Source organism: Lampetra planeri, chromosome 31 (assembly GCF_965212315.1).
Source record: "Lampetra planeri chromosome 31, kcLamPlan1.2.h2, whole genome shotgun sequence".
NCBI lineage: Eukaryota > Metazoa > Chordata > Hyperoartia > Petromyzontiformes > Petromyzontidae > Lampetra > Lampetra planeri.
In genome coordinates, this window is record NC_136137.1 from 8,753,392 (window position 1) to 8,880,093 (window position 126,702).

General features: G+C 49.4%; 4 protein-coding genes across 5 annotated transcripts; 1 reads left to right on the plus strand and 3 right to left on the minus strand.

The window, feature by feature from the left end:
• The first annotated feature begins 503 nt into the window (after positions 1–503).
• Positions 504–28,878, plus strand: LOC144729180 (CD63 antigen-like). Of its 2 annotated transcripts, XM_078609216.1 has the most exons (8): positions 504–616; positions 5,008–5,120; positions 24,423–24,611; positions 24,843–24,917; positions 25,303–25,407; positions 26,696–26,869; positions 26,983–27,066; positions 27,452–28,878. In XM_078609216.1, exons 2-8 carry the CDS (start codon positions 5,055–5,057, stop codon positions 27,515–27,517), a joined length of 759 nt encoding a protein of 252 aa, XP_078465342.1. In that variant the 5' UTR covers positions 504–616; positions 5,008–5,054; the 3' UTR covers positions 27,518–28,878. The 2 variants fall into 2 exon arrangements, with proteins under 2 accessions (XP_078465342.1, XP_078465341.1); XM_078609215.1 differs by lacking the exons at positions 504–616; positions 26,983–27,066; positions 27,452–28,878 and adding an exon at positions 717–842 and having other exon boundaries at positions 26,696–26,908.
• A 1,559-nt stretch (positions 28,879–30,437) lies between these two features.
• On the minus strand, positions 30,438–35,745 carry LOC144729024 (uncharacterized). Its single transcript, XM_078608856.1, has 5 exons — positions 35,288–35,745; positions 34,728–34,795; positions 33,588–33,815; positions 32,173–32,305; positions 30,438–31,617 (listed from the first exon to the last, which is right to left on the minus strand). Exons 1-5 carry the CDS (start codon positions 35,743–35,745, stop codon positions 30,684–30,686), a joined length of 1,821 nt encoding a protein of 606 aa, XP_078464982.1. The 3' UTR covers positions 30,438–30,683.
• Positions 35,746–35,908: 163 nt separating this feature from the next.
• Positions 35,909–44,009, minus strand: LOC144729179 (uncharacterized). Its single transcript, XM_078609214.1, has 7 exons — positions 43,168–44,009; positions 42,605–42,660; positions 41,460–41,535; positions 40,565–40,637; positions 39,406–39,570; positions 37,041–37,186; positions 35,909–36,253 (listed from the first exon to the last, which is right to left on the minus strand). The coding sequence occupies exons 1-7, from the start codon at positions 43,204–43,206 to the stop codon at positions 35,924–35,926; spliced, it is 885 nt and encodes a 294-aa protein (XP_078465340.1). The 5' UTR covers positions 43,207–44,009; the 3' UTR covers positions 35,909–35,923.
• A 3,461-nt stretch (positions 44,010–47,470) lies between these two features.
• DNAH7 (dynein axonemal heavy chain 7) lies at positions 47,471–120,279 on the minus strand. The gene is made up of 64 exons (XM_078609217.1): positions 120,218–120,279; positions 118,999–119,055; positions 118,168–118,246; positions 116,721–116,901; positions 115,849–115,933; positions 115,057–115,246; positions 113,727–113,799; positions 109,219–109,344; positions 108,065–108,184; positions 106,237–106,420; positions 105,793–105,966; positions 104,275–104,547; positions 103,321–103,448; positions 102,511–102,589; positions 102,107–102,331; positions 101,091–101,237; positions 99,988–100,673; positions 98,956–99,142; positions 98,167–98,360; positions 96,425–96,623; positions 95,728–95,868; positions 94,395–94,607; positions 92,637–92,746; positions 91,335–91,503; positions 89,781–89,883; positions 88,423–88,550; positions 87,089–87,301; positions 85,712–85,810; positions 83,944–84,192; positions 82,305–82,454; positions 80,918–81,100; positions 79,344–79,520; positions 78,644–78,775; positions 78,072–78,293; positions 77,308–77,505; positions 77,049–77,204; positions 76,196–76,364; positions 75,806–75,932; positions 74,363–74,582; positions 72,765–73,637; positions 71,801–72,030; positions 71,184–71,514; positions 69,822–70,168; positions 68,572–68,752; positions 67,579–67,764; positions 66,517–66,680; positions 66,206–66,360; positions 64,589–64,779; positions 63,846–63,979; positions 62,867–63,202; positions 62,190–62,316; positions 61,266–61,460; positions 58,349–58,441; positions 57,329–57,505; positions 55,884–56,045; positions 54,662–54,862; positions 53,702–53,863; positions 53,039–53,224; positions 52,095–52,232; positions 50,215–50,445; positions 49,962–50,114; positions 49,622–49,799; positions 49,093–49,196; positions 47,471–48,556 (listed from the first exon to the last, which is right to left on the minus strand). Exons 1-64 carry the CDS (start codon positions 120,221–120,223, stop codon positions 48,350–48,352), a joined length of 11,994 nt encoding a protein of 3,997 aa, XP_078465343.1. The 5' UTR covers positions 120,224–120,279; the 3' UTR covers positions 47,471–48,349.
• Positions 120,280–126,702: the final 6,423 nt, after the last annotated feature.

Consider the following 126,702-nt stretch of genomic DNA (forward strand, 5'->3'; position numbering starts at 1 on the left):
CACCTTCCGTTAACCCCCCTTGACTCTCCATCCCCTTATCCCCCCTCCCCTTAACCCCCCCTCCCCTTAACGCCCCTCCCCTTAATCCCCCTCCCCTTACCCCCCCCAACTCCCGTTAACCCCCCTCCACTTAAGCACCCTCCCTTAACGCCCCTCCCCTTAACGCCCCTCCCCTTAACGCCCCCTCCCCTTAACGCCCCCTCCCCTTACCCCCCCTCCCCTTAACGCCCCTCCCCTTACCCCCCCCCCTCCCCTTAACGCCCCCTCCCCTTAACGCCCCCTCCCCTTACCCCCCTCCCCTTAACCCCCCCCTCCCCTTAACGCCCCCTCCCCTTAACCCCCCCTCCCCTTACCCCCCTCCCCTTACCCCCCTCCCCTTAACCCCCCCTCCCCTCAGCCCCCCTCCCCTTACCCCCCCTCCCCTTAACGCCCCTCCCCTTAACGCCCCTCCCCTTAACGCCCCTCCCCTTAACGCCCCTCCCCTTACCCCCCCCCACCCCCCGCGAGGGTGAGGCTGCTCACGTGACTGGCGCGAATCATTCGGAGCGAGGTTCCAGCGGCTGGGCAGCAAAGGCGACTTGAAGATCACCACCATCACCACCACCTCTACCTCGAGGTATTAAACTCTTACACCTTCTAAAGTACCACCAGCCACTCCACACACGCACCACTTACTGCTTCTGCCTCGCAGAGACTCCTTCTCCTCACGCGCACACCGATAGCTTATAAACTGATAACTTAACGTAGCGCGTTCATCTACTTCACCAACTACTGCGCGCGCGACGTCGCCGCCTCTGCTGAGTTCCTGACAGCAGCAGCAGCAGCAGCGGGGAACGCGATAGGTACGATGGCGGTGGTGGTGTGGTGATGGTGATTGTGGTGGTGGTGTGGTGGTGGTGTGGTGGTGGTGTGGTGGTGGCGTGGTGTGGTGGTGGTGTGGTGGTGGTGTGGTGGTGGTGTGGTGGTGGTGTGGTGTGATGGTGCTGTGGTGGTGATGGTGGTGGTGTGGTGTGGTGGTGGTGTGGTGGTGGTGGTGATTGTGGTGGTGGTTGTGGTGGTGTGGTGGGCTCGTTATGGTGGTGGGGTGGTGGTGGCGGTGGTGGGGTGGTGGTGGCGGGGTGGTGGTGGCGGGGTGGTGGTGGTGGCGGGGTGGTGGTGGTGGTGGTGGTGGCGGGGTGGTGGTGGTGGTGGTGGTGGCGGGGTGGTGGTGGTGGTGGTGGTGGCGGGGTGGTGGTGGTGGCGGGGTGGTGGTGGTGGTGGTGGTGGCGGGGTGGTGGTGGTGGTGGCGGGGTGGTGGTGGTGATGGTGGTGGTGATGGTGGTGGCGGGGTGGTGGTGGTGGTGGTGGCGGGGTGGTGGTGGTGGTGGCGGGGTGGTGGTGGTGGTGGTGGTGGCGGGGTGGCGGGGTGGTGGTGGTGGCGGGGTGGTGGTGGTGGTGGTGGTGGCGGGGTGGTGGTGGTGGTGGTGGCGGGGTGGTGGTGGTGGTGGTGGTGGCGGGGTGGTGGCGGCGGGGTGGTGGCGGGGTGGTGGCGGGGTGGTGTTGAGGGGGTGGCGGGGTGGTGTTGAGGGGGTGGCGGGGTGGTGAGGTGGTGGTGGTGGGGTGGTGAGGTGGTGGTGGTGGGGTGGTGAGGTGGTGGTGGGGTGGTGAGGTGGTGGTGGTGGGGTGGTGAGGTGGTGGTGGGGTGGTGGTGGTGATGGTGATTGCGATAGTAGTGACGGTTATGATTATCGTGGTGGTGATGGTGATTACTATGATGGTGGTGATTATGATGGTGGTGGTGATGATTATGATGATGGTGGTGATGATTATGATGATGGTGGTGATTACGATGGTGATGATGGTGATGATTATGATGATGGTGGTGATTGTAGGGTGAGCTGTAGTGTAGCGCGGTGCGCTACGAACCCGGAAGCCCAAGTTCGATTCCCTCTTCACGGGCCAATATCTGAACTGAACTGGTCCTAGTCCTCTCGTAGGTCGACTCAGCCTCAATTGAGTGACCGGTGCAGTGTGTAAATAGTGCCAATAGGGAGACAAAGGCAGCCGGAGATGGTGCTGGCCACCCACCCCCACGTGTACCACCCCCACGTGTACCGCCCTAGGCCTCCGTAGGTGCGCGCTACTTGTTGATTACTGAGAGAGATTCTCTATTGAGTCTCTAATTGAGTCTCTAATTGACGCTGAGTGGGAGTTGAGATGATGAGTGGGGTGAGGGGGGGACACGGGCAGTGAGAGAGACACGGATGGGTCATGGACAGGGGGGACACGGAAACAGAAGGGTTATATGCTTTGGGTCTTTAGTAGATGGGTTCAAAAAGCAATTAAAAAAAACTACGTTTCGATTGCAACACAAGCGGTCGTCGCCTGATTATCACCTGACAACGCCCGCTTGTGTTGCGATCGAAACGTCGTAGTTTTATTTTTATTTTAGTAACCTATCTACGTGACTTTACCGAAAGACCCAAAGAATATGAGAATTCCTGCAGTCACGAACGCTTTAAGTCAACAGAAGGGTTCTAGATAACCAAGGTGGCAGACACAGACACGGGGACTGAGCAGCAACACAGGAAGGGGAGCCGACAGGGTTGGGAGGGGAAGGGGAGAGACATGGAGACGGACAGATGCAATGAGGGACAGGCAGATAGGGATACGGAGGAAGACGCACACGGAGTGGTACGCAGTGGGAGACACGAGGGGCACACAGACTTCGAGATCTGACTGATGGGAGACAAGGAGTTGCATAGAGAGACACACACACACGGATAAGCGGAGACAGACAAGAGAGTGAGGCAGGGAAACGGACTGAAACGGAGAGCCACGTGGCGTTAGATATGGACGGACACGGAGATAAATATACAATAATGGGGGACAGACAAGACGGGGATAAACAGACGCACAGAAAGAGGGGGAGAGACGAGAGGGAGACAGCCAACCCGATATGAGGCGAGGGACAGAGAGACACACACGGGAAACAGGCCAGAGAGACGCAAAGGGAAGGAAAGCATGATATATGTAAGAGAACCACAGGGACGGACACCGAGAGAGACACAGGACACAGAGAGAGGCACAGACACACACAGAGAGACACAGGACACACACAGAGAGACACGGGGACACAGAGAGAGACACAGAGACACAGACACACAGAGAGAGACACAGACACACAGAGAGAGACACAGACACACAGAAAGACACGGGGACACATAGAGAGACACGGGGACACATAGAGAGACACGGACACAGAGAGACACAGACACAGAGAGAGACAGACACACAGAGAGAGACACAGACACAGAGAGATACGGGACACACAGAGACACAGACACACACAGACAGACACAGAAACAGAGACACAGACACACAGAGAGAGACACAGGGACACAGAGAGAGACACAGACACACAGAGAGAGAGACACAGACACACAGAGAGAGAGAGAGACACAAGACACACAGAGAGAGACACAGACACACGGAGAGAGACACGGGGCACACAGAGAGAGACACAGACACACAGAGACAGACACACAGAGAGACACAGACACACAGAGAGAGACACAGACACACAGAGAGAGACACCGACACAGAGAGAGAGACACAGACAAAGAGAGAGACACAGACACACAGAGAGACACAGACACACGGAGAGAGACACGGGGCACAGAGACAGACACAGAGAGAGACAGACACACACAGAGAGACACAGACACACGGAGAGAGACACAGGACACACAGAGAGACACAGACTCACAGAGAGAGACACAGGACACACAGACACGGGGACGTACACAGAGAGATGCGGCTAAAGTTGGGAGAAAAGTGGGGGGGGGTCCGTGTGTGTGCGTGGCACTGCCCAGGAAAGCGTCACACCGCATGACACGGTGGAGGTGGGGGGGTCACAACAGTCCCACTACTCCCTGCCACTGTTATGGCCGCTGAGCACGAACGCATGGTTCCTTCCCATCCACACCCCGAACTTCACACACTAATTTATCGCCACTGCCTTATTTGTTATTACGGGAGCAGTCGGCACCGAGGGTAGTGTGGCGGTGGGCAGGGAGCGCAGTGGTAGCGCACAGCTCTAAGAACACGGCCACCCGAGTTACATTCCCGGCCACGGCTAACGTCAGGTGAAGTCTAAAGATAAGGACACTGCGTGGGGAGGCCTTCACCCAGTAGTGGATTGAGAAGGGACTGTGAATTACGTTGTAGTCACTCGAATTGTATCGTAGCATTCGTTGACAGTAATTATTCTACACGCGTGCTGCGTGTGCCGGATTTGGTCAAATGTGGGGAGCGGTAATGTGGTTAGCACTGCACTAGGAATCCGGCGACCCAAGTTTGAGTCTTGCTCATGCCCAATAACATTGGCAAATATTGGAATCGGTCCAGGGACTCCCTGGGTCGACTCGGCCTTAAATGAGTACTTGGTGCGGTGTGTAAAACATCAGCACTGGGGAGACAAAGGCGGGCGGGTGTAGTGCTGGCCACCCACCCCTTGGTGCACCGTGCCGGCCTTCATAGGTGCTCGCTAACGGAAATTGCCCCAACAGTCTGTTATTGGTTACACGTGGGAGCTTTGTCTCGTTTGGTCCGGTATATTATAGTTCTAAGTGTTCCTTTACATTCTTTGCCAGGGGTTGTCACGTTAAATTATTTATAACTTTTAAAACAACCGATGAAAAGTCTTTAATCTTTGCAAGACATTGATATTTGCCCGGTCTAGCAGTCCTCATTAGAGCCGTGTTGCTGTTTTAACGTGTAAACCGCAGGCCCGCTACTCCGGCTCTGCGGAATTAAATGAATCGGTGAGGTCTGTTTCTGCTGCGTTAACAGTGGTAGTGCACGAACACAGCCAAACACACCAACAGCTCCACGCCCTCCTTGTCATTAACTCCTCTGCCCTCAGAGGCAACCACAATGTGTAATAGGCGATGTTTTGGGCCGTGGGCCTTCTTCATGCTCTCACAGTCCATGTGGGGGTCTACCCCGTTGTGACCCCCTGACCAGCTGAACCTGCTTCGACCTCTGACCGAGCCACCACCACAGACATCAAGATGGCCGTGGAAGGAGCCAGCAAATGCGTGAAATATCTCCTGTTCGTGTTCAACCTTCTCTTTTTCGTGAGTCCTCACCGGTGCTCACCCTCGCCTCACCACGATGGCGCTCATCACTCCGCATTGTACAACACTAACACCACTCCTCATCACTCCAGTGACACTCATCACTTCTCGCTGTCCTCACCACACCAACGACACTCACCACACACATGCTCACCACTTGGCACCATGCCTGCCTAATTTACTCCTCACTTTTCCTCGCCACGCCTACTTGCACTCTCCTTTCCACACCAACACTCACCACACTGACACCACACACGCTTACCTCTCGGTGTCATACCTGGCCAACTTACTCCTCACCACCACACCGACACGCACTCCTCACCACGCAGCCACGCACTGCTCTTCACTCACTGCCACCCGCCACTTCTCCACATCCAGCACTCGCGCCTCCAGGATTTTGGTAATGGTTATTGTTTGGGTTATCTTCCTGGCTGTGGTGAGTGCAAGATCATGCACCTCAGCTGTGAGGGGTTGGGTGTACCCGGGTGATCGAGTGCGGGTGAGTGTACCCTTGGTGACTGTAACCAGGTGAACAGGAGTGAAGGATTGAACATGGGTGAATGCGTACGCAGGCGAGTGTGAGGTGGTGAGTTTGTGTACGCGAGAATGGCTTCAGGCGAGCGTGAGTATGCGTATGGGTGAGTTTACACACCACGTGGTGTTGGGGGGGGTGATGGGGGGGGGCGCTACTCGAGGCCTCGGTGCTGGAATCTCTGGTGACTCACCGCCGCCCCCCCTTTCTCTCTCTCAATGCCCGGCATCACGCGGCGGTGAGCGCGTGACACGGCCTTCCGCCGTTTGTGTTGGTACAGCAGATGTCGTAAGAGTTACGACCCCGACTGATGCGCCCACTGCTCATTTCCCTCGAGATTAAAACAGTCAGGAGACCGCGCGGGGTTAGAGGTCAGAGACGCCGAGGTGGCGCTGCTGAGATTTCCTGGGTTTCAAACTGGGTTGCGGCCACCGCCTGTGATCACGCCGGGCTCTCAAGTGTGGCGAGCTGATGACCTGTCGACTCACTTAGAGCCATAGACACACATAGAGACCTGTGGATTCGCATACAAACACATAGACTAAAGATCTGAGACTCGCATAGGAACCTGTATACTCACATAGAGGCCCATAGACTTACATAGCCTGGGTTTCTGATTCATCAGTGCTCTAAAGTGTCACGAGTTTATGATCTCAGCTCAGTCACCAATAATTTACTTATTGCGCCATAGACATAAAGACCTGCAGGCTCATAAAGAGACCCACCTTTTTAATCTCTTTAGCAAGGTGAGTGGTGGGAAAGTGCTCCAATGTGTGGTTCAGAGCACATCGAAGAGAAATACCGGGAGCTGTTGCCCTGTCAACTCCTGACCTTCAAGGACCACTCTTCCAGTCTCAACCAAACCACCCTTGTTGCACAGTCCCCGTGCCCTTTAAAGGTTTCTCCTATGTCAGGCTTGAGGTTTTCTCCATAATCTCCGACCTCCGTCTTGGTAACCTTGCCCTCCTCCATCTTGCACACGTGTCCCACCCATCACCTCCTCCTGTTTTATTGTACCATACTGTAAACTACAAGCATTCCTCCGGCCAGTTGCTTTGTTCAGAACCTCCCGACTTTGTAAGAAGCCTGTCCACCGACCAAACGGTCAACGGTTCCAATGTTTGATGTTGTGACGACACGTCTCGTGTGACGACACCCTCCTGAAGTCGTGTTAACGTTCAACAGACACCAGTCCAGCCGGGGCGGTGAGGCTCAGCTACCAGAGTTGCAGGGTTGGAGGGGGGGTGGGCGCTGGGAGATCTGAGAGGAGGAACTTGGGAAGGGTTTATCAGCTTCAGCAGAAGCATCATCACAATCACCATCAGCATCAGCAGCAGCATCGACACAATCATCAACACCAACAGCAGTAGCAGCATCATCACAATCATTATCACTACTCATCGCCAAAACAGCACGGATTTCATCATTGCGAGCACTCAGTCATGAACAGGAGTGTGGGAGCAAGGTTTCCGGGGAGCAGAGCGCGCGCCTGTGTGTCGGAGTCGAGAGTTGCGCAAGTGAACCGCTAACCTTGATTAAACAGACCAAGACTACATTTGTGAGTAGATTGATGACCCTGATTCCTGGTGACATTTACGGAAACTGGGGTGAGGGGGGCGGGCTGGGGGGAATAGTAAGCAGTCGGGCTGTGAATCATCGCTTTCACGGTACCCGTGACGCATGTGTGGAAAGGCTGAGGAGGAGGCGCATGTGGCTGGGAGTCGCCTACAAGTGGTGGTGTAGTGGTTAGGGGAGCCGGTGCAGTGATTTCCGTTCACAGTCGGCAACATCGGCGATGAACATTTGAACTGGTCATGGTCTTCCCATCAGTCAACTCAATTTCAAATGAGTTTTGTACCTGCTTGCGATGTGTGGTCAACATCAGTTTCCGGCCACACGACCTCCTCGTGTGCCGTGCAGTGTGAGTCTATCCCCCATGCTCGCCAGTGCAAGGCCCCTGTTCGCCAGCGTTGAGCGTCGCCCTGCATTGTTGTGTCAGGTGATCGCCACTTGTTGGGTCAGTTGGCTGTCTTGTGTGGACACTGCACAGGGTCCAGGTAGCCTTGTTGCTGGTTCGTCTCCGTTAGGAATCGTGTAAACAAAACTGTGCAAGCACACGTAACGAACGCTGCGTGTAGAAGAAATACAAAAATAACTCGCAGCCCTTTGTACATAAACTGCTGGGTTGAAGGCCTCACCAGGGGGTAGGAGGTGGGGGGTGGGGGGTGTTTGGCCGGGAATTTCACTCGAGTTGCTGGGTCCGTATCGCGGTTTCGGTAGCCACGCTGCTCAAACCCCGCGGTCACGCTGCGCCTGTACCCCTCGGAGTAGGGGACGTTGAAGACAAGACGGCAGTCCAGTCCAGTAAGGGATCCTCTGTTGTGTTGACCGTAGCTACGAGATGCGTAATTTTGAAGGTTATAATAGTGCGGGATAAATATGGCTGGCATGCACAATAAGTCCACTGAAGTGCGCCGTGCCGGCTTTCATAGGTGCAGCACTTGCCGCCACAGTCTGTGAGGGGGGATCTTTGTAAGTCTGCCCCCCACGCTCGCCACCGCCAGCACAAGGCTTCTTTCTGCCTGTTCAGCGTTGCCACACGCGTGTGTTCTAACGCCCACGTGTTCTCTAACGCCCGCGTGTTCTAATGCCCGCAGCGGAGTGTTACATTTAAATAGAAGTCGCTTAAAACATATATCTTGTTACTGTCACCCCCCCAACAAACTTAAGACCACAGACCTTGGGTCCTTGGTGTTGTTGGTGCGGTGTGCGGCGAGTTCCATAGGCGTGAGCTGGGGGTGGATTTTGTCGACTTGTACCCCGCAGATCCACGTCTTGGCATTGGCTTGCGTTGGTGGGGCAACCAGACTTTGTGCGTCACATGCGCGGAGGTCACAGCCGTCACATGGCGTCGTGTGACATTGTAACGTCTGTGCAAGTGAATGCTCATATGTATCTCGTCTCCAGCTATCTCATCTCTGTGTCTTGTTGATCTGTCACCTCACCAATCATTTCTGGTTAATATCTTATCTCACACGGCCTGTTGTACCTCGTAATCTCTCCCGTGGGCCTTGTCTCTGAGCTGGCCACCCCGATGGGCCATTCTTCCCAGGCCACAGTTGGTCCCTGGGCCCCCAGTTGAAACATTGCCAGCAGTCTTGCGGTGACGACACGGACGTGCGAGGTGACGTCACAGCGCGGTTTGCGTCAACTCGGGTTCACGAAGGCACAACCGCGTTCCACAGCCTAAGCCGTTGCCAACCGATCGCCTCGCCTGGCAGTCTGTTCAGCGCAGATTAGCATCACTTTTTGTTCGTCAAAAATGTTTTCCTATTTGGCCTAACATGCCAATATAGAAAAAAAATAACAACAGGCTTGACTCTGTTCCAGCAATAACATTGCTGTTGATATGTTCACACACCAAATAGATACCTATTGCAAGGCATCAAGTACGCATTAACAACGCATGCTTTTGGTAAAAACATGCACACAAACATGATTTGATAATATTGTATGAATTGTCTTTGAAACCGATTGGTCTACACCAGAGACGGCATCGTTAGTGACCTTGTCTCACCAGTATTAGACCAAAAGGCGAACAGCACAAAGGCAATGCAAAACACCTTAACACCTGCCTTGAAAGGGTAAAACCTATTTTTTTTTTCATTTTGATACTGGCAAAAAAGGGTCATATAGCTATGCCAGTTTAGGATCACAGAGCTTGGGCAATTTGATGGTAGCGTCCGTCCTGGCTGCCTTCCCACGTGTCTGTGGTGTCCCCGCTGTGTGCGTTACAGATTTGACAGCGGCGTGTGTTGAATTGCGATTTGCGTGAACGACGACGCCACTATTTGTAAAAGAAAACGGAAACATTAACATTACACGTCAACAAAGGGCAAGATTGTGCCTGTCCTGTTGGGGCATCAGGGGGAAGGGAGTTTTAGGATCTATGTGCCTTAGTCTGGCTCTCTGTGAGCCTTGGAGTAATAGCATTGAAACGCCAAGCACTATAAATCAGCCATAAAACATGCTTTCATGATAATGTATGAATTGTCTTTGAAGCTGATTGGCCACGTCTCAACAGTGTTAGATAATAAAATGTCAAAAGGCGAACAGCTTTAAAGCAATGCAAATACAAAAGCAGGAGCAGATCAGCCTTAGTCTGGCTCCGTGAGCCCCGAAAGTTAATACTTAGCCCAGAACAACCATAAATGTGCCTTATTCTGGCTCTCTGTGGGTCTCTTTACTATCCGTGTAGTTATGCAAGAAGGTACAAGTCCAGTTTCAGATCACTTTTATTCCAGTGTCTCAATCCACTGTTGAATGAAGGCCTCCCCGCATGCCATGTCGCTCCACGGTTTTTGACCATACTTGAGCATGTTGATCAATTGTGAGTTGGTGAAGGGGGAAGGATGGCGGTGAGCGTGGGGGGGGGGTGCATAGGGAAGAACCGTGCCTGGAATAACTCCGACAATGAGCGACCGGGAATTGAACTCAATCACCAGGCTCACAAGGTAGCACGCTAACCATTGTCCACCTGCACTGTATATGATGTTTATGTACACTGGGCGGTGGCTTGTACCGTGCCTCGCACTTTACCCCGCCAGGCTAATTATTCTGACGCAAGGAGTTGGGGGGGGCAATGGCGAAGGAAATGGGGACACTACTGGCTAGCATCGCTCTGCTTGCACGCGGCGTGAGCCACGAGGATGGGAACCAAGGTCGGTGTGGCTCTAGGCAGTGGTGTCAGGGGCTGACACCAGGACTAGGGTCGCCACCGTTTCCACCGTAGACCAACCCCCCCGGACGTGTTCCTCAGTCGGCACTGGGTCTGTTATATTATCAGAGCTGTGCTGCAGTCCTCTGTAATAGTGTGCAACGTGACCACAGCACCGGTATAAACTGAGTCTCGCTACAAATAATTTCCTGCTGCCACCCTAACACAGACGATGCCGGTTCCCGGACTGTACCGGGTCACAGCGGGGCAGCGGACAGGTGGCGACCCGAGGGGTGGTCACTGGGGTCTCAATGTGAGGGACGGATAGAGGATCGTGCTCCAGTGTCAGAGCGGCCAAATACACAGTAAGAATGTGGAGGGTAGCGGTGGAGGTTGTGTATTTAGGAAGTAGTGCGTGTTACACGAAGGACGAGGGGGAGAGTTGTCGAGGGACGTCGCGTCTACAGAGAGCGGGTTGTGTTTATGGGCAAAACTGAGTAGATTTGAAACGTCACGATCATGGACGGGTCCATGCTGGGCCCTTGTAATTGCTTGCCATGTTATGGCGCTAAAGCAGTTCAAGTTTCTTACTCGTGCGGAACTCGGGAGACTTGGATGAGTTTCAACTGCTAGAGTGACCTGGATGGCGATGATTGCTGCTGTGCGTGTAATCCCAATTCGTGGTGTAATTTTTTTAATTTGTCAAATTTAAACCTTGACGCCGGCGCACAACGGATTACACTTGTGAATGACAAGACGCGTCGTCGTCGCCGTCGTTATTTTAAGCAGGGTCGAAATTTTGTTGTTGTCAGGAACTCGTTATGCGTGTGGAGCATCGTGGGACAGACTTGCATAGAGACCCACAGACTCGCGTAAAGATCCATAGACTCGCTGCGTTGTGATGAAACCAGGTTCTCAAGTGTAGAGGGCCGATGGTCTCAGCCCAGTCACCAACAACTGCATGTCAAAACTATCGTCGCATTGTATTAGTTTTTTACACTTAAACTCGCGGCCTGTGCGTCCTTCGGCAGTCAGCCAAGCTTTTCTTTAGAATATAGTATGATAGCATATCCCGTGCGCTTGCTTTGATACCAGAGGTCGCAACCGGGTACCCGATACCCATACCCTACCCGATACCCGGCTACCCGTACCCGGCCGGGTACGGGTATCCATTTGCGAGCCTGGTGCGGCCGGGTACGGGTACAGCTAGACCGTGAGTCACCGTTTGTCACTCATTTCCCAACGTCTTGTCTCTTCTCACAATTCAAGTTCCTAGAATCAACCCACCCACGCCTGCAACATGACTTAATCCCAGAGGTCGCAATCAGGTACCCGATACCCGTACCCTACCCGTACCCAGCCGGGTACGGGTAGGGTACGGGTACGGCCGGGTACGGGTCCGGGTACCCGTTTGCGACCCTGGTGCGGCCGGGTACGGGTACGGGTAAGGAATCAAAACCCGTTTGCGACCTCTGTTTGATACACGGGACGCGGGTGACGTCACCACGCAGATGTGCGCGGTGACGTTACCTGCCCGCGCATCAGGATGCCAGCCAGGCTGCCAGAAATCCAGCCAGCAAAACCTTCTTTTTCTAATACAAGAAATGTGTGGCGCAACGCCATCTCTCGGACTCGACGTGTGTGAGCTGCTGACGTGGAATGGATGTTCTTGGCAGGGCATTAGCGGGTGTGGCCCCCAGCGGATAAAGAGGGCCCACCTGAAGTGACCTCAGAAGAATTTCTGTGATGTCATCTTCTGCCCGGCATGCATTGACACGTGGGGGAAGGGGGGGGCGGTGGTGGGCACTGCCTTGCCGTATTGTTCCAAATTGGGAATTTTCTTAGTGTTCGTGACTCAGTGCGTGTAGCACACTTGGTGTTTAATTAGGGAACCACATACACACGTGTGGATATGTGTCATACAGTCCGTTTAAGTGATCTGCTGCTCAAATGAGCGTTGAGGCATTGGCACTAATCTCCTGTTGACAGCCCTGCAGAGCCAGTGGTGGAAATTCCACATTCATCTGGTGAGAGGCGAGTCTATCCACGACTACAACCACAGTGGAATTTCTCCACAAAGTGGTGTACCTTTTATCGACCCCAGAGGGATGATGGGCTGAGCCAAACTTCCCCACCAGGATATGAAATCGCAACCTTCCGAGTGCGAGCCACTCGCTCCGCCGCTGGGCTGCGTAGAAACGATTTGCACAAAAATACATAAAAAAATAACCTTTAGGTCACACCGCGGAAAGTTTCTTGCACCCCCCGCTCCTCCCCCATCCTTCTCCCTCGCCCCTCCCCCGGCCCGGAATGAAATGTCGACAGACCTGACATGCGGTCAACACCAACGGCGGTCATCGCACCGTCTCTGCTATGCACGGAGACTGCATGGAGATGGCATGGAGACGATGCGTCAGCGCTTGATGGCGGTGGTGACAGCGCTTGAGTGGAAACAGAGGGAAGGGCGAGAGGGGAGAGCGCTTGGGCATTCAGAGCGGAGAACAACAAAACCAAATCGCCCCCCTAGTGCTCTCAAATTCCCTTGTGCCTACAGATGAGAGGGGAGGAGGGCGGGGGGGATGGGTGGGTCGGTGGGAAGTTGAGTTTTAATGGAAACGGTGAAACGTGTGGACGGCCAGACGACGTCTCCACCGTGGCCCCGGTGAACGTCAAATGGCGCACCATCCCGGCACGCTTCCTGCAGCACCAAACTCCCCAGCGTAGCCGTCGGCGACCCTCGCAAACGTTGCCTGCACCGCGACTTTTCGGCAAGGGAGGGGAAGACTTCCGGGTGGGGGGGGAGTGGGAGCCGGCGTGGGAGTCGGCGGGGCTTGTAGGTGTGAGTTTCTGCTCAGCCCAGCGATGGAGCATTGGTGCTCATTTCCCGAGTGAGTGGGAGCCGTGGTCTTGTGACCACCGGTGTGGTGGGTGGGTGTTGTTGTTGTGGTGGTGACGACCTGCGGTGTGGTGCTGGTGGGGGTGTGTGTTGTTGTGGTTGTGACGACCTACGGTGTGGTGCTGGTTTGTGTTGTTGTTGTTGTGGTGGTGACGACCTGCGGTGTGGTGGGTGTGTGTGTGTTGTTGTTGTGGTGGTGACGACCTGCGGTGTGGTGCTGGTGTATGTGTGTATTGTTGTGGTGGTGGTGACGACCTGCGGTGTGGTGCTGGTGTGTGTGTGTTGTTGTTGTGGTGGTGACGACCTGCGGTGTGGTGCTGGTGGTTGCACAGTGTATGGTGGACGAGACGAAGCAGTCCCGTGTGGTTCGACCGAGCCCTCAACATGGAAGGGAGGAGGAGTTGACCAGCGATTGGTGGCGGGGGTGGCTGCCTCTACGGTGTGGGGGTGCTCCCATACTTAGGGGTCCCGTATCGCTGTGAGGGTCCCACCCGACCTGGGGGTCCCGCCCTGCTCGCCCGCCCTCGTGTTCTTTTGCGTCTCCCCGTGGTGTCACAATGAGGCTGGTGGAGACGTGATTGTCAAAGCAAGTTCTTGCTTTGTTGGTATTTGATGAGCAAAGCCTGTTCGGGGGTTATTGCACATGCCCATGTACGCACGCACACACACACACGTGGTACCTCGCGCACAAAGACAAAGATCCCCCCCCCCCCCATAGCCTGAAACAGACTTTGGGGCAAGTGCTCTTAGGGAGCACCTATGAAGGCTGGCACGGTAACACGAAGGGGTGGGTGTGCCAAGCACCACGCCCGACCGCCTTTGTCTCCCCAATGACTATGTTTACACACTCCCTGAAGTACTAATTTGACGCTGAGTCGACCTAGGGTCCAGCTCGGAGAGCTGTCACTGTCGTCGGCTGTGAGCGAGAATTGAATTTAGGTTTCCGGGTTTCGTCGCGTAGTGAATTAACCGCTACTCTACCGCTGCCCACGGACACACGTACTTATAAACGCAAACGTACAAAAAAATATACATAACCGCATACTGTACACGTGAACGCACATACACAACCCTCTGCCCCCCTGCCTCTCACGCACACACTCTCTTTGTAAGCCGTACGACTTTGTTGATTTTTCCCTTGCGGAAGCTGTGGCCGAGTTTGTTGGTTTAGGAAGTTGCACACAGCCCTGTTCCTGGGCACAGTGCCGCACAGGCCCCGCACAGGCCCCGCACAGGTGCGCGGGATTGGGAGGTGTTGATTTCGGCGTCTGGGAGCGCCGTACACGAGATGAGCGACTCGCATCTGGTTACGATGGCGGGTGCTGTGATGATTTTTTTTAATGTGATGATCGCCATGGTGACTGAGATGATGGTGATGACTGTCATCTGATATGGTATGTGTGTTGAACTTCTTTCACACCATACATGGTCAACCGTGCTAATCGGAGGTGCAGGGAAGGACAATAACTAAACGCAAAAAGCAGTTCTCAAGAAATTAGTTTTCAATCTCGGTTTAAAAGTGCAAAGCTCCAGTGGCTTCCTCATATCGGAAGGAAGAGCGTTCCAGGCAGCCGCAGAAGTGCATCTGAAATTGCACGATGCGGTAACCGTCTTTGATCCATGGCTAGCCAAAAGCCGCTGCGAGGATGATCTGAGTTCACGTGATGGTTTATGCTTCTTGACAAGATCAGCAAATTATTGTGGTTCACTTGTGGCAAGCACCTTTTGTGTAATGTATTCGTTCGGTAACCGGAAGCCAATACAGCTCGGATGAGCATTGGACGGTCATGATGATGTGTGACGATGATGATGGAGACTGATCTTGCGTCACGATGATGTATGGTGATTATGATGAGGATGACTGCGATGACCCCAGTGGTGTGTGATGACGACTGCAGCGATGATTGCGATACTGATTTTAGGGATGAGTCGGCACGGGTGTGGTGTCGACCGCGATGATCGCCGTGGCAACTGTGTGGCTACGACCCGATATCATCACAAGGTTGGATGTGACCCTCCTTCCCCGGTCACGATCCTGCCAGCTGAACCGTCAGTCAGCTGACTCAGATTCGGCCTTTAGTCAGGCGGGGGACACAATCTCAATCAGCTGACTTGGCCTTAATGGGGTGACCTGCCTTATGCGCCCGCGGGGAGCGGGGCTACGTGCCACCCCAGCCCAGAGATTTGGTGAATCGCTACGAATCCAGATTGGGATTTTGATTCGAGAATCGGTTGTTGCCGGTCGTCTCGTTTGCGTTGTTTCTAGTTTATTCTCATTTTGTGCAGTTTTGTTCGCTCCCATTAGCCCTCCCTCCCACTCGTACGTGCGCGTGCAAGCGATCATTTGCATGCAGTTTGGTTGCACTAAAGACAAAGACGAAGATGCCCCATGAAGCCTTAACAGACTTTTAGGGCAAGTACTGTTAGCGAGCACCTATGAAGGTCGGCACGGTGGGTGGCCAGCACCACGCCGAGCCGCCTTTGTCTCTCCCGTGGAAATGTATACACACCGCACCAGGTACTCATTTGAGGCTCAGTCGACCAAGGGGGAGTCCCAGGGCCGTTTCAAATAATCGTTACTCGTGTTTCTAGATTTGAAGCTTTCGTGACTGCAAGGATTCATATTCTTAGGTTTTTTTCGGTAAAGTCACGTAGGTAAAACATCAAAATGAATAAAAATAAAATAAAATAAAAATCACGACGTTTCGGAGGCAACACAAGTCTCCGTCATCAGGTGGGACCTTGATGCAGCTAATCTGGCTGTGACGGTCCCACCTGATGACGGAGACTTGTGTTGCCTCCGAAACGTCGTGATTTTTATTTTATTTTATTCTTATTAATTTTGATGTTTTACCTACGTGACTTTACCGAAAAAAACTAAGAATATGTTACTCGTGTTGGCCATGAGTGAGAATCGAACTCGGGTTGGCGGGTTCATAGCACAGTGCGCTAACCCGCTGCACAAACTCTCCCTGCTGGTATCCGGACACGCGCATGTGCACACACACGCATGTGCACACGCACGGGGGTGCGGGATGGTGCAGCGGGCGCAGTACGGCGGTGTATCTGGATGCGCAAAGTTCGCTACGGGGCAGAAGTGATGTGGTGTGTCGCGCGCGAGCGACTCCATTTCATGCATCGCAAGATGTTGAACATGAAAAATCAGGGGACAGTAGTCGACAAATCCCACTGCCTCCCTCGCACGGCTCCGCTCGGGAATTTCCTCCCCCCCCCACCCCGTCGTATCAACCCCTCCGCCAAGCGCATACAGTACAATAAATAACCTCGCTCAAATCAAGAACTGCGTTAAACTTTTACCCGTTACAACTTTGATAGTGCTGGTTGCTGCTGGCCACTTACTGCCTTTTGGCACTTTAGGGGCCCTGTGCTCGGCAACCGTGTTACGAAAAGCAGCACTTGCGGAGAAGGGGGGCAGCCTAGGTCATGTTTTTTTATGAACTAACTCTAATTTAAGTAACAAGTTTGGACTGAGCTGTGCTCCGTGTTTTTGTTACAACCCGAGCAGCAGCGTGTGACCGAGTGCAATGTGGGCTTCAGAATGAATGGCCAAAGTCCAGGGGGTGATTGTATGCCTTGCTCAAGCGAGCCGTGACCCAACGGATCATAATCACAGGGCCTCGTTACCTGTTTTGCTTTGCACAATGCCCAGTTTTTTTTCGGGGTTAGGTCGTGTAAATATAAATGTGTCGTTAAACCAGTCACCACCCCACACAGCCGCTTAGCAAGGTTTGTCACATTTGCAGAACATGCCAATTCGTTACGAGTTCAATGCTGTCGGTTTTCTCTCTCAATACACCGGTGTTCTGTGCTAGTAACGTTGTGTTTACTTGACAAACCTCACTAATTGGCTGTGTCAGATGGTGGCGGGTTTTACGACCGAACCCCAAAACAAACCTTATGGATTTATCTTTTATTTATATTTACTCGAGAAAGGGCAATGAGTAATTATTTGTAGTATCATTCATATAGGGCCCAATTGAACAAACATCTTGAAATTCTTCTCGAAGAAGGTAAGATGGCAGTAGATCCGCATGCCGACAAAAGGCTGCGGATTGAGAACGCCACCGCTGCCGGAGGGTCACGTACGGCAGGCGCCAGCTCTCGCTGCGAAGCTCGGAGGAGGAAGCCGCCAATCTGGTTGTGGCGGTGGCGCGGTGGTGGCCTGCACACGACCGCCGCAGTCTCACAAAGAGCCAGGGGCACACTTGCGTTCCCGTCCGGGGTGTGACGGCGCACCCGTCGACGCGTTCGTGCCCAGCTGCGCGCAGTGACCCCCCCCCCCCACATTGTTATTCGTTTTCAGGAGGGTCCTACCAACTTTTTTGCAGTATGGGGGCGATGCTGCTGCTGCTGCGTGTGATCCACATTGAAGAATTAGCGGTGTAATTTTTCAGCATTGGGATGTTTGGCCAATAGCAGTTACACTGTGTGTTTGCTTAGCTATGGCAGGAAACTGGAGAACTCGGAGAAGACCCAAGCGGAACAGAGGGAGAACATACACACTCCGCCACGGCGCTTCTGCCAGGCTAGGTGCATACTGACACACACTCGCACTGCAGAACAGGGGGATAACATACAAAGTCTACACAGAAAGATGTAAGAGTTGGCAATTGAACTCAGGTACTCTTTGCTGTGAGGCACCATTGCTATCGCTGCGCTGCTGCCACAATGCAGTCCTCGCATGGTGAGTGGGGTTGACGCATCACAAACCGACAAGGCGTGCGACGATTTCCCCTTGGGCAAAAAATATAGAAATTCATATTTCGCGATTCAATTAATTCCATCTCGTTTGTATTGTTTGCGTGTTCCGTCACGTTCCGTCTCGTTCCCTCCGCCTGAAGGCGACATCGGCGAAGCTAACAATTTGCACCCCTCGTCTGATAATTAATTGATTCTCAAGCGCGAGGCGTTGGCGCGGCCCTTGGCTGCGAGGGGGAGGGGCGCCGATGCCGGTGCCCAGCATGCGAGGGCCGCGCGGCCCGGCGATTGCCGCTGGTCATGGACCTTCGTGTCCGGGCAGCTTAAACCCGAGCGAGATGGCGAAGTGGGTAGCACACGTGGGGCATCTGCCAGTCACCTCAATTTCCCTTCGACATATTGTTACCTCAAAGTGCACTTAGCCTGGCACAAGCGCTGCGGTGACGTCACCTTCACTTAGTGGCGAATGGCGGGTATTGTCGGAGTGGTGGTGCAGTTGGTTTCACAGTTTGCTAACCTCCGTGACCCTATTTCGATTCCCAGCCACGGATAACATCAGTGTGTAATCTGTGCGTGTGTGCGTGGGTGACGGTAGTGTCACGGTTCGCACACTGCGCTCTGAATCCGGCGACCCGAGTTCGCTCTCAATTCCTGACCAACACCAGTGACGATTATTTGAATCAGTCCTGGCCCTTCCCTATATCCCCCTAATAGCCTCTACATACTTGTGGGGCAAGTTCTGTTAGCGAGCACCTGTGAAGGTCGGCACAACACAAGAGGGAGTTGGTGGCCAGCACCACACCCAGCCGTCTTTGTCTCCCTAGTGGTGATGGTGACGCACAGCACCAGGTTCTCATTTGAGGCTGAATTGACACACGTTAACACACACTATCATGTGTACAGACATGTACACATACAGGAACCCACTTCCCCACCAGTTCTGTGCTGATGAATGGGTTCTGCTTTTGACTGCACTGAACGATGTCACAATATCCCTCAATTGTGGAACCCAACTCGCTTGCGGTGGCTTGGCCAATTCAAATAGCCATTTTGAACACACGCCCGGACACAGTGGCGCATGTCCGCAATCATCTGGGCCTTTGGAAGCGAGGGTTGGTGGATCACGCGTAAGATTTGTGCGGTGCCACTGGTTTACCTGTGTGGCCAAGTGGTTTGGTTTTGTTGTTATAGCGTTCTAGTGTGCTGTGGCATGTGTTATGGGTTGCCACACATTTGTGTTATAGGCTTCACAGCGAAACCAGTGGTGGTGCCACACATTCACACGCACTTTCCTTCATGTTCCAGTTGGAATGGTGTGGGTAAAGTGGCTTCATTCCGAATGTCAAACAAAGATCAAACTTACAATCAACTTCGGCCAATAAGTTGCCTACGAGTAGGCTTTCCTGAATAAATGAATGTTATTTAAAATGTAATGTAGCCCTTGGCGATTTGGTGATGTGCTGGGACACATGTGCAGTATGGAGGTGGATGGAGGAGTGAGCAATTTGGCAGGGAAGCGTCGTTGACGTAGTCGGGGGGAGGAGGAAGGAGAAAGTTGCAATGGCTGGGACGTGGCGCAGGTTGGAGCAGGAGGCCAGGTCACCGACAGGGGCATTGGAGTGGCACCCAGAGGTCATGTGACCAATGGGAAGGAAGCTCTGAAGCCACATGTCGGTGGTGGCGGTGATGAAACTGTAAGAGCGGTCCTGGAAGGCCGTGTGGACAATGACAAGAGTAAGCCCTTGAGCCAGATGGTGGCGGCGGCGGCGATGATAATGTAACGAGTGAGGTCGGGAGATAACTTCCTTCACAACCGTTTTGGGAATCTGGCAGAAGGAAAGGAGTGATGGCCAGCTGTCGCTCCGTGAAGCGCTTTGATACGACAATGTTCCGTGCAACGACCGTTGGTTGGGTTTGAACTACGCGTGGAATTGTGGCAGTGCCGGTACATGACCAACGTCGAGAAATTTCCCCCGGTCTCCCCCGCTTCTCCTCCCCCTCCCGCACACTGTGATGGCGGAGAGGGTTTTGTGCTGAGGTATGAATGGGCATAAAAAGAGCGTGCAGGAGGCATTCAGGTCACCAGAAAAACTCCAACCAACTGCTCTTGTCAAGCGAAATGACATTTCCTTCCATTGTGATTCCGTTTGCACTGAATCGTTTGTGTGTGTGTTGGCGGGCGTGGTGCTGGCCACCCACCCCGTCGTCGGCCGTGCCGTCCTTCATAGGTGCTCTCTAACAGCACATGCCCCTCCAGTCTGTGAAGGCTACACGGGAGGATCTTTGTGTGTGTTGGGGAGCAGTCGTGTCGTGGTTAGCGCGCTGCGCTACAAACCTGCCGACCCGGGTTCAATTCCCGCTCGTGGGCAACACCAGTGACAATTATCTGAACCGGTCCTGGGCCTCCCCTAGTTGTATTCAGCCTCAAATGAGTACCTGGTACAATGCATAAATAACGCCACAAGGGAGACAAGGCGGCCAGGCGTGGTGCTGGCCACCCACACCATGTGCTGTGTTGGCCTTAATAGGTGCTCGCAAACAGCACTTGCCCCCAACAGTCTCAGGCTACAAGGGATCTTTATCTTTGTGCCGTGTATGTGAAATTTTGGGCCCAGGCTTTTGAAGCCCCCGATTACACCGGCGTTTCTCAACGTTTCTTTTTTGCACGTTCACATACACACGGCCCTCGTCGTCAAGCCGTGGCCGGATGAGTGCCGGTGGCCCGCTTCCGTGTGCCTCCGCCACTGCGCGGTGCGCGCACCCGGGAGTTCCACGCGTCACTGTCAGGCAACGCGTGCCAGCACGCGTTGACCGCAAATGCACGCTAGCTTGTCATCGCCCAAACAATGACGGCACCCACCCCATGGGCGCTCTGCCCCTCGTTTTAGCAAATGCAGTGCTGGATCGGCGAGGGGGGGCCCCCCGCCCTCGCAGCGTTGGGCGATTCGTGAGGACTGCGTCGAGCGTAGGAATCTGCGAGCACGCGGATTGACGGGGCGAGGTTTCTCGCTAACTGGGCCTTCGCCATTCTGCCGCCAACGCCGATTCTGCGCGTCCGGGTAGTAACCGCTGACTGCCACTGAGTTTGCGGTTCTTACTGAAGTCAGCGGTTCCCAAAGCCTTACAGACGGGCACAGGCTGCGGCATGGATACCGTGCAGGAACATCTGCCTTACTAACACAAATAAGACACAAAACATTGAGCTACGATACATTCGTATCAAATGTGGGTAAAAATGATCAATATGCCTGGCATCTTATCCGGATGAGAACATGCTCCTAAACCTATACCTGGTGTCAGGAAAATTAAACAGGTCTAATCTCAAACACAAGACAAAGCTCCCCCATATAGCACCTATGAATGCCACAACAGCACACGAGGGGGTGGGTGGCCAGCACAACGCCCGGTGGCCTTTGTCTTCCGAGTGCCAATGTTTACACGCTGTATCAGGTACTCATTTAAGGCTGAGTACACCTAGGGGAGGCTCAACCGGTTCAGATAATCATTACTGCTGTTGGCCATGAGCGGGAATTGAACTAGGGTCGCCGGGTTGGTGGCGCAGCGCACTAATAACTGCACTACCACTTTCCACACACAACCACCGCCATTCGCCACTATGTGGCGGTGACGTCACCACGACGCTTGTGCCAGGTTATGTGCACCTTGAGGCCACGTGAAGCGCACGCGCGCACGACGTTATAAACGTTTTTAGTGTTCGTCACATGACAATTGCAGATATATTTTAATGATCAGAGTTGGAATTTTTTGCCAAATTAAGTGCAGAACCAAATTTAATATAATTGTTTTTTTTGGAAGTCAATGGTTTAGACCATCAGCCCACTACACTTGCTTAATCATTAACCTGGTCTAAGTCTATGGGGTCTCAATGCGAGTCTACAGGTATCTGTGTAAGTCTGTGGCTCTCTGTGAGTCTACAGGTTCATACGTACGTCTGGTTCCATAAGTAAGTTATTGGTGACCGGGCTAAGACCATCAACTCCCTACACTTGAGACGAAAGTTTAATCAGAAACCCGGTCTACGTAAGTATGTGGCTCTCTCTCTTGGAGTCTACAGGTCTCTATATACGTCTCTGGGGGTCTCTTTGTGAGTCTACGAGTCTCTCTGTGAGTAAACTCAACAATTTTTATTGGTGACAGCTGAGACCACCATCAACTCACTCGACCTCGGACCCCGGTTGAATTGCAGGCGTTGGCTGAATCCCGGATAGGAGCCCAAGCTCTCAGCACCGTTGCCAGCTCAGCGTTTCTCCCGTGTAGGCCACACTTTGTACGTGACCACTGCTACGATTATTTTTACTCTTACGCGGCTGTAGCGTATAGTTGCTGACTCTTGTCCGAGGTCGGGTGTTTGTTGGTCATGCGGTTGTGGCTGTTTTATTTGGTCAGCGTTGCACTTTGCAGATAATCTGCCCGACACACGGAACACCTCTTGCCGTACGTCCTCCTGCAGTCAACCACACTCTCTTACATGGCAAGCCGAGGTGGACGCCTCGTGCGGGCTGCACATCCCAATCCCCACGTGATCCAGCAACCCTCTGGTCGCTGCGTTTGTACGAGTGAACTGCTAATACTCCAGAACCAATTCTTGTTCCTCCGTTTTTACGTGGACATTTTGTACTGGACCGTCTCTGCCTGAAGCCATGTTGCAGACGCGGGTGGGTTGATTCTAGGAACTTGAATTGTGAGAAGAGACAAGACGTTGGGAAATGAGTGACAAACAGTTACTCACCAGTGACTCACGGCCTACCCGTACCCGGCCGCACCAGGGTCGCAAACGGGTATCCGTACCCGGCCGAGTAGGGGTAGCCGGGTATCGGGTAGGGTACGGGTATCGGGTACCCGGTTGCGACCTCTGCTTTGTTGTGACCTGTAAACATATCTATACGCTTGCACACTCAGGAAACTCTCCCCAAGTCTCAAGACTTTTTTTGCAGGAGGGTCCTGCCAAGTTTTTGCGGTAGGGGGCGACAGTTGCCGCTGAACCGTTTTCCAGTCGAGTAACTTGCAGGGTCATGTTTCTAACATTTTAGTTTATAACATTTGTTAATAGCCTCTGCCAAATTTGGACCGTGATGCTGGCACGTGACGGCAATACTCTTTTTCGGAAGACGCCGCCGGATCTGTGCCGCCCGCTGTAAGGGAACCCAGACCGCGCGTAGGGCTCTGTACAGGTAACACGCGCTGCGTTTATTAATCGGGGCGGCCTGCCGGATTGCAACTGCAACGAGCGGTGAAGGCACTGCTGCAGGACCGTGCCACCCTCATAGAGGATGTGCGTGCAGCGTACTGGGTAGTGTAGCAAATCGCGTAGCATAGCGGGTTACGAATCAGGTTTTGAATTGGGTAGCGGTTTAATCTAGGTATGTTGAACTTCTTTCGCACCGTACGTAGCCAACCGTGGGAATGATGCGCGGAGGCGCCGGTCACTACCCATTGGGCTCTCACGACGTGCGTGTTGAGTTGTGAGCGTTTGTTTTACGTGATGTGCAAAGTTTATGCAAGTTCTATGCTAATGTTGCCTCCAGGCCAATCGAACAAACGAGCAGAAAACCTCCCAGACAGGTGAATCGAGACAGACGATGGAAAGGAAACGGACGAAAGGAGACGGATCGGACTTGAGAAACTATACAAACAAGAGGGCGCAAACAAGACTAAATGTCATTGATTCTGGAATCACAGAATATTTGTCCATTTTCTGTGGCGGGGTTGGGGGGGGGGGTTGTGCTGGGTGTGGTGGAGAGTTGCTGCCCGTGGTTGTCAAGTGATGAGTGGCCAATGTTTACCGTGCACAGCTGCCCGGGGGCTCACGGTGGCTCCTGCGTCAGCCACTCTACCCCCCCACTCACCCCCACCCCCTCCACACGAACACCCCCCTAGCGAAGCGCCAATCATGTCAACCTTCATAGGTCGGGCAGGGGGGGTTAGGGCAAAGGTCTCCCGTATAGCCTTAACAGACTGTTGGGGAAAGTGCTGTGAGCGAGCACCTATGAGATGGGTGGCCAACACTACGCCCGACCACCTTTGTCTCCCCAGTGGCGATGTTTATATACTGGCAACTCGGGTCACTGGGTTCAGAGAGTAACGCTCTAACCGCTGTGCCACGGCTCCCCACTGACCCAGCCAATGATGAAGTGCTCATGTTGTTGTTGGAGGGTGTGTTGATGGGTAGCTACTGTGTGTCGGTAGGTACGTGTGTATGTGTGTGTGTTGGTCTTTGTGGGTAGGTGCTTGCGAACAGTACTTCCCCCAAACAGTCTGTTAAAGGCCATATGGGAGATCTTTGTCTTCGTAAGTATTGCGTACCGCGTGTATTTTATCAGTTTGTTACGTTGTCCACTGCGGTGGCCTCTCGTACGTTCCCACCCGGCCAGCCACACGTACACATCCAGCTGACAGGTGACCGTGTGTGGCGCGCAGGTGTCCGGATTGGGCCTCGTGATCGTGGGGGCGCTGGCGCAGGCCAAGGTGGGGGCCTTCGGGAAGCTGTCGGACAACGCCACCACAGGGGCCCCCGTCCTCCTCATCGTCGTCGGCTCCATCATCCTCGTCGTCGCCTTCTTCGGCTGCTTCGGCTCCATCAAGGAGAACCGCTGCATGCTGGGAACGGTGCGTCGCAGGGCGTTCTGCCGTGCAGGGCAGGGTGCTCCCATGCAGGGTGCTCCACGCAGGGTGCTCCACGCAGGATGCTCCCTGCAGGATACTCCGTGCTTAGTGCTCTGTGCAGCGTAAGAATGGACTTGAATCGCCACTAAACCAGTAAGTCATCGCACTGCAAGTGAGGAACTGGTCTTGACATTCCCCCCCCCCCCCCCCCACTGCTCTCCCTGCGTGCCACAGTTCACGGCGCTGCTGGTGATCATCTTGCTCGTGGAGATCGCTGCCGGCATCGCCGCCTTTGTCTTCAAGGACAAGGTGAGCGGATGGGACGTTAGTTGAGTTCGCTTTGATTGTGTTCAACCCAGGTGAGAACCCAAGCGAGACCAGGGTAGAGTCTCATCTGCCATAGTGGCCTTGGGGGCGTGCGCGTGATCCCAACCCGAGTGATTTTGTGGCATCATTTTTCGAAGTTTGAAAATTTGGACGGCGAGATGCCGGCAGCACGCAACGGCCCGCTCTTGCGAATGATATCGCAAGCGAAGCGGGAGAGTGCATGGTGTTAACTCGGTTTTTCGCACGCACACGCGCCGCGGTAATGACCGTGGTCCGCCCGCCAGATTCTCGAACCGCGAACCTCCACAGTGAGCAGCAAACGCGCCGGTGCCGTGTCATCACCGCTCGCCCCGTCCTCTCTCCGCAGATCAAAGGCTACTTCTCCAAGGACCTCACGGACCTGTACAACAAATACTCCAGCAAGCCCAGCAGTGCCAGCGAGAACAAGGTCATCGACGACATGCAGCAGAAGGCAAGCGGGCCACGGCCACTCTCGCTACGACCGCCCCCCTCGGGGCCCACACGGCGCCGGGCTCTGTGGGTCCTTGGCAGCCTGGATTTGGACCCCTCCACCACCCCCCTCCCCTCCACCGATCACGGTCACCCCCACCCCATCCCACTTTCAGGGCCAATGTTTTACTTATTTACTTACCATGTTCTACTTATTCATCCACGAGAGCCACATGGAGTCACGAGGTTCTTTTTCATGACCCTGCCTGCTGCATTGGGTTTTTATTTGTAAGATGTGTTCAGCCGATTAACGATGATGAGTTGTGTTTTTTATTCAAGTGGAAAGAGGAAACCCGAGCACCTGGAGGAGAAAAGCCACGCCTTGTGCGAGAGGGCAGCAACGGCTTTATCCCCGTACAGATGGAAACAGATGGAGATTAGTCCACACTTTGCTTTACCGCCTTTTCCTGGGCGAGCCAGGGTACGGCTCTTCAACGCCCACCCACGGGAAAGGAGTTTCGCAACACCTTGTGCGGTGGTTCACCGACCCTCGCTGCTGCCTCCACAGTGCTGGGTTACAGGCAGCCACGCGCAGCGTAGCCAGCACGAGCGAGTCGAGAGACGCAGCCTCCACACAGGGAGGCCTTAATCCAGCTGTCGACTTACACAGCGCTACACGTTGTCGTCGTTGCTGTGATTCTCATCGCCTTGGCGATTATCCTGGATGGCACACGGTGAGGCGTGTTTGATGGAGATGTCCTCTATCACGCCGGGAGTGGCGTCCCAGGGACGCTCTGCATCTCTCAGTGGCTGCTGTCCCTGTGCGGTACAAGGTTACTCGGCACCTCATGTGCGAGCGGGCGTTAATTATGATAAGCACATTTATTTGACCAGCACCAGTTTTATGTCACGAAGCCAAAGCCTGTCGTGATGCCCGAGTGTAGAGCATTGTCAGTAGAGGCGATGATAGCTGCTGATGCTGCCGCTGCTGCCGCCGCTGCTGCTGCATAATCCCATTTGAGTGATTCGCGGTGTACTTAATTGAATTTGGCAAAGTTGGACCGTGAGGCCGGCACACAACGGCAGACTCGTTTTGAATGATGTCGCGGGATCTTTACCATCCGCTATCAAGCATACGGTCACATGGTGTTTTAAAGTTAATACCACCACCGTGGGTAATAACCAGGGAGACCTGTCAGGTTCGAACCGCGAATCCGTGCAAAGGGCGGCGGTGCCGCCGCTGCCGCCGCTGGGCCCAGGTTTGGCGCCAATTGAGAGGCGACGGTGTGTTCCTGTGTCCGCGCGTGCAGCTCAAATGCTGCGGCGCTTCAAACTACACGGAGTGGCTGAATTACAACGTCTGGAATCAAGATCCGGTTAACCATGGCAACACTCCGGACTCCTGCTGCGTAAACGTAACAACTGGCTGTGGCAAGGGCGAGGCAGCCAAACTGGTGCAGGACGTACATAAAATCTACACAGACGTAAGTAGACACGGGGTGGCGTGAGGAGACACGGGGTGGAGTGAGGAAACTGGGTGCTGTTGGGGAGACACGGGGTGCGGTGACGAGACATGGAGTGCGGTTGTCTTCCCCAGGCCTGTGTGCCGAAGCTCGAGACTGAGCTGAAGGATAGCCTCGTGTGGATCGGAGCCGTTGTTCTTGGCATCGGTCTGGCCCAGGTAAGAGGGCCACCCCACACACGCTGACCCCCACACGCTGTCCTCTATGCGGTAGTCAGTCAGGAGGCTCTAAGTGTGAAATGAACACTTTTTTTGTTTTACTTTTAGCTGGAGGCTAAAATTCAGACTGAAGGTTGTACAGAGATGCAGGAAAAACAGTGAGGCTCATGGGTAATGGGCGGGGGAAGTAAGGTGGCAGGGGCGGGGCCATAGCACCCACCCCAAAACTCCCTGCATCACATTTCATGACCGAAGGGTGAATTGCTAAACATTACAAGAGACGAGGGGCAGTCTTGAGTCACCGTGACGACCTGGCGACTCACCGTGGCCACCTCCACCCCCGCCTCACTGGCCGTGTGTGTGCACTGCCATTCTTGCGTTGCAGATAATCGGTGTCATCTTGGCCTGCTGCCTCATGAAGGGGATCAAGGACACGTACGAGACCTTCTAGGCCCACACGCCGCCACGGCCCCCGACGCCTGTCGCCCACCCCCCCCTACCCTCCCTCTGTCCTCATGTCCCCAACACCATACCAAATCCCACACTATCAACCTCCTTCACTATTAGTCCCTCTGGAGTTTGCCACCCTCCTACCCTGCTTCCCCTGAGCAGTGCAAGCGTTGCACTCCGCTCTGCGTTTGAGTCGTCTGTGAACACCCCCCCCCCCTGCAGGGCCAGCGTTACTTATCCCATTGGTCCCCGTGGTCACAGCTCAATTCGGTTCTGCCAGAGGTGGCACATCTTGCTTGTTGCGATCGCTGCGTTGTTGTTGTTTGCTTCTGCTGCTGTTGTGTACGGCTTTGTGAATAGCAACTTAATACCGCTCACTGTGAATGTCCAATAATAATAGCGACGGATTGTGCGTTAACTTGCTTGTCAAACAGCGTGAGTGCATACTGTGCTTTATTGACGGTGTAGAGATGTTGGCACAGCTCAAGGGTTGCTATCTCAAGGTGCGACCGTGGCCGCGGGTTGAGGGAGCAGGGGGGAGACATCACGGGGATATCAGACGGAGGCGGGGAGGATTGTGAGAGAGCGGGGCAGGGGTTTTGTGAGAGCGACCGGGCCATGGCCTCGCACTGTAAACACCAGCAGTGAGAAGCGAGCGAGATGTTCCATCGGTGTCATCGGGATTGGAGATTTGGATCAGGCTCGGCTATGCATTTTATGGCTTGGACCAATTTGGTTCGGGTTGGGCCCCCCCGATTCGCTGATGCCATCATAGAAACGGCTCTAGAGTTCGTCTCTCATTGGCTAGTATGCTTTCTCCCTGACCCCCCTAACCCCGCCCCCAACAGATTGCACTTACCCCTCCTGTTGCCAGGTGTGGCCGTACACAATTGCTTTTCGCTGCACGCATATTCACAGCCCCTCCATAGTGATGGCCAACCATGGCCCTCTCCTGGTCACGGCGGATCTAAACCCACAAACTCTACAGCTACCTCCCCATCTTCCTTCCAGCTGCTTCCCCACCTCTCTACCCCCTTATACGACTTAACAAAACATTCCAGCCTGTATAAGTAGACAAAATAACATAACCTCTTGTTTAGTAATATTTTCTCGTATAATTTGAATGTAATTGTACTTTCTATGCTTGCGTAGACTCTAGTGTCATTGCTTAAAACTATAGTAAGAGCTATATCTGTAAAGTCCCACGGGAAAATCCACATCTTGATGACGGTGGTGGCACGTGGCGATCTCTCCGAAGGTCGAACGTCTGCCAACGTGCGCATTGGATCTCGCATCTTCGTGTCGTGCGTGCCACTGTCCGAGACGGTGAGAGCGAGAGGAATAAATCTGCGGACCCATTGAGATCTGTTATTCAAGAACTTAACCCTCAGAGATTTATACTAGCAGAGCAGTACTGCACCGACTACCCAAAGATGGTCATGCACGTGGGCCACCCATTTTTCAGTAGCCATGTGGACTCGCAGTGGCGATTGTCACCGAGCATCGCCGCGGTTTGATAGACTCCCAACAAAGTCGTGAGTTCACATCCTGTTTGCGGGGGTCGACTCAGCCACACAGACCACCCCCCCCCCGTGTGCATAACCCCCATCACTCCCCTAAAATAAAACCGACTTTCAGAGTCGAGATTCGATTCCGGAATTCCCTTCTGCCACTGGTTGGGCCTGCATATCGACTAAATCGTAGCTGCAGTGTTCATGCGAATCCAACCTGCTGTGTCATGCAGTTGTTCGGTGCGTGACGCGAGCGGAAGAATGGGACTCCGTTGAGAGGCACTCGCTCTCACGACCTTAAGAGTGCCGCTGCTGTCGAGCTAACGCAGGCACCCGCCTCCACGCGGTGCCGAAGCCCGAGGTGTGCGGAGCACGGCAGTGCAAACTCAACCCTGGCCGGCCGTCTCCAGTGTGCATCCCTCCGTTTGATAAATCAATAATAAAGGCATGGTCTATTCGGGGTTGACAGCCGTCCGAGCCTCCTTGTGTGTACGAGTCTGTGGAGCCTTCCCCCAGGAACTTCGGTCTCCTCCCACACAACAAACTGAAGGAGCTTAAATGCCCTCAAGGATGCATCAAGCCTGGCATATGCGCTAGTGACATCACCGACGCTTCGTGGAAAATTCCGACTGAAGGAATCCATGTCACCTAAAGGTTTTTGGTGGGCTGGAGAAAAAATGCCAAACGAGGCCCACTCAGCCCTCTGCCCCACCTAAACTGCCCCCAACCCTTCTCAACCTCTGTACAGCAAAGTGTTGTGGGTTTAGTTGCACAAGCCACAGAGAGTAGTGTTTGTATGGTATGTGCCATGTGGTGATGTATAGCAGTATAATAGCAATGCTTTACATGGCGAGTGCCGTCAAATTTGTAAAGCGTGCAGATTTTCAAAGTCAACAGTTAACCAAGCTTTGATCCTATATTTGGATGTGTGGTCCAAGTAGTTTTGTAGGTGCAGCTATGTAAATAAAGCAGGAACTCAGAAGGTGCTTTGCCTTCAACTCTCCAGAAAGAGTATCGCGGAGATTGCAGAGCTTGGTCCAGCTCTTGCTGGGAGATCTCCATGACTCGGGTCACCTGCTATACCGGAGTACGTGGGTTAGATCCTGGACCCTGGTGATGCCTGTTGTATATCTGGAGCCCTACGTGTTTGCTCTCTCCCCATGGTGGTCATGTGGTTTTGTCCTCTGTTTAGAAACATCCATTTACATTGTTTGGCAGCAACTATAAATGATGCACACATGCGATGGATCAGATGATGTCGAGTTCTGGACTGGTGGCAATATTGCTTCTAAGGCAGTCCCGATGCACAATGGTGGTGCGTGCGAGTGATTTTTGTACCACAGCCCTCTAGATTTGTCTGTGGCGTGCACTGTGTGCCCCAATGTGATTCAAGTTACCGAGTCACAGATGCAGGTTAAGGAAATAGTTTTAGTATTTTTTTAGACAATAAAAACGCCAAGTCTGGTATCAAATCTAAATGATCATTTCACTTTTGATCAAGGTGCCAATATAAATTTTGATCAAACTTGGCGTTTATTTATAAACAAATCCAACATTCATTACCAATATACAAAATGTGTACATTAATTACATCTACACACTGCATTGAGCACTCGCGCACAAACCCCGTTCCCTTTCAGGGGGACCGGCATTCACTCACGGCCGGAGGCGCGACGTGAGCGCGTGCTGGAGCCGCGCTATGCTGGCATCAAGCGAGGCCAGGCCGTGGCGGAACGCATGGTCGTCGCGCGACGTGAATGTCGACGTCGACGCTAGCGACCCAGAGCCCACCGATGAGAAGCTCCAGTCAGGCAGCGGCCGCAGTGGCAGCAGCACGGGAGGGGGGCGGCACGCATCACTCCCCGCGTCGCTCCCCACGTCGACCTCCTCGCCCCCCACCTCAGCCCAGCGTTTCGCCAACCCTCCTGGGGGGCCCCAGCCGCCACCGGCACCGCCCGCCTTCGATAGGGGGGACGCGATCTCCGAGCCGGGGTAGCTTCCCGCGGCCGAGGGCCACTTGGCTGCTGGGGGAGCAGGGAGCAAGGGAGGAGGGTAGGGCGGGGGCTCGCTGCCCATGGGCCGGGCGGGCGCGGGGTCGAGGTAGTCTGTGTCGTCGTGGGTGGTGGACAGCGGCGTGCTCGAGCGGTCCAGGTGCGTGGCGACGACGCCCGAGGTCGCAGCGCTCGCGGCTGCGGCGGTCGTTGACGAGCTAGCGGCCGCTCTCAGAGCTTCTCCCGAGGGCTGATCGAGTGTAATCTGACCCCCGTGACCCTGGCTCCGGTCACCGTAACCCCTACTGGTCTCCACCGTGACACCTTGACCCGTGCCATCGTTACCCCCAGCACCGTGAGCTGCACCGCCCATGACGTCCCAGTGACCCTGACCCCCACCACCACCACCGCCGTGACTTGCGCCACCCATGCCTCTCTCCCAGTGCCGTGCAGAGCCGGGAGCCCCGTGCTGGAGCGGGCCCTGCGGTGTGGGTGTGGGGCGGGCGAGGGGCGGTGCCACGCTGGGGGGCGAGCAGGAGCCCGGCCGCACGTCACTGCTCAGCTCCGACAGCAGCCGCGTCATGCTGCCCTGCAGGGTCCTGCTCCGCAAACAAAGACAAAGATCCCCCATTGAGCTTTACCAGACTTGGGGCAAGTGCTGTAATGATGGCCAGCATGGCACACAAGGGGGTCGGTGTCGCCAGGACCACGCCTGACCACCTTTGTCTCCCCTGTGGCGATGTTTGTACACTGCACCAGGTACTCGTTTGACGCAGAGTTAACCTAGGGGACCGGTCAGATAATCGTCACTGATGTTAGCTGTGAGCATGAATCAATCTCAGGTCGCCTGGTTCAAAGCGCAGCATGCTAACCACTGCGCCACCACTCCCCACAGGCAGATGCACACATCGGAGTGTGTGTATCTGTATGTGGATGCGTGCCTGTCCATGTATCCACGTGCGGTCCATGTGTGTGCTGCGTCCCTGCATGTTTGTGAATATCCCGTGTGTGGCCGTATGTCCATACAAGTGTGTTCTTGTGTCCTTGCGCATGTGTTTATGCACATATCTATTTCCCTGCGAGAACGTCACCGTGTGTGTCACTGTGCGCATGCGAGTAGTGGACGTGTGTCCCGTGGGTCTGCATGTGCGTACGCTGAGAGTTGGCGCAACGAATGCAGCTCCTGCTCCCTCTGCACCAGCGCCGCGCGGAGCCCCTCGGCCTCATCACGCGACGCCTGCAGCTGCTCCCGCACGGAGCGCAGGCAGCACAGCGCCTCGTCCACCTCTACCGGGAGGCAGTGGGGGGGAAGGGAGAGGGCACACGGGGAGACGTGGGGGGGGGACACACGGAGAGACACGGGAAGATGTGGGAAGACACGGACAGGGATACAGGGGTGATGCAAGGGAGACATGGAGAGACACGACCCAGGGCACGGGGGGCCTGCGTGTGCAGCTGCCACACAGGGTGGCACCTTAAGCTACGCTGTCGACAAACACCCGAACGACGGGGCCTGAGATTCACCACTCGCGGCAGTGGCCCTAACGATGACAATCACCGCTTTTGATTGAGCGCCTTTTTCTGCTGGGGTGTCTTAAGAGCAGGTGTCCCAGTACGCCACAAGGTGACTCCGCACCTGGCCTGCAAACAGGTATCAGTCTGCCGATAGGGGGCAATGGTCGCTGCTGTGTGTGTGATCTCAATGGCGTCATTTACGGTCTCATTTTAGAATTTGGCAAGAAGAATTTAGCCCATGACGCCGGCAACAAAATGGCCTATTCTTGCGAATGACGTCAGGATATCTTTAAATTATGATCAACACACCCAGAGTGATAAGCTGGGTGGGCCAGCCAGATTCCAACCGCGAACCTCTGCAACAAGCGTGGGACATGCCATCACTGGGCTGCATTACCGTGTCGTTAAACGTGGCCGAAATCGCGCAGTGGATAAAATAAGGCGCGCGGCCCTCCAGGCCGCGGGCCCGGGAGGAGCTCGATAGCAAAGCCCTCGCGTGGTCTCAATCAGCGTGACCTGAACACCAATTCAGTGCTCGCACAGCGGCGAGACACCTCTGCGCGTTTCACATGTGGATAGCGCGATTCTGCTTTCCTTAAATGACTATTTGCAGCTACGTTTACTACGCGAGGAGAGCCGATCGTGTTACGGTCGCGTCGTAAACATTCATGACCACATGGGTGGCAGTGCAGTGGTGACACTCGTGCCTCGCCGCAAGAAGTTGCTGAGTTCCATTGCCAACTTGGGCACCGTTCTGCGTGGCGTTTGTATGTTCTCCCCCTGTTTTGAATGGGTTTCTTCCAGGTACTCCGGTTTACTTCCACAGCTAAACCCACATGCAGTGTAATCGGTGTCGTCCAAAACATCCCCAATGCTGTCAAAATTCCCCGCAAATCACTCAATTGGGATCACACAATCAGAAGCAACATTGCCCACTATTGCGAGAAACAGGACCCTCCTGAAAAAGAGCGAGGCTTCCCTGGACGAACAAGCGGAGTCACGACCACTAGTGACGAGCCGCTCGTGTAGTGGTATTCACGCCAACACGACGCACCCTCACGCACGCGCGCTGCCTCCTCCTCCCAGTGCGCCGTCCCCAGGCTCTCGGGTCCTCTCGCCTCCGTGCCCCCCATGCCCTCCCTGCCGTCGGGTCCCGGCCCCCCCCATATTCGGCCGAGCTGGCGGGAGAGCTGGTCGTGGCGCCCCCGCTCGGCCTGCGTCTCCGCGCGACTCCGGCTCAGCTGCTCCTGCAGCGCCGCGTTCGCCGCGCGCAGGTGCGCCACTGAAAAGACACGCGAGGGAGACGCGAGGGACGCGAGGGAGACACGTGAGACGCGAGGGAGACACGTGAGACACAAGGGAGACATGTGGGACGCGAGTAGGACACGTGGGACGCGAGGGAGACACGCGGGAGATGAGGGAGATACGAGGGAGATGAGAGACACAATATGAGGTAGCACAATGGAAGGGACATGAGAGATACAGCTTGAGATGTGAGGACGGAGGCACGACACGCATCTCACCCCACGTGTTGCCAGTCGTGCGACTGGCAGCGCAATGTCACGAGATGCAGAGGCGTTCATTAAGAACTCTTGTGGTGAGCTGCGACTTGGGAGGTCACTCATTCTCAGCACTAGCGGCACACCGTCTCACACTCTCCGTAAAGAGCATTTGTTTGCAAGCCGGTGGCAGTGGTGGCTACTACGCTGTGCCATGCCCTGTAGTCCATCGCTATGGAGGCAACAGCAAGGGTTGGTGGATCACACAGACGTTGGGAAACTCCCTTGCCGCGGATGGCACCGAGGAAGTTGTTGAAATTATCCAATATCAGTAGACCCGAGAAGCTGGTGATGATCTCAGCCTGGTCACCACTGGGTGCACAAAAACAACCACTTAATTTAGCTGAATTACAGTGGTTTGAGACTGTTCTGTGACAAACATTATTCCGAGTAACAGGGCAGGTAGGAAGAGCTGCTCCTAATGTGTGGATCAGAGGCCACTTGAAGAAGGGATCTCAGAGGTGGCTCTGCGATATCCGCTTCCGTGGGCCGTGCTCTAACAGTGAGGGGTTGCACTGCTCTGCAAAAGACCCGTGTGGTTACACCGTCCGTGACGTCGCACCACCGCTGAACGCACGATCGCGTGAAGCCAGGGGATTTTGCGCCGTGTTTGTAGGGCAGGGGGCACCACTTACACTCGGTGTTCGAGCCATGGTCCGGCCGCTCCCTCTCCCTCAGTTGCTGCGACAGCGTCTGCACGCGCCTACGCACAATACACGCAGTGTACAGAGCGTGCTACGTGGTTTCAAGAGACACGGCACAAATTATACACCAGCTGCGCACATGGAATCGCGTCGTCACGAGAACGTAGGCAGACGCGCACTTATAACTCCGATGTCCCACGGCCTCGACCGTGACACCCGGGTGTACGGCCCGCGTAGACTCGGCAAGCGGGTCTCACCGCCACAACTCTCAGATGCCCTGCCAAGGGTGTTTGCTGCAAGCTCACCCTTTGGAGCCCGAACGTGCAGAGCGAGCAACGACCCAAACGTAACACAATGGTTGTGCAGTCATTGGAGACCGAGCTGAGAGAATCTGTAGTGAGCGATATAGCGTGGTGGTGAGTGGTGGATAGTGTGACGCGGTGGTGAGCGATGGTGAGCTGTGGGTACTGGCGAAGTGCTGTGGTGAGCGGTGGTGAGCGGGGGTGAGCGGTGGCGAATGGTGGCGGCGAGCGGTGGTGAATGGTAGATACCGGTGGAGCACCGAGTTCTCGCTTCGCATGAGCGCCAGGGTGCGTGAGGGTGACCCCGGCGACCCCGTGGGCTGCGGGAGCATTGCCTCCGCCTGCTGGTCGGGCTCCGGCATGGCTGTCGCCAGCAGCACCACGCTGTGCTCCAGCTCTGCCAGCAGGTGCACGCACGCGCGCACGTCCTGCCGCGCAAGCAGCTCGCGCAGCTGCGCCAGACCGCGCGTCACCACTCCCGCTCTCCTCGCCGCCTCCCCGTGCCCCCCACCAGCCTGCGTGCCCCCCGCCACCGCCTGGTCCGAGCCCACGTCGTCGCTGTCGTTGTCCAGGCCATCCCGCTCGGCTCTCCCGTCTGCGCCGAGCACCGTCACGGGGCCACGGTGGCCCCACGCCGCTTGCTCAAGGAATCTGCGTGGAGGAGACGGAGCGGAAGCGTACGGGGTCACGGGGCGCTCCATGAGCATCACGGGATGGAACAACGTGTACTCACACACTCTGTAGTGCAGGGGGAGAATGTACCAACTCCACATAGGAGTTGGTAGGCTAAAGCCTACGTGTTAAACTCCACACAGGAAGGCGCCCGAGTTGGGAATAGAACTTAGACCTTTATTGCCGTTAGGCACGAGTGTCACCACTGTGCCGTCACCCGACGTGGTTGCCTTGGCAGTGGCCGCACCTGTCCTGGGGCACGTCCTCTTCCCCACTGGCGTCCGTCGTCACTCGGGCCTCCCACTCGGGCTGCAAGGCCATGAAGCGCGCATGGGCCCCGTCAGCCCGCGCCAAGTCAGCCCAGCGGCCCCCGGCCCAGGGCGCGCCACCCTCGGACGTCGGCGGGAGGAGAGAAGGGGCCATGCCACGCGATGCCGTGGCCGGCGTCGTCACGGCAACTGGAGAGGTCGCCGCGGTCACCATGGCGGTCGCCGTGGAGATGGGGACGTAGGCGGAGTACGCGCGCTCGCTGCTCGTGATCGCCTGCTCGCACGGGGCACAGAGGCGGTGCGCATAACCGCGGCTTTTTGTTGCCGTTTCTAAATTAGTGGCCGAGCACAGAACCCAAGGCCCAAAACGCCAAGTGGCCAGCAACCAACAACACTACTGAAGGTGCAATAGAATCCCAGGTCTCCCTTGCAAAATAAGCTTATCTCACGAAGCTCTGAGATCAAGGCAATATATGTGATTATTCCTGGCCTCGTATGTCATGTGGCATCTTCATCTGGCCTGGGCTTCATTTAAATCAACTCGCCCTATTATTTTTTAATCACGGTTCTTGAGCAGACACAATGCCCCAAACGTCCAAGTGTCCAGCAACAGACTACACTATGAACGTGTAATAGGTAAGAGTGTAATACGTTTCTTGAAATGAGCGAGGTTATTATTGCTAACAACTTGTAGAAAAGAGATGACAGATGGAGCTGTGCGAGGGAAGAGACTGTAAGTCTGGTGCTCAGGAGGTGGGGGCCGATGGTGGGCGCATGCGTGTGTGCGTATCCATTTGTGCTTGCCTGAGTACGTGCATGTCCAAGCGTGTATCCACGTATGAGTGTATCTGTCCATGTGAGGACATCAATGTACATTAACCTGTGTGCATGTATGTTCGTGTGTGCGTGCATGCGCCTGTGTGCGGGGGGGGGGTGCGGTAGGAAGTTCAATTCCCGCTCATGGCCAAGATGAGTGGGGAATATTTTAATCAGTCCTGGTCTTCTCCTAAGTCGATTATGGCCTTAAATGACTAACTGGCGTAGCGTGCAAACATGCTCACTCGGGGACTGCTGTTGTACGAGTGCCCTGGCGTGGCCGGCGGCGTTGTGGGCTTGGTGGCGGGTGGCGGGGCACGTGGCGGCGAGGCGAGCGTGGGCGTGGAGGAGGCGAGACGTCCGTTGAACGCCGTGCTGCCACCAGCTGCCACTGAGAAGCGAAGCGGGCACAAACCACGCGGTGGCGTTAACGGAGCAACGCAACAAATTTTTCTTGCAGTTGGTTACATGCCTAGACCTGACATGCAGCTGCATTTACATTCTATAATTTTAATTTGTAACATGCGCAGTTTCCGTTATATCTCGAGGAGATGAATTATTAAAAGGCGCGAGAAAGCTAACCCACTTGTTGTACTGCCATCACACCATGGGAATAAGCCATGAGATAGAGACCTTGACGCCCACGGGTTAGGGAGGGAGCTTCACAAATTGAGTGATCCACCAACCCTCTCTGCCTCCAGTGCTCAATTACAGGCTTGCACCGTGAGCTGTGATCTATCCACTGCTAGCTAAAGGCCTACCCAAGCCGTCACAATCCCTCAATCCTACAAGGCAACGTTCCCTCGAGTGCGCTGCCTCCCTCAGCTGCCTCTCCATCACGAATCTCGTCATTCAGCAACCACCCCTTCTAAACCAAATGTTTTCATTTTCCTTGAATTATGAAGTTTCCTTTGCACTTGGACGTTGGTTGCTGCATAAATACATGAATATTTAATTGATCTGAATGTCACAGGGTTAATGAACAATCCCACATCTGGTACAAACAAGCAATATATATGTGAGTATATAAAAAATATAATTTTGCACGTGAGTTTTCCAATATTATAATCATTGTCCACTTCGTGGCTGGAGAATGAATCATGTCGAATTGGTTCTGCATGTAGAAACAGCAAATCATAGTCTCCACAGGTGCAAATGATTGAATCTCACAGGTGATGGGTCAAATCAACCAATGGGCTGGAAGCAGTGATTAGCCCAAGTCTGCCCAGTTAGGAGGATGCACTGCGAGAGAGGTTGCAACAACTGGAGGACGATGGACCAGGAGGACATCAGGTGGTCAGTCAGGGACAAGAACTATAAAAGATGAGGGTGTCTATGGGTAGAAGAGAGTCGAATAGGGTTACCCCTCTGTGTTCAGGGAGTCTGGTGGGGGGAGCCAACTGAGGAGCAGAGGTGAGCGAGTACGGGAGTGGTTGGGCGTGGCCCAGAGTCCCCATGTGCCTGCTTTGGGTGTCCTGCTACGTATCTAATGTTGAACTTCTTTCACGTGTAATCTCGGAATGCTGTTCCCACCATCGCAGCGCAATCTTGGTAAATACCCGAAGACGTCTTGGTTTAAAATTTGATACACAAATGGGGGGCAAGGGTCCCGAGGACCCCCACATGGGCCCTGGGGTCTCGCACCCGAGCCTCCTGTGAGACTGTATCAAGCTTTTTTATTGAATAATTTGGGGAATTTTATCTAGCTTAGATCACAATGGGTAGGAGCCTAGAGTATGTGGGTCTACGTGAGTATATGGCCTCTGTTAGCCCCTGGGTCCGTCAGTATGTGGGTCCTCTGCAATTCTATGGGTCTGTCAGTCTATTGGTCCTCTGTAATTCTATGGGTCTCTTTTAGTCTATGGTCCTCTGCAATTCTCTGGGTCTCATGGCAGTCCATGGGTCCTCTAATTGTGGGTTTCAATAGCAGAGTATGGTCTCCAAATGTAAATCATGGAACTTACAGCCCTTTATCAATCCACCGCTGAATGTAAGAGACATTACCCATGTAGTGTTGGTCACGGGGTGTTTGACCAATGGTTCACCATGGCTGATCCGTGCAGGATATATTGGCTTACTACAGCAGACTCCTATTATTGAAGGATATTTCCTTGCCTGTTTAAAAGTACAGAAGTTCTACTCCACCATGGCGCAGTGTTATTGCGGCCACAGCCCTTGATACCACCACCACCGCACCGCGACCAATGCGTTCTACCCCCTCCACCAGATAGCGCAGCTACTACACAGTTGACATAGCGACCTCGAATATCTCCCCTGACACCATGCCACCACCTGCTCTAATACTTCCCCCTTGGTGGCTGGGACTTGTGGAGACCATTATCTCGGTAACTGGCCCTCATGCGGGCTCCAAAACATGCCCGACCTAGCGGAACCTTTTCTGCCCAAGCATATCTACAACACTCCTACTTGTGCTGGTGTCAAACAACCCAGAACAGCCTGGGTGTGCCTATCAATGCAACCATCTTTAACACAGTTACGTCATGACACGCAGCACATGACGGCGAAGCGCAAGCACATATACAATCCTTCTCTGCCCCCCCCCCCTTTACGGTTCTATGAATAATTATTAGCCCATCGGCGAGCACTTACAAGTCTCTTTCTTGATGGCGGGGGCGCTCGTCCTCCGGGGCTCCGCATGGGCCTTGCCGACTCCGTCCGCTCGCGTCCTTGACAGCGACCTCTTAGCCCGGGGCCTTGAGGGGCCACCGGCAGAGGACTTGGCGGGGCGACGCTGGGACATGGCCCCCTGCGGCCCTGCATCATCACGCAGCAGGGAGGAACAATGTTACAGTTAGACACCAAGAAAAAAAAAAGCGGCTCTAACACCACTATGTAGGTTTTCGCCATCGTGCTGTAACATTACACTCCGGTGTTTTCAGGATGTACCGCGAGTTGTTTGGAACTATTTCTGGCTTAACGCACATAGAATAGGCCGCATGTTGGGCTAGGAGTATAACTACAAACGAGAGCTAAAGTTTCCCTTGAACGCTCCCTGGTTAGGGGCTCTTGTGGAGCTGTTAATCGGCCATGGTGGTGTTATAAATGGAGGACGGTGAAACTGGAAGTCCGTGTGCGTTTGTGTCACCGTGCATGAGTGTTCCGCGCTGCGTACCGGAAGCATCTGCCAGCAAGTAGAGCGAAGCATCAAACGTGCTCAGAGAAAGTAAATTAATGTATTGACTTTTAGGAGTGCTGCGGTAGCGCTCTTATGACAGCACGGGAGTGACTGTCATATTAAATGAATATCCACTGCAGCGATGTTACTTCAGCGAGACGCCAAAGTCACTTTAAATGGGTTGGTAAGGAGGATAACGGAGCTCTGGTTCATCTTATTCAGCATCTGACCATGTTAGATGTTAAACCCACATGGCCAAAAGTTGTTTTAACATTACTACCAAATCAACAGACCCTAATCTCACCTAGATATCCGCCCGGTAAAGATGTACCTTCCTGGGCTTGGTTGCTAGGCCGCAGCGGGTACAAGGAGAGAAGATGCAGGCAGGAGAGCGTGGCAATAGAGGAGATGGAGCGAGATGTTTGGCCTACACTAGCTGCCTTGTGTATTTGCCGGTGATATGATGAAGATGATTAGGAGCGTGCTTTGTGATTTTCGTCTAGATGGGAATTTCTGAAGGGAAAAGGTCGGCAATGAAAGCCAGGATGCCCTGGTCAGAGTGTTCTCAGGAGTAAGTGTGAAGGTTGGTGACCAGTGACGGGGCGCTCCGGTAACGGTTAACGCAGTACTCACGTGAGGGCTCTGTGAGCAGGAAGTCCTGGAGCAGAGCAGCGCAGCGATCCAAGCCACGGTGAATCACAGCCACCTGCCGGAGGAGACGCACAATTACAGTACAAGTTTCATTATGAAACATTTACCACATTCAATTGAGGGCGACCCAAGTAAAGGAAGGGGTTAAGCTGGTGTCATTAACATAAAGAAGTGGAAAACTCTCATTGGGCCCTGTCGTCCATAAAGAGAAGACAGGAGGGAACAAAAGACAACATTTTGCAAATCTATCAAGCATCGGGACTTGGACCACCGTTCTGAACTCCCCCCACATAACGGCTCAACTTTGGAGTTCTCCTTCTCATATTTTTTTGCCAACCTCTCATAATAAGAGTAACCTTGCTCAATTCAGGAAACCTATTACACTTATCTGCTACAACTTTTAAAGTGATGTTTTGGGCCTTTTCAGTCTGTGCTTGGCAACAAAAGACAACACAGATAGGCACAAGGGCGGCAGTGGCCACAAGGCAAGAAAATTGTGTATCATTTTCACAAATGACAAGCAGTGGATTCTCACACGCACGGATCAACAATCAATTGTAACTCTTTTTAACTCAGCGGGACCAAATGTAACGCACTCTCTCGCCGTCAAAGAACGGAGATTGAGTGATGAGCGTTGAATTGTTGCATTGTAGGATCGTGAAGGATGGTGGTGGTGGCTTGGGGGCCTTCATCTAGCAGGGGATTGATGGTGGCAGGTGATGATGATGAGCACTCATGAGGACCATTGGGACAGCCAATAAAAATAGGTGGGCCAATTAAATTGAAACATCCATTTGGGCAAATTAGGGTTCATCCACGAGTGACAGCACGCCCAGCGCTTGGGGTCAGTTGGACAACGATTATAAATCTGTCGCACCTGGTCCTCGGACTCGGTGGAGTAGAGCGAGTATCCCGAGTCTGGCGACACGGCCCTCCTGCCCAGGCTGCTCGACCTGCACACACAAGGCCAGGGGATCGCAATAATAATCTCAACTTGTCAATAACAATCTCAACTTGCCACACATCAAAATATTTATCTATACTGGAGGAACCCGATGAGTAATAAAACACTTTTTCACAGATGATAGTGGGCACTTGCTCCAGAGCCGCGAGGAGGAACCACTAACGAGCAGGAAGGTACCAGCCACACGGTGAGGAGCTATTACCAAATGTTGGCATTGCTCTGCACTCCTATTTTATGTTAAGGTGTTTTCAGCCTACTAATGAGTCTCTATATGTGTGGGAAAAAACCGAAACGCCCGGAAAGATGGACATTAGTCGACATTTTGCTGTACCACCACCATGTGAACAAGGGTGTGGCAACTTGACACCCACAGGAATAATCATAATTCAGACTTATACATGTACAGCACCCTTCAAGAGTGGAGTATTCGCTCCCTCTCATGGGCTGTATATGTGAGGAGGAACCGCAGACAAGCGGGCCGGAGCAGCCACGCGATGATCCAGCGTCAACAACTGGCCATGCTCTCTGGTTTCCTCTATATAAAGATGCTATGGTCCAATTGAATGTTAATACACGTTGGAGGAAACCGGCGCACCCAGAGACAACCCACTTGTGCAAGGGGACAACACTCGATCCCATGTAGACGAAACGGGTGGAGTCCACGTTTTTGCTGTACCGCATTCTCCTGGCAAGCCAGGCTATGGCTCCTCCTTGACGCCCACCCACGGGAAAGGAGCTTCACATCATCTGTGATCCACCAACCCTCGCTGCTGCCTGTAATCCAGTGCTGAATTACAGGCAGCAGCGTTGTAGGACAGTCTCTGAGCTGCAATCAACCAATGATTATGTCGATGAGATCTACTGTCTGATATTCACAATTGCACCCAATATAAAAAACCCACGTCTACAGCTACCACCACCCGACTTAACACGTAGCAGGTTTTCACAGCTAAAATTTACGATTCATATTTTTTTTGGGGGGTTAGGCCACTAAGTGATCTGGCCAAATCTGTGTAGTGGCCGAGTGATGGGTCTGCATGGCTGAGCCGCTCATCCACCTCCGCTTGCCGCCCTTGTGCTTGGGGGGTCCGCTGAGCCTGCCAGACGACACCATCTACACATGGGACGACGACAAAATATCCCATCAACATATTGTTTGTATCGTCAACAAGTAGCGTCTAATGAAGGCCGGCAAAGCACACGAGGGGGTGGGTGGCCAGCACCACGCCCGGCCACCTTTTAACTCCACATTGGCAATGATTACACATTTCACCAGGCACTCATTTATCGCTGCTGATGTATTTGCTACTGCTTATCACTATGCTGATTACACTACTGCGAATGCTGATGATACTACTACTACTGCTAATGGTATTACCGCTGATACTACTAATGTTGCTGCTGTTACCTCTGCAAATGCTGATGCTCCTGATGATACGACTGTTTATGATGCCGATACTACTGTTAATGCTGCTTCTTTACGATATTTCTAATGCACCTGCTGATGGTACTAATGCTGCTGATGATGCTAATGCTGGCTCTGACGATGATAATGATAAAAACCGGTGCTAGTGCTGCTAATGATGATGATGTTGGTGGTGGTGATGCGAACTCCTCTCACCTGGCCAAGCGGCCTGTGTCCCCCTGCGGCCCTCGGCATCGCGGGGCGAGACGAGGCCCGGGCAGACGAGAAGGGGGGCACGGGGGGCCACACAAAGAGAGGAGAGGAGGCAGAGAAAGACGAGAAGGGGGGTAGACAGAGCGAGAAAGAGGGGAGAGGACAAGGCGTGTAGGGAATCTGAGGGTGTACAGATGGCTATGGAGTAAGGTTGTATATAGAGGGGAGAGGACGTATTTGAGAGTATTGTACAGAGTAGGGAGGGTGTACACTAGGGGTGTATTGACTAGTCGCGAGTATAGAAGCAGTTGTGTATAGAGTGGTGTGTATAGTTGTGTATGTGTATAGAGTATGAGTGGTGTATAGTTGTGTGTATAGAGTACGAGTGGTGTGTATAGTTGTGTATGTGTATAGAGTATGAGTTGTGTGTGTGTGTATAGAGTATGAGTGGTGTGTATAGTTGCGTTAAAAAAAGTATAAACGAGTTGTATGGCGTATACTAGGAGTGCAACTTTGGTATAATAATAGACAGCAGAGTAGAGTCTGTTACGGGTTGGAGGGAGCAGGATCGGTGGTGTAGCTACTGCTGCTACTGCAGCAATAGCAGCTACAGGGGCGCACGTAGCCGGACACTTTCTCCCTGCGCCTCTCCTCCTCCTCCTCTAACCCCCCTCCTCCTTCTCAGTCGATCGGCATCTGTCACTCGCCGCCAAGGAGACGCGATCCCCATTCACGCGCCTCGCTCCGTCTCCTCTTCAGGAACTTCAACTCGGCGCGGCCACAGCGACAACTCCACTCGAATGAACCGCCAGCTGAGCCGCACCACCGCCCTACTAACAAAAACCCTACACCCCCCCTACTTATAACCTACCATCATGACGTCACCGAAAAGTAGTTCGTCTCTGATTGGGGGCGTTTTTTTTCTTCTAAAGGAACGCGCGGTTAAGTTTTTTTAGTTTTTATTGAACGCGTTTTGTTTTTGTATTTTCGAGTGAGGGGCGTTTGTGTCCTGCCGGGGTGGAAAGTGTTGGCAGGAGGTGGAGGAAGGAGGGGGGCGGCCGTGTTGTTTGCAGGCGCATTGATATTAATCTGCTGGGTCACGTGATTTGGGGGGGGGCGTCTCCCGCCAAAAGCGAGCGCGGCTCGCGCCAGGGGGTGGGGTGAAGGGGAGGGGTCGCGTGGTGACGTCATCTCCCGCCAATCCCCGCCCCCCCGCGCGCGCCTCGTGGCGTCCGTCGCCGTGGCAACCCCTTGGCAAGTGCCATGTGGGTTTCACAGCTGATGATGGTTGCTTGTGTTGCAATCGAAACGTCGTGAGAATTTTGTTTTATTTTTATTATTTTATTATTTTCCATCGACGTGACTTTACCGAAAGAATCAAGAATATGAATCCCTGCAGTCACGAAAGCTTTAAATCGAAATTGAGTGCCCTACCTGGTTAGAGACAACTTCAGACCTCATTGGTCAACCACGTGTCCCCTATAGATCCCAACGTGTATCCTACAAAGTCCCGTCACAAAAGGGTGAAACGCAAACAAATAGACAAAAAACATTTGTTTTTTGCCCCCATTGAAACGGCTGTTACGCCGTATGGACCTGAACACTAAATTTCCCTGTACAAGAATAAGGGGTAAACTGTATGGGTTGACAGGGATGCACTCCACTACTATACCTGTCAACCCCTGATCAGTGCCTAACTTATTAAAGAACAAAGACAAAGCTCCCCCGTGTAACCTACACAGGCTGTTGGAGGCAAGAGCGTTTACCGAGAACGGCCGCCTTTGTCTCCCCAGTGCGAGACACTGGACCACTTCACCATTACATCGTCACCATGGCCGGGAATTTAACTCAGGTGGCCGTCTGCTACAGCTGCTGAACACAGACACGAACGCCAGAGCTCTGGGTTACATTGTCCGCTCGTTCGAGGTGGGGGGGGGGTCCCTGACTCTCTGCTCACAATCATCTGGGACATTGATCACGGTGGTGGGCAGGCACGGGCAAAGCTGCGTGGACGGGGGCCGGAGCCCCCCACCATGGGGGTGCGACACGTCCCGAGATCTGGAGATCGTCTGGGTCAGCAGAAGGTCGTGGAACGCGACTGATGCAGCAGAGAAGGAAGAGACGGAGCTGCATCGGCTCTGAACAGGCGCGACCCCCCCCCCCCCAGAAGCAACCCCCCCCCCCCCAGATGCGACCCCCCCCCCCAACCAAAGGCGACCCCCCCCCAACCAGAGGCGACCCCCCCCCAGATGCAACCCCCCCCCCCCCCAGAAGCAACCCCCCCCCCAGATGCAACCCCCCCCCAAATGCGACCCCCCCCCCCAACCAGAGGCGACCCCCCCCCCCCCAGATGCGACCCCCCCCCCCAACCAAAGGCGACCCCCCCCCCAACCAGAGGCGACCCCCCCCCAGATGCAACCCCCCCCCCCCCCCAGAAGCAACCCCCCCCCCAGATGCAACCCCCCCCCAAATGCGACCCCCCCCCCAACCAGAGGCGACCCCCCCCCCCAGATGCAAACCCCCCTCCCCCAGATGCAACCTCCCCTCCCCCAGATGCGACCCCCCCCCCCAACCAAAGGCGACCCCCCCAAATGCGACCCCCCCCCCCAACCAGAGGCGACCCCCCCCCCCAGATGCAACCCCCCCTCCCCCAGATGCAACCTCCCCTCCCCCAGATGCGACCCCCCCCCCAACCAAAGGCAACCCCCCCCAAATGCGACCCCCCCCCCCAACCAGAGGCGACCCCCCCCCCCAGATGCAACCCCCCCTCCCCCAGATGCAACCTCCCCTCCCCCAGATGCGACCCCCCCCCCCCAACCAAAGGCGACCCCCCCCAAATGCGACCCCCCCCCCAACCAGAGGCGACCCCCCCCCCAGATGCAACCCCCCCTCCCCCAGATGCGACCCCCCCCCCCAACCAAAGGCGACCCCCCCCAAATGCGACCCCCCCCCCCAACCAGAGGCGACCCCCCCCCCCCAGATGCAACCCCCCCTCCCCCAGATGCGACCCCCCCCCCCAACCAGAGGCGATCCCCCCCAGATGCCCATCGAGTGCACAATAAAATGTGAGTGGATTGTTGGTGTTGTGCGGTAATTGGCTGAGAGCATCAACTCCGTCCAGTCGTCCTTGAGCTGCTTTCCTTTACGGCATTGCCTCCCCAGTGTTAGACCAGCGAACACCAAAAGGCGAACAGCACGAAGGTAATGCAAACATCAAAGCATGAATAGCTCGGGTTGTTAATATCTCTGTTTTATCCTAAAGCATTATAGGCCAATCAGTTTCAAAGCCAATGCAGATATTATAATATAGATGCTCTGATAATTATCAGAGCATGTTTGTTTGTAAGTTCATCACAAATACGTGTGGTTAATGCAGACTTGATTCCCTGAAAAGGGTATCTATTTGGTATTTGAACATCTTAACATGTCCTATTGTCAGATAAGGATAAACCCTACTCTTATTTTTCATCCTCTGATGCTTTCGGCGTCTTGAGAGCAAGCATCGGAAATCGGTGCGCCCGGTGTCACGGCATCCAATCGTCCTGCAGGTGGCGCTGTTGCCTTTTACAGGAGAGGGGGCACTTTCCCAGACGCTCCGAGTCGTGGACACATCATTCTCCGTCATGAATGGAAAATTAAAGACAAGCCACCTCCGATGAGCATGGCTGGCCACATACGGTGCAAAAAAAGTTCAACTTACACACATGGGAGTGCGATTGTGGCCATGTAACCAAAACTATGGGCCATTCAGTAAGCCACCGCTCCTCAAAAGCAAAGCCACACAAGCTCTCGTAGCCAGCAGACCTCAACATTGCCATTTATCTTATACACACATTGCCATACACAAGGAGAGAATAGAGCTTAGGTCACCGTCGCTGACATCAGTAATTGTGTAATATTAGCGATGGCGAACTACTCTCTGGGCCTCGGAGGTTAGAATGTTGAGTCAGCAGCGCTGAAATCCTGGGGTTGAATCCAAGCAGTCCCCTCCAGCCACGACGAGAGGGCTTCAGGAGAAAGTTCGTGTTGTTTTTCTATTCCTTCGTTTAAGGAGCACAGACTATAGTTGATTACAATATTGTCCGTACTTTGGAGCTCCCTGTGATTACAGTGCAGTGAGTTGATGGTCCTAGCCGGGATGGTAATAATTTCACAAAAAAAAGGATCACAGGAAATGTGGTTTTACATTCATTTGCCTAAATTACATTTCTGAGGATTCAAAGTACCCCCTTGCCATGCCACATGGCATGAGAGATCTAAGTTGTCATTGTGGTGTATTTTGCTGTGGAAAGAAACACGGATCTGGTTTGGTCAAAATATTTTATTAATATTTGTTCACACAGATTAACAAAAATCTGAAATACGGCATTACAATGGGAAATTAAAGAACATGTCAACAAGGGTACTATTGTGTATGTGTATTTGGTGAACAATGCTGACAGCTGTAAGATCTGGACTCCAGGGCATGGCACTTTGACGTGGACGCTGCGGACATGTGCACACAATCTCTCCTCTGCCTCGGGTACATTTCAACGAATTTCAAACAATGAAAGTCTGCTGGAACAAATTTTGTTATTGTGTGTGTAAGAGCTTAGGTTGTGTACACGTGTGCAGTGTTCGTGTTGAATGCGTATGCGTGTGTAATTCTGGTTGGAGTTATGTACCCGAAGCCTCCTGTGGGTTTTGCCATTTGGGTGATGCCATGAAATCCTCTCTGCACAATGTAGGAGTGTTTCTAGTTTGTATCCCTTCATGCAAAGCTGTACATCGTGTGTGCCATAACATCACAAGTACCGGCGATGTTATCATCACAATCGCCTCGTCTGGCTGCATAGTGGGATGTGGGTGTTTCTGCGTGCACGCATGTAAACGTGTTGGCATACGATTAAGAATATCACATGCACAGTGTGCGTGTGTTACATGCACAGTGTGTGTGTGTCACATGCAGTGCGAGTGTGTTACATGCACAGTGTGTGTATCACATGCACAGTGAGTGTGTCACATGCACAGTGTGCGTGTGTCACATGCACAGTGAGTGTGTGTCACATTCACAGTGTGCGTGTATCACATGCAGTGTGTGTCACATGCACAGTGTGTGTGTATCACATGCACAGTGAGTGTGTGTCACATGCACAGTGTGCGTGTGGCACATGCGCAGTGTGTATGTACGCGTAGGGGTGAGGCCCTAATTACTGAGCTGGCACAGGAGCGCTACCCCGCGGCTGATCCAGTGGGACTCCGGCAGGTCACTGGACAAGGCCATTGCAATGACAAAGTTTGTGGAGTGCCCTGTGGTGGACAGGGTGCCTCTCCGCTCGCTCGTTTTATAAACTGGAGCCAGGTAGGACGGCTTATCGGGAATGTCCACCTTTTTGCAAGGTCTCAGCCACATCTGTGGAAAAGAAAAATACGCAAGCCAAATAAATAATGCATGTTAAATTGCTCAAATACTTGAATTGTTCAAGTACCATGTACGCCTATTCAGGAGATATGGACGTTATACATCAAGAAAGTTACGCCATGGAATGGATCACCAAACTCAACGGACAGCTGTAATAATGTGTCTGTTTCTTTTTGAATGCTGTACGACAGTACCATATGCAACTGAGCATATGATGTATTGCAACTGCTCTTAAAATGCTAAATTCTGTTCAATTTAATCCTTTGTGACTGTATTTACTATACTGCAACGGTTAATAGGAAGAGATATTTTAGCACACATTCTAAACACAATTATTACATAGCACTCATATAGGAGATGGATTTTAAGTGTGTATATGGTGTGTCGAGTTGGAGAACCATTTGTAGTAACGTGATCAATGTACGTAGTGAAGAGACGTTTTACAGATACCGTCTTCATTATGGCGTCAGTTTGAGCATGGGCGAGTATTGGGTTGTTGTGAGAATAATTCAGTCGCAATGACTTACCACTGGCATGGAATCATAGAGAACCTTTGGGAATGATTCTGCAAGCTTCTTTGTTCTACGGTCCCATCTGGCTCCATCTAGGAAGAGGCCTCGAATGTACACACCTGCAATTAAAGCAGTGCATGTATTGTATTTGTATATAACAGTACAAGGCAATTAAATCAAGATGTAACTCAAGTAAAAGTGTATTCATGTGCAAATACCCATCTCCTGTTAACAGCCCTGAGCCAATAGTGGAAATTCCATATTCCTATGATGGGGGGAGGTCTACCCCATAGGACAACATACTGTTAATTTGCCCACAAAGTGGTTATTGTTTTATCGACCCCAGAGGGATGATCTTTCTTTTTTACAATGGAAGGCATCTGGATAACTCAGGGGGACACCCATGCAGAACAGGGGGAATGAGAACATACAAACTCCACTTAGAAAGGTGCCCGAGTTAGGAATTGAACCCCGGCTCTATTTGCTGTGAGGCACAAGCATTACCACTGCGCCAGCCTGCAAGGGGTGTGTGCTGGAGACGCACCGTCGTCAGGGGCTTGTTTGTACGTCTTGTCATCCATAACCTCAAATTCGAAGCCGAGAAGATCGATGGGGATGGTGTATTTGCGGGAAAAGTTCTGCTGAGCTCCTGTCAAGAACGCTTGTGTGAAGAAAAAACCGGACACCCAGAAGATGTGGGGTGTGCCATTGTCGTACCAGTCCTGGAGCAGAGAGGCAAACCCTTGTGTCAACACTCTGCAGCACAACTTACTTTTAAGCCACAGTCCAAAAGCAAATATAATAGGCTGGTCAAATTAATTTTAAATACTTTAGTTGTAATACATTTTATTGTGTTGAAATTGTAACAGAATAAACTGAGGTACCTGAAGGAATTTCAATCTTGCCAGGAAGTCATTGATGTAACTGCCAAGTGGCTTAAGACTCGGGTAGGATTTCTTCATCCACAGGCTAGGAATCTTCCCTTTGAGAATGCTGCTCACAACCTCCTCCAACTCTGAAGACATTACCACCAGGCCCTAGTCCAATACACAGGGACACTTGCGTGAGTAACACATGGGACCCATGCCGCATTATTCACGACACTACTCTGACTGGTGGTGTTTTCTGTTGGAGTACCTTGAGTGCCTTCTGGATATTGACGCAGGACGTGGCAATGGTGCCCAGCAGAGCGTTGAAGCGGCCCATCTCCTGCACCAGCACAGTGTTCATGCTCTGGCTGTAGGTGGTGGGGAATTTACGCATCGATGCCTCGATGTCAAAGCTGCTGGGCAATTTGCCGAGAATGTCGTCGGTGACTTCATAGACCGCCGTATCCGAAGACTTGCCAACCCCACTGGACGTCCGTGACTGGGAAAGGCCAGAAATGAAATCATCACCGTCACCTTTCGGTGCGTCACGTACACGTTCAGTTCATGAAGTTGGCCAAACAATCCAAAACAGGACCACAAAGATTGTGGAATTGTTAGCGCCGGTTCCGGCTGTCTTCCTGCTCGTCTAGTTTCCCGTGCCTCGACAGCGGTTTGAGATGCAGAATATTAATTACAAAACACACTATTTGCGAAGGGGCCGTCCATAAATGACGTCACACGATTTTGGACGATTTTTGACCCCCCTCCCCCTTCGTCACACGGCGTCACAAAAAGTCAGACCCCCCCCTCAAATATGACGTCACAAAGCTCTGCCCCCCCCCCCAAAAAAAATATAAAACATACTTCAAATCGCTTTAAACTATTGTCAATGTAGTGCGTATGTAATGTGGCGCTGCACTCTGATGTTGTAGGAGAAAACATGTATTAAAAAGTCTATTTAATTAAGTAGAACGTGTTGTCTATATTTATTTAAAGTTGCACATTTTGATGTGACGTCACATTTCTCAAACCTCCCCCCCCCTCGTCACACATCGTCACAAATGTCTGACCCCCCCCCCCCCCAGGTGCGTGACGTCATTTATGGACGGCCCCTAAGCTGGATTATATGAAAAATGCTACCATACCAATTTCATGTTTTGACAGTCGTAACATTGTTTGTATATTGGTTTCCCACAAATGTCTTCGGTGACTTTATACGCGAGGGCAAATATGCTTCTGAATCATGGTGAAAAAAAGAAGTGGAATTGTTATCAATAAGAGCCATGAGAAATCAGGGAATGGGTCTGTTTAGCTTTGGACCCGCATGTTCACTTGCATGATGCTTAGTTTAGTTCACAAATATAGTGCATTTGCAAGTAATGTACATCTTTAAATGCTAAAAACAATGGCACCTAACTGTATCTGGATTCTATCCGAAATGTTTGCTTCGACGGTGTGTCCATAAACCACAGTTTGTCAAGTTAATCTGAAAAATTGGGCTGTGATACAAAATTGTGGATAATCCAAATTCTGTGGATATTTGGGATCTGTAACTATGATGTCAAAAGACGCAACATTGTTTCCGCCTCACTTCTCTGATTATGCCGCCCAAAATTTTGTCACATGACATTGGATGACATCATCACTTTCGTTCGCAGAATAACTGCTTTATCTGCTTAGTTTGTTGTCCTCCCCCCCCCACCTCCGATTAGCACGGTTGGCTATGTACGGTGCAAAAGAAGTTAAATATACATACAACAAATGTAATTATTACGTGAAAATTATCCAACATTAAAAAATGAGATGTGAAATTCAATCTTGATTTGAAGCTTTCGTGACTGATGGACCCTTGTGTTGCGCCCGAAACGTCGTGATTTATTTTATTTAATACCTACGTGACTTTACCGAAATAACCAAAGAGTAGAGATATGAAATTGTCCTTAAAACTCTGAAAACCGAAATGTTACAATCCAAAACTCGTAATTTAAACATTAGGATGACACTTGATATTTATTTTCACTTGTCCTAAAATTCACTCTGATGATTGCATTGTATTGAGTGTTCGAAGATTTGGGAATTCATGACATTGTGGCAGGTTTTGTGGTGAAATCCAGCGATTGTGAAATGGCCGTTGGGCACTGACCATACCTGGGTGAGGAGGATGCAGTCAAACAGCTGCTGTGTCTCCGCCTGGTCCTTGGTTATATCGGCATTGGCGTTCATGCTAAACACCTCTGGGTCAGAGTTGATCGGGAGGGATTTGGCGTACTCCAGGTAGCTGTCGTACTGGAGAACACAGTCAGCATTTATATACTTTTTACTCATTTCTTTGTAAACACAACATTGGAACTCTTGCCAAATTAAGTGCAGAACCAAGTTTAATGTGATGGTGTTTGTGTGCAGTCATTGGTGACGGGGTTGACATCATGTGCTCGCAACACTCGAGCAACAGGGATAATCACGGACAGCTCGTGCATGTGGACCACAGCGGTTACCCAACTCCAATCGGAGGTCTCTCCTGAGACAGCAATGGGCCTGGAGGAAATACTGCTGGTGGCACCCTTGAGGGCCCTGGCAGATACTTTTGTTTACACAGTTTCTGAGCACAGTAGGCCCAAAGGCCAAACACAGCAAGCGGCCAGCAACAAAGAGCGCTGTCATAGTTGTGATAGGTAAGAGTTATTAACACGTTTACAGAATTGAGCAATGGTTGGATGTGTGCATGTTGAACTTCTTTCGCACCGCACGTAGCAAATCGTGCCAATCGGAAGTGATAAACGAGACGATGGTAGGAATTGTAAAGTCGAGCAGCGCGAGGGAAGAAGCGTAAAGAAAAGTGTTGCGTGCTGCAGCATGGTGGTTTAGTGAGTGGATGAGTGGGTGTGTGAGTGAATGGGTGAGTGACGGAATGAGTGAGTCAGTGAGTGTGTTGTTATGTGCTGCAGCATGTTTGTTGAACACAGCATGCAGGAATGAGACGCGACAGTCGATGCCTGGTGGACCGAGTCCTCAACACGCATGGAGGAATCAAGGAGTGAAGTTCACGGGAACAGCAGCCATGCGAGTAGAGATAGAAGGGTAGCGGTTCTCACGTCGCCATCCGGGGGAGCGTAGTAGTGGCCGCTGCTGTCAAACTTGTACTGCTCGTTCGCAACGATGTCCTCGCAGTAGAACTTGCTGAGGATGGTGCGCAGTGTGCGGCGGTCCCACTCATCCGTCACACGGCCTCCGTAGTTGCACTCGCCCGTCATGTACCGCAGAGCTTCAAACGGCGTATCCTGCACGTGACAGCAGACATTTTCGTTGTTGTCGTTGTTGTTCTTCGTGGCTCTAGCAAGATGCTAAATGCAATGAGCAAGAGTTCGACTGCATTTCCTCAATGGTTCTCTCTCAACAAGTAAACTAGGTTTACCGTTTTCCTGTGGCGTTACTTTACGAGCCATAATCGGCGAGGCTGCCCAGAGGTTCGTGGAGGCCCAGGACAGAATGTCACGTAGGGCCTCCTTATTCATTCGTGACAATGAACGGGCCCGTAAGTGGGGCCCTCTTTTGGGTAAGACCTGGGACAATTGCCCCTTTTCCTCGCCCCTCTGGGTGGCCCTGATAATCGGCGCTACAATCATAGAGTCGAGGTCAAGGTCAGCATATCCTTCCTTAAATGAGCTTAGAGTGGTTCTCATCCCAATTCGTATGCCTAGAGTCCCCAGGCACTCACATGGTAATATATGTCAAGTCATGTTGCAGTTGTGTGTCACCTCGTATTGGCACAGGAAGATGTGGAGTTGCTGCACGCTGATGCGCAAGTCTGTTTCGTTAAATTCGTAAGGATTGTTCCAGCCCAGAGGTCCAAATTTTCTCCTTTCTTGCGCCAATGCGTGGAAGAATGTGAGGCCAAACAGCAGTTTCTTGAATTCTCCCTGCACACAGACACCAGATATCACTTTGCAGACATCGTCACCAGACGCTATGCAGAGCAAGCAACATCATGCATGCTCTTTGGTTCTTTCGGTAAAGTCACGTAGATAGAAAAAATAACTAGAACAAATAACTAGTTTTCTATCTAACTAGTTATTTTTTATATTTACGTGACTTTTACTAAATAGTTATTAACTAGTTATTTTTTCTATCTACGTGACTTTACCGAAATAACCAAAGAGTAGAGATATGAAATTGTCCTTAAAACTCTGAAAACTGAAATGTTAAAATCCAAAACTCGTAATTTAAGCATTAGGATGACACTTGATATTTATTTTCACTGGTCCTAAAATGCACTCTGATGATTGCATTGTATTGAGTGTTCGAAGATTTGGGAATTCATGACATTGTGGCAGGTTTTGTGGTGAAATCCAGCGATTGTGAAATGGCCGTTGGGCACTGACCATACCTGGGTGAGGAGGATGCAGCCAAACAGCTAGTTATAATAACTAGTTATTTTTTCTATCTACGTGACTTTACCGAAATAACAAAAGAGTATGAATTCCTGCAGTCACGAAAGCTTCAAATCAAGATTGAACATCATGCATGGTTTGAGAGGCCGTGCTAGCGTGAATGAGCTATTAAAAAAATTTTCATTACATATATATAAAGACCAGCATGAACACAGAAAACATATTTGTGATGTTTTCAGGCTTGGTTATTTAACAATCTTTGTAAATATTAAATGTGGCAAGGCTAGGATCTGGGCGTGTGGAACAAGCAGTGCTGGTCATCGTTACTGGTTTGGTGCAGCTGTTGAAGAAGTCTGGGTCAGAGATGGGGTCCATGAGGTAGGAGCGGGTGATGTTCGAGCGGAGTCCCTTTGGTGCCTCATTTGTCATCTTGACTCCGTTTTGTAGCACGGCCACAGGGAAGGTAGCTGATGGGTAGCTTGTCAGCCACAAGCGGAAGTCTGGATGCGTCGTTTCTGGATTCAGCTCCTAAAAACAAAATCGCAGCTCACATCGCAGAGCACTCTGTTCTCTTCACTATGAAATGTTTTTCCTATAAGATGATAATAGTTTTCTACATTTGGTATTTGTGCCATTCTAATAGCATAAGGCTATCACGAAGGTACTGTGTTGCACGTACTGTTGTCTGCAGTAGATATACAGCAGGGGTGACATTCATAGTCTTGGTTCTTTCAGTAAATATAAAATAAAAATAAATTAAAAATAAAAGCAAAAAAGCCACGACGTTTCGATCGCAACACAAGCGGTCTTCATCAGGCAGAGAGAAAGAAGACCGCTTGTGTTGCGATCGAAACGTCGTGGGCTTTTTGCTTTCATTTTTTATTTATTTTTCCTTTTAATTTAATTTAATTTTTATTTTCCATCTACGTGACTTTACCGAAAGAGCCAAAAATATGAATTCCTGCAGTCACGAAAGTTTTAAGTCAGGGGTGACATTGTTATGTAGTTTCCAATGAACTAATTTGTGGTATCATATTTCAAATTCGGCAATTTTAGACCATGACGCCGACACACCGTATGAGACCAGGCTCTAAGGAAAGCTGTCTCTGGTGTGGACGAATCAGTTTCCAGGATAATGCATATATTATCAGAGTGTGTTTTTTGCTTGCATTCTGACCGCAGGTATTGTGGTTAATGTAAACATGATTCCTTGTAAAAAGGTTTCAGTTTTGTTGCCAGAAAAAAGGGGAAAAAACTATTATTATATTTTGGTACTGGCAAAGGAGGCCTCATGATGTAGAAAGCCTATGTGTTAAACCCATTGGCATTTTTTGCAGTGAGGGTGAGGTTTAAGGTGAGGATTTCCTGAACAGTAACACAAAAGCTACTCTCAAGAAACCACTACATCACCGTGACATGATGTCCACCGCTACTCGACAGCGCATTATTGTACAACGGTGTCAGCCACAATCCAGCAGCAGGTGACATAGGAGCAGGTGGGCGGGCGCTTAGCTACGCAGCGTGAGTGAGCAGTGTTGATTGTCGATACCTCGCAGATGCTGTCCAGTGTGGTCATCCAGGAGGTGGCCAGATGACAGTTCTGCAGCACCACCCAGGAGCCGTCCCTTACCGCTTGCTCCAGCATGCGTTTGGCAATCGGGCCCTGGCCTTGACCCAGGGACAGGGAGCTCATCTTGGAACCACCAAACCCCTGTGGGCACAGAGTAGCAGCTACACGTCACCACCGTCACTCGCATGTTCCACATAGATCCGATTTTCGTGCTCCCTCAGGGCTTTGTGCCAAGACGTATTTGTATTTGTTATGGGTTATAACTAGTGTCTGCATGCCAGTGGATAAGAGTAACTGATTTTGACAGCAACAGCATATAACATTACAGTAGTCGTGCATAATTTAACGAGCAGCCTACAGGTCCTTCGGATATTACTATCCGCCCACCCGCAAAACCTTTGTGGAATAAATATACAATTTGTGAGGATGACGGTGCAGGATCTACGCCCAGAGTGGAGATTGGGTGGGTAAGAGGTGTGACGTCAGCGAAATCCACGTATCGACGCTGTGGGATGTAGGTGATGCCATCGCGCATATGTGCACTTGCGTGCCAGCCAGGCACACAGGAATCCAGGCAGGAAGCCAGCAACATTTTTCAAATATATAGTAAGTCTTCGTTTAACGCGGTAGATGAGTTCCTGAAAACTGCTGCTTTCAGCGAAAAAAGAAAAATATCCATAAATAATGAAATAATAAAGTTTGCCGAGATAAGACGTATGCACGCGCAGAAAGATGGCAGGACAAATAACTGATGGTATTCCGCCGCTTGACTATATCGTTCCGCGTACTACATCACACTGCTCAGCCTTGCAGCTCAAGAAGGTAGTTCATTGTCGACAGCTCAGAAATCGCGTTATAATGGGCAACTTCCGCATTATAATGGCGAGTGCCCCGCGTTATAATGGGCGTGTTCAGCGTTGTGCGCAAAGTGTTCCGTAGCGGAAGAACCACGTCATAGTGTGAACACGTGTTAAGCGAGGACTTACCATGATATGATATGATTTAATATCGATTTGTGTTTATGCACTGCTTTCGATTTCTCGTGTAAAGTGGCTGTAATGGTTCGATTCCAGCAGACCACCCTGGTCAATACTGCAGGTTGGACTAACCACCAATATACACGCCATCTGCTCACAGTGGACGTTAAAGATCCCGCGACATCATTCGAAAGCGTAGGCCACTGTGCCAGAGTTATGGCCCATATTTGCCAAACCCAAAAAGTGTATCCATAAATTACTCAACTGGGAAAAACCACAAAGCAACTTCTCCCCCTCCTGCGAAACTACTGCAGACTACAAGTCTGCGAAACAAATGACGCCATCCTTCGCGACAGCCTTGCCGTACATGGAAATGGCGCCGATGCCATTTGCGCCCGTGATCGAATTTTATTTCCCGACGGCACGATTCGTTCCCATGCTGGGCACCTGGTCGTCGGCGAACTTGAGCAGAGCCGCCATGGGATCGGCGCCGGGCGACAGCACAAAGAGGAGCGGTGCGCAGCAGTGGCTGTCGGCGAACGCCTTGGCCAGGTCGAATGGAGGAGGCTCAATGAACTCGCGGCCCAGGTTCGACGTCACGAACTCCTGGACCATGGGGATCACCTTGTGGAGGCAGGGGAGCAAGGGGTACGATTATGGACGATCGGTGTATTAATTGCAGGGTTGTTAAAAAAGAAACAGGGGTGGGGGGGGAAGGTTTGCGTTATCGGTAATAGCGTGAAAAAAAAGAGTGGTCACTCGTTCATTTAGAAATGTGTACCGACGAACTTAAAATGTTCGCCACTGTGGCGTAAGGATTCGCGCACTGGATCTGCAACCTGGAGGTCGCCGCTTCGACTGAAATCTCCCGGCGTGGCAGCTGAAACAAGGAGGGGGGGTTTGCTTAAAATCCCCCCTCCCCCATGCCCCCCTTGCCTCTGTCCATGCAGGAGTGTAGATGGCTACATCACAGCTGATCAAGCAGGTCACGTGTGGTGGGGTAAACTGTGGGTACGCCCACCTCTTCCAACACGTCCCAGTCAGCGTGACAGAGTAGACCAAAATATTCTCGACAGCTCCCTCTCATGGAGGTCCTTCCACCAGCAGTGGCACGTGCGAACAATTGCAGAGCTGTACCTTTACTTTGTAACTGAGAATCGAGGGCAATGACCCAAGTGGTGACTTGGGCCTGGCGCTGGTGCGTAAAGACGGGCTGCCACTGACCAAATGTCCGCACGTGCCGTGCGGTTTCAAGGGTTGACGCCACTGGGATCGATCACCCGCTCCCAAGTTTTGGAATCGGTAGCCGACTCTGCAAACGATTACCGGCTTGCCCACTGTCACTGAACAAGCCCGATTCACTGTGGTAAGAGCCACAAGTGCTGCTCTCTGTGAAAACGAGATGACGCCCACGACGGACACAACTGCTACAACACGTCACGGGAACCCACGCGCCCCGACGGTCACCTTGTCCGGTCGCAGACATCGGATGACCAGCATGCGCTGAAAGTGGCCCAGCTTGCCCTGCCAGTCCCCAGGGAACATGGCGTGGTGAGGCTCCTGCACACTCGCCACAAGATATTTTCATCCCCCATACACGTACACAGACTCTGTGTGAGACTTAATGAGCCCGGGCGGCGTTGGCTCCGTTGCACGTGGCTGCCTGCGATCCAGCGCTGTGTGGAGGCAGCAGCGAGAGTTGGTGGATCACTGCACAGATATTGTGAAAATCCCTTCCTGTGGGCGTCGAGGAGGTGCCAGACCCTAGCTCGCCAGGAGAAGGCAGTATTGCAAGTGGACTAATCGCCATCTGTTTCTATCTGTACGGGGATAGTTTTTTGTCCTCTCGCATGCGTGGGTTTTCTCCGAGTGCTCTGGTTTCCTCATTGATTGGAGAGTCCCAATGCAGGACTGTCGTGAAATAGAGTCATGTGACTCACTATGGTTTTCCTGGATACAAACATAGTTGGATTAAAGTAGATACATTTTGCTGTAATAAATCATGAAATATGATATTAAGGTAAGGCCCACCAAGCTAAACAGATATTTTTGAAGGGTGACCTGCCCATAACAACCGCTATGGTGGTGCTTGAGGGCTGATAGGTCACACATATTATTGAGAATACAACTGGCAAATAATTAAATTAAACTAAATGGAAAAATCTAAGAGGAAGGCCTGCAAATGCAGCAACATAACAATCAGCAACAACATTTGCAAGCACACAGCATTTCAGTTAAACAAACAAAAGATGCGAGAAGTCATTTAAATTGTACAGTACAGTACGTGCATCCTTCAATGACAGTAGGTTCATTGGGGATTTGCATCCGCACTGGGAGCGATGGTCTTGAGCGGTGTGCCCACTTTGCCTGAGATGCTCTTCATATCATCCTTAAACAGTTGCTAAGCGCATGTCCAAAGGCCAAAAGGGTCAAGCGGCGAGCAACAAACAGCACGATCAAGGCTGCATTAGGTAAGAGTTTACACGTTACGTGAAATTAGCAAAGTTGTTGTGAGAGCTTGGAGGGAGGCGGGGATAGAGAAGAGAAGGGAATGCCAAAACGTAGCAGTGTGGGTGAAGTGGAATGAGGAGCACTGTGACCTGCAATCTCCCCTTTAAATCTCACACTTCATCCTTCCTCCTGCAACTTCACTGGCTTTCCGTTCACTACACCGCTGGCTCTTCATATAGTTGACGCTCATCTTTGAATCTCTGCATGGTCTTGCCCCACCTCATCACCTCGCCTCTCTTATCTCATTCCACGTCCCCTCCTCTCGTCCACTTCGCTCCCAATCTTCTCTCTCCCTCTCTGTCTCGCCCTGTCCCTCCTTCTCCCTGTGTCCAATCCCGTTTTCGGTCCTTCTCCCTCCTTGCATCCCTCCACTGGAATCAACTTCCCCTGTGCATTAACCAATGCTTCCTCCTTAACCTCCTTCTGTCCCTCTCTTAAAGCTCCACCTCTTCCCTATTGCCCATTCTCTGCCTCCTCCCTCCCCTCGCCCCTCCACTCCTTGCTGTCCCTCCCCTACCCTTTCGTGATCCCATGTACCCTCTATCGGTGTCATTCATTCACCAATCGTCGTACACCCCTGTCAACTACATCATTCCTTTCTGTCATCGTTTGTAAGCTATGTAATCAAGCACCTTGAGTGAAACCGCTCTATAAATATAATTTAGATTTGATTAAATTAGAGTGAACACAGCGTGAACCAGAGACGAAACAGTCAATCTGGTATGGCCCAGTCCTCAACATGGGGGGGAAGACTCAACAAGTGAAGTTCACACCTTTCACACCTCCCAATTAATACAATTGGCTAAATACGATGTGAAAGAAGGTCAACATACCCACACACAATGGTAACTATGGCAGTAGCAATAGAAGAGTGATAAGGAGGTGAATTAGTGAGCGATCCACCATCGTTATTGCTGTTCAGCCATAAAAGCTAAAACGAGGTTTAACCGAGTCTCTCTTATTAGTTGTGAAAATTAAACAAATTTTATAGCATGTTACCTTGAGGCATCCAGAAATATTAAAACAGTCCAATCAAGATATTTACAAGAGTTTGCGTCAATAATATGCATCAATATTAGTTCAAACTACTTAAGTTATTACATGATAGATGCAAACAAAGTATTATTTTTCTTGAGTCCAATATAAATTGCATTATTGCGATCTATGCTACCTAGATAGTAAATATATAAAGATCTTTGGGAAAAGAAACCCCATCAAATGTGCGATGAGCAGCATGCACCAGTGACGGTGCACGTTCGTAGACACCGTTTTGTGTGACAGTGAGCTCACGAAGGAAACTCTGTGTGTGCACCATCGTCATTACGTGATTTCTATGGCGAGATGTTACCTCCCTAGCATGGTATGGAGGAGGTTGTGGGTTCGATCCCGATCTTGAAAATGCCTGTATATTTGGAGTTTGCGTGTTCTCCCCGTGATCGTGTGGATTTTTCTCCGGGTCCTCCGGTTTTTCCCTCCACATTTAGAAACATGCGTGTAGAGTATTTGGCTGCTGCTATCAATTTCCACGCAATAAGCCACTTCGTTGAGCTATCATTTGTGGACAGGTCGCTTCTGAAAAAGAGCTATATAGTTCAGTGGGCCTTACCTGCTAAAATAAAAAAATAGTTTTAAATACTTTATTTTAACAATGGACATCCTTGAAAACCAGATGTTCCATCTCAAGGGATGATCTCGGTGAAATACCTCAATGAAGACTATCCATGACAAAACAAATGGTGAATTACTCACGACTAGATCAATTTTAAAGGTTACTTATACTTCGACAATGACTTACAGCCTTAATCATACGTTTGCATGTACACCCCACATCTCCAGTGTGTAGAGACAGGGGGGGGTCTGTGTGTTCACCCACAGGTTTGTCGTACACGTCCTTCCAGCCGTCCTTGAGGCGCATGAATTCCTTGCGGATGCCCTGGAAGGAGGGCAGAGCGTCGAGTCGGCAGATCTCGTCCCACGCCTTGGTAGGCAGCCAGGCGCACGGACTGGAGAATGGGTTGTCCAGGCCAATTCCTCCAGTGAGAAGGAACCTCCACTCCTCTTCATCAATCTGTAGAGCGCACCCACAATCAGCATACGTGGGCTCCTCGTCATCCAGGTATTAAGGAATTAAATACATAGGAGGTGACGTTCCAGGCGATGGCCCTTCTTCAGAGCACACAGAGGGGCCACAGATGGAGTGAATGATAGTTAGAGACTGCACTGTTACGCCGTATACTCTGAGGGGCCCTGATAGAAAGTAACTTTTCAGAATGTTTCCAGATGAACAGTCTTGAATTGCTATATGAACAGTTACCCATGAGTAGTGATTAATTAAGAGATGAACCCTTCAACATTTTAAGACGTATCACGCATAAACTTATTTGAAATAAAAAGTTAAATAGTTAAAGTTCCCGGCACATTGAATGCGTACGGTGCCGTCGTGCTGAATTGGAATTCAGGGGAATTTCTGTTCCGCCCCCCCGCCCTCTCCAAAGTTCATCGGCGAATTGTACCGGGCTCGCGTTTCATCGCAATATAAACATAAAAATAAATAATTATACGGCATGTGAATAATCGTTTAAGTCTTCGCTGCGATGGCAGTATTATCAGCGAACTCAGTCTCAGTAAATAATGTATTTAATTCAGTTGTAAGGGTAAACGTCATCAGCAAATATACAATTCACTGACACAATGCACCAGCTAGACGTGAATTAGGAGCAAGGAGCTGCAGATCATGGACAACACGACGGTGGTAACAGCGTCATCCTCTTTACAATCACCTCGCGGCAGCACTCACCAGATGTTCGTGTCTCAGCAGGTTGATGGTGAGGCTCAGAGAAAACAGCAACTTATCCTTTTCAAACAAAGAGCGGCAAACGTTCGTGTACAAGGAGTAGGTGAAGTGGTCCTTCAGTGTCTGGAGCCTGTACAGGAGAAATATTGCACGTACATGAATATTGCAGTATGTACTAACTCATTCAAATTAGGCCACATTGGTAGCACATACGTGTATGCGTAAACCTATACATACACACATATGTGTGTGTGTATAAGTTGAGACTGGAAGCAGATTTGAGTGCATCTCAGAGTTCAAGTTTCTTCTGTTTAACTAGCAGAGGACTCAATAGACCAGGGCAGAGTGACCCGGGGCATTAGTCTGCATGTAGGCGGCAATGATTGCCACGTACAATCTGTTCGGGGTAATTTGCAGGAAAATTTTCGAATTTGGCAGATTAGGATCGTAACGTCGGCACACAATGGCCTACTCTTGCGAATTACGTCATGGGATCTTTAACGTCCACTGTGCAGCAGACAGCGCCTCGTACTATTACAGTTATCACACCCGCTACCAATGTGGCTGCTGGATCCGAACTGTGAACCTCAGCACCGACCGGCTGGCGCACTACCGCTTGGTCGCGTCACCGCCCATGCAGGGAGACCGTCCCACAATGCAGCAGCAGCAGCATTACTGACCGTGTGTCAAGATTGTCAGACTTCTCCGAGTTGTGGATGGACATGGTGAAGAGGGTGATGAACCACCCGAGCGAGTACTGGTACATAGGCTCGATGCTGGCCAGGTCGGCGATGGAGAAGAAGAGGATGGAGGAGTGCAGCGCGACGGGGCGGTAGCCAAGTCGTGCGGCATCGATCTTTCGCTCCGTCTCCTCAGCTTTGGACTGCTTCTCGGAAGTCTCGTTGGCTAAAACCTTGGAGGAAGACAGCACCTTGATGGCTGTTTCATCCTCCAAGATGTTCCCCTCTGATGTCGACAGAACCTCCAGAATCTTGTCTTCTATTTCCTTCAGTTGCCTAACAACGAATGGCATTTGTCAGGGCAGTGCTTTACACTTTACATCATACTCTACAACACGGGCTGAGTACATTCAATATTCCTGTTGCAGTGTGGCCTGAGAGTCAATGGTGTTTCTTAACAGGCCCTGCTAGAGATATCCTTCACATGGCGATGAAACACATTCCTTTAGTTTCTCAATGCTGTAAATTCACTGAAGTGACAACTAACTTCTAAATAATTAACTTTACTTCGTGCACTTGTTGGGGAGCAGCCAGAGGCCATCAACTCTTTTCCACTTGAAACGTCAGTGATTTCACAGTTACATAGATATAACTCCTCACTAAACCATGTCACTGAAAGAAGAGAAGATGGTCTCATGAAGAGTGACAATAGATTTTTTTTTTCATTGGTGAGAATATTTAGGACCTGGGCTGGGTTATCCAAAAATAGCTTTGAGGGAAACTTCTCCTTAGATTGAAATATAAATAAATGTAAATTAGAGGACATTTTCACTTAACTTGATGAACGCCACTCGGTCGACCATTTCACATGAAATTCTTGAATAAGTAGTGAAAATTCAAAAGGAAGTGAAGACATTTTAAAGTTATTTTCAATTATAGATTTTAGTTTTCAAGTGATATCTTACACATTATCACAGACCTCTTATTTTCTGCACTTTGAAGAATAAGAGATTGCTTTTCCTCTTCCAAATCCGGGCGTTCCTTCGCAACGACGATGCCCAGGAGTTGGTCTTGCATGCCCTCGGGGGTGATCATGAAGTTCAGCAGAGTCACCTGTTGGAGGGAACATCAGAGTCCGTGATTGGCACGTGACAACAGAAAACCCAGTTAGGCCATCTGACACATAATGGCCTCTAAGGGCTTCGCTGATTATCAACCAACCAACCTGGTCTGAGCACATTGTTTGAAACGTGGACCCAATTACAGAATCACTTGTGCCAGCTTGAAATATTCACGACAACCTGCCTACAATCCATTCAGGGTACAACCAGACTAGACTGTATGAACAACTACAGACCATTGAAAGATCTGGACGTAGTGCCATTAGTGAGCTCCTCCCGCAAGTGAGGTTGCTTTGGTTATGTCATAAAACCCTCCTGCCCAAGCTGCTTATATTTGGCCAGACTGGTGTGATACAAAAGGACCCACAGGTTAATGTATTTGTCAAAGGCTGGTATCAGCGGTGTAAATAATTGGTCTCTGAGGAGAAAGCCTATTAAGCAAACTCCTGTTCAATTATACAATAAATATTTGCTAGTTCATAGTTTTTAGGCATTTATTTTCAATGACGTGTTATATGGCACGAAAACGAAAAGCAGATTTGCACTCCATTTTTCTGCTTTTCCGGTACATGTTGAGTCACGTGAGTAGCCGACGCAGCACCTTGACAGAGGTCTCGGGCGTGTAGTGGGGGTTGCGTAGCTTCGTCGTGATGTAGAAGCGGAAGTCTTGTGAGTACTCGATGGTGGAGTCTCCAAGACGCATGCACAGCGTTCCGCCCTGCCGGAAGGTTTGCCTCAAGAGCAACGGCTCCAGTATCGGATCCAGCTCCTCACCCACGCCCTCCAACAGCACTGCACAAAGACGAAGATCCCCCGTACAGCCTCAAGAAATTGTTTGGGCTAGTGCTGTTCGCGAGTAGCACCTGTGAAAGCCGGCACGGCACACGGGGGTGGGTGGCCAGCACCACCTCCGGCCACCTTTGTCTCCCTAGTGATGACATTTACACATTGCACTGGGTACTCATTTGAGGCTGAATCGACCTAGGGGAGGCTCAGGACCAGTTCAGATAATCGCTACTTATGTTGGCCGTACTGCACACACTCACACACGCATTCACGCCTTCACAAAAAAGACAGATCCCCCGTATAGCCTTAACAGACTATCAGGGCAAGTGCTGTTAGCGAGCACCTATAAAGGCCGGCACCGCACACGAGGAGGTGGGTGGTCAACACCACGCCCAACCGCCTTTGTCTCTCCAGTGGCGATGTTTACACACCACACCAGGCACTCATTTGAGGCTGAGTCGACCTAGGGGAGGCCCAGGACCGGTTCAGATAATCGTCACTGGTATTGGCCGTGAGCGGGAATCGAACCCGGGTCGCCAGGTTCGCTAACCACTACACTACCACATTCACACACACATACTTGGCGCACAAGCTGTCTCAAGTGTATTAGTAGCAGCATGACTTCCATGCCCACTGTTTCCATTGAGAGTGCGGCTCTTGCCAGTTTCCCAGTGGCCTTATTCACGAGTCTCCTCCACAGAGGTTGGTGCTGACACCGCAGAGAGCCAACTCTGCTCTGAGTTTATGGGGATCTGTTACACGGTAAAGGGAAGGCGTTAACTGTGCCAGAGAATGCTTACACCTTAAAGCCACACACACCGGGCTGCTGCTAGGCAGCTGAAATAACAATAATGTTTTATTTGTTTATAGTATTCTTCATGCTCATCGCATGTCTATACGCTGTATAATTCGTAGCGCCCCCAGATTTCGCACGGAGGCACGGGGAAACACAGACAAGTTGGAAGGCAGACAAAACTGGTGCCAACAATTGCCCCAGATCTGTGAGGCCCATATTGGGATGTTTGGCCAACTCCATTCATGAGTGTTTATTCATGAAATGATGCCTTCAATATGCCAGACCAACATAAACAATGGAAAATTGTCCCAAAAGTGTGTCAGGTAAAAATAATAGATTTATGTATTTACCCAGAAAAGCCACATTGAGTCCAAAGACACACATTCAGAAGGGTCCTGCATACATTGCGATGTTTGGCCAACGCTAATAACTTTGTGTGCTTCTAGCTACGGGAGGAGGAAATTAGGGAACTCGGAGGACACCCATGCAGAACAGGGGGAGATAATACAAACTCTGCACAGGAAAACCCCTGCGAGTCAGGAATCGAATCCTGGTGCTTCTTGCTGTGGAGGGGCTGTGAGCGTGAACTCTGCATTACCTGCCAAATCCTACCAGCAGTGAACGCGCGGGTCTTACCGGGAGTTCCAAACTGAATGCAGTTTTCCAGCGTGCGTACGAAGTCCGCGTCACTCAGCTTGATCACGTGCAAGCTATTCGCCTTCTCCATGTTCTTCACCCACTTGTTGGCCTGACCCTGAGGGTCGATCATTAGAGGCCATCGACGTGCGTTGCTGCGCACATCAAACGCACACGCACGACCCCCCATCAGCGCGCACGTCGCGATCGGCTTCGAACCAAACCGTGCGCCGTGAAAGCTCGAGAGAACAAACGCTCAACGTGCGGCCCAATCCGGAACGTCACACTCGGGAGTTTCAAATGTCCCTCACCTGATGATGATGCCATTGTCGAGGGAGAAGCTGTCGGAGGGAAGGCCGGCGATGGTCCACGCTCGGGTCTTCACCGGGTCCCCCAGCGTCTTCGACAGCGTGAAGTCAACCGAGTACGGGATCTTTTTCAGCCGGCACAGGTCCACCCACTCCGCCACCTGGTTCTACGCGCGTCACGACGCCACCTCGCTCAGCACTCCGCGCCTCGAGCCACCGATCCTGCAAACCGCCCAGGTGGCTCCTCGGCGGTTGAGCTTACGCACTCGCAATTGGAAAGTTACGACTTCAAATCACGGTTTGGAATTGACTCAGCCCATCGTACCTCCGGGGTCTCAATAAAACTGAGTATCAATTTGTGGGGAAGTCAGCAGCGGTTATCCTATTTATAGACACGCCCAAGCCACATAGCATATAAGTATAACCACACCTCAACACTATATATAAAGAGTAGGCATGCGTATTTTATAGACCACAAGATGCAGATAGAGAAAAAAATGTAGTTCTTGAACAGGGGCAGGCAGGTAGTCAACAGCATGGATGGCTGGGGGGAAGGCAGTTCCAGACATAGGGACAGCAGAGAATAATGAGCATAAAGGTTGACTGGGAGCTTCAACTGGAAGCCTTGGTTGCTGGAGCAGAGATTGCGTGAAGGAGGGTAGAGTGAGCAAATATGGGAGAGGTAGGCAGGGTGGGTCCATGGAGGATCGATTATGGTTGACAAAGGAATTTGAAACTTGAATCAGATTTTGGAGAGACACAGCACGAGCAACCAGAAAAGACAAACCCCAACTGGTAGGAACCTGAGTGATCTCCAGGCACTGTGGTTTCCTATCACTCATATAAACACTCACTTATGAGTTGGCCAAAAATGCCAAAATAGGACACAGAGCTTGGGCAATTGTTGGTAGTGCCAATTCTGGCTGCAATCCCATTCATCTGTGGTTCCATGCAAAAATTGTGCACGGCGTTACAAATTTAAAAAAATGCATAAACGACGCTCTGGATACAACGCATGATGATTATTGGCTAGAAATCATTTCCTAAGCTACTGTTATCACAGACCTGTCGGAAGCTGGAGATGAAGGCTCCAAGGTAGGCCACAATCCCAGATGAGACGAGCGTGTCCCCGGTGAGGTCGTTGTACCGGATTCCCAGAAGTCGAGCAGCCTCCATCCAGCGAGACCTCTCCCCGCCAAGGCCGCCAATCAGCTGCTCCGCTCGATCCAGCTTCTTGGTGCACATGTCAACCTGCACGCGGATAACCCAGAAAGGCACCCAGAATGTGTTGACCGTTGTGTATAAAATATGCAAGCCTACTGTTCTTTATAGAGTGTTGAGATGTGGTTATATTTATATGCTATGTGGCAGGGGCGAGTCTATAAATAGCACACGTCCAGTTGTTTTAAAACCACTGAGATGCATTTCCTATGATCCATCACAGACCCGAGTCAGTGGGGGAAATCCCATTCTCGTGGTGGGGGTGAGCAAGTCTGTAGAACAACTAGTGTTGACTTTCCCACAAAGCGGTACTCGTGTCATCGACCCCCTAATTCGCAACCTTGAGACTGTGAGCTGCTCGCTCGTCCACTGAGCCACTCGGTCGTCTACTTGTTATTACTCCGACTAGAACACACACCTTCTTGGTTCTTTCGGTAAAGTCACGTAGAAGGGAAGTAATAAAATAATAAAAATAAAACATAATAAAACAATTCTCACGACGTTTCGGCCACAACGCAAGCAGCCATCCTCAGGCGAAGAATGAAACACCCCAAGCTTGGAGCGTATATTTAAGCTGGGTTACGCTCCAAGCTTGGGGTGTTTCATTCTTCGCCTGAGGATGGCTGCTTGCGTTGTGGCCGAAACGTCGTGAGAATTGTTTTATTATGTTTTATTTTTATTATTTTATTACTTCCCTTCTACGTGACTTTACCGAAAGAACCAAGAAGATGAATCCCTGCAGTCACGAAAGCTTTAAATCGAAATAGAACACACACGGCTACGGTGGGTGAGGTTGCTTTGTAAATTCAGCGCTGCGCCTGTTGTGGCCCAAGGCACCTGATTCTCCAAGTCGGCCTTCTTCTGTTTGTTGGCCTCGAGTGTCTGCTGCAGTCCAGCCAGCTTGTCCTGCACCTCGCGCAGGGCCTCCTGCTTCTTGCGCAGGCTGCCCATGGCCACCGCCAGCTCTGCCTCCGCGTGGTTCAACTTCACTTTCTTTGGCGCTACTACTTTCGCTACCCTGTTCATGTGCACGTTGAAGAAAAGAACAAAAAATATTCAAATGTTTCCCCCTCATTATATTGCGAACGTGCTATCATCGTAACGTCACGAAACAACGATATTCCTATTCAGAATGCTCGCAGCAAGCAGTGCATCAGCCTGTGTCGAAGTACGGTCCCACGTTTTATACGTCAGGCAGACAAACATGTTCCTCGCCTTCCGATCATCTAAACATATTTTTATTCTCAGAGCCGGAATTCTGGAATCTGAATTGAGTGGAGAAGCACCACATATGCAATGCGATGGGGGGTTTTTCAGTCTTTAATCATTTCGCTGGCTGGGCTGAGATAACTCAGCTCACTACCCTTAAGAACCCAGTTTAATAATGAGCGACTGAAACGCAGATTTGAACACAGGATCTCAGCAGCGCTGGCTCTGTGCTCTAACATTTCAATATCCCCAAGAGCACCCAGCCACTTCCCATATAACAATAATGACCGTTAATGGAGTTTAATTGTCCAGCCACACAGACAGAATGTCCAGTTTCATTGCTGCTGACGACGTAGGCTCAACCGTTCGCATTGCAATGAGTGCACTCCAAGGTACACCAACTGCAATGAGAGCGCTCACTGTAACGAACGTACCTTTAGAATCACAATCAACACAAATCTAAACACGAGCAGAACTCTCACGCTGTGTACTAGATCTGCACATTGCACGTACTTTGGGATTATGTTCTCACAGAAATGGCACAACAAATAATTGCCTATCTCATGAGATCAATCGTTAGCTTCATTGTGACAATAAATAAACAGACAATATGCATCATTCATATATCCTGTCCTTCCACATGATAAATAAAAGTGTTTTTTACACATCCCATGAGCCAGATAGCCTTCTGGAAATCCATAATTTGAGCATCGTTGGTTCAGCACAAGCACACTCTGGATCAGTTTCGACATTCAGTGTCTCACCAGAAATCGGCCGTGGTTGAACCAATGCTGGTGAACTGTCAGACCAGAGCCCTCTCTGTTCGATATATCTAACCAGGCGTGCATATAAGAACCGTGGTACCAGGAGACACGCACTTGTCGTAGGATTCCATGGCGATGACCCATTTGCAGAGCCCCTCGGCAGCAGTGGATGCATTGCGGATCTTGTCCGGGTCAAACTCCAGGTTGGTGATGTACTTGGCGCGGATGGTCTTCATGATGGCGACAGGGATGTTGTCCTTGTCGAAATCGTGCAGGGACTGCAGAAACTTCATGTCCCCCAGCAGCTTCTTGGCCGGCCCCCATAAGTCCTCCACCATCCTGCCGGAGCCGGAGGGGTCAGGCACGCGGTCCGGCTTGACGCCCTTCAGGATGCTGATGGCCTCCATGACCAGCTTCACGCCGGCCGGGGGGCTCTTCATGGTCTTCACCACCGTGATGTCCTGAGCAGGCGAGACGGCAGGGCTCAATGAGCCACGGAGCAGCAAGGTGTGAACGGCGACACGCACGCACGTGTTCCGTACTGGGACATAATCAAAATAATAAATGTACGTTTGTCAGGCACAATTCATCCTTAGATCTCAATGTGTAAGCACGGTGTTGCTGCCCAGATAAATGCGGCGTTTGCTCTGTAGCACGGTTATAAGTAAACTCGCTTTAATGATTATGGACGGAAGCCACTTACTTTAATGACCAAGCACACAAAGGAGCCGTGAGGGTGGGACATACTCAAGCAGATAAACCGTGGAGAGGAGCAATTTATTTGATAACGTTTTAATGTCATCATTCATTTAATTGAGTTTGAATGTAATGCATCAAAAAAGCCAAAGTGATTTCGTGATAAAATTAGCATTGAGGAGGCGTTCATCTACTGCCCCAAGTCAGTTGTGGTACCTAATTTATCGACCTCGGAGGGATGATGGGCTGAATGAATGAACCCAGCTCGCTCTACTGCTGAGCCACCCAGACAGGATTTTGATTCAACCGTAACATAGATTAAACGTTTTTTCTAAGTTTTTTGTTTTTGTTTACTCCTCTAATCTAATTTAGATTGATAGAGCACCTTAAATCATGGCACTTGATGATATAGCTTACAAAATGATGACAGCATGCAATAGTTGACAGCGGCGTACAAGGATTGAGGAATGAATGACAGTGATAGAGTGGTACTTAGGGATCACGAAAGGGAAGGGGAGGGACTGGAGGGGCGAGGGGAGAGAAGACGAAGGGAATGGGCAAGAGATAATAGGTGAGCTCTAGGAAGGGGCAGTGTTGAGTCTATGGGCAGTGTTGAGTCTATGGGCAGTGTTGAGTCTATGGGCAGTGTTGAGTCTATGGGCAATGTTGAGTCTATGGGCAGTGTTGCTAAATGTACTGGGGAAGTTTTTCCAGTGGAAAAGGGCAGAACACGGGATTGGGCACAGAGAGAATGGCCACTCGGCGCATCTACGAGCGTACCTGCTGCGTGAGCGTATCCAGGGCCGCGAGGGCTGACCGCAGGATGGGCAAGGCCTCGGCCAGGTCGGCGTCGCACTCATCCTTGATGACCTTGGACGCCATGGCCTGTTCGTTGGCGACGGCCTCGTCGGCCTTGACGATGCGCTCGGTGCGCGACACCTCCTCGGACTCGCGCTCGATCACCGCCATCGTGTTCACCACCTGGATGCCCGCTTCGAGCAGCTGCGGCTGCAGCGCGGCGAGCTCGGCCTGCATCCCGGCGACCTGCGACGTGGCCGATTCCAGCTTCTCCAGCCCCACCTCGTAGCGGCGCTTCATGCGCATCACCTCCCTGCGGACGCGAGGCGAGCGGGCGGTGAACGTTCGGCGGCGGGGCCCGGCACGCGGAGCTTAAGAGAAGCGTCCCGACGGCCACTCGGGCAACACAAGGGTGACACTCTCTTATCCCAGAATCATAACGAATCAAACTACCGTCCATCCCGAAAGCGAGAGACAGGCGTGCTCTTTATTCATTCCAAAAGTCAAGTCAAATTTATTTCCTGCTGAAATGAACATTGAGGCACTGCTCATTTGCTGCTTCCAGCCCTGAGGCAGTGGTGGGAAATACAGTAACTCACAATCGCTTTTTCTCCAGGAGGTCTTTGAAGGTGGAGATGAGCTCCAGGTACGACGTCGGGGTAACGTAATTGTAGCGCTGCTGCTCGGCCTGGAACTTCTGCGACAGGGCGATGGTTGACGTGTGAAAAAGTTTGCACATGTCGATGCAGCTGGCCAGCGTCTCCGCGCTCACCTCCACATCCTCCAGGTAGCGTGTCGCCACTGCCTGCAGCGCGTCTTCTGGCCAGCTCTACGCACGTCAATCAATCACGAGTGACACATGGAATGATCTCCAGACACACCAGCCTCAACTTGTATAAATAATTAATGAAAACACGCTCGCACAATAACTTGCGACTGTTATGGCTAGAGTTTAGGTAGTTCGCATCTCCTGTTTAGGGCCCTAAGCCAGTGGTGTAAATGTTATATTATTCCTTTGACATGAGTATCTCTATTCACCAGACAACTCTGTTGACTTCCCCACAAAGTGGTGCTCATTATATTGACCCTGGAGGGAGGGATGATGGGCTGAGTCAACCCCCAACTAGGATTCAAACTCACAACCTTCCGTTTGATAAATTGTTCGAACTTTGGAAAGACAATTGTTGTTGCCTAACCACCAAAACATAAATTTACAGATGATGCAAAGTGCCCATCAGACATCATCATCAAGCATGATCATATCCACTGCTGGATGAAGGCCTCCCCAATACTGCCGCCACTTCTCACGTAGCGCCTGTGCGCGAACCGAGTTCATCGCTCCATCTCCCTGGTGGAGGTCCTCTTGGACGCTATGCATTCCTCAGCTACCATGCCAACGGAGTGGCACCCAAGCAATGGAATGTGTGCAAGAGAACATCAAGACACGCAGTGGGTTTTTGTTCAACGGTAAAATTAGAAATAGGTCTGTGGACAATACGGGGATCACTCATTGTGTCATTGCGGCATTGCTCTCAAGGATGTGAACATGTGGCTGAAGTTCACCTGGAACCAGTCGATGGTGCAGCAGTTGACGAGCGAAGGAAACTTCCTCAGGCGGTTGCGGAAGGCGTCGCCGATTGGACTCATGGCCAGCACCACGTGCAGCTGGTCTCGGCAGCGGTCCACAAACATGTTGAGCAGAGCCAGGGGGCTCCCGTCCGTCTGCTTGTCTTTATCCCGCTGCCGGTCGATCTGGCGCATCTTCTCGCAGATCTCCTGCTTTTCATCCAGCGCAAACAGGTTTGGAATCTCTCCGGAATTCAGCAGGTTGTTAATATCCTCCAGGAACGACTCCTGCTTGATCTGCGTGTCCGTGAACAGGAAGACGCCGTTCTGCTCTCCGTCTGTGGATCGGCGCAGAATGCGCTTGAGGTCCTCGCGCCACTCGTTGGTGGCGTAGCCCTTGCTGATCTCCACCTGGAAGAGCTCGCAGTCCGCCATGTGCGCCGCAAGGCGCGTCAGCGACTGCCGCCCGCTGCCCCCGACGCCCACCAGGAGGGCGTGGCTCCGGGGCTGCTTCAATATGCGCGATATCCGGCACACGTGCTCGATGGCGAAGCGGAAGAGCACCAGGTTCATCGGCTTCTTGCTGAGGTTGTTAAACTCCTCCAGGTGCCCTTCCACCACCAGGCGAAGCCGCTCCACGTCGGACACTTCGACGTACCTCTTGGCGTCGTCTTTGCTGTCGCTGAAGTCGCAGAACATTAGGCTGCGCAGGTCGTCGTCTTCGACCTGCCCATCGCCGTTTGAGTCCAGGTGCTGGAACAGCTGGGTGAAGTCCTCCTTCATGTACGTGTGGATGGTTTTCCGAATGAAGGCCACCAGCCACGCCCTGTCTGCATCGTCCACCAGGCGGTCGTAAAACACACGCAGCACCTACTCCGCCAAACACGAGTGGAGACACATACGAGAAGGTGAGGAGGAGGCATCTTCTGACCATCTGTTATTTTTCTCCACAGTGACGCAAATGTATCATTTTGTGTTGTGTACTATATCAGCTCTTAAGTGCCACCAGTCTGAACTTAACTCTTAAATCGAAGCACACTTGCACAACATTGTCAACTGTTAGAGCTAGAGAACATTCCATATGAAGCGGTGGTGTGAGCCATGTAATTAATTGTATATTTCTGTATGTGTTTAACTGGGTGTGATATTCATTGTATAAACGCATACTATATACGTCTCTGATTTAACATGATTTAAAATGGTTGTCTTGACGTCTTTCAAAGTCATCTCCTGTTTACAGCCCTGGACCAGTGGTGTAAATACAACATTCCTATGGCGGGGGGTGAGTCTACCCAAAGGACAACCACTGTTGACTTCGCCACAAGTGGCTCTCCCATAGGGAATTAGAATTGGGCCAAATCATGGCCTACGCAATTTATAGAATAGCTTGAGCCTTCGGTACTCGGGCCCCAGAATATGAACTCGAATCCTTCCAGCGACTCACTCTACCGCTGAGCTACCTGGCCAGACACGCATCCTGGGAAACCTCACAAATGAGATGTTCCAGGTATTTGCCAGGTGAAATAATTAACAAGAAAATTAGACCAAATTAAACTTCAGTGCCCGAGAGAAGAAGTTCTCGTTGCTGTGGGCACCTCATGCACCCAGAGGCGCTTGATGGACGCTGCCACCAGACAGGTCTCGGGCAGCGAGAGGCACACGCCCTGAATGACGCGCGAGAAGTCCCGCAGGTTGAACAGGTAGTGTGACTTGGCTGGAGTGGGCAGCAGATTTTGCGTCGCGGCCTTGTACACCTCCATGGTGCTCTGAACGAGCTGCTCCGTCAGAACTGAAAAGTCCGGGGGAAATGCAAACCTGAAACGGTCGACACAGATGATGTGAGATAACACACACAATAATCACTCGTGTCGCTATGGAGAATTTAAGTAGCAAAATAAATCGGCAGTCAATATGCCTCCTTCCCATATACGTCTCTCCACATTAAAAATATTAAGCGTTTAATTGAATGCTTGCCATCAACCACATGGCCTTCTGGGATTTTTTTTTTCAGCAGCATTGTTTAAATACATGGGAAATCTGGACCAGGGCCCTGAGTACAGAATATACATGTAATGTCTGTCAGGCAGCGATTCGCGTAGACTCCAAAAGTGAGTAGTTCAAAACACAGACTATCGGTGGGCGTCCTAGTGAGATCACAAAGATGGATGCACATCAGTGGTTGCTAGGGATTACGTCAACACTCCCACTGCACCAGCCAATCGGCTGCCAGGAAGACAACCCTGAAGCAAGATAGCCACGACAACGGCAATGCTCTATTCGTTCAGCCAGGACGTAGCCGAGGTCAGCTGCATATTAATGTGATTAATATTTCTTAAAGTTATGTGCGTGATTTTCCATGCATATATTTGTGTGCGTGTGTGAGAGTATATGTTTGTAACTGTTCCGAGCATGAGAATGTCTTTATATACTTGTGTGGGTGAGACAGTAAGTTTTTTGTGTGTATTTATTGTGTACTGTGCCGGCCTTAATAGGTGCTATGCTAACAGTCTGTTAAAAAGGTTATATGGGGAATCGTTGTCTATTTGTGACAGCGCGTGTCTGTGGGAGGAGTAATTTTATGCGATTGTGCATGCTTGTGTTTGGTTGTGTGTGTGTGTGTGTCTCATGTCAACAATGCTAAGTGACACCAGCGGGAAGGTTGAACACAATCAATCGTATATCCATATTTTACAAGACAACAAATGCTATGCAATTTGCCAGAAAATCAGCCACAAAAGAACATATGCTGTAAATGCCATATATTGTAAATGAGCCGATAATACACGGAACACATGCTCAAGCAAGGTGAGCCATAGCTTCACATTGGCAATGCCAGTGGAAGCTGCAGTTGGAAGTGTTTACCCAGCAGTGGACACCACATGTTAATTGCTGATATACTGTATCTGCAGAGACTCTTCTGCACAAAAAAAGAGAAAGACATTGATAAATAAAGCCTAAAAACTCGACAATGATCGTGACAATGTGAAATTCTGAATCTTTTACTTCTGGGTAGAAGAGAAATTCTGTAAAACACACACCTGGCTGTAAAATGCCAACCCATTATGCGGGAGAAGATAGTAAACATGGATTTATCATCGAACTCGTTGATGGTCACGGTGTTGAAGTGTCGGAGGAAGCGCGCCGTCACTGCGTTGCGTCCTCCTCCTGCAAAACAAAGCACCCCGGCATCACGGAGCGAAGGATTCGCGTCCAAGTTGCATGAGTCGCGATACGCAGTAGCAAAGTAAATGTCGCTTGTGGTGGGGTAAAGTGTCGGTACCAACACGTCTGGTCAACGTGGAGTAGACAAAATGCCCTCGAGCGTTCGCTCTGGTGGAGACCCTGCCGCCAGCAGTGGCGTGAGCGAGCGATGGCGCAGGGCCCCAGCTTAACCTCTACGGGTCGCTGGAAACACCACGAAGACGAACCTGGTGGTCCCATTGCCCCGAGGATTTGAACGTTTTCCAGTTTGATCATGGAGCAGTCCTTGAGGTCGTACCAGTTGGAGTGGTCCAACCACTGGCGCAGGAGTTCAACAGGTGGCTGTGCTCCATATTCCTCTCTTGCTGGCATGTTCACATCATCCACAAACAACACCTGCACACAGGTGACATCACTGCGCTCACAATCAAGGCCTCACGTTCTGCAGATCAGTGGTTATACCAGTGGTTAATTTTCACAAAATGCCACAATTTTAACTGCTGATGGTGACCACAGAATGGAACTTGGTTTGGTCTTGAGTACAGAAGGAGATGCCACAGTGGGCAGACAGCAGAAACAGCATTGCTACATCACTTCGGTGCCTCAAAAGAGAGACTCTAAGGAGAGAAATCACCGAAGCCAGCGGTTCCCATGGTTTCTGGATCCGTGGGCCACTTTGACACCTCGCGACACATTTGTGGACAGCCATAAAAACCACTAACTTTTTATAGACTCAAATTAATGAGATGGCTGATGCTACGAGTTATAGAATGGGCAATAAACATTTGTGGTGTTTTGGGAATGAGACCCTAACATCTGCAAGTTCTGCAGACCACTTCCCACGGCCTTGCGGAGCGTCAAAGCTGAAGGACCTCTGGTCGAATTCAAACTCTGTAATCTGCGTCATACACAATATTACGCACTCAAACGGATTCTGCAGACAGCAAGATGTAGCAGTATATGACATGGAAAGGACATGCGTTACAAGGAGACTGCCGTCAGTGTGTGAGGCATGAGTCATCTGAAAGAGGGCGATCCTGTTTCTGGCTCACAGAGTGAAGATGCCATGGGCACCCTCACCATTCGCTTGCCCTGTGCCGGGCCGTAAACTCCTTTTCGGCGCCGGTCCAGTTTTCCCATGATTATGTTCTGCGTCTGGGCGGCGGTTGTCTGAGCTGAGAAGTTAATAGTCAAGGGCTTGTACGTGTCCTTGTCCAAATGCTTGAGCAGGAAATTCTAAATGGATAGAATGCACATGCGTGGGTTTAAGCTTTGAATAATTACAACCAGTAACTTTGACTGACAGTAACTGGTGGCATTTGACGTGCGCTGCACGTACGGTTATGTAGACACTTTTTCCGGTACCGGTCGGACCGACGAAGAGGACCGGCTTCTGGTGTGTCACCAGCATCTCCATGAGCGCAGTGAAGCGGATGGTGTCGAGGGTGGGCACGATGATGTCGTTGAAGTTCATGTCTCGTGGGATCGGTGAAGCTAAGCTCATGGCTTCAGTCCACAATTCCCACCGTCCCTTGCCCTGGAGATGCACCATCGACAACACAGCAGCGTCGTCATCCTCTCATACGCTGCCACAGTGTGAATCTCTCACGAAACCCAGACAATGGAGTCGAATCAGGTTAAACAATTCATGTTTTTTTGCTTGGCATGATTTACATTTTTATTGATGGTTGTACTTTATTTTATGTTTTATGCTTTCATCATTTTGTGAGCCAGGTCACTGTTGTAAATGAGACTATCCTGTTCACTTGCGTTCTCACCTGGTACGACAAAATAAATGTAATGAAGCAAGTGCCATAAACTTGTGTGTACACAGATATTGGGCATGAACACTCACTGCTAGATGAAATGACAAAGGAACAATACCGATGTTTGTAAGCCATCTACTAGAAAATTGCACATCAACGTCTACCATCCTGGCGAAGGTTCACATCTCACGGCCTCGGTGTATGAGAATATGTAATGCCGCATTTTTAATAAGAGGTTTAAAATCGTTAAGTTACAAGCATTCCAAAGCTAAAAAAAATAACTTTACAATCTTTAAAAAGCAAGCCACATGCATTTTACAATGGTAGAGAACGGCACCTCCTTGATGAAGCGGTACTCGTAGACAGAGCCAGGTGCGGGGAACGGGACGCTGAAGGGCTCTGCCGGTGGCCCCACTTTCTCTAAGAGGTGGAAGCGCTTGCTGGTGTCAGCGCTCAGCGGTCCCGACATAAGCTCGCGCAGAAGCTGGTCAAACAGCACCTGTCCGTGCGTGGAGCAGCTCGCCCCCACGGACCACACGAGGGAGAACAGGAAGATGCCCTGCAGTGTGGAGATGAGGGGAATACACACACGGGGGATTATAGGCGACGTTCAGAAGTTTAGAAGTTTAATTCTTTGTGTAAAGCCCATTGAGCTAAAAAGCTCTTTTTCGATGTCGGCCGGCAATGGTAACAGCAGGTCAGACAAATAAGAGCAGATCTATGCACGGCTTCACAAACGCACAGGATGCCAAGGGCGCAGGAGATCACACAGCCGCATACACAAGATACCAGATGAGAGATGATGACAGATGAGAGAAAGAGAGGCACTCAGACTTGCTGCGTCAGCGGGCCGTTTGTGGCAGATAAAATTACGCCATGATGTGCAGGGTCCACGTTCTCACGGTATACCTCAATCCAAGCAGAGACATCTCGGTCACCCATGGCCTTTATCTTGGTCTCGTCATGAAAGTCATCCATCTGACAGTCCATGAGATTCATAAGCGAACAAACCAGGTTTGTATCTGACGTTGGGGAGAGCTCCTGCAGAAAACAGAGTTCAGAACAAACAGGAGCGACAATTGTACAATCCCATTAAACTTACCTGCTCATTTACAGAATCCACAGGACTAGTTCATGATTTAAGCAGTTTAAAGTACATTTACTGAAATATAAAGTAAAGTAAAGTCGATTTCTTGCTCAAAGGAGGATCGAGGCAGTGCTCATCTCTTGTTTACAGCCTTGATCTAGTGGTCAAAATCCCACATTCCTACGGCAGGGGTGAGTTTATCCGTAGAACAACTACTGTTGACTTGACTTCCCCACAGAGAGTTACTGATTTTAGAAACTCCGAAGGGAGGGATGATGGACTGAGTCTACCCCCCACTGGTATTTGAAATCGCAACCTTACAATTGTGAGCCACTAGCTCTACCCCTGAGCCTCCTGGCCAGATCAGTTGTGTAATCACGAACTATGTGCTACCTTTAACCTCTTCAATCATGTTCTAAAAACGAAGTTTCAAAGATATACCTTACCAATTGTATATCAAACATAGCAACGTAATCATCGTGTTACCATAAGTACAAGTGCGGTTGATGGGAACGCACGAACCTTTGTGGATTTCCGCACAAACTGTAAGCAGCAGGGGACCAGGCGCTCGAAGAGGGCGCAGATGAGGGCCTTGTGTGCGGCGCTCAGCGGTGGCGGCCTGGCATTCAGCCAGGAGGTGAGCAGAGGCCTCCAGCCCAGGATGTGGGGCTCCATGTAAATCATGCCACAGCGGGACACCTGCCACCCAACAGACACGGCGTCAGCCTCGAGCGGCGGGGTGGCGCGGCGGGGCAAACACTCGTTCCTCAGTATATTTCGATTCAAAGCTTTCGTGACTGCAGGGATTCATCTTCTTGGTTCTTTCGGTAAAGTCACGTAGAATTGAAATAATAAAGTAATAAAAATAAAACATAATAAAATAATTCTCACGACGTTTCGGCCACAACCCAAGTAGCCGTCTTCAGGTGGAGAACAGGTCTGTCGAGGAGACTTCAGACTTCAGACTCTGTCTCCTCGACAGACCTGTTCTCCACCTGAGGACGGCTACTTGCGTTGTGGCCGAAACGTCGTGAGAATAATTTTATTATGTTTTATTTTTATTATTTTATTATTTCAATTCTACGTGACTTTACCGAAAGAACCAAGAAGATGACTCGTTCCTCAGAGCGAGAAGACCTTGATTTCAATTCCCGACTCGGGTGCCTTTCTGTGTGGAGTTTGTATATTATCCCCGTGTTCTGCGTGCGTTTCCTTAGGGTTCTACAGTCTCTCTCCATAACTATAAACATACAGTACAATGTCCTTGATGTTGGCCAAACATCCCCATGTAGCAGGATGCTTCTGTAAATTCGTCTTTGGGTTCAGTGTGCATTTCCTGGTTAAAGAAGTAATAAATAACATTATTATTGATTTGAAGCTTTCGTGACTGCAGGAATCCATACTCTTTGGTTCTTTCGGTAAAGTCACGTAGGTATAAAATAAAATAAATCACGACGTTTTGGGCGCAACTAAAGCGCCCGTCATCAGGTGGGAAAGCATGGTCTGCTGCTGAGGCAGACTGTTTTAAAAGGTTCAGGAGGCCGCTCTCCTCCTATCTTACATGATAATTTCTCACATTAACATCACTAGCCCCGGCCACTTTTTTATGACCCTTGGGCTACACCCATTTCAAACCTTTCAAAACAGTCTGCATCAGCAGCAGGCCACGCTTTCAAACCTGATGACGGACGCTTGTGTTGTGCCCGACACGTCGTGATTTGTTTTATTTTATACCTACGTGACTTTACCGAAAGAACCAAAGAATATTATTATTGTGTCTGCTTTGCACACGTGCGGGACAGTTCCTTTATTGCTTATATTGAGCTGGCATACAAAGGGATAATTGCAGCTGCTCAACAGCGTTGTATAGAAGCAGCCTGACGTGTGGCATGACAGCGTAGGCACTCGCAGGCACATTCCATGTCTTCTCTTTGTTATTACTTTTAGTGCATTAGAGGTTTTCTTTTGGGTTAGATCGCTTAAATGCACGTGTCGTTAAAAACCGCCACTGCCAGAGAATCAGCAGATAAGCCGAGGCATTCGCAGTGACTCTCCAACGCATGAACACTGAGCGCCGGGCCCAACCGTGTACTCACGGTCGCGGGCGACGCTACTTCGAGGTCCATCGGTTCAAATATGAGGTTGGTGGTTGATGCCAGCTGGATGATCTCTCCGCTCATGAGACACAGCTTCTTGTTGTCATCCAGCACCGTGTTCATGTTCTCAATCCACACGGCGTCGACGGGTCCATCGAACACCAGCCACTTCCTGTCTGGGCTCTAAGCACATGGCCGACATCAAAACAGAGTTGTCATTTACTTGATTGAGCTTGAAATGAGAATGACTCCCCCCCCTCTCTTTCCCCCTTCCTTCCCCGAAGAAAAAGGATCTGACGCACGTACCACATAATGCTGCGGTCCTACACGTCCGCGTTGGTTGTCTGTCCGAGCCGCCTATCCCGCTATGCACCACTCACCTGTTGCGGAAGTTTTACACCCCCCCCCCCCACCGTTGTTGGATCAGTAAAAATAATTTATTTAAAAAAACAGAGTTATGATTATGCACGTCGATGATAATATTCTGCACATGTACGGCAATAAGGTTAATATTTGTTGAATAAATTTTGTTTGTGAAAATATATCAGAAGGACGGTGTACGTGTGTCCGACAATATTGTTATTTCGCTCGTCAAGGTGCCCAACCATGGTTGACGGCCCATGCAATCCTGGCTCAGCGAATTGTTCCTCAAGCTCTGTAAGGCACTTTGTCTTTACCGTTGTTGTTATTGTTTACCCAGGATGATCCTGCTGATGTTTTTCACCGTAGGCGAGATATGTTTCCATGCGGTTCATGTGATCAATATTTGTTTTGCGATTAGGCCACGTCGTGGTGGTAGCTTGATGCCAACATTCACGTCATTAACCGTCCACCACCCGACCAGGTGGTCACGTTTACAAAGATATTATTTACATGTTCTAATGTATTGATCAAACTGTGACCAATAAAGTTCCTCACAAGTGGCTTAAGCCTTTTCACGACTGAATTTAATGTTGCTATGTGTTTCCTAATTAAGCAATTTGTGAGTATTTGGTAAAAATGTGGCAGTGACGCTGGCACACAATGGCCTACTCTTCTTCAGACGAGATCAGGGAATCTTTAACGTCCACTGGGAAGCAGACGGTGCCGAGTAGTTTACGTTTAATACACCCGCAGTATTGACCAGGGCAGCCTGCCTGATTCAAACCGTGAACCTCTGCCACGAGCAGCGAACGCGCTACCACTGGGCCATGTCACCATGTTGACCCTGGTACACTGGGCCGTGTCACCATGTTGACCCTGGTACACTGGGCCGTGTCACCATGTTGACCCTGGTACACTGGGCCATGTCACCATGTCACCACATTGATGTTGGTATACTGCGGAGTGCGCCTGCACGATTGCCGAAAGTCTGTATTTGCGTGAGTGCGTTGATTCCAAGCCATACGGTAGATGTGGCGAAGGCTCGGTAGCTGACGGCCAAGACACCATCGGACCACTCGTGGGAGATGGGGTCAAACTGTCCGTACAGCTGCCCCATGGTGATCGCCTTGGGGTTGAGAACTGTGATCTGCACTTTGTTCTCTGCCATCAATGCCTGTAAACGACACCGCATTTAGGAAACACATTCCACCAACACAGTTAAAATGTATCTCTCCATCATGGGACCTCCTTTGCCAGTACCAAAATATGAGAATAGGTTTACCCCTTTTTTCTGGAAACAAAACAGGTGTTAAGATGTTAAAACACCAAACTTAAACCTTTTACAAGGAATCATGTCTGCATTAACCACAATACTTGTGGTCAGAATGCAACAACAAAAAAAGTACTCTGATAATATATGCATTGCCTTTGAAACGGATTGGTCCACACCAGAGACAGCTTTCTTTTGAACCTAAAAGGCACGTCCTCTGGTCTAACACCGTTTGAGACTAGGCTCAAAAGAAATCTGTCTCTGGTGTGGACTAATCAGTTTCAAAGGCAATGCATATATTATCAGAGTACTTTTTTGCATTCTGACTACAAGTATTGTGTTTAATGCAGACATGATTCCTTGTAAAAGGTTTCAGTTTGGTGTTTTAACATCTTAACTCCTGCTTTGTTGCCAGAAAAAAGGGGAAAACCTATTCTCATGTATCTCTCCACTCTTGCATTTATTATCATGCTGTAACATTTGTGCTGCATATGCAGTCACTTCACAAAATATATTCCTTATGTATATATTCCACCTGGATAATCCCTTGAGATCAAAGTTTCGCTTTCAAGGTTTCCAATTGACACACACACACTTCGCAAGTGCTTAATGATGTGTACATAAAAACATTAAACATGTCTAGTTTATGCAATTTGTGCCTTTATACAATATCACGCTCAGTCAAATACAGATATACATACAGGCAAATATTGATTTACGAACAGCGCCAGTTCATGTAGAATGTACTGTGGCTGTTGTGAGAGTGAAATGTAATGAGGATTGAAGTAATAAACAGCGGTTTACAATGTGGCAACGTTTTGCTGTGCCATAAAACACGAGAAGTGAATTCGTCAAGATCAGAAGACGTTGCAGAAATGTATTTCCCGAGAAAGGCCCTTTGAGTTAATAAGCTCTTTTTCTCAAGGGCGATTTGACTGGCAGACAAGATCAAATAACTCACCTTTTCAAAGATATATCCCAAAGATCTCACCTTTTACTGGTAGGAACCTCCTGGTTACACCAGCCCACAGGGGATTATTGTGTCCGTCGTGCAGGGAGGGGCTGGGTGGGGAGGGGCTGAGTGGGGAGGGTGGGGCTGGGTGGGGAGGGGAGGGTGGGGAGGGGCTGGTGGGGAGGGTGGGGAGGGGCTGGGTGGGGCTGGATGGGGGGTGGGAGGGGTGGGGCTGGGTGGGGAGGGGCTGGTCACCCCGTGGTGCCCTTATAAAACTCAACGTTTAACCTACTCACGCCGGCTTGTGCCCGCCCTCACAGTCGGGCATATTTGCGGAATACACCATGCCGCCGTTGACCATGGCCATTGACCGAGCAACCCAACGTTCCTACCAGCTCCCTCCGCAGGAATGTGTTCACAGATATCTCCCAAGGATCTCACCTTTTCACAGATATCTCCCAAGGCCGCAGCCAGAACACGGTAAGCGCATGTTTTTCCTCCAAATGGCTCGCCGACAATCATGAAGCCGTGACGGACGATCATCATCTCGTAAATTTGCAAGATTTTCTCGGCAAAAAACTCCGTCATCTGCAAGTTCATCTTCTCACAGTTTTCCTTGATGGCTTCCAGCAAGACCACATAGTCTGGCTTCGGTAGCTTGACACCAGGAAATAGATCAGATGTAATGCCCTGTTGGAAATACGTATAAAAAATAGATATTAACATACATAACTCAACCCGAGCTATTAATACTTTGATATTTGCATCGTTAATACAGACTTGATGCCATGCAGTAGGTGTCTTTGGTTTGGAACAATTTAACACCTGTATTCTTGCCAAAAAGGCTATAAGCCTATTCTTTGTTTCATCATTTTGATACCAGCAAAAAGGGTCACAAAGATATTAACAGTTAAACAGGCATCTCATAATCACCACCTCACAAATGAGGTCTGCACGATCGATGGCCCCTTTAACTCACTCGTTCTTTTTAATCGTGCGTGTAATGTTTTTTAAAATCTCCTAACTGACATTCTGAAATACTTGTTACTCAATGTTGTGTGTATGTGTAGTGTAGTGAAATACGCGGTGCGCACTGTTAACCGAGATCAACCGAGGGCAAACAGGCGCGCGTGTGCAACGTTCTGCTTGCACCAACAAACCGCCACCTAATTAAGGGGCTAAGCGGTGCAAACGCGGCCGGTCGGCCGCGCACGCTGACACCGGAGGTATTCATCTTCTTGGTTCTTTCAGTAAAGTCACGTAGAAGGGAAATAATAAAATGATAAAAATAAAACATAATAAAATACAAGGTATTGTTGATGAATAGGCTGACAGGCACCAGCCTGGCTCGCCTTAAAGAGACACACGAGAGCTCTCGGATAATTGGCAGGAGGATATAAGGACGTGTGTGTGTGAGCGGAGCGGGATCAGTTGTTACTGGGGACAAGAGAGAAGATATGTTGCCACTCAAGACGTCAACGAACATCAACCCTCACGAGTCGCCGGGCGGGTGATGGTTGATCCCCCCGCCAGGGACAGACGAGTGAGTGGGTCTGAGGGAGCGTCGGCAAGGGCAGCGGTGGAGTGTGAGAAGCTGCTGGGTGCTGAGGCGCTGTGTGCGAAGCGTCTGTGTGGGTCTGTGTGGAGAAGCTGCTGTGTGAGCGGAGCTGCTGTGTGCAGGTTAAGTGAGGTGTAACGTAGATAAGAGTGGGGAACAGGTTAACAAGAAGTGGCCGTATAGATAGTGATAGGAGTGCCTACAACTGGTGCAAAATAGGTGAATAAAGTGTAAGCAGGTGACTTGTTATGACGTGTCAGTCCGAGTTATTTTTGAAGACACTACATATGTATGTTGAACTTCTTTCGCACTATACGTAGCCAACCATGCTAATCAGAGGAGCAGGGTTGTCTGTGCTCTCCAGTTGCCCAGGTGAAAAGTGGGCTATGCTTTGCCCAATCCTGGCCAGCTGGCTCAAAAAAATTAACAAACTAAACTAATACACTCCAGTTACTCGCTCACGTCACCTCCTTATCTACAACTCTGATAGTGCTGGCCACTTGATGTTCTGGGCTTCGGGCTTGTGCTCAGCAACTGTATTAAACAATATATGTATTTGCATAGTAACCATAAATTCACACCAGCAATCAAAGTATGTATTCACAACTGGAGTGTGTATTCAACATTGTCCTTAATTGTGGATTCACAAACCTCAAATAGAGGGAGGTCGTGGGCCAGAAACTTGGGTAGGTTGACGTCAACAATAGAACGCAGCATCAAGATGTCCTCGTTTTCACTCGGATACTTCAGCTGCAGAACAACAAGACTCAGAGTTCACTCGACACATGACTTCTATTTTGATTTAAAGCTTTCGTGATTGCAGGGATTCATATTCTTGGTTCTTTTGGTAAAGTCACGTAGAAGGGAAACAATAACATTTCTTGCTGTGGATTTCACAGCAAGAAAATGTTCTTGCTGTGAATTTCACACCTGATGATGATTGCTCGTGTTGCAGTCGAAATGTCGTGAGAATTTTAAAGTTTTAGATATTTATTATTTTATTGTTTCCCTTCTACGTGACTTTACCGAAAGAACCAAGAATATACATGACTTCTACTACACGGATATATTCCCGATATATGTCTACACCAATGTGCCTAAACAAGACGGTTGAATTCAGCGCGTACTACGTGCTATGACATGGCTCACAAACACGGTCATTCACGCGAAATACTAGAGAAGTAGGCAAAGAAGGAATTACACTGAGATACATTGAGAGGAACTCGTCGAGGAGAGAACGTGCACAGGTTATTGACATCACCCACACTCAAGAAAAGAGGGCTTGGGCAGGACATGGCGTGGCTAGAGGGGACCATGGACAAAGGTCAAGAAAACCAAGGAATGGAATGCATCAGAAAGGATGTGCTCCGAGGAGACGGAGCGATTAAATCAGCTCTTGTATATGTGCTGGATTGATTGTTGGAACGCAAGATCATGAGAAGTCACAGTGGCTTAGGGAGGCGTTCATCCAGCAGTGGATTAATCAAGGCTGATGATGATGTTTAAACCAGGTGCATGGAACAATGATCAAAACACATGGCTCACAATTTGAAGGTTCAGAGGTCAAATCCCAGCAAGGAGTTAGCTCAGACCGTCATCCCTCTGGGGTAGTCAACAGAAGCGGAAATACGGTTTGTGTGTGTACAGTATATACATACAGACGTGTTCACTAGCTCAGTGCTGTGAATATGAGATTAACAGTGCCCACAACAATACATTACTTTTGTTTGTTAAATATAATTTAACCTGCAGCAGAGCATTTGACTCATTGCATGTAAGTTGTCTCTCCATAGAACAACTGCGATTGATTTTCCACACAAAGTGGTTTCACTTGATTCACTCCAGAAGCGGGGGATAATGGGCCAAATCAACCCCCAACCAGGAGTTTGAACTCGCGACCTTCCAATTGAGAGCCGCCCACTCTGTCGCCGCCCACTCAGGCCGAATCACACCACAGCACAGAGCGTGCTCCGCTTGCACGACCTGCCCACGTGATGCACGCTCAGCGGAGGCCGGGGTGCGCATTACCTTGAGGTTCCCAGCGGCAGTGAGCACCGACTTGACGGCGCGCATGCCGTAGTCGTAGTGGTGCTGCGACGACAGCTGCTCTGAGCAGAGGCGGTAGGTGGCGACGATCTTCACCGACAGCGGCCGCGCGCTCACGAAGCCGAAGGAGTAGAGCATGATCTCCGCGATCATGGCGTAGTCTGGCACCATCATGGCCACGGTGCGGAACAGCGCCTGCAAAACGGCGACGTCGAGTTTAGTTGGACGGCCGAGAGACCGGCCCTGCTTGCGAGGTCAAGTTGGAGCACCTCCACAGAAACGCCGTTGTCCACAGGGTCGTGTGGAGGTACAAACTCAGAAGTTGATTGCTTGTGCTCACATCACTGCGGCGTAACCACCACTTTACACAGCAGTTGTCAGCGCATAGTCAGTCGGTTTTCCACTGCCACCAGAATCAGAATCTTTATTAATCCTATAAGAATTCATCAGGGGGTGTAATGAACGAACCCATTGCGACGACGCATGAAACAAACACCTCTTGCAAAGCCGGCCTGCGTGACAGCAAGACAACTGAAGAATATTGTACACGATATTTTAAAAACATTTAAACGTAACAAACCTCGACTAACTTTATCAATTATTTTCATGAAAATTTGATTAACGTTAAGAATGTAAATTGCACTTTATTTATTTTTAGGATTGGATAAATTCTGGAAAAGAAAGTGACAAGGTTAGATGTTTAAATTTACGAAACAAACAAATTCATCCTTGCCCAGAAACACATTAAGACACACACAACATATTGTATGATCATAATTTGTAATAGCAATTTAGAGATCACTTAGATTGGGATGGTTGAATGAAATTGCATTGCGAAATAACTACTGAGAGATAGAAAATAAATAAGTAGACAATTTGCCTCCTTCACGTATCTGCCCCTCCCCATGAAAAATAAGAAGAATTTTTTTGCTTATCCCATCAGCCACAGCGCCTTCTGGGAGTGCATAATTTCAGTAGCATTGGTTCCACACAAGCGCACTCTGGACCAGTTTCAACGTTCAGTGTCTCATCAGCAGTTAGGCTTTTCTTGAACCAATGTTGAAACCAAACCCAGAAGGCCGTGTGACTGATGAGATGTTAAAAAATACTATAGGTTTCTCTTTTACATAGAAACAAAAACACGAAGGAAGCGTTGTTGTCTGCTTATCCATTTCATTGCAAAAACTATAGGTTTCTCTTTTACATAGAGACAAAAACACGAAGGAAGCGTTGTTGTCTGCTTATCCATTTCATTGCATAGATCCTCCACAACGACGCGACCGAATACGCAGTGTCCTGACAGATCGATGTATCACCTTCAGATTGTCAGGCAGCTCAGAGCGGCCAGCGTAGCCCGGGTTCATGGTGATGAAGACGGCGCAGGTGGGGTTCAGCTTCAACTCTGTCCCCTCAAACACCAGCGTGTCCGACCCCGTGTTGATGCCTGCCGTCATCGCATGCAGCCCTTGTTACCTCTCGGTCCGATAAAGTCATGCATTCATATATAGAACCCATGCCTCTCATAGAGAGGGTTCCTTGCCTATAAACATCTGGCAGTTTTACCAGCATTGGTTCAAGCGATCCTGATTCTGGTGATCAGACACTGAATCTAGACTTAAAGCTTTCGTGACTGCAGGAATCCATACTCTTTGGTTCTTTCGGTAAAGACACGTAGGTATAAAACAAAATAAATCACGACATTTCGATTGCAACACAAGCAATCATCATCAGGTGGGAAACCCACAGCAAAAATTTGAGGTAATCTGACATTGGCATGTTCCATAACCTCAAAAAAGCTGATCTTGAACCTGCACCATTACCACAGAGTCAATCCTTCAGTAAAAAATCGTTGATGCTGTACAGGTCTCAGATTTGTTTCATTGTCCAAGTGTTTCAAGTGACATGATGGACAACACAGCAACATTCATGACAGTCAGGCTCTGCTGTGTCAGTCTCTCAAGTCAAGCACTGGCTGTGTGAGTCTCTCTAGTGAGGCTCTGCTGTGTTAACACCTCTCTGGATGGTCAGGATCTACTTTGTGAGTCTCTAGTGAAGCTCTGATGTGTCAACACCTCTCTGGACAGTCAGGATCTGCTGTGTGAGTGTCTAGTGAGGCTCTGCTGTGTCAACACCTCTCTGGACAGTCAGGATCTACTTTATGAGTCTTCAGTGAGGCTCTGATGTGTCAACACCTCTCTGGATGGTCAGGATCTACTTTGTGAGTCTCTAGTGAGGCTCTGATGTGTCAACACCTCTCTGGATAGTCAGGATCTGCTGTGTGAGTCTCTAGTGAGGCTCTGCTGTGTCAACACCTCTCTGAGCAGTCAGGATCTACTTTATGAGTCTTCAGTGAGGCTCTGATGTGTCAACACCTCTCTGGATGGTCAGGATCTACTTTGTGAGTCTCTAGTGAGGCTCTGATGTGTCAACACCTCTCTGGACAGTCAGGATCTGCTGTGTGAGTCTCTAGTGAGGCTCTGCTGTGTCAACACCTCTCTGGACAGTCAGGATCTACTTTGTGAGTCTTTAGTGAGGCTCTGATGTGTCAACACCTCTCTGGATGGTCAGGATCTACTTTGTGAGTCTCTAGTGAGGCTCTGATGTGTCAACACCTCTCTGGACAGTCAGGATCTGCTGTGTGAGTCTCTCTAGTCAGGCTCTGGTGTGTCAGCACCTCTCTGGATGGTCAGGATCTGCTGAGCCACCACGGACAGCACCTCGAGGTCGATGCGGTTAAACTCGTCGAAGCAGGCCCACGCGCCGCACGACAACAATCCCTACAAACCCCACCCCCCCACCAGGCAGATTACATTCTAAGTCAATCAAAAGTTGTGATAACAATAACAATGCTTTCATTAAGTTAACTTTCGTACATTCATACACAGCATCATACGTGCAAACTGCACCTACGATTAGCATGGTTGGCTACATACGGTGCGAAAGAAGTTCCAAATGCATACAGTACTTGCAAATGATGTGGAATTTGTAATGTGCGCAGCGTTCCCACAGAAGGGTGGGGGAACCACAGACAAGCAGAAAGGCAGCCAGAACTGGTGCTTACATTTTCCCAAGCTCTGTGATCCTATATTGTTTGGCCAACCTCATTCACGTTTACAATCGTGGCGGGAAACTGGAGCAATTCGATGACATCCACATATGTGAGGGGGGGGTTGTATTCAATCCACGTCCAGATGGAACACATATGTAAACTAACCCACTTGCTGTAATGCTATACCCTGGAAAGCCAGGAGATGTGACCTCGTTGCAACAAAAAAATTGTGTGTTAAAGAGTTAATGCTCTTGCTAGAAAAAATATCTTTTACAGGAGATCATCGATTATCCAGCAGCTTCAGGGGGAAGGGGCCGCCGGATTTTCAAAAACGCCGGATAATTATCACTAATCATTACTTAATATAGCTTATTTTGGCACATTCTTGCATAACATTATGTTTTCGGTGTTGTGCATGTGTTTTTTGTGTGTTTTGAATGTTTATTATATGAACTTGGCATAAATAATCATACAAATAGACAAAAATAAATATCCGACTGTAAAAAGTAATTGTATTTACTGTACCGTACTTACCAATCTAATCTCGAAGATTCTGCATGGGGTGATGTACGTACTATGCTCTTGTTTCAACAACCATGTTATTTGATGATCGCCAGGACTGGTTACAACCTTTGGAGCAGTTTTTGCCGGTTTCGCTGGATCGGCCCAGGACTGCCGGATAACGTTGGAAGCTGGATAATCGCGTGCCGGATAATCGATGATTAACTGTATATCACAACGTGAAATGCGTAACGGTGTCTAATGCTCCTATACATCCCATGCTTCATGCACAGCTCGATGGCTGTAAAGGTGTGAGAGACATTTAGCAGGGAGCGTATGGCATTCTTCACAATCAATCCCTTCATGGGCTTTCGTGCAGATAATCATTATATATATGCATAAACTGTATGAGTCATAGATTTGAAATGCTTGTATACGTGTCACTTGTGAATTTGCGAGATGTACATCAGTCGAGACCCTGACCATCATCACTAATGAGATGTTCCATCACAAGGGATTCTACAGGTGAAGTATTTAAGTAAAAGTATACAGTTATAATTGTATTTGAGGTATACTATGCTATACATCTGTGGAAAAGAGCTTTATAGCTCATCGGATTCCTCTGTTATGAATATTCTCATTCTGATAAAAGAGCCCCTTGCGGCAGCCCCCACAGACCTTGAAGAACTTTCCCAGGGCGATGTAATCAAGTCCGTCGGAGCAGTTGAAGACTACGCACTGCTTGGCCACAGCCTTGGCGAGGTCCTTGGTTGTCTCCGTTTTTCCCGTCCCAGCTGGGCCCTCTGGGGCACCTCCGAGGTGGAGGTTGAGAGCTCCAAACAGAGTTCTACATCGTCATCATCATCAACAACAACAACAACGTGAGGCCCAAATCAGAACCTGGTCAAATACCATCATCACTATCACCATCATCATCATCACAGGGAAAAACACCTTTTCCACTGCAGACACAACCTGAGCACATTTCTAAGTCAGCCTAAGTCCCTCAAAGATGTGCAGTAGACAGTAATATAGCTGAACACAATACCATCCGATCTTGATACAAATCAATTCCTGACGTCTAAATGCAGATGCCAATTCTTGGACAGGTGGCAACCCTCACAACATGAGCCCCGTGGAAGGAGTGTACTGAGTAATAATAAAACAGATAATAATTTGCATTGCATTGTTAATCTACTGCTGGATAAAGGTCTTCCCATGCCATGTCAGTCATGGGGATTGTTTGACCATACTTCACCTTGGACCGGTTCTGGTATCACACATCACTAATGTGATGTTGACCTGAGCTGGACATCATGTAACCAGGTTCATAGTACAGTGCAGTGTGCTAACTGCTGTGCCACCCTCCCCCCCTTGGTTAAGTATTCGACTTAAAGCAAGCGTGTTATGTTAAAAGATATTAACGGTCATTAATGTGCTTTTAACAGGTCATGTTAGTATGCTATTATTAGCCGGACCTTAACTAAGCAACTTGAAAAGAAGTTGTTGCTAATTGAGCACAGGTGCCTGAAACGGATGCTGGGAATTTAACGGCGAGACAGAAGAGACGTAATGCGGAAGTCTGTAAGAGAACAAGGTAGGTTAGTGTTGCAGATGTCATATGGCGAAAACGGTTGCGCTGGATGAGACACGTGTGAAGGACTGGGCAAGGGCCAATTGCCGAATTTGGCATTGGAACGGTCTCCATGATTCTGACGACCAAGGAGAAGGGAAGACCTAAGACCAAATTGTGGGAGACTGTCAGGACAGATCTTGCAGGTTACTGCGTATCTACTGGGCAATAGCTGCAGGATCCAGCAGAGGGTAGAAGGCATTGGGCAATGAGGTGTGGTGGTGGTATCCACGGCTTTGGCCAGGATGACATCTTGCTCTTGAACAATACTACATGTTATAAATGTTTGGCTAACATCAGACGACGCCCTGTGTGAGAGTGAAGGGGGCTTCTAAGTTCACGATCACCTGTAGCAGCGGTCAGTGAGGGGCGTGATGACCAGGCGAGGCGTGTTCCCCAGGTACTCGTAGCCGTATGGCAAGCCAGAATTGATCATGCGCGTCTGCAAGTGTCCCTCCTGCCGACATGCCGACACAACACCATCGCCAATTGCAGGTCGCGAACAACATTCCTCCCATCACAAATTCGCTCATTGCGAATGCGGTGCGTTACGCAACAGAGAACATTTCGACACAATTCCATGGATCCCATTTGTCCTGGCGCACTAGGCCACGAGAACTGGCCCTCCGTGAGTGTTCTACTGGAGAGGATTAATCAGGGGGATGTGGGCGCGGGGGCAGCGTGCGAGTGTATGCCACGTCAAGAAGTCTTGGGTGAGCCAAGATCGGGGTCTGAGTTGTCTTTAATATCACTCAACCCAAAAGGATATCCCACTTTACCTGTCGGGGCATCGTGTCGGCACAAGATGTACGACATCGCCAGAATTAACGCAACCCAACAGAATCTCACACACACACACACCCCTTCACTCACGCCAATTGATGTGTTCATCCTTCGCCACAAGTCAGAGCTCTTACGACTCACGTGCTCGCTGATGCTCAGTACTTCGCATTCTCCCAATGACACTTCATACAGCACACGCACGACCAACAATGCAATGTACTCTGTACTGCGTACTGTGACGTACTGCGTACTGTGTGTCACAGTGCACTGTGAGAGACTCTTGTGCAGCACGCAAAGGCAGGTCCCCGGAAGTCTCTGGGTCGCACCCTTCTGCTCTCACACACTCTCGCCTTCACCCTGTTCACCTCTGCTCCTCAACAGGCTCCCTCACCAAGCTCCATTCTTAGGGACAGGTCATTGCCAGAGCGCCAACGCCTCACTCCTGGTAACTGCGTCTCCTGGCTTCCTGATGTCCTTCTGGAACGCTGCTGGTACTCTGCACTGCTGTGCTGCAGGTACGCTGCGCTGCCAAGGTCCAGATGCTGCCACCTCTCTCGTCCATTGTTCCCCCTCAACTGACCTGAGTTGGTCCTTTTTAAATCCTTTATATTAAGTTCGCTTGCTTGCTTACGACCGTGCAAATCTTTCGGTCGTTTTTAAACCCACTTCCCGTGATCCAATCGAGCTGACATTTTCCACACAGACTCGTTGTGCGTGACAATTAATGTTCGTGAAATTTTTTTTCCAAAATTTTACACTTTTTAGGGCAAAAATATTATATTTAATTACCAATTGCTTAATGGTGCAATGCAATCATCTGACCCATAGGTGGCAGCCATCTCAAGCCAGAGGACGAGAGGACTCTATCCGCCACGCATATAAAGGATTTATAGTGAAAAACTTAGTTTTTACGGGTTATACTTGTATACTTCCCATCCAGGTACACTACCACCCCAATCGCCACTGAGTGGCCAAGAGTTATGTCAATAACTCACTCCATAACTGGTCCTTCCACCTCTCTCGACACAAGTTTATATATTCCCGGCTAAGCGCGGCCACATGGCTGATAATCAGCATTAGATGACACATTTCCAGTCCCGCTGCTCCCAATCACAGGTGTAGATATTGTATATATCAGATGCGGGACGGTATTCACTAACCCCATAACGCCGTACGACATGGCATGTTTGTACGAGCGAGCTGCCCGCGGGTGATGGACAATTAACACGCGACCCAGAGGTCGCCGGTTCTATTCCCTCTCCCTGCGCGGTGGTTTAAACAACAGGGCAGGTTTCTGGAGCTCGCCGCAGTGGGGCCCGTACCTCCCAGTAGTAGCGCAGCTGGCTCAGCCACTGGAAGTCGCTGTCGTGAGTGATGCCGCCCTTGAGCAGCGCGACGAGTACGTCGCGTGCGTGGACGTCCAGCACAACGAGGGCGCCCAGCGTCACGCGACTCTGCTGGGAGAGCTGCCCGCGCACCAGGCCCACCACCTCGTCGATCTGCCCGTTGCACTGGGCCAGGTACTGCTCCAGCACCTGCCTCGTCCATGCGGTGCATGGTGTCGTATCGCGAGAGAGAGAGGAAAGAAACCGTGGCAAAAAACCGAAGGCTTCAAAACGACGCAAAATCTCAAAATATGTAAGGGTTGCCGAGCGGCAAACCTTAGTCAAAAATAAATTAACATACACACACCGAATCTAACGGCTCCTTGTGAGTTCCAACAACGTGCTCAATTGTCATTGGTGAGGAAATACCACAGGGGGAGCTGACATAGGAGGCACAAATCTGATTTGAAGGTGGAGAACATTCAAATCGGTCTGGTTGTCAGGAAAAAAACTAAATGGAAATGAGAGGTCGTTTGAGAGACCATTATAGGAGAAATGTATGGGATCGGTGGAGAGTCATGGAAAGTTCTAGAAATTATGGGGAAGAGAATAAAAAGTGCGAAAGAAGGGGGTTCGGGGGGGCGTCTGAACGGAGTGACTAATTAATTCATGATTCCTCCACACATATTGAGGACTCGGTCTACCAACCATGGACTGTTCTGTCTCACCCACCGCGCTGTGTTCAACCACCGCACCCCAGGCCACAAAGCGTTCTGCTCTTCTCTGCTTCTTCCCTCACACTGCTCCACTTTGGAATTCCCTCCCATTGTCTCTTTTCCAAAGATTTTATAACCGTGGTCAAATTGTATAAAACTCCACGTGTGCCCGTCATGTTAATCGGGGTCGAGGAACGTTTCCCACGTTTTCAGAAGAGTGTCGAGACAGTCGCGGTGTGGACAGCAAAGAAGGGTGCGCGTTGCTGCTATTGTTGTTGTGAGTGCTCCGGAGTTGATTTATGAGCTTCACCGTTGCAGACCATCCTGAGTATTATCGCCTTTGACGACACAAGTTGGTAAGGTCCCAAGTAGGAAATAGATAACAAATTCAGGAAGTGTATTAATCTATTACAACTTTAATCGTGCTCTCTAACGCAACTATAATAGTGCTGTCATTTGCCGGCCGCTTGGTGGCTTTGGCCTTTGGGCCCTGTGTGCTCAGGAACTGTGCAAAAAAAACACAACAGCTGACGGATGGCGATGATAGAGATGCAACTCACAGTTTACACTGAAATAATAGTGATTGCGCCGCACACTACAAGTTTCCGTCGCACCTGCCGCCCGCCCCTGATGGCTTCGTGCACCTCGGAAGTCCAGAACGCCTGGGAGACGCACAGCACCGTCTGCCCGGGCCACGCACGCACCCACTCGGCACGTGGGGTACTGGGGTACGCCTTCATCGCTTCGCCAATCACCTGCACAACATCGACTCAGCTCAATCGCTGCATTCGCTCACGGGGTTACAGTTGGACGGTTATACGGAAAGGAATCAAGGACAATAACCCATTTGTTAGCGATAGCAGATACTCCTTTCTTTGTTTACCTCGTGTAGAGGCAACTGTCCAGCTATTTGATCTTCTTCAGAGCTAGGGACTACTAGGAGAAGTTTTAATTAGGTCCTCCGCTCTCATTCACAAAAATAAACGGTTGTTAAAACAGCGTTGGCTAACAGGGACACAGGAGGAATGAAGTCGGCTCAGCGGCATGGATAGCAGCTTGTGAATTCAAATCCTGTTTGAGGGTTGACTAAGCGCATCATCCCCTTTGGGTCACTAAAATTAATACCCTGCCATAGGAATAAGGAATTTCCACCACTGGCTCAAGGCTGTAGACAAAAGATGAGCACCGCCTCAACGCTCATTTGAGCAAAAAATCACCTGATGTTGGTTGCCAAGTAATTAATTCCCCCTGTTTAGCATAATACGTGACAAGTCTTGAGCAAAGGTCACTTGATATAAGGGCATTTCTCACGTTGTGCACAGAGCGGATCATGACGGCCTCGAGCTCCAGAAGCCACTTCTCCACCTGTCCCCGTGCTTTGGAGGTGGAGATGGTTTCAATGAGCTGCACCACCTCTCCCTCACTGCTCTTCAAGTGAGTAATGTCCAGGGCCTCGGTGAACACCACTCGGGAGATGCCTTCAAAGCACTTCTTCAGATGTGGCTGGACTCTGCATCACACGGGACGAGGTTGCGAATAAGTGTCTTCCTCACAGAGACGGATTCTGCCATGTGTATTTCAAGTGCACACCTAGCACACACTATTGTATTTGTTTCATGTCAAGATGTATATTACAGATGTTTAAGATCCACTCGGGACATTTCAGCCAAACATACACGATCCACAACACAAGTCCGCACACACTGTCAACACATGGATATTCACACATTTACACTTATCACCCGCATTTCACATGAGCAGGAGATATTACACTTCTCTTCATGCTATGCGTTATCTCCAGCCTGCTGAGGGATATATTTTTTTATGCATGAAAACCTGCTTGTGTGGAATTATAGAAACATTCAAGATCATTTTGTTTAACTACCAGGTGAGAACTCAAGAGACCAGGAGAGAGTCTCATTGGCAAAGAGTGACCTTGGCCACGAAATGAAAAAAGCAAAACAACTGAAATAAAGTACAGCGATGAAGATAACAATCAATGCCGCGTCAATTCGTGTGTTTTGCACTGACTACTTGAGACAGCAACTGAAAACAACAATCATAGTTTAAATATGTGAGGTGCATTTATTCCATAGATCCATATGCACCACCGTGTATGGAAAGCAGGAAATAAAATAGAACCAGGGCAAACAGCCAGAACTAAACCGTAAAGGCAAATTCAAAGAGGTGAGTTTTCAAGACAGATTTAAATAACAACTCCAGTGACTCTGATTTCATGACTTCCAAAGGCAAAGCGTTACTTCCACAGTCTGGGAGCTGCGCTGGCTCAATCTCCGAGTCCTTAAAAGCTGATCCCAAGATGTCAGGGACATCGTTGGAAAGTCAACGTGGAACAGTTCCTACAGATACTGTGGAGCTGATCCATTAAGAGCCTAGTAGGTTAGCAGCAGGATTCTATTGTCCACTCGAAACTTGACTCGTAGCCAGTGCAGACACAAGAGAGCAGTATTGATGTAATGCGTTGCAGTAATCGGGAGAACCCAAAACGTAGAGCAGGACTCTCTTAAGTCAATAGGTGACTAAGCTGGAAGAAAACGAAGTTCTAGCCACCCTACATACAAGTTCCACAAAGGACAGAGACCGTCCGAACTGAACACCAGGATTTCTGACCTCCCATGTTGGGCAGACATCATGACCATCTATCAATAAACGTGGCAAACCGATTTCATATAACTGCAGAGGGGAGGCAGTGAATATGGCCTCAGTTTTGTGGGGATGTAGTAAAACAACATTTAGCTGTAACCAAGATTTTAGTAACATTAATGACGTGGACAGTGCAGAAGGTGCCATTGCAGAATCTGGGCCTAACTGGATGTAAATGCACATCTCATCGGCATGACAGTGATACTTAGAAAGCCCCAAATATTGTAGCGGAGTGCCCAAAGGTGCCATGTAGGCATTGCATAGTGAGGGACCGAGAACAGATCATTGCAGGATACAGCACTGCACTGGTCTGATTGGAGGTTTAAAAACCATCCAATGTGACATAATGCATACGTTTCTCGAAATAAATAAAAGTGAAACCATCTCACCGGGTTGGATCTTTAGTCTCAGAAAGAATTTCCAGAAGCTCGTCATTCGAGAGAAAGAAGAACCTGGGGAAAAAGAGGCGCTTTTTCTCCAGGTAGTCGTTGAGTCCCTTGAGAATGAGCTCAAGAAGCTCGGTGGACTTCTTGAGCCGCTCCAGCATCTTGTCAATGGACACCACTGCCAGCACGTGCGTGTCCTGAGGGTAGACAGCTCCAGGTGACACCTTCACACAGGGACCGTCTCAACGCAGGGTGCCATGCAGCACAACGCCAATGCATGCCTAGACAAATTCCTGGACATGCATTGGCCCTATGGATGGGATGTGTTGTAATATAAATACTGGATGTTTCATATATTCTCGCATTATCTTTCAAAGCAAAGTAAGGGATTTCCTAATCACATGAGCATTGAGACAGTGATCATCTGTTTATAGCCTTGAGCTGGTTGTGGATATTTCAGATTCCTATGGCGGGGGCTGGTCTTTCCAAAGGACAACAAACTGTTAACTTCCCCACAAAGCGATAGGCATTTAATAAACCTCGGAGGGATGATGGGCTGAGTCAACGCCTGAGCAGGATTGAACTCACAAGACTTTCCGATTGGGAGCCGCTCGCTCTGCAGCTGAGATTCCTGGGAAAGGTACCGATTCTAAGTGCAAACTACTAATCGAATTAAAACATTACTCAACAAAATATTTTATATTGAGTACTGCAAAAAAAAATCAGCAATACTTTCTTTCACATCCTTTTCCTCCTATCCCGGCATGAATCCAGAACGTGCGTTTCACAAACCGTCAACGTCTGCTTGATGAGGTCCCTCCAGGTTTTGTCCACGGTGGTGAACCTGCGGCCCTCCTCAGGCATCTGGGCCATGATGTCGGGCGAGCTGAAGATGGGCTCCAGGTACAGCCAAGTGGCCTGTACCTTCAGCCACTCATCCAGGATCTCCTGCAGTAGCAGCAGCTTCCTCTCCCACTCCCTGCACACACCTCCTATCAGCCTCAGCCACCAGGCTACAACACAGGTCCCTTCTTACTCAATCCAGCGGCGATACAGCTTGCTGGGAGTACATGACCTCGGCAACCTGACGCTGCTGGTGAGGCATTTGGATGTCGAAACCAGTCCAGATTTCCTAATGTTGACCTACAACTGCTGAGGATACATGCTCCCAAAAAGCCGTCTGACCATTAAGATGTATTAAAAAATCTTTTAGTTTTAATACAGGACAGCTATGATGAGGTGTCAGTTTAACACGTAGGCTGTCACGACCAATATCATCAATAACACAGGTTTTTTTGGCTTAGATTGCGTAAATATATAAATGTGTCGTTAAACCCGCCACCACCCGACACAGCCAATTAGTAAGGTTTGGCACGTAAACAGAACATGTACGATGTTTCGCCAGTAATTACAACTAGCTTCATCAGATGCCGGATGAAGCTAGTTGTTATTACTGGTGAAACGTCGTACTCAGATTGTAAATGTTGTGGCTTGGCTTTCCAACACACCGGTGTGCTGTACTAGTGACGAATTGCCATGTTCTGTTTACGTGACAAACCTTGCTAATTGGCTGTGTCGCGTGGTGGTGGGTTTAACGACACATTTATATATTTACGCAATCAAACCAAAAAAACTGTATTATGGATGATGAGGTGTGTTGCCACCTATTCATTGATTTATCTATTTATGTTCATGCCATACGTAAAATGTCTTTGTTTCTAATTAGCATATCATTATGGAAACATCAGCGCCAGAATCAAGCAACAAGGAATCAATAACGCAGGGTGTCATTGTTCTTCCGGCTGCTGAAAGTGGAGGACTTACTTCATGTCACTTTCAAATGGTTTGATGAATGGAGAACCCCTCATGGTTTGCGTCTTGACGATGTGGTCATCTAAGAGCATCTGGATGTCGTCCACAGCGGAGAGGATGCTCGTTCCAGAGTCGCGGTAGACGATGAGTGTGAACTGCATCTCGTCCCACTCTCGCACCATCTTCTCCAGCGCCTTCTCCAGCGAGTACTCCTTGCTAGCCGTGTCGCTGATGTCATTGAACTTGGAGAGGAATGACTCCAGGTTCATCTCCAGGAATTTCTCCAGGCAAACCCGCTCCTGCGTGAGCAGCGGAAAGCCCACGATCTCCGACAGTGCATCCCAGTGGCGGCCACGTAGGCCCGGATTACACAGAACCTGCGCCATGGGCAGGTGTTCGCGGAACGCTTCGACGTTGACCTTGAGCTGCTGTTGAATGAGCAGAGCCTGAGGCGAAGCCTGCAGACTCTTCTCCAGTTTGTAGAGGCCACGCCAGTAGTTGCCCACGTCCTGCTCCACCACGTCGGGGTTAACATCGGTCAGCGGGCCCTCCATCCAGGCCTTGTGCTTGGACGTGAACTCCACGGCCATCTCATACAGCCTCAGGTACGGCATCAGCACATCTTGGATTTTCTTCTTTTGCGGGTACTGAGATGTTGGCCATGCAAACGCCTCCTCCTCTGCATTGAAATTTTCAATCTAGCAGAAATTAATAGGAGTGTCATTACACCACAGCCCACAGTGTGTTTGTGTATATTTAAAATACACAGGGTAACTTTGCTTACTGTTTAAGATTTACACAGGCAAAGTCAAGTCAAAGAAATGTCCTGCTCAAGTGAGCACTGAGATGGTGCTCAGATGCTATTCGCAACCCCGAGGCAGCGGTGAAAATTCCTCATTTCTGTAGTGAGGGCAGGTCTATCCATAGGGCAACCACTGGTGACTTCCTGACTGAATGGTATTCATTTTATTTACCCTGGAGTAATGATGGACTGAGTCATCTCTCAGCCAGCATTTGAACTTTGCCTCCTTCCAAAGGAGAGACCGTTCATTCTACCGCTGAGCTATCTGGCCAGGTTAATGTTTACAAAGGTCAGTTTACATTTCCATCATTACCATTTCTGTAGCAGCCTCCAGTTTTGTGTGCAGCACCTGCGCCTTCTTCAAATATTTATTGACATCCCCGAGGTCACCCAGAGTACTAAATTCTTCAGCCTGTTTGGCGTATGCTTCCAAATCTTCCTCAAATCTTCTACGTCGAAACTATGTGAGGAGCAAGGTCAGAATTATGAACATGGCACATCACGATGTCATCATTAACATCAGCAATGATCAATCCACTGCTGAATGCAAGCCTCTCCAAGCCATTGCCACCTCTCATGGTCTCACAACAGAATAATCCATAGAGCTTGTGGATGTAGCCGATCTCACCACTCCGTCTCCGCAGTTTTTGAACACAGGTCCACAGGCCCAAAACATCAAGTGGCCAGCAAAAAACATAACTGTCAAAGTTGTAAGAGTTAACATGTCTCTTGAATCGAGCAGGGTTATGTGAGCTTAAAAAACAAACCTTGGGAATAATTCCAACGTGTAGCAGTGCAAGGACAGAAGCAAAAAGATAAGTATTGTGACCCGCAGTGTGGTGAGTGAGCGAGTGGGTGAGTGGGTGTGTACGTCTTTCTTCTTCTCGTGATGTTGTGACCTGCAGTGTGGGGAGTGAGCACTTGAGTTATTGGGTGAGTGAGTGGGTGAGTGAGTTGGTGAGTATGTCTCCTTCTTTCTTCTTTTTCTTCTTGTGATGTTGTGACCCGCAGTGTGGCGGCTGAACAGTGTGGATGCGACACGATAGTCATGTAGACCCATTCCTCAATGTGGTCAGATGAATCAATGTGTGAAGTTCACGAGAACAGTAACCATGGTATTAGTAGCAATAGAAGAGTGATCAGGTGACCGACCGCCGGTAACTGAGTGACAGGAGCAAATCAATGAGTGGTCCACCGTCATTCACCCCGACTGCTTTACGTTCAATTCTAAGTACACCGAGGTAGGGACTGCGTGCACCACCACAGATATGACAGCAGAATTGTGGTTTAGAACAGCCACATATATGTACGGTAGCTCATTGCACTCACCTTCAGACTTTCCTGGTACTGTTCAGTCTTTTCGGTCAATATGCGCCGGTGCTCTGTAAATATGCCCGGCATGCGGCCGCACCACTGAAATGCGGTGTTGTTGTGCCGCATTTCTGATGGGGAGAGGCTGGCGTGGTCCAAGAGGAACAGCAGATGATCCTTGGCCTCATTCAGTTTCACCTGCAGCTGGGACATCTCCTGGACCTCCACTTTCTGGATGTACTCCTGGTCACCGCAAACAAAGCGCACGTCCCCTTAAAGGAAAGCGTAACCGTGACCATTTAACAGTTTTATTAAAATGTTTTTTAAATTCCTTTATTATGCATCACTTGAAAGTAATACCACATGTTTAAACTTAGAATCTTGTCATAGCCGGATATTACATGGCAGAGAAACCCACTCACTTTAAGCTCCATGAGTGCCTTTGTGTTTATGGGGGTGGACAAGGCCTTTTCAGCAATCGATTCAAATTCCTCACACAATCTGTAAACAACGAGTGAAAAACCCACATGTGGATGAGACACAATGAGCATTACTGCTTTTGTGGAGAATATTCGTCACAATATGAATCAATGGACAATTTGCCACCTCCATGTACCTGTCCCTCCACATACAACACAAGTGTGTGTTTTACCATCCCAGCAGCCAGAAGGCCACTTACCATCTGTTGAATTTACACATCCCATGTGCTGATGAGAAACTGAATGTCAAAACCGGTTCACAGTTTGCTTGTATTGAGTCAACGCTGCTGAAATTATGCACACAGAAGGCCGTGTGGCTGATGGGATGTATAAAACATTTTGTATGTGGAGTGACAAATATGTGAAAGAGATATATTTTATTTCCTATTCAAATTAGAAATACAATAATATCTGTATCATTGTTTCTCAAGTATTTGATCAGCGTTACAGAGATTAGATGGCATGGGGGTCATTGCTTTGCATTTTGTTACAAAAATTATAATATACAGCTCCTTGTAAATCTACTGCGAGATGAAAACCTCCCCATGCCATGTTGGTCAGAGGGCTTGTTTGACCATACTTCACCATACTAGTCAGTTCAGGTTGGTGAATGGGGGAGGCCCAGGGCCAGCGTACATAACAATTCAATTTAAACGTTCAGCAATAAATGCACGCGTGGTGTTTATGCAGACACATGAGTGATTAACTTCCTTAAGCTTTATCAATTGCACTATGTATGGTTGTGGTGCCTGCCTCTGGATGAATTTCTGATGCTCCTGACTCATTCGTCCCAGCAAACGACTGCCAAGGTTTTCCGCTCGCTTGGCTAAAGCGGCGACGAGCTCGTCACAGTGCAGCTCAAACATTCCCAGGCGCACCACCTGTCACGGCAATCGGGGTACAGAGCAAGTGTTTTACACAATGTCCTTGAATGGCCACTGCCGTTCATTCGTGTTTGCCATGTGGGAGGAAACCAGAGATACCCAGAGAAGACATCTCCACACATTTGAAGGGGATGAACGTTCAAAGCTCTGCACAGAAAGATTCAATCCACAGACATGCTCAACCCATTTGAATATATTTGTAGATTGCACCATTGCTGTGCTGCATTTCCTGGACACATCGCAGCCCCGTGCATATAATACGTCGTATGCTCTGCTGGTCTTCCATTCAATTGCTGGCCAGGCCAAAACCCTGTTCGGCCAATGAGAGTGGGTACACGTTCAGAGTGCTCATACGCCAATGCATGTTCACTAACACAGCGCACCAGTAAGCTGTCGGTACAGTCAGCAAAGCTGGAAATATTAAACTGTGGCCATGTCCACAGAGTGTGAGTACAAAATGCAGGTAGTTATGTATTCGGTCATTTAAGTAGGAAATCAATTTGACTTTGACATCACTTTAAGCACAGTTATATAAAACACAGGTATCCTTTTAAAACTAAGTGTGTCCAATACTCCCCTGCCTGCATCTCTACAAACATCTGCATTGGACTCTAAGCCATAGATAGGCAACCCAGACGAGTCAGTGGGCCACATGAGCGGTCCTTCTTCACCTCAGTGGGCCGCAAGCTTGTCATCGTGCTTGTGCACTCATCATGACCCCACGCATCGGCTCAATGAACTGTCTTTGTGGGCCATCACGAGGGGCTCCACGGACCGCAGGTTTCCCACTGATGCTCGAAACGGTTGTGGTTGGGACACTCACCAGCTGCGAGGAGTAGAGGATGGAGTGGGAGAGCTCGCGGTAGTGAGAAACGAGCTGCTCGTGCTCGGAGAAAGTGTGCTCCTCGCTCAAGAATCGCTCCACGTCGCGCTCCGCCTGCCCGCCGACCAGGCCCTCAAATGGCTCGTAGTGGCGCAGGTGCTCCCTGGGCAGCAGGCTCTGCTGTACAATCTCGGCGCGTACGTGACTCTGCAGCTCTTCCAGGACTTCCCGCAGCACCACGGGCTGCAGGTGAGTATGAGCCTTGTCCATGGGCTAGTGTGCGTGTGGGAGAGACGTGCGGGCACGTTCAGCACATCGGTACGTGGAGCGAACTGAAACCCATAGCGCAATTAATATATAATTGTAATTTCTGTTGTATTCCGGCCATGTCACCTATTATAAAGAGCTTCTTATCTCAACGGGCTTTACTCGGGAATACACGTCTGCTTCTGATGATAAGTAAGAATGTGCAATTAGCAGTTTCTGTTCCTTCATGTGTGGTCCTATATTGTAATGTTTAGCCAACTCCAAAAATGTGTCACTGTCGTGAGAAGCAGTGAAGGGCATGGCCGACATGAGCGTGCATTGAGAGGGCTCAGATAGTGGGCATCCAGGATCTGAAGAATCCAGGGTAGTCAAGGAGAAGCACAAGAAAGTGGTGGAGGGCAGACCCTGGCTGTGAGAGAGAGCGTGAAAGGGGCGCTCCGGGAAGCGTGGGAAACTACGGAGCATGCGAGGGAGCGCTCGTTGGCTGAGAGAGAGCCTTGGTAGAACGGACGTTCACACGAGCTGCTGACAGGGTGAAAACAAGAAACGGCTTTACCCTTTCCGGCAAGAATACAGGAGGTGTTAAGATGTTCAAACACCAAATAGACACCTATCACAAGGCAGCAAGTCTGCATGAACGATGCGTGCTCGTGTTAAAACATACAAACAAACAAACATGCTTCGATCATAATGTATGGATTGCATTTGAAACTAATTGGCCTATGCGAGAAACAGCCTCCTCTATGGCCTTGTCTCAACAGTGGTAGAACGCCAAAAGACAAACAGCACAAAGGCAATGCAAACATAAAAGCATTAATGGCTCGAGTCGAGCAGTCATGCAGGGTTATGCTTGAGTTCTAGTGGATGTGGATACAGTAGTTCAGTGAGTTGCTGTTAATTGATAAAGATTGCGACCATCAATATGTGAGTCAATAAAAGGAAGACATCTACGTGCGTGTGTGTGTGTGCTCGAAACTTGTATTACACTGGATTGCGGTCGCCAGAAAGAGTTCTCGGGGATTACAAGTGCGTCCACATGGACTCCCGAGGCGCGGCAGATTGTGAGCACAGCACTCCGCAAGAGGTGCATTCATTTTGAAGAGTTTGATTTCAGGTTTGGATTTTTGTACTTTGGTCACCACTTTTAACCTGTGTTGTCTCTTGCTATTCTTTTGGGTGAAAGCGTCGTTGAAGATGCGATTGCATTTGGACGCGATACAAATAATAACAGTGTTGCGACTGGGTTCTCACCCAATCTGAGTAGAGTTTCGTTTCCACCCTGGGAACTGTAGTGAGGGTCTTCATCATGACATCGAACACATTCAGCAGAACGACTTGGAAGTCCTTGAAGTCTGGTTCAAACTTGATGGTATCCTTGAACAATATCAGCCTAAGTACAAACCCTGGGTGCTTGACGGTGCCTGTCTGCGGGAGGTAAGAGCATCACACGAGAGCTTGTGAATGTAAAATGCATGCAGATATGACTTCCTGCACCAGAAAGAGTGATGGGATGCGTCCATGAAACCAGTATGTAATCCCAGCTTTGTATTACATCCTAAAGAGCACGAGTTATAAGTTACTGTTCACGCAAGTGTTTAATTGAGTACAAGGAACAGCACAAACACACGTGAAGGATAATTGAGGTGCGAGTATGAAACGTGGGAGTAAAAGTATGATTCTTGAGCACATGCTTACCTGGGTAGAGCAGATGAGATCAGTATAGTCATAGATAGAATTGAGAGCTAGCTTCTGTAATAGAGATGTCATCAGCGCGGCAGCACAGTTAAAATACGATGCCAGTCTGGTGACGTTTGTCAATTTAGGAACAAGTTTCTTCTTGTTGCTCTGGTAGTAGATGGTCTGTATTTCTGAAAGCCACCTGTCAAAATAAATCAAAGGGTACACTGTTGGAAGAACGAGTCGACTCGACGTGTACACAGTGTCCAGCAGGGTGGTACATCGCTCAGAGCACACGGTGAAAAGTCAATCAGCGGTCACCAAACAGGAACATTTCCCATCCAGACCATGGGTCACCTGGAATGATGTTTCTCAACGACATTTTATTAAGCAAGCAAATGTTGGGCTTGTTTCAACTTTCTGAGTCTCATCAGCAGGATGTGGCCTGTTGAAGAAAAGCCACCGAGATGCTTGGCAACTATCACCCATGAAAACTGAGGCTGTTCAGCGCATACAGCAGAATTGTATGAACTTGTTATATACTGTGTTTGCTGGAGTGTGGGCAATGAAATATTAAATAAGTAAATACTGGTGACAATGATTTTTTTGTGTGTGTGACAAGCAGACCACTGTCATTTTACTCAGAATTATCCAAGATAGTGCATCTTGATATTATCAATTCGTTCACAAGCAGAAGCCCGGCAGTTTAAATGCTAGTCATGCTTGACTGAGTCAATAATATAAACACCACATTGTCGGAAGACATCACTGGTTGTCCTGTGGACATATTAACTGCCAAAGCAATGTGGAATATCCATGACTGTAAACAGATGAGCACTGCCATGCTTCATACAGCAACTTCAAAAAAATGTTTCCACACCATGTATTAGGCTTTTTATTTGATGAACACATAGAGAGCATATGTTGGCTATTTTAAATACGGTGCTTCTAAAGACAAAAGAGTACGCGTAGTATGAAGAGAACATATCTGTCTAACAGTAGATAAAAGAAGCTTGCATATAGCATATGTTCACATATTTTTGCTGTGGTTATCCCACCTGATGACGGAAGCTTGTGTTGCCTCCGAAACGTCGTGATTTAGTTATTTTAATTTTATTTTCACCTACGTGACTTTACCGAAAGAACCAAAGAGTATGGATCCTTGCAGTCACGAAAACTTCAAATCTAGAATTGGCATATTTTGTTGAACCACCAGGTGAGAATTCAAGAGACCACGAGGGCCTCATTTGCAAGTGATGTGGGTCAACAAAATCACAAGGGCAATAATGTAAATAAAGTACAAAATTAAGCAAAGTAGAAATCTGAGCAAAAACAACCAAATATAAATGAGCTAGAAAACAATATAATTTCAGAGGATATCAAAACGGTGCACAAACACAAATCCACATAAAATTAAATACATTTTCCTGAAACTAAGATTTGGCACTGCCAAATTACTTTTAAAAACCTTTCGTCGTCAAATTTTTATTAAGTTACAGAAACAAAATATATTGCGGTTATTATTGCCCTAATATGTAACAATATAAGGGTACATGTCAAACACTGGGAGGAGTGGGAAACAGAGAAGGACCTGGTTGGCAAAAAATATTAAAACTTGTAAATTATGATGGGAAAGCAACTTGCGCTACAGCTGTTTTGTGGTTTTTATTGAGGGTAAGGCCTCTTCTCTTTTTCACATGTGTTCTGCTTGTTTGAAAATGCCTTGGAAGTTGCTGTGCAACGTCCCCCGCACCTCAGATTAGCATGGTCGGCTACGTACAGTGTGAACGAAGTTCAACATACATACATACATTCCACCATCGTGTGCATTGTGGGTGCCACATACTTGCTAAGAAGGGTCTCCTTGGCCAGGTCCACGTGCCTCATGACCACTTTCTGGAAGGATGACAGCTCCAGAGCAGCTGTGCCACCACGTATCTCCTCTACATTCACAAGACGTAGGTCACTGGAAAACAAATGCATTTACACATCTCTTTAAGCCCTTTGGTCAACCTGCTACAATAATCATTACCACTCTTTGGTTTTTTCGGTAAAGTCACGTAGAAAGAAAATTAATGAAATCATAGCAGTCGTCATCACGTAGAACTAAATTTGAGAGAGAAACAAAACATAGACACACAAAGGCAGACACACAAGCAGAGAGAGACAACACAGAGACACACAGAGAGAGAGAGACATGCAACATAGACACACAGAGACCCAATGCCTCTGTGTCGTTGCCTTGACTAGAGAGAGAGGGGGGTGGCAGAGAGAGAGGTGATGAGTCTGCTGGAGCAGAGAAATTAGCATGTCAATGAGAGAGCTGTGTGGAAATCCACACCGAAGCAGCCCGGGGGAGAGAAAGAGCGAATGGACCTATGAGAGCCTAGTAAATTTTAGAGAGAGAAATAGGCATAGGCAGTTAGAGAAAATAAACTTAGCAAATTTACCAGACTTGCTGGGTCTTTCTCTCCCCCTACCGCCGTGGGGCGGATTTCCACACAGCTCTCTCATTGACATGCTAATTTCTCTGCTACAGCAGACCCACCTCTCTCTCTGCCCCCCCCCTCTCTCTATTTAAGGCCATGGCACAGAGGCATTGGGTCTCTTTGTGTCTATGTTGTGTCTCTCTCTCTGTGTGTCTCTGTGTTGTCTCTCTCTACTTGTATGTCTGTCTGTGTGTCTCCGTGTCTGTGTTTTGTCTCTCTCTCAAATTTAGTTCTACCTGATGACGACTGCTCGTGTTGCAATCGAAACGTCGTATTCTATTATTAAATTTATTTTATTTCTATGTGACTTTACCGAAAGAACCAAAGAGTAATTCCTGCAGTCACGAAAGCTTCAAATCAAATTATCATTACTATTTAGTATCCGGTCATAATCACTAGCCCTTCATTGTTCAATAAATACACACAATTAGGCTCATGCGGCAAATAGCCCTATATCGCGATCTTCGAGCTGCTGTTCTTTATGTAAGTAGACAGGGGTCAAGGTCCCTACCAATATGTGTTGTGCCAGAGCTGCAACACAGCCAGCATTGCAGGGTTGATGGAGTGCAGCTCCTCCTGCAGCCGACGCCGAGTTGCAAAGAATCTCTCTCTCCATGGCTTTGGCAGCACAGCCAGCCTGCAGACACAGCGGGACACACACCACTTGGGTGGACACCTGTCTGGGTGTGGGTTTGACCCGGACAGTCCAGAATTTGCCATACGTGCTGGCACGGATTTCACGTTGAACCTCATTATCAAATACTGCAGAGTTTTGACAGATCTGGCTACACTTGGAATTTTCTGCGGGTTTGGATTGTGGAAAAAGTAGCAACCCTACTGGTGACACGAACCCAGCTAAAGGATAGCCATCCCAGCACAGAGCACTGTGGCCTAACAGCCTACATCAGTGGCTCTCTACCGTTCTGGGAGTGCGGCCGACCAATCTTGGCCACCCGTTCCCGCACCCACCCTGCCCTGCTGCAGCCCCACAAACACAACATAAGTTACTTCAGCCACAACGCAGAGAGACTGAAAGTCCACGTCTCTAGTTGTGTACCAGTGGGTTTTGTGTTTCTTGCTGTGTATTAATGTGTGTTGTGTTCGTGAGGCATTTGTCTCATGTTGTGTGTCCGTTTGTTTTGTCATCACATCATAACAAATTTCTCCTGCACGGTATTCATGCCGCAGCCTGTTGAGGCCACTGGGCCTACAAGATGCACGAGGGACACCTGAGACGCGCCCTTAAATAAGCAGAGCCATCCCTAGGGTACGGCGAATCGGGGTGACCGCCCCGGGCCCCGCGCTTTGGGGGGGCCCTGCACTTCAACATCACGGTGTCAGATGTTAAAGTTCTGGTTTAAACACAAGTCTCCGTCATCAGGTGGGACCGTCACAGCCAGATTTGCTGCATCAAGTGAGGCAATGATTCAAGATGTAATCCCTTAAAAGCAAGTTGAGGGGGGAGGAGAGGGGGGCGGAGCTCATCAGAATGTGGTAGCCAATGAATGGAACGTATCGGGAGGGAGGGGGGCGGGGCTCAAAGACGGCACGACGTGTCACGTAGAACGCCTCGGGAGGGGGAGGGGGGGCGAGGCCAAAAGAATGCACGACGTGGTACACGTCGACGGCGTGGACGTGGTTGTGCGCAAGCAACTACTGCTGCACACGCCAACGCATTGGACAGAGAGGGGGAGGGGAGGCCAAACGAGAGTGTGGTGCAAGTGTACGTGGACATGTGTGTGTACAAGCATCTGTTGATACACATGATAGAAAATAACGAAAATGCCCATGTTTATACCAGTGCTGGCTGAACAATGAAGAGAGTACTGTTAAACACTGGAGATGTTAACACTCGGTAAAGTAAAATAGTGCCTGTCAGATAAGATGGTCCAAAAATGTGTAATTAAGTCTTTTTTGCGTGGTTGATAACATCTTTCCAATGATTACTAAGTTTGTACCCATCATCACGGTTGAAATTATGTCTGTGTTTGTATATTTGTATGGCTTCGTGATTAATCAGAGTAACATCCCAATTTCTGACAATCTAAAAACGGTACTGGCCAAAGGACTAAATTTCGCCGTCACCCCTAAATATATACCAGTAGAGGATATGATTTCTCAGATTGATGTAGCCCTCAGAGGCATAGGACACATCCATGCGGATGTAGCAAGAGCTGAAATAGCTACTATTCTTAAGAATGCTAAGAAACCCACTAATAACATCAGCAAAAACGAACGCTCTGAACTCGCGGACTTAAAAAAGAGAGATGATATAGTCATCCTCTCGGCAGACAAGGGCAATGCCACGGTCATCATGGATAAGGATTCATACAACAACAAAATCCTGGACCTTCTTAATGATGGGAGTTACTCCAAAATTAATAGTAGCTATTTCAGCAAGAGCTGAAATAGCTACTATTCTTAAGAATGCTAAGAAACCCACTAATAACATCAGCAAAAACGAACGCTCTGAACTCGCGGACTTAAAAAACAGAGATGATATAGTCATCCTCTCGGCAGACAAGGGCAATGCCACGGTCATCATGGATAAGGATTCATACAACAACAAAATCCTGGACCTTCTTAATGATGGGAGTTACTCCAAAATTAAAAACGATCCCACTAAAAGCCTAACGACAAAAACCAACAGTATCATCACGAGTTCGACTTCCCTAATCGAACCAAGCAAACGTCCCTCTCTAAAACCATCGGCGGCAAGACCTCCCAGACTCTATGGTCTTCCCAAAATCCATAAAGAAGGCACCCCGCTATGACCCATCGTGTCGACGATAAACTCTCCTACGTACAAACTAGCCCGTTTTCTATCAGATACTCTGCTCCCCTTCACAGGCAAGACTTCTTCGGCAGTACTCAGCTCAACCCAATTAGTCTCTGGTTAAGGACATGGTACTATCTCCTGATGACATCCTCGTCAGCTTTGATGTAGTATCTTTGTTTACCAAAGTCCCAGTACCGGACACCTTAACAATAATTGAGGACTTAGTCCCACATGGATTGAATTCTGATGTACCTGCGCTGGTTAGGCATTGCCTCACCAACACCTATTTTACCTGGAATGGCACCTTCTACAAACAGAATGAGGGTACCCATATGGGCTCCCCCTTGTCACCAGTTATAGCCAACATGTTCATGGAAAAGTTTGAATCAGATGCCATCCAGACATCCACCCTGCGTCCTTCCCTGTGGAAGAGGTATGTGGATGACACTTTCGTCATCTGGCCACATGGCCTCCCAGCATTGAACCACTTCTTGGACCACATCAATTCTAGACACCCATCCATCAGATTCACCATGGAAGTGGAGAAAGACGGTAAACTACCATTCTTGGATATTCTGTTTAAGAGGAGGCCTGACGGATCCTTGGGACATTCTGTCTACAGGAAAGCCACCCACACAGATTCCTACTTGAAACCGGATGCCCACCACCACCCATCTCAAAAGAATTCTCTCATTAAAACGCTATACCTCAGAGCCCATGCCATTTCTGACCAACACCACCTGACCGGTGAATTAAGACATGTACATCGGGCCCTCAGGATGAACGGATACTCTGACCGCACTATCCGCCAAGCTGTTTCTCCCACCACACAGAAACAGCCACATGAAACTCCGACCAAAACTATCACGTTACCACATAGCAGGCGTGACCAAAAAAATCTCCAAAATTCTAAACAAACATAAGATCCAAGTCCGATTCAGTATGGTGCATAAAATCCGTGATCTGATCCCATCTGTGAAGGATGTCGTTCCTGACTTACAGTATCCTGGAGTCTACAAATTGAGTTGCATTTGTGGTGATTGCTACATTGGAGAAACGAAACGTCATGTTTCTGATCGTGTCCGCGAGCACAAGTCAGATCTGAAACACGGCAGAACTGATTCTTCGGCCGTTGCCGATCATTGCTACAACTCGGTGGGCTCTCATGAAATTGTCTTTTCCGAGACCAAGGTTCTCTGCAAACCTCCTGGCTACCATCAAAGGTTTGTACACGAAGCCATACAAATATACAAACACAGACATAATTTCAACCGTGATGATGGGTACAAACTTAGTAATCATTGGAAAGATGTTATCAACCACGCAAAAAAGACTTAATTACACATTTTTGGACCATCTTATCTGACAGGCACTATTTTACTTTACTTTACCGAGTGTTAACATCTCCAGTGTTTAACAGTACTCTCTTCATTGTTCAGCCAGCACTGGTATAAACATGGGCATTTTCGTTATTTTCTATCATGTGTATCAACAGATGCTTGTACACACACATGTCCACGTACACTTGCACCACACTCTCGTTTGGCCTCCCCTCCCCCTCTCTGTCCAATGCGTTGGCGTGTGCAGCAGTAGTTGCTTGCGCACAACCACGTCCACGCCGTCGACGTGTACCATGTCGTGCATTCTTTTGGCCTCGCCCCCCCTCCCCCTCCCGAGGCGTTCTACGTGACACGTCGTGCCGTCTTTGAGCCCCGCCCCCCTCCCTCCCGATACGTTCCATTCATTGGCTACCACATTCTGATGAGCTCCGCCCCCCTCTCCTCCCCCCTCAACTTGCTTTTAAGGGATTACATCTTGAATCATTGCCTCACTTGATGCAGCAAATCTGGCTGTGACGGTCCCACCTGATGACGGAGACTTGTGTTGCCTCCGAAACGTCGTGATTTTTATTTTATTTTACTTTTAATGTTTTACCTACGTGACTTTACCGAAAAAACCTAAGAGTATGAATCCTTGCAGTCACGAAAGCTTCAAATCTAGAATTAAGTTCTGGTTTAGTTTGAAGGTGTCGGGGGGGGGGAAGCCCACACAGTGTGTGAGTTGCCCCCGGCCCCACACCCCCTTGTAAATGAGCTTCAGTTCCAATGCCTCCACCGGATCACATTCGTAAGGTTTATCTCGCGAACTTCATGCCACAGTTCTACCATTCATATTAATCCAATTATAATTCTATTTGACGGCTGTGACCTCGGAGTATTTGGAGATTCCCATGAACTCACTCTTCTCTGTGTGGAGGGAGGTCTTCCGTCTTCTTCAAATCCTTGTTCTTGGGATCTTGCAACACAAAGTCAACTGGAAAAGTATATTAAAACAATGAACAGGATTGCTATACTTTGACATGTGAAAACATGTAAAGTATGTGTATGTGTATATTGGGGGAGGCAGTGGCGCAGTGGTTAGCGCGTTGCTCTACAAGCCCGTCGACCCGAGTTCGATTCCCACTCACAACCAATACCAGTGGCGAATATTTGAACCGGTCCTGGGCTACCCCTAGGTTGACTCAGTTTTAAATGAGTACCTGGTCTGGTGCATAAATATTGCCACTAGGGAGACAAAGGCGACCAGGCATGGTGCTGGCCACCCACCCCCTCACGTGCTGTGCCAGCCTTCATAGGTGCTCTATAACAACAATTTCCCGAAAAGTCTGTTAAGGTTATATATATGCAGTCTTGGGTCTAATATGTGAATTGTATACATTTTCTGATGAAAACTAGTATTTGGAGATTCCCACAGGTGGTTGGGGCACCCAGGTCGGCAAGGCACATGCGCAGGTTGCGTGGATTAGTGCTATGCCCAGCCAACTTTGTCTCGTCTAACGTTGGGTTAACCGAGAGAAGGTCGAGGAGAAGTTCTGGTGAAATGTACCACTGACATTAGCCATGGCTGGTCTCAAAACATATTGGTTTTTATAAAGGAACCAAGCGCAACTGCATCTGAAAACACTGTACAAAACTGTTGCACGTGTATCACAGGGAAGGGAGATTTATATAGACTAAATATACACGTTGTTTGTGTGTGTTTTAAATAGGAAAGATAGTCATAAATAGAGGAAAAGAGGAAGAACTTAGATTGGAACAGAGGCAGGGAATTTGACTGCACAGATGGTTCGGAGAAGGGGCTTGCAGACTGCAGAGCATCGGAAGAGAAAGAGCGATCTCCCACTCAGCTAAGATCAATTGAAAATTTGGCAGAGGGCCTTGGGTCCTGGTGTGAAGATCAAATGAAGGAGAGTAAAGTGAAATCAGAGCGGAGAGGTGGATAGGTGCAGGTTTGTGGAGGATCTTGCAGAAAGGTCGCTGAGTTCGAAGTGCAGTGGGTGGACAACTTTACAGCCAACCACACCCACCCCGTGGTGCCACCGCTTCGCTCACACTCGCTCACACTCTCACTCGCAAGCACTCACACTTGCGTGCACTCACATTCGCGCGCATTCACACACACACTTGCAATCACACTCTACGCGCGAGTGTGAGCGCATGTCTCACACTCCCATGCACTCGCACTCAAGCATGCACTCACACGCGCACTGCCAGCGGGGTGCCGGCGTACCTATGGCCTTCTTGACGCTGACGAGGTAGTCGTCCCTCATCTCTTGAGAGAGGCCATGGATTGTGGCGAAGTGGGATGGATGGGAGCGCAGGGTCTCAGGCACCAATGCCAGGACGTGCTGCAGCCACTCCTCCTCCATGGACGCGACATTCTCCGTGTGGATGCCGTGCTGGATGTAGTAGTGATAGCGCTACGCCAGCAGACAGCGCAGGAGGGCACGTGTGCACACAGCGAGCGTCATTTGGCGTGTTTCCTTCACCACCCGTCTGACAGCACGTGTAATCAGTGTCGTTTCCACAGATTGATGACAAATAAATTAGATTTCTGTATCAAAACACTTAGATAGAACTTTCTTGTGACTGCGGTATGGTTACTCAGAATAATAATTAATGCCTTAAATAAAAAATATATTAAAATACAATTTCATGTTTTAATATGAAAACATTAAGTTGAACAATTACCGCTCTGTTTAAAAACTAACAGAGCTGCTCGGATTTCAGCGCTGACAGATCAGTGTTTGTTTGCACGTTTGATCAGAAACGTAATAATTTTTGTTTCGTACAAATTATTATTATGATACTGCATTAGGGAAAAGATGAAAAGTGAGATTCATTTGAAGGAGGCTGTCTATACAAATGGTGACATTGAAACCTCTCTTCAGAAGTAGCCAACGCAACAGGACTTCTGCTGAGCAGCTGCCCCGTAGTCAGATCCAAGCGATACAGCGGGGAGTTATTCAAACAATCATCAAAAGCAATGTTCTGTTTGAAAAGAACAGTCAACATCTTTCACCATCGCATCTCTCTCTGCAGAACGAGGTGAGGGAGACGGAGAAGTGTCCTGGCCCAGCTGCCCGGGTAGAACGTCGTCTTGATTTCTGGAATCCCAATCACACGACATATTGACAACCACAAGGAACATTGACCATGCTGGATACGTTCCACAAGTTCTAGTGATTTGCTTTTCAGATGAGCATTGAGGCGGTGCTCATCTCTTGTTTACAGCCCTGAGCCAGGAGTGGATCTGCCATATTCTGACAGCTGACTTCACCACAAACTGGTACATATTTTATTGAGCCCATAGGGATGATGGGCTGAGTCAACCCCACTCAAGATTTAAACTCTTAACTTTCTTATTAACAGCTGCTCACCATTCCGCTGAGCCAAGAAGGCAACTTTGGCTCACAACGTAACATAGCGCTGGCAACTAAACCACAGTAGTTGAGGCAAGAGAGGCAGTAGCAGGCAATGCGGTGGCAGCCTCTGGTGATGGACCTGTAGTCCCGCACTGTGGCACTGAGGGCTGGTGGATCACTCATATTTGCAAAACTTCCCCTACCTATGGACATCAAGGTCACCATCTCCTTGGCTTGAAAGGGTAAGGCAGTATAGCAAGTCGATTAATTTTCTTTCATCTGCACTTGTGGGTTTTCTCCAGGTATGTCTGTTTCCTCCCACATGTGTAAACACTCATTAAAGGAGCTAGCCAAACGTAGGACGGCAGAGCTTTGGCAATGGTTGGCACCGATTATGGCTGCCTTTCCGCTTGTTTGTGGTTTCCGGCGTGTTGGTGCGAAAACCGTTCACGTTACAAATTCTACAGTGTTTTGAGATGCAACTCGCGTGTGTTGTGCACAAATAAGGGGTCACCGTCGTTATAATTACGTGAGGATTTTGACGAGGGTGGTGCGGAAGCGTTCTCGTTTGTCACGTGACTGGGAAGAGATGAAGCGCAGCTTTTCCTGTTTGCCTTGGCGTATGCGTCTCCTGCTGCTGCCAGATGCCGACGAGAGGGCCCAGTCCTGACTCTCGCGAGAAGTCCCAAGCCTCCCCGAGTCTGCGTGCTCTGCAGTGTTTCACAAACTTTAAATTACCTCTTGCTTAGTGCGAAGACATATTGCCCTTAGATGATGTGGCTCTCAGGTTATACAACCCAACAAAGTACAAATATCAGACACCACGACCGTCTTCTGGGAGTAAATATTTTCAAGAACACTCTTGACATTCAGTCTCTCGTCAGCAAAACGAGGCTTGCTTAAAACAAAGCTTGTGAACTTCCAGCTGCTTTATAGCAAACACTCTCTCTGTGAACAAGGTTTACATTAAACTAGAAAGAAAAACATAGGGTACTGTTTTTTCTTTAATTATTAGCAACGACACCATGGCTGGGAATTTATCTCAGGTCACCGGGTTCACAGAGCAGTGCCATAACCACTGTACCACCACTCCCCACATTTACATATATTACTTTAATATCTGCTGTTTATATTCTTTGGGTCTTTCGGTAAAGTCACGTAGATAGAACAATAAAATAATAAAAATGAAAATAAAGTGAATAAAAAAGAATACAAATATCATGACGTTTCGATTGCAACACAAGCAATCGTCATCAGGAAACCTTAAAAAACAACCTGCTTCAGCAGCTTTCCCCCTCTTTTTTTCCTGATGACGATTGCTTGTATTGCGATCGAAATGTCGTGATATATTTATTATTTTATATTCACTTTCTTTTCATTATTTTATTGTTCTATCTACGTGACTTTACAGAAAAGACCCAAAGAATATGAATTCCTGCAGTCACAAAAGCTTTAAGTGAAGATCTGCCGTTTACGTAAATACTACCGTGTTAAACCATATATCAATTGAGAAATGTTCATGGAAAACCTTTGTATGCACAGCCTGAACATTTTTACTTCAACATCTGGTAAAAGTGTACATCATTCTTATCACCAACATCGTAATTGATCATGATCACCATCACAATTCACACCACCACCACCTCCAGCCTCACTCTGACCAGAATCATAATTATTCTCCCCAATCACACACCAAGCTCACAGCTCCTGCCGCTCTATCGCTGTTTGAAACAAACGCATCAGTGCACATTTTACAACTTAAAAAATTACCTTGAAAATATATCGAATGGATAGAAAATAAACCATCAAACAAGCATATGTATTTTTATAATGTGAAGTAAATGTCCTTCCAAATGAATCCCAGAGGAGTTGAACATTCGTGATTTTAGTGGCAATTGCTAATAAAGGAGCAGTCGAGAGTAAAAACGGAATCACAGCCAGCAGCAGCTGGCCCTTACACAGACGTCCATTCTTACCGCACACAGCAGCAGCTGCAGCATCGTCGGGCAGCTGGAAGGACGGAGCCGAATCTTGCCACACAGGCTTCGTGCGTACCTGACCAGCACACACACACAGGTGTAATACACACACACATGTGTAATATATTTCGATTTAAAGCTTTCGTGACTGCAGGGATTCATCTTCTTGGTTCTTTCGGTAAAGTCACGTAGAAGGGAAGTAATAAAATAATAAAAATAAAACATAATATGTTTTATTTTTATTATTTTATAAATAAAACATAATATTTTTATTTTTATTATTTTATTACTTCCCTTCTACGTGACTTTACCGAAAGAACCAAGAAGATGTGCAATATACACACACACACAGGTGCAATACCACGTGCACAGATACAATCCAAAACAAAGATAAAGCTCCCCCGTACAGCCTTTAATAGACTGTTCGGGCAAGTGCTGTTAGCGAGTAACTATGAAGGCTGGAATGGCACACGAAGGGGTGGGTAACCGGCACTTCACCGCCTTAGCCTCCCAAGTGGCGATGTTTACACACTGTACTAGTTACTAATTTGAGGCTGAGTCGGCCGAGGGGAAACCCAGGACCGGTTCAGATAATAATTGCCACTGGTGTTGGCTGTGAGCGGGGATCGAACTCGGGTTGCCGGGTTCGTAGCGCAGCGCGCTAACCGCTACACATCCACAGATACCACATAGATATCACACACACGTGCAATAAAACAGGTGCAATGTGTACTATACGTATGGGTACCATACACCACCCCATGGCCACCACACATAAGCGACTGGTAAGTAACACTTGACCTGTTCAACGAGAGGTAATTGGGCTACCTGTGGCAGCTGGGGAAGGAGTTTGACGGCCGTGTTGTCCACTCGGTCCTCAAGAGTCTGCGGGATCAACAACGCAGCACAATCGCGTAGAACGATTAGCGGAGCAAGGCCCCTGTGGGATATGCCGCAGGCTGGCGTGGTGGTGCTTACATATCCCCGTGTGACAGGGGCACACCAATGCCGTGCACCCAGAGGCACGGGCAGACTGACTTTAACACTCAAACTGGCTTTAACACTATATCTGCACAATGACACCCTGCCATATTTGCCCTGTGTTGCCCTATTTGCATTTTTGTAATTTTATCTTGCATATTATAGCTATTTTATATTTTATTTTATTACATTTTTACATACTTTAGCTCCTTAGTATTAGTTAGACCTTTAGTATAGTTAGACTTGTACACCACTTATTTAAAATTCCTATGTTGAATGTATGCACCTTCCTGCCAAAGTAAATGCCTTGTCTGTGCGAACTTTCATGGCGAATAAAACCCTTTCTGAGAGAAGCTGCCCACCGTGATGGGACTTGAGGCATGGTTCACTCTTGTGGCTGAGATAAACCCACGGACACATCACGAGCCACATCTCCCAAAGGTTGGGTCGGTGGTAAACGCGAGCGGATCACGATCGGAAAGTTGCGAATTCAAATCCTGGCCGGGGATTGTCTCAGCCCATCATGCCTCCGAGGTGGATACAATAAATACAACTTTGTGTGGAAGTCAACAGTTGGTTGCCCTGTGAATAGACTTGCCCCTGTCATAGGAATGTGGAACTTTCAACCACTGGCTCAGAGCCACAACCAGGAAATGAGCGCACGTCCCTTTACTAATTTGAGCAGGAAATCACTTTGACTTTGAATCACTGAGACACAGCGAGACAATCACCCCTCACAGAGACACACAACTCAAATCGCCGTGACCCACACCACCACTCATCGAGACGCAGCTAATCGCCCATCGCAAACCACTTCACTCATCGCCGTGACTCGCTAAATCGCCTTAAAACCGGCGAATGGTTGCCACGGCTACACCACAACAAACCCAAATTATCTTTTATTTCGTGGTGCCCGGCGTGATTTGGTAAAAACGCGACGACGCAAACCGCAGCAGGCAAGCCAGCAAACAAGCGGAGCTCCACTGAGTGTCAGCGAGAGAGGAGTGAGAGAGAGAGAGCAGAGAGAGCGAGGTGGTAACAGAGTCATTAAAGTGGCACCACCGACCTGCATGGCCGCGATGGCCCCGCAGCGTCTGAGGGTCGTGGTGGTGGTGGGTGGGGGTCCACCCCCCTGAGCCTCAACAACGCCTCGCGTTGCCAGGGCCAACGAGCGCCCAATCAGCGGCGTCGCTCCGGTCCCGCGTGGCCACCCCTCCCCCCGCGTCCTTCCCTCGGTTGCCGGTAGCAACGCATCGAGGCCTCGCCTCTGGTCTGGCCTGAGTCAGAATTCAAGTTCAAGTTCATGTATTAGGTATATAGCCCTGTGAGCCATTCGGCTCTTGGATCGGGTGCAACCGCAACAAACAAAATACAAAAACATGAACAAAAAAACATCTTAAAGTGAATATGTGACTAAGTGCAAACAGAAATCCAAGAAAAGACAGCAAAACATTGCAGAAAAAAATCACCGTACACCAACGCTGTGTGCAAAAATCCCAGTGGGATGCAAGTCAAACAACCAACAACAAACCACAAGACAACTTAGATTAAGGCCATCAGTCTAACTCTGTACTACAACAAACAAACATGGCTAAACCAATATACTTTTCGAAATCACCAAAATAAAGCCATGAAAGCAATGAAACAGTGATCATAGGAACTGTGCAGGGCAATAAGGGGGTTTTGGCCAAAAGCCACGGTCATAACTCGAATAATTATAAATTATGACGATATAAAGGGTATCTATTTGGTGTTTGAACATCTTGACACCTGTTTTATTGCCAGAAAGGGTAAAAGCTATTATTATTTTTCATCAAAGTACCACATGTCAAAACAATAGTACTATAACAATAGCACCAAATGTCATGACAATAGTGATGTAACAATAGCACCAAATGTCATGATAATAGTGATATAACAATAGCACCAAATGTCATGGCAACAGTACTATAACAATAGCACCAAATGTCATGGCAACAGTATTATAACAATAGCACCAAATGTCAAGACAATAGTTCTATAACAATAGCACCAAATACCATGACAATAGAACTATAACAATAGCACCAAATGTCAAGATAATAGTACTATAACAATAGCACCAATTGTCATGACAATAGAACTATAACAATAGCACCAAATGTCATGACAATGGTTCTCTATAACAATAGCACCAAATGTCATCTGAACACAAAGTGATTCACCTATTTACAAATTGATTCACCTTAAACGAGTCTGATTTGTCGATTCATAGTGCTCAGATTTCGTACTCAATTTGGATCAAAAGCATTTATATATATGGAGCTGCCTCAAAGGTTCGTGAACCACCGAAGTTTTGCCAATGGGCATCTCCGATCTCTGTCCTCATTTAAACTGACAATTAGGATAACTAAAGTTCTAAGTGTGAATGTAATTTTAGAAACATACTTATGATTATAAAACGTTCTGTTCAAGAGAGATTACTTTCCGATAAAGTTAGTGTAAATGAAGCAAACCCCATACGCAAATATGGGGCCGTCCATAAATGACGTCACGCACCTAGGGGGGGGGGGTCAGACATTTGTGACGATGTGACGAGGGGGGGGGGGGGGTTTGAGAAATGTGACGTCACATCAAAATGCGCAACTTTAAATGAATATAGACAACACGTTCTACTTAATTCAATATTCTTTTTAATAAATGTTTTCTCCTACAATATGAGAGTGCAGCGCCACATTAAATACGCACTACGATGACAATAGTTTAAAGCGATTTGAAGCATGTTTTATATTTTTGGAGGGGGGGGAGGCAGAGCTTTGTGACGTCATATTTGAGGGGGGGTCTGACTTTTTGTGACGCCGTGTGAAGAGGGGGGGGGGTCAAAAATCGTCCATAATCGCGTGACGTCATTTATGGACGGCCCCTTTATCTAAATAATGCACCATGGTCCTTCCAGCAAATGGGCAACAATTAGATACACAAGTTTGGTGAATTTACTTCATTTTGCAGGTAGTATTAATAGATGATCGTCAGCATGTCGTCATTGGTCGTAAACACACATAATATATGTACTATTTGGATTCTTGAAATGTATTTATAATAGCATTATTTGTATGCCGAGTATCTGCAGCTGCCGTGTCCTGTACAGCGCCTTGAGATTATTAATGAAAAGCGTTATATAATATGGAATTATTATGATGTGCTAATATTCCTTTACATGGCTGAAGTGTCCCAGTGCAATGCTATGTCACAGAGGTGGGACAAAGTCATTGTTATGCAAGTCCAAGTCGAGTCGCAAGTCATCAAATTCATGACTCGAGTCTGACTCGAGTCCAAGTCACATGACTCGAGTCCACACCTCTGCAACACACTCACATACTCACCACACTGCAGATCACAACACACTCACCTACTCACTCACTCACCACACTGCAGATCACAACACACTCACATACTCACCACACTGCAGATCACAACACACTCACTCACTCACCACACTGCAGATCACAACACACTCACTCACTCACCACACTGCAGATCACAACACACTCACATACTCACCACACTGCAGATCACAACACACTCACCCACTCACCACACTGCAGTTCACAACACACTCACATACTCACCACACTGCAGTTCACAACACACTCACATACTCACCACACTGCAGATCACAACACACTCACATACTCACTCACTCACCACACTGCAGTTCACAACACACTCACCCACTCACCACACTGCAGTTCACAACACACTCACCTACTCACCACACTGCAGATCACAACACACTCACCTACTCACCACACTGCAGATCACAACACACTCATCCACTCTGCAGATCACAACACACTCATCCACTCACTCACCACACTGCAGATCACAACACACTCACCCACTCACTCACCACACTGCAGATCACAACACACTCACATACTCACCACACTGCAGATCACAACACACTCACTCACTCACCACACTGCAGATCACAACACACTCACATACTCACTCACTCACCACACTGCAGTTCACAACACACTCACCCACTCACCACACTGCAGTTCACAACACACTCACCTACTCACCATACTGCAGATCACAACACACTCACCCACTCACCACACTGCAGATAACACACTCACCTACTCACCACACTGCAGATTACAACACACTCATCCACTCTGCAGATCACAACACACTCATCCACTCACTCACCGCACTGCAGATCACAACACACTCATCCACTCACTCACCACACTGCAGATTACAACACACTCATCCACTCACTCACCACACTGCAGATTACAACACACTCACACACTCACTCACCCCACTGCAGATCACAACACACTCATCCACTCACTCACCACACTGCAGATCACAACACACTCACCCCACTGCAGATTACAACACACTCACACACTCACTCACCCCACTGCAGATCACAACACACTCACACACTCACTCACCACACTGCAGATCACAACACACTCATCCACTCACTCACCACACTGCAGATCACAACACACTCACCCCACTGCAGATCACAACACACTCACACACTCACTCACCACACTGCAGATCACAACACACTCATCCACTCACTCACCACTCTGCAGATCACAACACACTCATCCACTCACTCACCACACTGCAGATCACAACACACTCACACACTCACTCACCACACTGCAGATTACAACACACTCACACACTCACTCACCCCACTGCAGATCACAACACACTCACACACTCACTCACCACACTGCAGATCACAACACACTCACTCCACTGCAGATCACAACACACTCATCCACTCACTCACCACACTGCAGATCACAACACACTCACTCACCACACTGCAGATCACAACACACTCATCCACTCACTCACCACACTGCAGATTACAACACACTCACACACTCACTCACCCCACTGCAGATCACAACACACTCATCCACTCACTCACCACACTGCAGATCACAACACACTCACACACTCACTCACCCCACTGCAGATCACAACACACTCATCCACTCACTCACCACTCTGCAGATCACAACACACTCACACACTCACTCACCCCACTGCAGATCACAACACACTCACACACTCACTCACCCCACTGCAGATCACAACCCACAACAACCGCCATTCGCCACTAAGTGGCAGTGACGTTACCACGGCGCTTGTGCCAGGCTATGTGCACCAGCGACGTGCGGTGAGGTCAATGGCTGGGGAGGCACTGGCTCGTGTCAGAGCCAGGTTCACACAGAGGGGGCGTGTCCTCACTGAGGGGGCGTGTCCTCACTGAGGGGGGGGGCGTGTTAGACACGTCCCCCCCCCTCAGTGAGGCAGATGTGATAGCTGCCTCCCCTGGTGATTTTTCATTGCAGTTTCATGACGAGACCAGCGAGCCTAAATATATTTATACAAATACGTGAAATAAGTTACCTGGAGTATGGAAGGCAAGGACATGAAATGAAGGGAACTACAGACATTACATTGGTGACGTACTGAGATAGTAACGGGCACGCGCTTATTGCCCGTGCTCCATCCAGTTACTGAGGGGTTGCGCAATCAGAGGGAGGCTGAGCTTGGCGCTGCCTCACCTCTCGTCTCTTCCTGTATGTGCAGCGGAGCTCCGAGAAATTTGGCGATTTTGACCATAAAAATGATTGGAATCGTACAAAAATGACATTGAAACAGATCAGTGGAAAAGTTTTAATATTTATTTTATTTGATTGTTCTTTTTTGTTACTTTTCGTAACTGCTATTTTCATTGGAGTATGACAGGTGAGGCTCTGCCTCCCCTCCCTCCCCTGACCGCACGTCCCTGATGTGCACGTTGAGGCCACGTGAAGTGTCGAACGCCCGCTGGCAGATCATAGGGCAGACCCCAGGTGCCACGGGTCGACTGAGATGAGTGGCCGATGCACCACCTTTGCCCCTGATTGTCAACTTGCTGTGCTTTAGCCACCCAGCGCTCCGCTCGTTGTTGTGAGCGTCGCTCCTCCGCCCTCCGTTGTTGCTGGAGGGCGACTGCCCAGTAGCATCCTTCACGAGCCTCCTCCACAGAGGAGGCCGATCTTGACAGCGCTGGTACCGCTCATCGGCAAGTCCACTCAGCTGCACAATCTATCGTGCCACATCACTCCATCTCTTCTCTATACTGTCCAACGTCCGTTTAGTCCCCTCTATCCGGCTGAACAAAAGTTGCTTGAGCATGCCGTGGCTGGGCATGCGGGCTCCATGACCCAACCAACGCAGCCTTGCCTGCCGGAGTAGCTCACCGATGGGACTGAATCCAGGTCTTGCAAGGATTTGTGAGCTCCTCACACAATCCAGCAGACATGATTTCTTGTAAAAAGGTTTAAGTTTTGTTGCCAGAAAAAAGGGGAAAACCCTATTCTTATATTTTGGTACTGGCAAAGGAGGTCAAATGATGTAGATGCTTACCCCGAGCCCTCATTATTCTGATAGCGCATTGTCTTTGAGCTGTACGCCTTTTGGTGTCCTCTGGTTTAGCACCGTTTGAGACGAGGCTCAAAAGAAAGCTGTCTCTGGTGTGGACCAATCAGTTTTAAGGACAATGCATATATTATTAGTGTGGTTTTTTTGCATTCTGACCACAAGTATTGTGGTTAATGCAGACATGATTCCTTGTAAAAAGGTTTCAGTTTTGTTGCCAGAAAAAATGGAAAACCCTATTATGTACTGTATATGTTTCACTTATTTCACACGGTACATAGCCAACAGTGCTAATCGAAGGTACTCCTAACCATGGTACGATATATTTTAGCATGGTTAGGAATAAGTAATTGTGTTTTACCCGAGTTATATCCCCTCTCAGTCAATAATGGGGAGGAATATTTTAACCGGTCCTGGGTACAAAATAACCATTGGGGAGACAAAGACGGTAGGGTGTACTTGCCACACCACCCCCTCGTGCATCGCATCGGCACTCATAGGTGATCGCGAACAGCATTTGCCTCAAGTCTGTATGGTATATAGGAGGTACGTATATGTGTACAGGATATGTGTGTGTAGGTATGTATGTTGAACTTTTTTCGCATCGTACGTAGCCAACGGTGCTAATCGGAGGTGCTAATCGGAGTGCCATGACACATTTTCTCACTGGGCACCCTGAAAATGACTCGTCCCGTCTCCAGTGATATTTAAAATACAAGTTTTTTTATGTATATAAATAGAAAGCAATGGCAATTTTCACCCTATACATCTATTTTTTCATCAGCTATGCCCACGCCGGATGGTGGAAGAGTGGGAGACCGGGCAGATACAAGGGACACGAATCTGTTACCTGGGGTCTGTTGGCTACCGTTCCTACAGCTGGTCCTTGTTAAATTGGAATAGGTGACAATAATTGGAATTGGTGACAAAGCCTTTGCCGTTGCAGCAGCACCGTTTTGTAACTTTGTTTCCTCCCTTAAAATCATATATCTTCCTTCAAAAAAGATATTGAAGCAGATTGGTGCTGAATACCACATTTGCAAATGTGAATTGTAACTCTGGATCTTACCCGTGTATCGCGAGTTCAATTTGAATGTG

Excerpts from the sequence above, each read along its gene's own strand:
- LOC144729024 (XM_078608856.1), bottom strand. The coding sequence starts at position 35,745 with ATGCTCATGGAGCGCCCCGTGACCCCGTACGCTTCCGCTCCGTCTCCT. Across the intron at positions 33,816-34,727 it reads CCATGGCTCGAACACCGAGT|TGGCGCACCTGCGCGCGGCG; the intron begins GTAAGTGGTGCC and ends GTGTCTTTTCAG. Across the intron at positions 32,306-33,587 it reads GGCAGCGCGCGTGCGTGAGG|AGGTGGACGAGGCGCTGTGC; the intron begins GTGCGTCGTGTT and ends GCCTCCCGGTAG.
- LOC144729180 (XM_078609216.1), top strand. The coding sequence starts at position 5,055 with ATGGCCGTGGAAGGAGCCAGCAAATGCGTGAAATATCTCCTGTTCGTG. Across the intron at positions 5,121-24,422 it reads TGTTCAACCTTCTCTTTTTC|GTGTCCGGATTGGGCCTCGT; the intron begins GTGAGTCCTCAC and ends TGTGGCGCGCAG. Across the intron at positions 24,612-24,842 it reads ACCGCTGCATGCTGGGAACG|TTCACGGCGCTGCTGGTGAT; the intron begins GTGCGTCGCAGG and ends TGCGTGCCACAG.
- DNAH7 (XM_078609217.1), bottom strand. Across the intron at positions 78,776-79,343 it reads TTGTGCGGAAATCCACAAAG|GAGCTCTCCCCAACGTCAGA; the intron begins GTTCGTGCGTTC and ends TGTTTTCTGCAG. Across the intron at positions 71,515-71,800 it reads CTCCTGGAGAAAAAGCGATT|GGAGGTGATGCGCATGAAGC; the intron begins GTGAGTTACTGT and ends TCGCGTCCGCAG.
- LOC144729179 (XM_078609214.1), bottom strand. The coding sequence starts at position 43,206 with ATGCCGAGGGCCGCAGGGGGACACAGGCCGCTTGGCCAG. Across the intron at positions 41,536-42,604 it reads CACAAGGGCGGCAAGCGGAG|GTCGAGCAGCCTGGGCAGGA; the intron begins GTGGATGAGCGG and ends TTGTGTGTGCAG. Across the intron at positions 39,571-40,564 it reads CCTGCTCACAGAGCCCTCAC|GGCCGCAGGGGGCCATGTCC; the intron begins GTGAGTACTGCG and ends GTGATGATGCAG.